Here is a 140623-nt window from a genome sequence, read left to right as displayed (position 1 = left end):
GCCGATCTCCACCGGAATTACGGCTTCAGTGCCGTACACCAGACTATACGGAGTTTCACCGTTGGAGGATTTGGGTGTAGTTCGGTAGGACCATAGGACTTGAGGGAGATTTTCTACCCATTGTCCTTTGGCTTGTTCTAACCGAGCTTTTAACCCTTTCACCAGAATCCGGTTCGTTACTTCCGTTTGTCCGTTTGCTTGGGGATGGGAGACCGAAGTGAACCGCTGTTGAATGTTCAGCTCTTGGCACCAATTCTTGAACGTCTTGTCGGTGAACTGAGTCCCATTATCCGAGATGAGGATGTGGGGTATGCCAAATCGGCACACTATGTTCTTCCAGACGAAGTCCAATGCCTTTGAGCTCGTTATCGTAGCTAATGGTTCAGCCTCCACCCACTTCGTGAAGTAGTCCACGGCAACGATAAGGAATTTCATTTGCCGAGGAGCTTGAGGAAGTGGTCCCACTATGTCTATGCCCCATTGCATGAAAGGCCAAGGGCTTTGCATAGTGTATAGATCGGTCTGCGGCATCCTTGGGACATTTGCATGAATTTGGCACTTCGTACACTTCTTGACGAGCTGCACTGCCTCTTGTACCATGGTTGGCCAATAATATCCCCATCTCAGAACTTTTTTAGCTAAAGCTCTGGCTCCGATGTGGCTACCGCACGATCCTTCATGAACTTCTCTGAGGATGTAGTCCGTCTCTTCTGGTCCTACGCACCGCAATAACGGCTGGAGGTAAGACTTTCTAAAGAGGACTCCTTCATGAAGTTCGTACCGAAGAGCTCGGCACGTGATCTTCCGAGCTTCTCTCTTATCCTCGGGCAATTGTCCTTGATCCAGATACTGCAAGATCGGTGTCATCCAGTTCGGCGAGCTGGATACTGAATGTACCTCGGCTTCATCAATGCTTCGATGCATTAATTCTTCCGCCTTTGAGCTCGGATCTGAGGCCAATTTACTTAAGGCATCTGCTCGGCTATTTTCCGCTCTGGGAATGCGGATTATCCGAAAATAGGAGAAACTTCGGCTGATGCTTTGCGCTTTGTCCAAATACTTCTTCATTCTCTCGTCACGAGCTTCACTTGTACCCAACATGTGATTTACTATGACTTGTGAATCACAATGGACTTTGAGAGATTTGACGAGCAGACTTTGCGCTAACTGGAGTCCGGCCAGGAGGGCTTCGTACTCGGCTTCATTATTAGTAGTGGGGAATAGAAACCGAAGTGAGTAGGTTACCTCGTGTCCGTCGGGAGCGACAAGTAAAATACCAGCTCCACTTCCCATTTTGTTTGAAGCTCCATCTACGAATCCGCTCCAGCAGTCCGGCGGCTCTACTTCGGATTCCAAGGGCTGTGCTAGCTCGGCATTGGCAGAATTCTTCTGTTCGGCAATAACAGGAATTGCTTGATCGAACTTTGCTTCTGCAAGAAAATCTGCCAAGGCTTGTCCCTTGATGGCTTTCCGAGGTAGATATTCAATTGTGTGCTCTCCCAACTCTATAGCCCACTTGGCGATTCTGCCAGATGCTTCTGGTTTGGTCAACACTTGCCGAAGTGGCAGATCAGTTAAGACGCATACCTTGTGAGCATAGAAGTATGGCCGCAGTCTCCTTGCTGCATTTACTAATGCCAGAGCAATCTTTTCCAGAGGTTGATACCTGGTTTCTGGACCTCTTAATGCTCGGCTTGTAAAATAGATGGGAAGCTGCTTTAGGCCTTCTTCTCGTACAAGCACCGCGCTGATGGTTTGATCCGATGCCGCTAAGTATAAGAATATTACTTCGGCTTCGGTTGGAGCAGAGAGAATAGGAAGCTCGGCTAGGTAACTTTTGAGCTCGTCAAAGGCCTTTTTCTGCTCGGCTCCCCACTCGAACTTTGGTGCCTTTTTCAACACCTTGAAGAACGGCAGTTGCTTTTCGGCTGCTTGGGAAAGGAATCGATTCAGTGCGGCTAGACATCCGGTTAGCCTTTGCACGTCATGTATGGACTTCGGCATTGCCATGTTCTGAACGACTTGAACTTTTGAGGGGTTTGCCTTGAGTCCGTCCTTTGAAACCCAACAACCCAGAAACTTTCCCGAATCTACCAAAAAGGTACACTTTTGGGGATTAAGTTTGAGGTTGGCTTTCTTGAGCACGTTGAGAGTGGACTTGAGGTTGTGCTCGTACTCCGAAGTGCTTTTGCTTTTGACGACTATATCGTCAACATACACTTCGACCTCCTTTCCAATCAGGTGCCGAAAAAGCTTGTCTACCATCCTTTGATAAGTGGCTCCGGCATTCTTTAAACCGAATGGCATCTTCTTATAAGCGAAAATGCCGAAATCAGTAATGAAGGCCGTTTTTGAAGCGTCAATCTCATCCATTAAAACCTGATGGTATCCTTTGTATAGATCAAGAAAACAAAAAATTTCAAAGCCTATCAGAGCTTCTACTTTTTTATCTATGTTCGGAAGGGGATAGCAATCTTTGGGACAGTGCTTATTTAGATCGGTGAAATCTATGCACATCCGCCATCCTCCTTCCTTTTTCTTGATCATGACAGGATTGGCCACCCACGAAGGATACTTCACTTCGAATAACACATCCGCCTTCAATAATTGACGGACTTCGTCATGGATGACTTGACTTCGTTCTGCCGCAAAGAGTCTTTGCTTCTGTTTTATCGGCCGGACCGAAGGATCAATATTTAAACGATGAGTGATTACCTCGGGGGGCACTCCGGTCATGTCCAACGGAGACCATGCAAAGACGTCTTTGTACTCCTTGAGGAGCTGGATGGTTTTTTCCCGAAGTAGAGGCGTTCCCGCGAAGCCGATCTTAACCGTTCTGGATGGATCGTCTTCGTACAGCTGAACTGTCATCGAATTCGGCTCCGGTATGACTTCGGTCATTGCCTCTGACTCCGGCTGCTGTGATTGCTATGCTTGGTGGTGCCGATCTGACTGCTCGGCACTTCTAAGCGCAATTTGCAGACATTCCTTTGCTCTCTTTTGGTCACCTCGGATGACCGCAATCCCTCCCTTAGTAGGGATCTTGATGGTGAGGTGATAAGTGGAGCAAATGGCCCGAACTGTGTTGAGCCAGTCTCTTCCCAGGATGACGTTGTACGGGGACCGAGCTTTCACCACGAAAAACTCAATCATCGTACTGGAGCTAGTAGGCGCTTTCCCCACCGTGATCGGAAGGCTGATAATACCTTCAGGGCGGGTGTCCTCCTGGGCGAAGCTCTTCAGGGGAAGCGGAGCCGGGCTGAGCCGAGCTGGGTCCACTTCTAGTTTGTCGAAGCACTCTTTAAAAAGAATGCTGACTGACGCTCCTGTATCCACAAACACCCTGTGGATCAGTTTGTTTGCCACTCCGGCTTGGATGACAATGGCGTCTTGGTGAGGAGAGATGGCCGGGACGGGATCAGCATCCGAGAACGTAATCACTTCGTCCTGCTTCAGCCTTTTATGCGTTGGCTCTTCTCGATTGGAGCCTCTGCGCTCTGACTTCAGGGACGACTTGGTCTTCCCGGCAGGGAGGGCGTCAATAGTCAGGATTACTCCATCATATTGCGGCTCGTCATCGTCTTCGGGATCCGGCTGCCTTTTCGGATCCTGAGGAGCGCAGTTCGCACCTCTCTGCTTCTTATTCTTCTTTGACTGCTTGTTTTGGTATTTTTTCAATGTCCCTGCCCTCACAAGAACATCGATACCTGCAGCCAAGTTTCTGCACTCCTCGGTATCGTGACCGTGGTCTTGATGGTAGGAGCAGTAGTTATCCTGGGGTCGGCGCGCGGCAGATTTCGTCATCCGCTTTGGCTTTTCGAACAGGTCAGAGTGTAGTTCGAAAATTTCCGCTCTCGGCTTGTTCAGCGGTACGAACTGAGCGGGCGGCTTCTCGGGATTGAGACGGGGTCCCAATCTGTCTTGCACCGGAGTCCTTTGAATCCTTTCAAAAGGAGTTCGGCGAGGATGTCCCTGATCGCCAAAAGGAGTTCGGCGAGGATGTCCCTGATCGCTATGATCGGGCTTCCTCCTGTCTCCTCGGGACGATGAGCTGTCTAACGACCGTTTGCGACGGTCTGCCTCATCGGCCCGGGAGTACTGGTCCGCAATGTCCCACATTTCCTGAGCTGTCTGCGGACCGCACTCAACGAGCTTCCTGTAGAGAGCTCCGGGCAGGATTCCATTTTGGAATGCCGAGATGACAAGCAGATCGTTGAGATCGTCTACTTGCAGGCATTCCTTGTGGAATCTTGTCATAAAGTCGCTGATTTTTTCGTCGCGACCTTGACGAATGGAAAGCAGCTGAGCCGAAGTGATTCGGGCTTCCGCTTTCTGAAAGAACCTCCTGTGGAAGGCATCCATTAGATCTCGGTAAGATCTGATGCTGCCCTGGGGGAGGCTATCGAACCACCTTCTCGCGTTCCCGATGAGCAGCTCGGGAAACAGCTTGCACATGTGGACCTCGTTGAGACCCTGGTTCGCCATGTTATACTGATAGCGCCCCAAGAAATCGTGAGGGTCCACGAGCCCGTCGTAAGTCATCGACGGAGTTCGGTAGTTCTGGGGTAGGGGAGTTCGGGTGATGTCGTCCGAGAACGGAGTCTTCAGTGCTCCGTACACGGCGAATCCGATATCTCGTCGGTATGGAGGAGATTGAGTTCTCCTGTGATTCCGGTACCGAGGAAGAACAGGAATATGTCGGGGTTGAGGATTCTTCTTCCTGGAAGACACGGCACTACTGCGGTAGTGACTTTCATGTCTGGATGAGGAAGGAGAATCCTCCGTTTTCGTCTTCGGCTCTTGGCTCTTTTGCAGGAAGGCTAAGAACTCATCCTGCTTCTCAGCCAAGAACAGCTTGACAGCCTCATTCAAATCAGGCTGCTGGGAAGACTCAGTGGGACGATTTTTGGAGCGGCCTGTTCCTTCGCCATGAGAACTGGTGGTGGATTTATCCCTAGGCTGTTTTCCAGACCTATGGGATGGATTGGCTTCCTCCTGGTTCTCACGGGCAGGAATACGGGTACTCTGCGATCTGGTATGCATTTTTTGGGTGGAAAAAATGGATCAAAAATTCGCTTTATCACAAATTTTGTTCTCTGTTTCCCACAGACGGCGCCAGTGATGGATCCGCGAATTTCTGATGTTAGTAAATGCTGGTAGAGAATGAAAATTACGACACAAAGAATTTACGTGGTTCGATTTACTGAGGTAAATCTACGTCCACGGGAAGAAGGGAGGGCAAGATTGTATTGCTTGATCTGGGATTACAGCTTACAACACAGACTTGCTATATGGTATTTTATCTCTAGAGAGCTTAACCCTCTTCTATCTGATCTAAGTTCTATTTATATCTTGAACTAAGATCGTGGCTTGCATCACCACCCTAAGTCGTGGATGTCGTGTAGGTCATGGCCTAAGATCGTGGATGTAGCGTAGGTCATGGCCTACGATCGTGGCCTGAGTTGACACCACGTGGTAGTGGGTGTGTTGGACATCCTGTATGGGTCCACTAACTCCTTGTTCGGTCGAATACTGAGACCGAACTGCTTTGGTTGCCGATCTGAGAGTAGAGCTTGATGCCGACCTGAGAGCAGAGCTTGATTGGATGGCTTTTACCGAGCTGTAGGCTGAGGCCGAACTCTTTGGTAATGCCGAACTCATACTCCTGCTTTGGTTGCCGATCTGAGAGTAGAGCTTGATGCCGACCTGAGAGCAGAGCTTGATAGGTTGGCTTTTACCGAGCTGTAGGCTGATGCCGAACTCTTTGGTAATGCCGAACTCATACTCTTCCTTGGGCTTTGGGCTGATGGGCCGTCATTGCTGTTGGACTTGTTTAGTACGCACCCCATCAGTTACAGCTAGCAAATTCTTTACCATGTACGCCTCTTAATTTGCAACACACGCACTGACCATTTTCAATCCAAATGAATTTTAGCAATACATTTACACTTCGTGTTTTTACATGTCGTGTCTGTAGATAAATATGGACACAAAAAGGGTACATGTTAATTGGAAGTGAAAATGAAAATCCAAATATAGTGAGTGACCGACTCCGGCAGCAAATAGTTAGGTTACCATATTATCACGTGGAAATTTGAAGATATATGTGTGTAAGAACATGCGGTAATAAATTAACATCACATGTTGTTATGGTTGGGCAGCAACTAGCTAGTTACTTTATTAGATAGCCACCACCACCAAATATTTGATGCACTCTAATGTATATTGCCTTAACAACAGTACCCACCCTTGTCGGACGACTTCTTTATGTCCTAATCACAAATACAATCAAGCAAATACTCCGGCCGTCCTTTAATAAATGTCTCATTTTTTACTGATGCAGATTTTATGAAATATAAAGAAAAGTAAGTAGAAAAAATAATAAAACCTAGATCTTACTTTTATATACTATTATTAGTTTTATAATATAATGTAAGTAGAAAAAAATAATAGTTTTATAATAGAATGTAAGTAGAAAAAGTAAATAGAATGTGAAAGCTGCTCACTACCATTTATAATGAATTAATACTTTTATTGGCGGACGAAACAAAATAGAAAAATGAGGCTCTTAATCACATATGAATGGAGTAGGGTTTTTCTACTTAGTACTACCAGTTTCTTGATATTTGTGAAATAAAATATTTCGTGGATACGTCCATGAAAAATAATATTATTTTGTCATTTCAGGTGTCCACAAAAAATAGTTCATTTTTAAAAATTGATGATTCTTTCATATTTTATCCATTTTTTCTCCACTCTCCCATAATTTACCTATTTTTTGCCATATCTATCTTACTTTGTTATTTTTTCTCCTATCTCTATTATTTTATTAATTTTATTATTTTATCAATTTCTCATTAAAACTCGTGATATCCACAAATAAAATTATTTTTTTTGGACGGGGGAGTACATCAAAATAATAATTTCTTGACGTTGGACAAACCTCACAAAAGCATACAGGATATTTTTCTGTTGTAGACTTGTAGTACTCCACCATATTAGATGCATAGTACTGAATAAATACAATAAAATCACAATTTCACGACACTGAATTGGCCTCAGAAGCAAATGGATTATTTTTGTTTAGCTCCACATTATTAGAATTAACCGATCTCTAAATTAATTACTAATTAGTATTTATATAGAAGAGTAAACACGAATTTATTTATTTTTAACTAGGACACATTATTAAGTAATGATTCTTCATTAATCTGATGACTCCAAGTCCTGACCTATTAGATGGAAGAGAGGCTTTAACAGCAAAGGTGCATTAGGCCTTAACAACTAAGAGACGCTTATCGAACAGCAGTTCACTAACTGCGCCTTCGTTGGTACTATGTGGAATGATTCATCGACGACTCATGCTGGACCGTATGAATATTTCCCTAGTTAACAAATTAAAAAGAAATAGCTAAACCCTCGCACACACTCGTTCCAACCTCACTTTAAATTTCTCCTTCAAATCAAATCCGTGGAGAAGTGAAGTAGGAACAAATATGAAAATTTCAAATCCTCCAATGTGAAGATATATCAGAGAAACTGTAAGAGTGAGGGGATGAAGATCTTCACAACAGATAGATTATATATATAGACAAATGGCAGGTAAGTTGAGATTAAGCCATAAAGCATGCACCAGAAGCAAAGGACCAGATACCACCCCTCATTATATTCACACTAAAGAAAATTGCAAATTCATCATGATATAAAGATGATATGAGCTGTAGTAGCAATAATAGTCACTAAGCGCACATTAACAGTTAAACAATCAATCTGGTAAAGCAAATTCAGATACTAAGAGCCAATCCATGGATAAACCACCAAAAGCACCTAAGGAAACATATAAGAGGGTTTTCGGCTCTGCTTATTTATAGACAGCCTAGAAAATTTTTCAATTGTCAAGGGTTTGGCTAACTGAGGTTACAAGTCAAAGAGAGAGAATTGTGAGGGTATAAGCTCAGTCAAGCACACTCTATATCAAGTTTCATGTAAGCGGATGTATAATAAGGAGTTCCCAATGTCTGAAATCAACAATACTGAAAAGGGTCAAGAATCAGTAGTTATATGCAGTAAAATTCATCAAAGAGAAAACTCAAGTTCAATAACATTATAATGATTTCAATCTAACTTGCCTAACTTACAATACTCATACAACAACAACAATTCCCGGTAATGATCAAATGGAAGAAAGGGAAAAGTAAGATGTCGAACAAAGGCACACAACATAATAAATATTTGAGGTGACAATAACAATAAAGCAAAACAAAACATATAATTGAAAATTTGAAATGTAATAATTCTCCAATTTATAGCGAAAATGCAAGCACTATTCACTAACACGTCTCAAAATTCTGTAGAAGGTATTCAAAAAAAGGTAACAATCACAACCAAAATTTTAACGGTACGATTTCTGGAACCTGGCGCGGGCACCACGACCACCAAACTTCTTAGGCTCGCAGCGCCTGGGATCGGCGACGAGCAGCGTCCTGTCGTACCTGCCAAGGATATCCTTGATCTCCTTCTTCGACTGCTCGTCCACGTACTTCTGGTAGAACGCTACGAGCGCCTTGGCAATGGACTGCCGGATTGCGTAGATCTGCGAGGTGTGACCGCCGCCTTTGACGCGGATGCGCATGTCCACTCCGGCGAAGCGGTGGCGGCCTAGGAGGAGGATCGGCTCGAACGCCTTGTATCGGAGGATCTCCGGCTCCACTAGTTCGATCGGCTTGCCGTTGATTTTGATCAGACCGCGGCCGCGCTTGCAGTGGGTGACCGCTACTGCCGTCTTCTTCCTGCCGAAGCACTGCACGGACTCGGTTGCGGTTGGAGTAGCCATGACTCTCTCTCTCTGTCTCCTTCTGTTACTCTGTTCGGCTGCCGCTAAAACCCTAATGGCGGAAAGAGAGGAGAGAGAAGTAGACGAAGAAGAATTTTGGGGAAAGTAGGTTAAATATTTGGGCTGGGCTGTTTTGGTATTTGGGCCTGATACGGGTGGCTCCTTTTAATAATAATATTAATATTATTATCATTTGTTAAAAATGATAAAAGTGTCTTAACAATTACACAATTACTTTATGATTATGGAAAGATGATTAAAGTATAACTAATACTGCCTCCGTCTCGGTTTTGGAGTCACATTTTGCCATAAAAGTTCGTCCCAGTTTTAGAGTCACATTTAGAATTTTCCATATTTGGACATAAAATTTTACCTCATTATTCAATAAAATTACACACAAATGCCATTATCTACACAAAAATAAACCAAAACAAAAAACAAAAACTTAATCTACGAATCTGAAATTCTTCCTTCGGCTGAGTTCTTCGACGCATCTGAAACCCAACCACCGTATGAGGGATTTCACGGATCTGAACGCCAACGACGGTTCGAGCCCTATGACGACTCTGAAACGCAGGCGCCTTCCCCGCCCTTTGATGACTCTGAAACTCAGCCACCGTCCCACCCCTTTGACGCCTCTGAACCTCAGCCACCGTCTTAATCAAAGGTGGTGTACACCGAGAATGAAAAAGCTATGTTGATGATCTTGTTGCCTAGCATGAAAGATCTCTTCTAATCTGTGAGTATTTTTTCAATTCTAAGCCACCCCCTGTGTAGGGTTTGGAGGCTCTGATCTAGTTAATTGATTGAGGGTTATTGTTGCCTTGACTGTGTTGGTTTGTATGCTACTCCATGATGAAGTTTTTCTGATGAATTACATGTGATAATCTGTGTATTCACTGCATTGGTTGGATTCCTTGTATTGGTTGGTTTTTAGTGAACTTAGCCACCCCTTAGTACGGTTTGGAAGCTCTGATTTGCAATTATGTGGCCTTTGGTTGGTTTGTTGGCTCTGATGTTGTGTTTTTTGCTCCTCTATGATGAAAGTTTTTCTGAGAGTTATGCATGCTGCTCCATGATTCATCTGTATTGGTTGGTTTTTTGTGAACTTAGCCACCCCTTTGTAGGGTTTGGAGGCTCTGATTAGCAATTTTGTAGCCTTAGGTTGGTTTTTTGGCTTGATACATTGTTATTACTCCTATGTGATGAAGTTTTTGAGAGAGTTATGCATGCTGATCCATGATTCCTCTGTATTGGTTGTTTTTTTGTGAACTTAGCCACCCATTTTATGGGTTTTTTTTTTTAATTAACTTCATATATTTATATCATATATATGAAGGAGGAAATTACAAATCAACTCCTATAACAAGGGGGAAAGACAAATTACGCCACCCAGGGTTCGAACTCGAGACCTCCAGGATGGACGCGGTATCCAGCACCCTTTACCGCTAGGCCAAGGGGCTTGGATCCACCCATTTTATGGGTTGGAGGCTCTGATTTGCAATTTTGTGGCCTTATATGGTTTATTGGCTCTGATGTTGTGTTTTTGCTCCTCTGTGATGAAGATTTTCTGAGAGTTATGCATGCTGATCCATGATTCCTCTGTATTGGTTGTTTTTTTGTGAACTTAGCCACCCCTTTTATGGTTTAGAGGCTCTGATTTGCAATTTCGTGGCCTTATATGGTTTGTTGGCTCTGATGTTGTGTTTTTGCTCCTATGTGATGAAGATTTTCTGAGAGTTATGCATGCTGATCCTGATTCCTCTATATTGGTTGTTTTTTTTTTGAACTTAGTCACCCCTTTTATGGTTTAGAGGCTATGATTTGCAATTTTGTGAACTTAGCCACCAACATCACTTACACTTGATTTCATACAAAATGCAGCTTATAGAGCTGTAATGCAACCTAGTTACCTTAACCCAGAATGTAGCCTACTTACCCTAACCCAAAATGAAGGCTATAACCTAAAAAACAAGTTTACATCCTAAACACCAACCTATTTTGATGCTTATACTGTAAACCTCATGATCCAAGTGGCCTATCTAGAAACCTAAAACATTGATTAGATGCCCTATGTCATATGAGGCACCCACATCATTCTCAGGGAGTAGAAGATACTCCAAGCTTTCCCTTACTAGATTCTCTTCAACTTCAAGTGATGTAGGAAGCCCCACTGTCCTTCTCAGCCTTTCTTTGTTCAAGTGGGGTATTTTGTAGTTGTTGCCCCCATGCACTTCTAGGATCTTGCTGAGACAGCTTTGCAATGTTAAGAAAATATTGTTCAGAGTTTGTGGTGTGAGTTCCTCAAAAGAACTCCAAACATTACCCAATAATTCATCTATATTGGTGGCTAGTTTATCATCTTGTAGTGATTGTATGGCCCTAAAAAAGCCAAGGTCCAATACATTGGTGTCTGGAGAGTTGGCTGGTTGGCTAATTAGATGGAATTGAAATCCATCTGAATCTGCTCCTGCTCCATCTCTTGCTCCATCTCCATTGCCCTATGATGAGAATTCTCTAAGGGTAATTTAGCTATAAATACCTTTGGTTGGTTTGTTGGTAGGTGGAGGTCAAGTTTTTGGAGTAATGGTGAAGTGAATGTATTTATAGGTGTAGTTTAGCTTAAATTTGATTTTGGATTTTTCCCTCCATGGGATTGTAATGAATTTTTCCCTCCTTAATTTGGAGTTTGAGTTAGTGAAAATGGAATTTGGTTCCCTCTTTAAATTGTTGAGATGTGATGGCCGAAAAATATAGATTTGCAATGTGTGAAACATTTTTTTTAAATTTTAACTTTGGCATGGCTTAATTTTTGGCAGAGAAAAAAGAGTAAACAAGTTGGAAAATTAAAAACCATAAGTTTAAATAATTTAAACAACCAAACTTATAGAAGTAAAAAAGAAACATTTTTTAAAATCTAAAAAGTCAACCCATCTCACTTTCCACCAACTCACTTCATTTATTACTCACTTCACCATCTCACTTCATTAATTACACACTCGACCAATTCCTTAAAACCCGTGCCATAACTAAATGACACTCCAAATGTGGGACGGAGGGAGTATTAAGTGTATAATTTGATAATAAATTTTATTCATTAGATCAAAACAATCTAGTTTATTATATGAGTTTGAAAATAAGAAGTGAACCAAAACACCATTATAGTGAAATATTTGGTTAAGGCGTTTTGATTCACTCCTTCGTGTAGTAAACTAAATCGTTCTTATAGTGAACTAAATTCATATTCTCTAGTTATGCATTTAAGTACTAAATAAACTAAATCGTTCTTATAGTGAACTAAATTCATATTCTCTAGTTATGCATTTAAGTACTAAATCGTTCTTATAGTGAACTAAATTCATATTCACTAACTTGTGTCACTAACTTATTTCGCTCAAATTTTATTAAAATCCACCTTTCATTGACTTTTTCTATCATTCTTATTATATTTCTAAATTCCAAACCAAGTCAACTATAGTTAATTATGGACAGAACATGGACACAAATTTGATTGCAATTAATTTTCTTAAACGGTCTCTCATCAACACTTTTGGGTTGGAATAAGTATCGAGCTTGTGTACACCGATAGAAATGTAATATATTTTTTTGGGTTTCAATTGTCAACCGGGGCTCGTGAGACTTATATAGTGATTTCAATTTTCTTTGTACACCGATGTGGGTCAACACCTTTTTTCAAAACCAATTGGTGATAGAAGGAGAAACTCATGAGACTTATATAGTGATTTCAATTTTCTTTGTACACCGATATAGGATAATTATAATATATTTCTTTTGGTTTCAATTGCCAACAAATTCAATATTAACTTTGGGCATACTAGAGTATCCACAACGTACTATTAACTTCAATCATGCTAGAGCTCCTCCTAGTCGGCTGGCAGCGCCCTCCTCTTGTGGATGAACACGACAAGGGGCGATGTGGAAGGATTATTCAAAAAATTAGGAGTTTAATGTATCTAGAGAAAATAAAAACACTACCTTATTCAACAATCAACGATGCTAAGTTAACTGGGTTTTTTTTGTTGTTGTCACACCACACTAATGACATGTTGGTGACTACATAATTACACTGCATAATACACATATAAAGTGCATGTCTTTAAAGAGCTTTAACCGTCCACATGTTTTTATATTACCATATTTTTGTCGGTATATATTTATCAATCAACACGCAACAACGAAATAATACAGATAATAAGCAGCAGCATCCATCTTGCATTAGAAAAATATTAATCAACATTCATTACATATATTGAGGGGCATCATATAATAATACCAAAATTAGATTTGTTCATGATCCACAAATTTTAGTGAAAAAGCAGAAGAAATGCAGTCAGGCAGCGATCAGCAGAGGCGGCGGCACAGGGTAATCCCATCGCCGACAGGCAGCTGGCATATCTCGATCCTGGGATCAGCCGCGAGCGCCTTGTTGAGCTCCAGCACGAAGTCGCGATAGTACCTAACGTACTTCCTCAGCGGCGCATCCGGTGGGGCCACCACGGAGCCGTTCCACAGGGTGTTGTCGTACCCGATCACACCCCCTACTTTGACCAAATCAATCAGCCTCTTGTGGTAGTTTAGGTAGTTGTCCTTGTCAGCATCCACAAATATGAAATCATATGTGCCATCATACTTCCCCTGCCCATTTCAATATTCTCTACATTAGGTATTGTGGTTAGGTTTGTCACGCAACGTAAATCAAATCAAGAATTCTTACATCTGCAACCATTTGATCAAGAACAGGCAAAGCAGGGCCTTCTTTGAATTCAATTTTGTGTGCAACTCCAGCTTTCTCAATTACTGGCAGCCCCAATTCGTAATTCTCCTTGTTGATGTCCATTGCCAGTATCTGCACCCCAAAATTTCACTTATAAATAAACGGGACACAAACTCTCGACCTATTGGGGTTGGGTTTTAAGTACCTTGCCGTCGTCGGGAAGGGCGAGGGCAGTAGCTAGGAGAGAGTAGCCGGTGTAGACTCCAATCTCCATGGTGTTTTTGGCATTGATCAGCTTCAAAAGCATGTTCAAGAACTGCCCCTCATCCGCAGATGTGGTCATTATATTCCTATTTCAATTCACAACATTTTTATTTACTACTATCATCTTAAATTACATCAATGGATTAATGCTACTTTTGTGTAGTTAACTAACCATACCATGGATGATTGGCAGTTATTTCTCTTAGCTCTTTCATGGGCTCCGGCTCTCTTGGATACACACTTGTTTCAAGAATATACTGCATATATAACCCATTTTTTTGTCAAATAAAACAAAATAACTCATTTAAATTAACTTACTTGGAATGGATGGAATATTTGCATACCTGGTAAAGGTCGTCGCTTTGCAAAAGGCTCTTGTGGCCTACCTCTTGATGCCGGCCGGCTTGGTTTTCTGTTGCAACAGCGGTTTGAGACATCTCTCTCCTTTTCTCTTTGATTGTTGTGGAAAATTTTTAATTTGTGTCTCTCTTGTTTTTATGGAAAAGGTGTTGCTGATTTTGAAGGAGGGAAATGGAGGATGATTTATAGTGAGTCATCCGGCCCGGTTTGGGTTGCTTGAGGTGGGTGAGTGGGCCGGGCCGGGCCGGGGTTGGTGAGCGATGGAAAAAAAGTGGGTTTGTTGGGTGGGGTCCATCGGGGATGGCGTCATGCTGACGGCAGCTTTTCTACTATGGTGCATTTGGTGGGGCTACACGTGGCGAGATGAGTGGCGGGGATTTTGTGCGTGAGTTTGTGAATTGTCTTTCAATTTTGGGTGGTGGTTTGGTGCGGTGGTTGCTTTGAAATGTATGCAGCTTGACTGCTCTTGAGATTTAGTCAGTTTTGGTTCAACTATATATTCATTGTAATTTTATTTTTTTTTGTTATGTGTGATATTACAAAGTATAGTTGATGTAGTTTTGTGAAAAATGATGTTTTCTATTTATTGGAACGGTTGATTGAAAAGATGATGCACAAAAGTAGTTATAACAAATACGCGATAAAGCACGCATTAAACAAACGGACTAGAAAACAGAAACCGATACGAATAGAAAACAAAAACAATATAAATGCATTAAAAATCGGATAATTTCAAAAGCAAGAACCTAAGAACTTACGAAGATAAGTAACAACTAAGCCATAGCTCTAAATTATATCAATGAGGAATTTCTAAAGTTTGCGGCAGTTGGTAACTACTAGACAATTTTAAAGCGAATATGATTTAGTCAATTTATCAGAACGATGCCTAATATTGAGACAACATTATTTCTAGAGTGAGACAACGAGACTAAACGAGACTCTGACACAATCGTCGTGGTATCGTTTCGTCAATTAATCATCTTTCTCATATGTTAATAGTTGACCTCATCAAAGTGTGATACAAATCACATAAGCTCCTAACTTGTCATTGATAGCACAAATCCATGATATGTTGTGGCAAACAAATGGACTGAAACAATAAAAAAGCAAATCTAAAACAGAATTAAAAATATACAAAGGATGGACAATAAAAAATAACAACACCCACCAAACGATAACCAAAAATGGTGACACACAACCGTTCTTTGGAGTATAAATGCAATGTATGTTATGCTAGCCAACCATTACTTGGAACTTTTAAACGAAAATATTGTCTATTTTATAAAGTTGACATATTCTCAGTCTTATAAATAATTGAAAGCATAAGATAAAACAATAAATATAAATATATCTACCGATTCGATTTCAATAATTTGAACAAGTTTTCGAAAGGTGAATAGAGAATAAAACAGTTGAGCTATAAAATTTCTTCAACCTATATAGCTCTTTAAGTGATTCGCTAACAATTTAATTAAAATAAAATAAATGGAGTAGTAAAAAGTAAGTTGAAATTAATCCTTTATTGGCCGGCTTTATCAATAATCATGGGGAATATTACTCTTTAAGTCCATTATAAGGTCGATAAAAATTGAATAAAATTCAATTGGTCATCACATCCTCATCATCATCCACCAACTCCATAGACGACTTTCCCCTTATGATAGATTATTCATTCTTTTATCCATCTTTTTGGTTTTATTAATTGAAACTGGGAGATGCTTTATATAGACAAAATTTGTTAAACCATTATCACTTTTACATGTTACCTACCCTTGTTTAGAGTTTAGATACAATATGTACATGTATGATGTTATTATTTACGTTTATGACTTATAGCATATACAAAATATATACTAGTACTAGTTGGATTTATTACTAATCAGACCCAAAGGTTGGTAATTAATACTATTATAATTCCGAAATAGATATATATTCATGTTTTCTCACCCACACGGTTATGTCTCCATAAATAGACTATCCATAAAGTCAACTTTGTAAATTCAATGGAAATTGATTTGACCAACGACTATCTATATTTATTTGGTTTTGTAATATAAAATAACAATATATGGAGTAATTATTATTAGTTCACCAACTTCCTTTTATATAAAATATCAAGTTTAGCCCATCTAAAAAGAGCAAAAAAATATAAATAAAAAAACAAAATATGATAGTCAAAGTATAGAAGTTTGCCCAGTTCAACATGCCAACAATCAATTTCTAACAACCATGTCACAAAATACTTGGAAAGCAAAACAGACATGTCTAATTTTGAAGAATCTTTCCTCTACCATAATCAAAACAAATGTTGATGAAAATACACCTCATTTTATTAAATAATCAAAGTCTTGGAAAAAAAATGAAATGACCATCCATACATGCATATAAATGAGGAGACAGCCATTGCAGCTGTTTCTATATTACACCATACAAAAGGTGCAACAAATAAGAGAATGTTCCAATTTAAATCGACATCTTATAGTTATCATAGAGATAGATAGCACAAATTCGTTGTCCAGATAAACAATTTGCAAGAAAATTAAAGGTCATCGAAAGGATCTCGGAGACCCACCAAAGTACGAAAGCCAGGATCTTTCAGAAAACGGATTCCTATTCGAAGAGTGCATAACTGCATGGATAAGCTTACACTAACCCGTCAATTTGGGATCCATCCAATTCGATATTTTATTTTCCTTGGGAGGTATCGGGAAGGAATTGGAATGGAATAAGATCGATTCATACAGAAGAAAAGGTTCTCTCTTAGTGATTTGTCGGTTCTGAGTTACTATCATCTCTTTGATATACAAGTAGCAAAGCTCAAAGATGCTAATGGGATACTAATTTAAGAAATAAATATCACTACATAAAATGATGCATTGTGTAATGCATGCAATTTATATAAATTGTTTTTGCATTCATTTTGAATTATTGATTTTTGGTCTTTTTATTCTTTTTTTTATTACTAATAAATAATGATTATATCACAGTAGGGATGTATTAATATAACGACCTTCTTTATTGTAACACCAAACCACTATTTTAGATCGTGTGATTTTCAATCTGCCATCTGACAGTGTATTTTAATTAAATTGGAACATAAAAAAACGCTAAAGGGAAAAATCGGCATTCTCTATTTCCAGTCTGTTGCCAGATTGCAGTGTTACTCTATGAAAAATCGGCATTCTCTAAATCGGTTTCTGATTTAAATTGACTAAAACACTCACGCCTGCAATATCCAACATATCAGACTGCAATCCAAACTCTATTTCATCAGTTCAATCCTAGGCGTCCACCTTAAAGATCTAACTATCTAAGGGCTATGATTAGTATTATGGTGTCACTCTAAACATGGTATCACCCTATACTCCCCTATCACATTAGAGCATCCACAATAACGCCTAGTGCACCGCCTAGCCGAGCGCCGGCGCTAGGCGGTGCGCTAGGCGATCTATTGCAGCCGCCTAGCGGATTTCGCGAAAAAAAACCGCCTAGCGCTCGGCGGTTCCGCGGCGCTAGGCGATCCGCTAGGCGCTATTGCAGCGTCCGGATCGCCTAGAGCACCGCCTAGCGCGAATTTTTAATTTTTTTTTTGTTTCCGAAACACTATATATACGCGACTTGCCTGTCATTTTCATTCGCACCACTTGTATTAACGAGTACTCTCTCTATCTAAATTATTGTAATTTTTTTTAATTATTGTACTTTTTTAAAATTATTGTACTTTTTAAAATTTTAATAGTATTATTAATGTTTCCCGTATATGTCTCGTAAATTAAATTTCGTATATTGTGTGATTGTTAATTATTTCATTTTGTATATATTTGTTAATAGTGATGTGGATATTATGTGGCTAGGCTATGGCTGAGCTATTGCTGAGCTATTTGCTTGTTTTGATGATGTGGCAGAAGGATTTTTAGTGCTGATTATGTGGCAGTGGCTAGGCTATGGCTGGGCTATTCCTATTGTGGATGGCCTTATGCTCAAATTTGAGATATTTGGCTTGGAACATTATATAAAGATATAATTATAAAAGCGCATCTCCAATGCTGGCGGACGTCAAATAGCCGTCAAATAGCCTTCACACTGCCACATCATCAGCACTACAATTCTCCTGCCACATCAGCTTGCCACATCAACTGGACATCAAATAGCCATCAAATAGCCTTCACACTACCTATCCACATCACTAATAACAATTATATAATTTAATTTACAATTGTATCAACATACATAATTTAATTTACGAGACAAATACGGAAAATTCGAATAATAATATTAAAATTTAAAAAGTACATTACTTTTAAAAAAAAGTACAACAATTTAAAAAAATTACAAAAAGTAAAAAGTACATTAATTTAAAAAAGTAAAACAAAATCACTCATCGCCGCCGTCCTCGTCTCCGTCGTCGCCCAACGCTTCTTCACTGCCGTCGCCGCCGCCTCCGTCGCCACCTACGCCGCGGCTATTCCCGCCGGTGTCCCTCCTCATCGCCTCCAGTTCTTCACGCTGGCTCTGGAGCAATACGCGAAGAAAATCCTTCACCTCGGGGTCCACCGCCGCTTGGAAGTCGGCTAAGGTCTTCACCATTTGAGCGCGCGTTTGTTGGCGCGCGAAGAATTTGAGCTCCTCGGTAGACCTGCCGAGGGGGGATGCCGAATGGACATCCTGGGAACTCGGTGTGCCCCCCCTCGCAACCTGCTGCGCCCGCCTTTGCCCAACCGGGCGAGGTCGGCGACCGAACGACCGAGGAGTCGGGACCTCCTGGGCCGTCTCGGGGAGGTCTGACGAACCACCGCTGCTGCCGCTATAATCTCCGGTATAGTTCAGTCTCTGCCTCTTCGGCCAGCCAGCGTCGACGCCTGCCCGGAATTTCTCCGACTCGTTGAGCACAACGTAGCAGTTCCAGTAGGTGAACTCATAGTACTTCTTATCCGGATCGGGGTAGGCTCTTTCCGCAATCCTCCTGCAGTCTTCCTCTGTTTGGCCACTGGTCTGCATGCGGAGGGCGTTGGCGTACAAACCCGAAAATCGAGAGACGCCAGCCCTGATTCGGTCCCAGCACTTCCGGACCTCCTCCCCGGTGCACGGTCTCCCTTCAGGGCAAAATGCCCTGTAGGCTGCAGCTATCTTCGCCCACAAGTTGACGATCCTCTGGTTGTTTGAAACGAGAGGATCGTCGCAAACACTCACCCACGCCTTGGCAACCGCAACGTTCTCCGCGTCCGTCCACTTCCTCCGGCCCCGGATTTCGGCGCGGGGCTGCGACGACTCGCCGACCTTCTTCGCCTTGCCCTTCTTCTTACCCCGCCCTACTCCCTGGCTTTGAATGAGAGTTTCAGAAACGTCGTTAATATCAAAACCCAAGTCCGCTAAGGAGAAGGTCTCCGAATACTGTGCATCCGTTGGGGTCGATGTGTGCGAAGAACCGGTGGAAAAATCAAAAGTCGGCCGATAGGCGTTGTCCCCCCCGTGCGTCGCCTGCGACTGTGGAATCATATGTTGCGCCGGTGGCATCATCTGCTGCGCCGGTGGCTGCATGCCGGGTGCCCACCCCGGCATCATCTGCATAGGGGGCTGCATGCCGGGTGCCCACCCCGGAATCATCTGCTGCCACGGGTACACGTTGTAGTACCCGCTCATTGGAGGCCAACCACCTCCCCCAGGAGCCGGGGAAGTATGGGACCCTGCCCCGGGAGTCGGGGGCGTCTGAGACCCTACACCGGGAGCCGGGGGAGTCTGAGACCATCCCCCGGGATTAACTGGAGTACCTTCGTAGTTGTTCTCCATTGCTCGTTATTGATCTTGTACAGAAAGTAAGGTAGAGAGAGAGTACTCGTTAAAACAAGTGGTGCGAATGAAAATGAGGTTCAACGCGCGTATATATTGTGTTTTGCGAAAAAAAAAAAAAAAATATTTAAATCCGACGCCGGTTTGGCGCCGATCCGGGAGCCACAATGGCGCCCGTGAGGATCGGCGTGGGAACCGGCGTCAGCGCGGGAATCGGCATGGCGACGCCGATTTTGACGCCGATTTCGCCCACGCCGGTTCCAATGGTTCGGCGTCAAACCGGCGTGGGCGAAAAATCGGCGCTCCGGTGGTGACGCCGACCATTGGAGATGCTCTTAATGCATAACTAAGACAAAATGTCATCCACTGGATTAAAAATAAATTATTTAGATTAACTTTATCCGAACATCATTATAGGAGAAAATCTGTCGAAATTTATAATCACATTGACACTATATATTACATGCATGTAGTAGTATTTAAAAACAAACATTTACCCAAATTGAATATAATTCAGTATAAAATTATGTACATCGCCACATTGGCATAACATATATTGCAGGAATCGCACCAAATCTCAGGGAAATAACACTATTTTCATAATTAATTTTGCATTAATTATGAAAATCAACAAATTCAAAAATATACTTTAGCATAATACTGAATGTAAGAAAACATAACATTGAATCTACGTAAGCACAAGGCAATTATATTAACCCTAGTAACATTTAAGGGTAGTTGTGAGTTGTCATTAGTGTCATCAACACAAAATTAAATTAACATCATCATAACATTGAATTAACATTAGCACAACCTTTCATTTACTTGAGCATAATGCAACTACATACATACATTTACATACATTTTTTTATGTGAACATGTGGATTTAGAATTTCATTAGAATCTCATGAAATCATCTTTTATTTAATACTAGTATATGATTTGTGAAATAAATTAAATTGAGAGGATTAGATGAAATTTAAAATTTTGTAGTGTTAGAATAAAGAAAGTGGGGTCAACAGTCACTGAAAAAGAAGTACAGTATGCAATTACAAATTCAAAAAAATACTTGCACATAGCCTTGAATGCATATACAACGCATATTGAATTAATTCACATTGCATTAATTGAAAAAACTATCCTTGTAAATTATACACACACATGTATTTCAGAAAATATTTTTCCTTTTTAGGGACAATATTTATTTACTAATGAGAATATTTCCATTTAAATAATAATATTTTTTAGTTAGCTTTTGATCAATTTTATAACTTTCAAAAATAGTGAAAATTAAATAATGATTTGTGTACATTTGGGCAACTATCCCGTGCGATTAAAATTTCAATAAATTTTTTCATGTAAGTCATAAATCGTATTAACTTCTAAAAAAATTTAACATTATTCTACAATATTATGGTCGGTTTGCAGATGATTATCATATTAAGTGTATCATAAAGATATAACATTATTCAAAAGTTACAACAAATTTCATTACAAGAATTTTAATCATATAAAATAATTGTGAAAATTGTAAGATTTAATTCCCAACTTTTGAAAATCACTCTATAATTTAATAAAGTTTTTCCTTCATAAAATGAAATTTACCTTAAAATCACCATAAAATTTCTTCAATTGAAAACTTCCTTCCCTGTGTGTATAATTGGATTCTTACCTTTATCGAGACGGCAGTCAGATAACTGTTCCATAGTCAAATCTATGAATTACCAAAAACATCCCTTCCAATTTCAGTATCTGCAAAAAAAGTTCATCGCCCTTCCATCCCTCTCACTCTCTCTCTCTAAACAATCCACATTCTCTTTCAACCATAAAACCAATGTTGTAATAGCCTTCGCTCAACCGGTGGGAAGATGTTGAATTTCTCTTACATGTGAAACAATCTGTAATACCAGCAGCAAAAAAAAGTTAAATCTTTGAAGTTTTCCCCCTATTCTATTGGGCTTAGTAACACATTGAAATAAAACTGCCCTTTACTATCTACCTACTGCCTTTCACCGTAAATTCAACCCACAAAAAAAGAAAACCCATTTACTCAATCGCCGTCATCGCTGGATCATCTCTCTCTTCTCTGAGGTTTATTCTCAAACCCATCTACTTAGTTGTGATTATTTTCAGTTTGTTTTGATATTTGAGCATGTGAGTTTTTGTTTAATTTTATAAGTATCATATTCTTAGATTGTTCAAGATTGAATTTTTTTTCCGGAACTTCACAGGATTAAGATCGTGCACCTTCACGGAGGGATCTGTTTTGAGGTGTTTTAGAATAGTTATATCTGTTTTAGTGCAGCCTTCAATTGATGAACTTCAATGGAATCAATTGATTAGATTCTTGTAATGAGTGATATAGGATGGATTCATTGGTCAAAAAGTGGTACTAATTTGTGGTGATATTCACAAAGTTTTAATCTTTTTTCTCAATCTTTTGTTGTTTTGGGTAAAACTGATCAATTTTTCTGAGTATCTGTTTAATTCAGTGTGGGAATACAAATGGTGTATGGAATTTCACTGTCTGATCAGTTTATGTTGTTTTCACTACCTATCAAAGAATTAAGAGTTTAGAGATATTTTGATTTTTTTCTTCTTATTATCATATTCTTATAAATGGTCTTACCTTTTGTGTTGAAGTTTCTCATGTCATTTTAAGTTTGCTATGGTTTGAAAATTGTTGATCTATTTGGGGCCGATGATTGGTTTCATTCTGTTTACTTGTGCAAAAGCTAGAGTCTTGTATTGTGGAATCTTTATTGCCGGTGAATTTGTTAGTCAATGTTGTGGTAAATCACTCCATTTTTTATAGTACATTTGGATTATGAACGGTTGTACTAGTATGTATCATTGTTGACTTTTGTGGAGGACAATAACTGGAAAAAATTACATTCTTTGATGTCATTTGAGGCAACCTTAACTTTCATAATAAATAGTTGTATTTGAGAACTTGTTTTAGAGTGTTTAAGTATATGTTGTTGCTTTTATGTCTATTCAGTTGATTCCTTGTCTGTATGGGCGAGTTCATAGTCATAGCTCTAATTGTATATTCTTGTGCAACGTCTATTAGTATCTTACACTTTCAACTTTATATTAGGCTTAAAGTGATTTTTATCTCCCTTTTCTTCCTCTGCAGATCTGCTGAAACTCCTTGCTGCTGTTTACCTAAAATGCTTCTGTAGTTGGTATAATTTATTTGACATATAATTACAGACATGCAACGGGGGAGAAGTGCCATCAATCCCTTTCCCGAACCATTTGATTTGAACCAAGGATCACTTCCTGAAAACACCTCTATGGATCACTCTGTTGAAAACCAACAGTCCAGTTACATTCTTGGATCTACTGACGGGGATGTTAGTCGCGTTAGTACTACTGATGGCGCTTCTCGGAGTTTTAGTGGTTGGGACCGTGGCGAATCCAGCTCCAGTGCAATCAATATGCAAGGGTCCTTTCCTCCGTCAAATGCCACAGGTTACAGGAATTTTGTTACTGGCAGATCCCCGGCCATGCAAAACTTTGGCTCAAACAATGCTACCATGAATTTAAATCTGAATGATGGCCAAGCGTGGAATCATGATTGCCACCGAGGTTCTGGAGCAGTTGCACCTCATAATCTGTACAAATCTGGTCATTCAGCGGTGGACCAGAATCCAACTTCGTATGCTTCTTCAAGTAACATAGGAGCCTTTTCCGGCCGTTCTAGTAATTCCTCAGAAAATTATGATTTAGCAGGCCCATCTTTTGGTTCCTGGGGTTCATCTTGTAAGAGAAAGGCTCTCGAGGGCACTTCTGGACAATTTTACCCTGGTGGAAGTTCGAGCTCGAATCAGCCAACGAGCAAGAACATAATGCAGCATCCAGCTCATGGTAGTTACAATACATCAGGAAGCTTAAGTATATCTTCTGGTCCGGTGAACTTGTCTTCAACGAATCTTGTGGAACAAGTGAATCCAAGTGTTGGGGTTGTTGGTATGAATAGAGTGCCCCACAGCCCTTTTCCCTCTTCAAGTGTTCCGGGAGTGGCAGAAAGCTCGGCTAGACATTTTGCAGTAAGATTGAATCATGGACGCCATGAGCCAGTCGGGTTCGATACACCTAGAAGTTCGTCAATGAGGAGCTCTGGTGTTAACGCTTCCCATTTTTCAAGACCTATCGCAAACACTGATACTGCCGAATTGAGGTCATCACTCAGACTACCAATGAACCCACAAAATTCTCTGACTCAACCGCATTTGATGCCTGTAAATGAGGCAAGAGGAACACATTCATACCCTTGGAATGGTTCTTTGAGGTCACGAGGCAGTAGTTCGTCAAGTTCTTTTACAGTCTATGGAGAAAGTGGTCATGGAGCACCAGAGGAAATTAACGTTAGAAGTTCTCGTAGAAATAATCTCGAGTACCCCATGACGGTTTCTGCGCCAGAGACAAGAAATGTCCTGCCAGATCAAATCGATTGGAGTTTTGCTCCTGGAACTTCTGCATCTTCTAGGAATCATCCTACTGGTTCACGTATTGGTCCGAGTTCTGGAGGCAGGACCTATTCTGGTGCATGGTTGCCTCATCAAAACCCGGCATCACAAAATCATGAAAGGTTATCAGAATCTTTTCCTTGGATTCCTTCCCATCGAGTTGAGCCTGAATCCGTGACTCGCAGAAGTCATTTTTCAGTTTTGCCTTCAATGGACGAGGCAGGTAATACTAGTCGACATCATTTAGATCAAAGGTCAGCAGCACTGTTGATGGATATACAAGGCGATGATATTACTGGTCGGCGTTCTTTGGCTGCTGTTGAGGGCAGACATAGACTGGTATGTTAGTTCCATAAAAAATTGCTTTGTTTTGCATTTCTCTTGCAAATGCAGTATATAACTTTACAACTCCGATTCTCCATGTATGTTTTTTAAAAATTACAAGTATTTTTGAAGTACATTGCTTCCTGCAGTGTTGCTAGCCTGTTCTGCTGAATCTATAATCTTTCTGTTCTAGATTGACCAATAAGCCGAAATGAATTTGGAGCACCACTACTGTTTCTACCTTAATGAGTTTTAGATCAGAATATAACATTAAGTCATCAACCTCGATAGCCTTATAGTGAATATATATATGCTAGTATAGATGGATGAACTACTGATAAATATAACGTATTTAATGTAGCGACTCTATATCTCGAGTTTGAGTATTCTGTAGTCTTGGTGTTTGAGTATACGATATAGGGTGACTCTCTAGATCTCGATAACCTTATACCCTTTGGTGTTTGAACTACCTTATATATCATCATATCTCCTTGTTACTATAAAGTTATAGCTCTGATTGATAAGGAATGTGAACAAACGATGAACAGATACGTCAACTCTTGAATGCCATGCGGAGGGGTGTCCACTTACAAGCTGAGGTTTGTTTGGATCTTTGCTATGTTAATAGTTCTTGGTTTATACGCGACCTTAAGAATACGCTAGGGCATTAGCTTACAACTAGTTTTTTTTAAAATAAAAAAAAATGAAGCATCATGACTAGTTTTTGAATGTGTATATTTTTTCCTTTGAAAGTTTTGACTATAAACATTGTATTTTATCAACTTTTTACTATCCGAGTAATTACATGATATGCATTTTCCATGCCTATATACCTGCATAACTATTCGCCTCACATCATTACGTACCTATATTGTTAGTCGGGGCTGGTCTTGGATATACCAATGCTCAAGAACTATCACCCCTAAGACCTGTTCATGTTCATAGAAGTTAGAACCTACTATAAACGTGTCCTTTTGGCTCTTAGTCCAGGGTTTCGCCCGAACTCATTACTATTCGTATCTAAGAGCACTCATAAGCATATTTTGCGCAGAATTTAGTAGCACAATTCCCATTCCATATTTGATTTGATAGAGTGTGGTAATGCTTGCAGTGGATTCCCAAAATTTCCAAGGTAACTGAGATCTTCAAAAATTTTCATTCCAGGATTATATGCTTATCGATCCTTTTATGAATGAATTTGCTGAGTTGCACGACAGACACAGAGATATGAGGCTTGATGTCGATGATATGTCCTATGAGGTAACTTTACTTTGTGTGATGAGTTATATTGACAATGCGTAGGATTGAGTATTTGAAGGATTACACAATATATTTATCAAACTTTGTGTGACAGGAATTATTGGCTTTGGAGGAGCGAATTGGGAACGTGAGCACCGGACTCAGTGAAGAACAAATCAGGGGCTCCATGAAACAGCGCAGGCATGAAGCAAGAGGAAGCGCACTGCCAAGCATGGAGCCGTGCTGTGTATGCCAGGTTAGAGCCTTTTGCTCGTCCCATACCATCTGATAAGTCGTGCTGGTTTCGTGAGTACTCCTTGATTTGATTGCCACGTCTGCCAAAACATGATTTTCCCCCCCTCGAATTTACCCTTACCAGGAGGATTACATAACTGGAGAAGACATCGGAATATTGAACTGTGGGCACGAGTTTCACACAAGCTGCATCAAGCAGTGGCTTACGCTGAAGAACCTTTGCCCCATATGTAAAACGACGGCCCTGGAAACTTGAAGGCGAAACTGTGTTTCTGGTGCTCTCCTCTTAAAATAATGTCCCTATTTTTCACCCTTATACCATTGAAGGGTGTCTTTTTCCTTCTCTTTTTACAGCTATGGTCGAAACTGGTTCGTGCTCTCCTCACCGGCTTGGTGGACTCGAGAAAGGAGAGATCCACATGGAGTGAATTGTGAGAAGGCAGACGTGTGTGCACCATGATACTCTCTTAGGATTGAAGTTGATAATCTATGAACAATTTTGTATTCTTCAAACATGAAAACTTATGAACTAATAGTACTAAAACCGACATACATTATTGAAGATTTTTATGCACTTATGATTTTAATTTTAGTGATTTGAAAAGTTGAATTCATCATAAAACTTCACCAGGCAAGTATTCCAAATATAATATTGTTGGTGAAGAATTTATAGTTAATTTCATGATGATAGTCATTTGAAAATATAGGAACCAATTTGGCCTCTAATTTAAGTTTTTATTTATTTATTTATTTTTTAAAAATAAATAAGGCACATGGGCTATCACCATTCCTCCATTCATCGAAAGGTATAGATGTGTAGATTTTGTTCTCTTCTTTTTCGCAACAAAATGGGATAAAATAAATAAAGAATAAAAAGATGTAAATTTGATGAAAAAACATTGTGTGTGGAGCACAGGAAAACATGTGAGATTTCATTTTCTATGGGTTTCATTATGCCTCCTTTGAAAAATCCAATCTCCTAATAATTTTATCTAAGCGACCAAACAAACATGAATTCGACTATTCTATCATTTTTCCCTTTTTAATTGGAGGAGAATGGTGGGGATAATGATTACCATTTTATACCAAGTTTTATCGGAACAAAACTAACTACTACTATATAAGTAAAATTGACAAATTCCTTTTCAAGCAACACGATTTACGCTCTTATTGTTGCTCTCCAACTAATGTATCATCCCCAAATATACAAGGAAATTTTTCATAAATCATACTACTAACTTTTAGTTAACCTGTGGTCAATCTTATAAACACATTGAATTACACCATAACTTGCATTTCACAATTGTCTCATGAGATTAATTTTCTGACAATTATGGGGTGTTCGATTTTCAAGATTGTATCCCAAATTAAATATGTAGTGTGTTTGGTTCATGAGATAACTCAATCCCAGATGGATAATCAATGGATAATTAGTCATAGCTAACCTCACATGACTAAAATAATCTCACAACTCAATCCTAGATTGTATCTTGGTACTATTTTATCTAGAAAACTGAACACCACCTATATGTATGACGCATATTTAATGAGAAAACACTTGAGTAGAGCCAGTGTGGATTAAATCAGATTTCCAATCCAGCTTCCACGTCATGGTGAGCTGCGAACCGCAGTACTCATGAAACAAAAAAATCGAGTTTCTCGTTGCCACCAATTTTACTGAAAATAAGTCTCGTGACGAGTTATAGTAAAGTTATTACTTAAAAAGTTATAAATTGACGAGATTTGACATTCTCCATTGAACTTGTCTTCACATTTCTAAACCAATACTATAAACATATCATATCATAGAACTATATACCAATTTCAGAATTTCAATTCTCCATAATTTTGTAACAAACCATCTGTTATATTACCAATCCATGTAAATTCATTCAATAGTACATTTAATTTACACCTTCTAGCTCTTGAAGCATACCTTCTTTCTTAATCACCTCAATAATCATCACTTAAACCAACTAAAACCAAAAGAATTTATAACTTAGCCGTGCCAATAAACACAATTGATGCATGTAATCAAACTGTATACTGGCATTATAACTTAATAAACTAGAAAATAATTGATAATTTATCAAAAAAAGTTTCATTGAGTTTTAGTCCTTCCCGCAACTTTAAAACTACAAAATTTGAATTCTTATGTTAGATATCCCACGACGAAAAAAATATAATCTTGAATTTTCCACCGAATGACATTGTTTCTTTATGAATGAGATGATTTTCGCATCAAAATTTTAAAATTTCCAAATTGATCAAATTTCATAAGTACTATTTTCAATCTTTTATCCATAATTATAATTATTATAGCATGGTGTGTGGTGGCGTGTAGAGCATAGTAGTAATTGATTGATGTACAATAAAAGGCTATTAATTGAATATTTTGTAGTAATTTGTATGCATGCGGCTCATGACATTATTCTCCTCAGTCCAAGGTCAAACAAAATTCAAAATCTTATTCACTTGTATTTATTCAACATCATAAAAGCCCCACATTAATTTCATCAAATTTAATCACACCAAACATTAGTAATCTGTAATGAATGCTATTCAACTTTTGAAATTACAATCACCAACAAATCATTTCCATTCCAAAACTTTCTCCAAAGAAGAGTAGATAGATACAAATACATACATGTACCCCCTAAACTAACCCTCTCAAATCATGCTAAGTAATATTTCCCCTTTAAAAATGCAATTTAAATTTTAACCTAAGCAGCAAAATAGTTAGAATTATTAAAAAATAAAATAAAATCAAATCAAAACGGAACGACGTCGCTTCCCGCATAATCATCCGTGTTGGCAATGGAGTCGTGGTGGGGCCACGAGTCCCTTAGCGATTTCAGCAGCGTCTGCGCCTTCCGCTTCGCCCTCTCCGTGCAGTCGCTCTGCACCAGCAGCAGCAGCTGAGTCAGCACCCCCGCCGCCACCGCCTCGCACTTCGCCTGCTCCGACGCCGAGCACAGCGACAGCAGCGCCCCCGCCGCGTACTCCGTCGCCCGATCCGAGATTTTCAGGATCGTCTTCACCAGGAGAGGCGCAGTCAGCGCGTGGGCCGCGAACGCCGCGCACCCCGCCGGAATCCGGCACAGGAGCTCCACCGTCGCCAGCGCTCTCTCCGCGTCGCACTTCTCGTACTCCGCCAGCCTGTCCACCAGCGCCTCCGCCGCCCCTGCCGCCACCGCCCGCTCGCGGTGCTGCTTCACCAGGCACAGCGCGAACAGCGCCTTGATCCCGACCTTCACCGCCCTAGGATACGCCGCCGGATAGTTCAACAGCCCGACGATCCCCTTAAACACTCCCTCCGCTCCGCTGAGCTGCGATCGGAGATCCGGCGACCTCAATCCCGCCGCAATCGATTCAATCAACGCCGCCGAGTTCACTCGGACGTCGATCGACGAATGGAACAGTAAATTCACCAGATAACTCACCCTCTCCGAATCACTCGCCACGAACAAACACTCCGGCTCAGAGAGAGTGAACATCGACAAAATCGCAATCGATTCCAGATTCAATTCCGTCGGAATCGCAGCGGCGTCGGCGAACACAATCGACAGCAAAATCGCACGCGCATCACTACCAGCAATAACAGATCTGTTCTTCTCCGATTCACGCGCCAAACCTCTGAGGCGCCGCAGAGCCGAAAGCCTCACGCTAAACGAACCGGATCCGGACGAAGCCTGACTGAGCAGAGACCGAACGAGTATAGGCTCGGCAGGCTGCTTCGGAGTCGGAATCCGCTCCACTCCGAACGAGCGGTTCGCGACGCACCATTCCTGAATCAGCCTTCGCAGGGTGTGGTTAGGAATAAGCGTGAAATCTGTCAGTGGGGCCCGGGTTACTGGACACGTGGTGTTCCCGGTGGCCACCCACGACTCAATGCTGGAGCGATCGTAAGTTTGACCGGTGCAGACGGTGACAGGGTCGCACATGAGCTCCAAGGAAATCGGGCAACGGAAATAGTAAGGAATCTGCACGCCGATATCCAGAGGCTCCAAACCAGCTGGCATGTTCTTCTAAACCTCTCTGTTTATTTCAATATAAATATATTTGAAATTGTGCGTGTAGTGTTTGAATAAAATTGAGGGACAAGAAGTAGAGAAAGAGTGATAGTAACTGCAAATTCTGTTTGAGGATGTTGGGCGAGGGAGTGAAGGCTTATATACCGAACCGAATAGGAACAGACGGACATTTCTCTGCTGACGGATTTGTACTATTGTGCTGCCTATTTCCCATTAATCCGCCACACGTGTGGTTCGTTTAACTCAACCATGGTTACCTAGCTTGGTGGGTTGGGGAATATTGGATTGGGATGGGCCCATCTTTGTTTCTTTCAAACAAAAATCAGGTTTGGAAGTTCTTTTTTGGTCCAAATCTAACTCCAATTAAATCAAGGTGAATGGTTCTCATTGCTCATTTGTTTTTTCTATTTTTGGGGTTTATTCTGCTCCTGAGATTCTTGGTCATCTATATTGTTGTATGGAAGAGGATATGGTTGGTTGCATCACCTTCCCTCATCACTTTTATATTAGGTCAATTTCTTTAACTTGATGAATTAGATTTATGAATAATGAGTACTACATATCAGTGACCTCACTTTTAACAATTGAGTTAATTTGTCTAAGTGGAACAAGTTTGACATAAAATATGGAGTAATTATGTTTTGCACTGATAATTTCATTTTAAGAGTACTAGAATTGAATTAATACATTTCATCGACTTAGATTAGTTGGGACTGGGATTCATTGAAAGATAATTCTTGTTATGCTAGACTTTGATACTTTTTTTTCAATTGTCGAAATTAAAAAGACTGTGATGATAAGTCAGTTCAAAATTTATATACTAACACATGGTAACGATTCAAATTTCTAATTTATTTGCCAGAGGAAAACCCCTTTTATTTTCTTTCTTCCCCTCATCATTTTTACTTCCTGGAAATGATTTTTACCAGATTTATTCTTACTACCTGCAAATGATATTTACCAGGTTCATTCACACATGTTTGATTTTTTGTTTTTTTTCGGCATTGATTGCAATCATAGAACTGTACCAAAACCAAATAAATAGATTCTTCACTTGGCCCAATTCTGAATATTCTTGCTTATGTTATTTTGTTTAAACAAAATCTAAAAGTTGCCTTTTCTAACGTTAGCACCCATATAATACTACTACAACCAATATATATGAGCCATTGATTGCTCGTGTTAAAGTGGTTTAACCAAACCTTTCATTTTTTTTACATTAAACTCTAAGTCAAACTTCCAAATTAGGTTTAGACCAAGTGTGAGGGATGTGTTAGAAGTTCCAATCTTTGGTTGTAATAACTATATCTGTTGAAGTGAAGTAATTTTTTGTTGTTGTATCATATGGTTATAGGTTTGATGACTAGTAATTATATATAGATAATATGATAAAAGATATAAGTAGGTAAAATACTAGACAAAACGGCAAATATTAAAAGGAAATAATGCTTCTGGGTTTTATCACGTTTAGCCAGGAGGAAGCATGTCTGGGCAAGAACGTAAAGTAGATAAGCTTTATTAACTCCTTTACATAAAACTGAATACTGCAACACTGAAAACACTATATATACATAGATTCATCAAAAGAAAAACAATTGCTGTGATCTCGTGGGATACCTTTTCATCAAATCTATAGGTAGGTATATATTTCTAGTGAGAGAAAATGACAAATTAAATTGTCCAATTGTGTGACAGTGAGGTCATTTCCCAATTCCCATGCATTAAAAAGTGGTCAAAATTAGGAAAGTATTACTTGTTGTGGTGATTAGTAAATGAATGGTAGCAGCTAGGGTTCTGGTTTGTGGTTGTGTTTTATTAAGTTTTAACTCTTTATCGATGACTACATATGCATGAATTGCAAGATTCTATGCAAGTTTGGAGATTCCCAAGAGGAGAAGTCTCTCAGCAGGTTTTCATATTCAATCTCCTAGAAAGCAACCTAATTGGGTGTTTTTGACCAATTATTATTAAGATAGCCAGGTTGGTTAGTTGTATGAATTTAGTGCTCATAAGCTAGGAACACCCTAGAGAAAGCAATTATTTTTTGGAACTTTGAAAAAAAGTGCAATCATAGTCTTGATTATACTAAATCGACAATCTTGGAGTCGAATGCAAGTAATTTTCAAGAAAGATGGGAAATGAGTTAATTTGATTGACCATAGATTTTTGACTGAATTATTTCCACTACTTTTTATGTTCTGAAATGAAACCATAGATGAAAATTAATTGAGAAATTAAAGAATGTATGTGTTGATAATCATGTAACATCAGTTCCATTTCAAACCAAATTGAGCTATAAAAAAGAAGTTTGTATTGGAGAAAGCAATGAATAGTAAATGCAGATAGCAGTAGTTTCTAAAATAAGCAACGTAAAGAGAAAAAATGTTGATACTGATGAGTGTATAGCAATAATGGAAGGAAGAAAGAGGAAAATGTGTTAATAACAGTCAAAGATACTTAGATTAGAAGAAGCAGAGCAGGATATATAAGGCCTATATATTTAAAGGTGGGGGTGGAAGAATGAGCGGTGGTCAAAGGTCAAAGATGAATAGAGGAACGTGTGGGGGGACACCTTGTCTCTCTCCACACTTTATTTCTTTTAATTTTGGCCCCCCAACAACCACCACCACTCACATCTCTCTCTCCAACAAATTAAAACCTTGAGTTTGATTTCTTTCACACTTAGACCATCCACAACGCGTCTCGCGCTGGGCTCGCGTCTCGTCTCGGAGAGACGAGACCCCCGCGAGACGCATTGCAGCGCCCATCTCGTCTCCAGCTCGCGACCGTCTCGTCGCGTAGCTCGTCTCGGAGAGACACGAGACGAGCTGTCTCGCCACGCGCCCGAGACACGTGGCACGTCCCCATGCGTGCGTGACGCCCACTCGCTGGCCCGCGAGTGGGCGTCGTCACTGATGACGCAATAATTCATTTTAAAAAAAAAAATCGATTTATAATAAAAAAATAAAAAAATTTCAAACGGTAATATTACCGTTAAATATTTATTTTCATTTTTTAAATTTTTAATTTTTTTACTCTATAAATAATTCTATTCCATACTCATTTCAAACACAAACACACATCTATTCCTCTCAAATCCTCTCTATCACTCCAATTTCCATCTTCAATCAACTCAAACAAATGGATCCTTTTGAGCAAATGCGCCAATTAATGGAACAATCACTCGAAGAAGATCGACGACGAGAGGCGGAGGAAGCCGCACCACCCCCACGACGCTCCCGGAAGTACATCAATCGGAACCGGGAGGAAGCCGCCGCACGGTTAGTACGCGACTACTTCTGCGATAACCCGATTTGGGGAGATACCTATTTCCGTCGCCGTTTCCGCATGCGGAAACCGCTATTTCTCCACATAGCGAATACTTTGGCGGCCAGGGAGGAGTTCTTCCGAGAAGGGTTCGATGCGGTCGGTCGTCCCAGCCACACGACGCTGCAGAAATGTACTGCAGCCATCCGGCAGCTTGCGACTGGACAAACGGCCGACATATTCGACGAATACCTGCACATCGGAGACAGCACTGGGCGCTTGTGCTTGCTCAACTTCTGCAGAGGCGTCCGGGCAGCCTTCAGTGACGAATTTCTCCGGAGGCCAACCACGGAGGATTGTCAGTTCCTCCTCAACCTGCACGAACAAGTGCACGGATTCCCCGGGATGCTTGGCAGTGTCGATTGCATGCACTGGCAATGGAAGAATTGCCCGGTGGCTTGGAGGGGTTCCTACACGAGCGGCCACAAAGGCACCCACCCAACCGTTGTACTCGAGGCCGTTGCCGACTACCGACTTTGGATCTGGCACGCGTACTTCGGGGTCCCTGGCTCGAACAACGACGTAAACGTGCTCCAACAGTCCGACCTCTTTACCGAAGTTTTGGATGGTAAAGCGCCGGCCATCAACTTCGTCGCCAACAACCGGCGGTATAAAATGGGGTACTATCTCGCCGACGGCATCTACCCGAAGTGGCCGACCTTCGTGAAGACGTGCGGCAGGCCAGCGAACCCAAAGCAGGCTCTTTTTGCGCAGAAGCAGGAGGCTGCGCGCAAGGATGTGGAGAGGGCGTTCGGGGTTCTCCAAGCGCGCTTCAACATCATCAAAGCCCCGGCTCGTTCGTGGTTTATGGAGAGCATGGTCGACATCATGTATACGTGCATAATCTTGCACAACATGATTGTCCGAGACGAAGGACCCGATGCCGGAAATTGGTTCGACCCCGAATCCCCCGGAAGCTCAACCGCAAGTAGTCCGCCGCGAAGTGGAGCGCATCCATCTATACAAGAACGGTTGGCTATTCGGGCAAGGACACGCGACTCTAGCGCCCACACCCAACTCCAAGAGGATCTAATTGAGCACATTTGGGAAAACTTTGGCGGAGAAGATTAAATTATGTCATTTTTATTTTTTTAGAATTTTAATTATGTCTTCGTTTTTTTTAATGTTAAGTTGTAATATTGTTTTAATTTTAATAAAGTGTGTTTGTTTAAATTGAATTGGGTTTTAAAAAAAATTATAAATTAAATTGAATGAATAGTAATTAAGAGACGGTATAGAGACGGTTAAGAGACGGAGCGTTGCAGGTTCCGTCTCTTAGTTAAGAGATGGAGGAAAAAAGGACAGTGGGGCCCTCAAATAGTGCTCAAATAGTAGTTAAGAGACGGTTTAAGAGACGGTATAGAGACAGCGTTGTGGATGACCTTAATAATCCTACTACTGCTTCATTTGTCTGTCGTTAAGTGTCTCATTTTGGATCGTTATAAATACTCTATCCGTCCCTAAAAATTTGTCACACTTCTTTTCTGAACTCGTTTTGTAAAAATAATAAATAAATAGTTAGAGTAGAGAGAGAGTGTAACATAAACAAGAGAATAATTTAGTTAAGACTTTTCTCTACATTATTCTTTATATTATTTTACCCTCCTCCACTTTAACTATTTATTACTCCCTCCGTCCCCGAATAAGAGTCGCTAATTTCCATTTTGGGCCGTCCCCCATTAAGAGTCACTCTTCATTTTTACCATAAATGGTAGTAGGCCCCACATTCCACTAGCTCACTCCACTCACATTTTATTATAAAACCAATATAAAAAAGTGGGTCCCACATTCCACTAACTTTTTCAACCAATTTTTCTCTACATTTCTTAAAACTCGTGCCCGGTAAAACAACGACTCCTATTAGGGGATGGAGGGAGTATTATTTTTACAAAACGGGGGCAGAAAAAAGGTGTGACAAACTTTCAGGAACGGTGGGAATATAATTTAACACTCACTTGTAATGGATAGAATGGACTTTTTTATTCTCAATTTTCATTTTTTATCCCAAATTTTCACCCAAAAAATCTCTTACTATTATTTTGATAAAAGTTCAATCTCCATCCCATTTTACAAAATCTAATGAGATTTCGTAGGTGGATTGTAAGTGAAGTAAAAAATATGAGTTGAAAATAGTACTCCATATCTTTGAAAAATCCTGAAAAATGGGGACAAGCTATATATAATTAGTCCTTCATGCATTTGGTGAAGATCTAGAATTATAGTAATTGGTTAGGATGTTGATTAAGTAGGGCACACGACATTCGGACCAATTGATGCCACTTACGATCATCACTCCATTGGAGTGGAGAGAATCTATTTTATGCTTCACATCTTCTTTTCTTCCACTTTATTTTATTTTCCCTTATTATAGTTTGCTTTTAATACTCCTTGGAGAATAATGGGATTTTGGAACCATGGGTCTTCTTCTATCTCGAAATTTTTTGCTTTGGTTTATGCATTAAAATGTTCATGTAGAAAATGTATACATGCCATTAGGGATGTCAATCGGGCCGGCCCACCGGGTTTCGGGCCAACCCTACTCGGGTTGCGGGTCAATCGGGTGCGGGCTAATCGGGTTGAGATTTTTTCGGGTTATAAAAGTTCAACCCTAACCCTAAACGCTCGGGTTTCGGGCTGGCCCAGCTGGTTAATCGAGTTGCTACCGATAAAATTAACATGCGATCAATCCAATAAATAATGACGAAAATTAGTTATATTTATAAAATATAAATATTTAATTATGATAAATTTAAGATATATACTTAAACTCAAACACAAACATGATCAAATACTAATATTTGAGATTTGTGTAAAATAAAACATAAATTTAAATATTTTAAAGCATGTTTTAAAACATGTTTTATAAATTTAAATATTTATTAATGAATTAGAAGTTTCTAATTTATTTATTTATTATTATATTAATAAAATTTTAATATATAATTTATATATTTAATAAAAAATTGAATGTTATTTTTTTAGTTATCTATATTATAAAAATAATCAATGAAATTATCTAATTAGAAGTCAAACAAATAGAACAATAGAAATTTTATAGTGTTTCGGGCCAGCCCATCGGGTTTTCGGGTCTGACCCTAACGGGTTGCGGGTTAATCGGGTGCGGGCTAATCGGGTGCGGGCTAATCGGGTTGTAATTTTATCGGGCAAGAAATTTTCAACCCTAACCCTATAAATTTGACGGGTTATTCGGGTCAGCCCACGGGTTGCGGGCTGCATTGACATCCCTGCATGCCATTATGATTTAGTCACACCAATATAACAAAATAAATGTTTCAAATTTTTTTTATAATTAAAGCAGCGATTAAAGGTGAGATTACAGTGGTGAAAATATGATGTGCTATGACTGAAAGATTATTGATTTAAATACCTTCTAGATCGGGATAATTTTGTGCCAATAAAGAGGAAAGAAGCATAGTCAAAGGCAAAATAAATGAGTTTAAATACGTAGAGTTTGAATTTCGTTTCATTTTTTAGAAGTGGTGCAATTAAGGAAATAGGGAATATGTACACGATATATATTTTCAAATGGCAAAACCCATCTACATTAATATCTTTGTTCGTGCAAATATCTACACATAGAAAATGGTGCTCTATTTTTTCTTCTTTTTAAATCTCAAATGAATATTTTTAATAGCATGATCGGTCCAACTGACCGAAAAAACTCCACTAAATTTGATCTTTGTAGCGATCGCCAATCCAATATTGCGACAACTGCGCACCTGCAGTCATTTGTAATTGTGATCCGATTACATTCTCCATTTGCAATCCATTTCCACCGCATTTGTCTTTCATACGATACGAGCGACAACCTTTTTCACTGTAGCTGATTCCCACGAGTACTTCCTGTTTGCTTAATGTTATAGTCTCGATTGACGACCTTTTCTCGTCTTTTTTGCTGTCAATTGAACTTTTTTGTCTTCTAAACATGTGTATAAATAAAGTGTTAGAACATGTAATGGATGGAAGGTGGTAAAATAGATAGAACACAAGACGTGAGATCAGATGTTTTGGAGTTAAGTATGTGTGCTTCCACACGAGCGTCTTGTCATTCCACCTCTGCCAAATCCTGTTTCAGAGATGTTGCTGCTCTTCTTATTTAATATTCCTACAACTACTCTTCTCTAAAATTAATACTCCTACTATACATCTTCATATATACACTACATAAACATTGACCTATTTTTTCGGCATTTAATTAATTATACTCTCTTCGATTTACTTCCAATAAATATATATATCTCTCTTGAAAGAATGCGTTGTATATATTTGCATACCTCTTTAAACACTAAATATTGCTTCCACTCTTGAAAGATTCAACTATTGTAAAGTTATACATATATAATATGTTCCTTGATATGATCAGTTTGAACTGAAATTAGGCCGTGATTATATTTTTTAAACCAGTTTTATCTAAAACATAGGAAAAACACACATCTCCAGCTCATTACACAAAAATGTTATAAAAAAAAATATGATGTGCTGCAAAAGTTGTCTGGGGCAGACTCATATGCGACATTTCTAGCACAACTTTTTTGCATGTGACAATATTTGTTGGCAATAATATACCTTATGCTTTTTTGTAACTCGGAATAGTAAATCTTGGCCTGTCGTGTAGGTATATAAACAAAAATTAATATATGCATGTTTATTTGTTAAAATTATCTGCAAATATGACATGTGTTTGTCTTCTTTATTTTTTAATAAACAGTCTAATTAATTTTGTTATTAGTATTGGAATTGGAACAATAAAATTTAGGTCTACATGATTTTTTTAACGTTTTCTCATAATTAGTTCATTAAATTCACATAATGTAGAGAAAAATCAGATTTTATTCCAAAAAAAATTATTACTTTTGATTGTGTGTGTGATTTGATAATGGCATTTGCTTCTTTATTTTTCTAATGCTTTTTTGAAGCCTAATCCAATAAGAATCACGTAAACCTAAGATGATCATGTGACAATTAGTATATTGGAAATAAAGGTAAGGAGTTGGCTGATTGGTTGAATAAAAACTGTGGTTGGAAAATTTTCTTGATTACTTTATCATAATCTTTCTTCTTTAAGCTCAATATTCTAATTTTAATAAAATATCCATATAGTACATGAAAGATTATAATAATATGGAAAACATATAAAGTTCATAGATATAGAAAAATAAAAAGGAAAGTTGTAGTGTCTGGGCTCTAGGGTATTTTTCCAATCTAAATTGACGTGGCTTCCAACAATTTTTGATGCATCACTATAGATAGGGGTTGTCATCTAACTTTTGGTGATTAAAAATTTCACTAATACGATTATCTTCAACTTTTATTTTCATTTTCAATCACTCATATTTATTTATGTTATTATCATGAAACTTTCTTTTAGGGGAATATGATTTCACCTCTTTAGAACAAAGGTTCTGAGCTCTTTTCATTTGATGTGTTTTTTTTTAAATATATTTTTAACCAAAATCTTGTAGTTTAGTGCTTTGGTACATTGGGGTTCAATTCTTTCCCAAAATAACTAAAAACTTTATTTTATGACGCCTAAAGTTGAAAATTGAAAATAAATAATGGGAATATGTGTTTTGTGTTGTGTGTGTTTGTGTGTTTTAGTGACTTATAATTAGTGGAGGGGCTATGTTATATCGTCAAGGCATCTAGAATTTGATGCGTGTAGCATATGTTTATCTTTCAACTAAAGGTTTTTTGGCTATTGACAACTCTTTCAACTAAAGTTAAAAGTAGCTTTAGTTTTCTTTAACTAAACATATGTATGCTTATACTCTATTAAACAAAGTTTATAGTATTTCGTTTTGTGGGTTGAGATATATGTGTGACTTCCAATGTTTGAAGATTGATATATATGATAAATATCATACTAGTTTTCTTATTAGAATATAACACCTTTTCAAGATAACTTCTTTGTATAGGAAGAACATATCTATTTGTTAATAATAAACATATTATTTATATTCTTTTTGTTTATATAAACATATCTATTGATAATTAGATAAGCATGCGTAGTGTGCAATTGATGCAGTCAAAGACTCAAAGTTGAGCCAACCAAAGAAACCGAAATCAGTGCGACGCATTCACAAAAATATGAGTGTTTCTTAGAAAGCAAATGGTTTTTTTTTTTTTTATTTAAGCTTCCCAACGAATTAAATAAAAAAAATATTATTAGTCCATTTTATAATACCCCTATTGTTTATTATTTTTAAATTTTGAAAAGGACCTATAAAAATCTAAAAATAATACTCCTACTTCAGAAAAGGTCTCATTCACGAGTCCTTTTTATTATAGTTCATGACATGATTGGATACAATGCACCTTACTTGAACCAACGCATTCTCTAAAATTGTTTCTCCACAAATTAAATTTTTGCAAAAAGCAATCATATAAATACATTTCTTATCACCATTACTTGGCAAAGAATTCCAAATGATTCCTTCTACAATCATAGTTATCGAAATAATATGACATAAAAAAGAGTGAAAATCATCATATATATAATAGTGTATGGACTCAAAGTGCAACTCATTTCATTTTTATCCACAATTTATTAAATTGATGGGTTTTGTTATGAAATATAGTAAAATCAATAAAACGCTAAAACTTAGAGAATAAAATGACAATTAGCCTACTATTTGATTTTGAATTCACCACTTGATTAACCTTGGCTACTAGTATTTGACAACTGCCTAATAATCCAATTCCTCGATGGGAATGAAGACTCTGCCCTTTGTTTTATTTTTCCCCCTACATTTTATATACTACTAATAAAAAGCAATAGAACATAGATTAAAGTAAGCATTTTTTTAATCTCTGGGTGTTTAAAAATCTAAAAAGTTGAAGATTGGAATATGCTGTCCTTTATATTTTGCTATGTATATTCTGTATCGGTGATGCCACTAACAAGAAGAGAGATTAAATTATCTTAATCATTATTTAATTCTACAGCCTATGATTCAATTAAGGAAGCAAATAAACATTGAAAAATAAGCAGTTTCGCAGTACTAACCATTTGGTTTAGTTTAATTTGTGTGACATGTCATCTACCTTGAATAATTTTCAATATGCATAGCCTTGAGCCCTGTGCTATTGGAATTAATTAGAAAATCATTGTTACTTTCCTTTTCATTTTTCAGTGATTAATTTCTAACGAATGCATTATGCAATTAAAGTTGGGCCCAATTAATCTATTTCTGAATTCGTTTTTTATGGGCTTGGCCCTTTTGCTGTTAACAAATGTAAATAGGGACGTCTTTAATGAATTATACAATTTCTGAATATTAAATTGCCGAGTTCCTAACGTTATTACAGAGAAGTAGACAATGGTGTGTTTAACAGTGTCAATTGTGTATCATAAATAAATAAATAAATCATGCTTTAATTTTTCTTTTTAACTTCAAATAAATAAATAAATCATGATTTAATTTATATGTAATTTATAAAATTAATACTTTCAATAACAATTTTTTTAGAATTTTTTTACTGATAGAAATTGAAATAATCCAATTTCAATATACTACTGGAACATAAAGATAGTAATATCAGAGAGAGACGACACTAAACTACTTCACCAAGGCACAATGTTGATGTGGCCTAGCATTAGCTTCGACACCAATGTTACAACTGCATTCTATATACTATTTTTGGATCTTATATCATCGTAGCCTTGTGTATAAATTCAATCAAAAGAAGAAGAAAAGAATAAAAAATGGAAGAACCAAGTTGGAGATCACTGTGATACAATGGCCATAACAACTAGACTGACCATCCATAGTGATTGGAAGGGTCTGCCCTCGAACCCTCCGGACTGAGTTCCATTTTTGAGTGCTCCATCGAAACCTGCCTCCGGTGCTTCACATACTCCAAATGCTGCATTTTCCTGCATTTCCCACTTCACTCAGTCACACCCTTCTTTCACAATTTTCACCAAAACCATATCAGATATAAGCAAACCTTGCAAGATGATATAGTTTTGCAGCCACAGGCTCGTTCCCCGTTCGCCATATCTACTGCTTCAGGTGCTCCACCACCATCACTTCTCTGCAAGATTCATATAAGTATGGTTTTGAAAATTTTCATTGGATTGAATGATGAAAAGTAGTGCTACTACCTTGTAAAAATCGACTGCAATGAAATTGGGCCATCTTCTACCAGCTGCTTGATAACATGTGTTCATCATATCAGCTAAAGGGGCTGAATTGTGTTTGCAAGCTGTGGCTACATCTGGATTATCCGGGAAGTAGTTCATTAAAACTAGGGACCTTGATGTTACGTTCATAGCAGGCGACTCAGCACGATTCGGGCATGATCCAGCTACCATCCCTCCGTTACCATCTGCGAGTTCAGAACTCTATTAGTAAATACTGAACATTATAAATGTTGGGGATTTCCAAGAGAGACAAACTCACACTGGTTTTCAACAACATATCTCCATTCGTATGCGATGCCTTCTGAGGATTCCTTGGAAGATTTGGACGTGAAGACTACTAAACGCTGGTTCTTAGTGATCATATCATCGACTGTAGGCCAACTTCCACCATTTTTGGGCATTCGAGATAATGGAAACCAGTATTTGTTCAACCCAGTTGCATTAAAAACCTTTGTTAGGCCATTAGGGGATGTAACATAGTCTTCTATAATTATGGTGATTATTTCGTTTGGATTTGCTTCAAGAAACACTCGAACCTCGTTTAGAACAGTTGTAGCAGGCACCTACAAATAAAACTCGTACGTTAGAATCAAGTAACGCAAACGTTATTGGATATAAACATGGTTATCATTTTATGTACGATTATGATAAGTTGCAGGATTTATGTATCATACTGTATTACTTACAAAGGCTGTGTAGTTGAAGCAATTCCCCCCAAACGAGTGGCATAACCAGATGTCGTTCTCAAAGTCATACATGTCGAGCATCAACCCTCTCACCCCATTCTGCAGTGCATGTTGTAATATAAACCATTAAGATGTCGCAACTTCCACCGAATTAAATCCAGATTGAAAAATGAAAAACAGCAAACATCAGTAGATGTTTTGGACAAAAAGCTCTGCTGAGAAGCTCAAAAAAGTCTTCAATAAGTTGAGCTCTATTATGTCAAACATGTCCTACATTCTAGGATCCCCAGAAATATTGCTTTGTTACAACAAATTCTTCCCACATAATTTAAGCATGTTTGTTGATATTTGAAGCAAAGGCATAAGTATTCATTAACATGTTCTGCAAGCTAGAAGCTCATTTCAGTAATATAGAAAAAGCTTTATGTACACAAATTCATTTTGAGAACCACATTAACTCATGAAAGACAAAATTTAAAGTTAACTCCATGCCAGACTATTTGCCATCACGACTAAACAAAGCACTACTATAATTAGTACTCTCCCTGTCAAAGCATTAAGTAAAAGCTTTATAAGTCAAAATTATATCATTATCAATGACTTGAAATATTTAATCAGCCAACAAACATTCATCCACCACCAGTTGAAAACAGCAAAACTGGCGGCATCTTTATGCACGCCCCCAACTACCCCCTGACACATAATTTCCCGGTGACAGCACATATTCAGATGAAAAGTAAATAAAACGCGTAAAAATAGAAACGGCGAAAATTAAATGATTTACGTTTAGCTGATCGGTAATGGAGTCCTGCTGATTCTGCGGAGATAGAATTATGCTTCCAGTTGCCGACTTCACCCCCAATCTCGCAAATGCGTTGTGAGTTGTTAGCCACGTGTAACTGTTGTACGGCAATCCTTTCACCTGAATTCCGATCATGTCAAGATGAATCACCAAACATAATCAGAAATCAACTGGGGAAAATGTTACTACTTCCTTCCAAATTCTGTTCTAATGAATGAATTTTTTGAGTCACTCGAATCAGATTAGATGAAATTACTACGATTGGCATTTTATCACCTCAAGACTCCTTCAAATTCAACTCGAAGCAATCCATTTTTTTCTGCAATTTCACGGATTATACCTTGGAAAGAGGATTGATAGGCTGAATTCGAGTGCACCGCGGCCTGACATTGCCATTCGCTAGGCAAGTTTCGCAGTGCAGCCCTGCATCACAGCTTTCGCTCGTCAAGCAGAAATCTCCTATCTGTAACCGTCCACAAAGAAGCTGCATAAATAAACACACACGCACAACACGATCTACACAGAGGATTTTTTGAATCACTGCAGAAAAATCAAACTACCTGAAGAGCAGAGGATCGGGCAATGAGGAAAATAGCGAAGAACAGCACCAGAATAGGGAAATTCATCGTAAATCCATACCTGTATGTATCCATATTTCCGTTGCAAACAATAATCAGCAATTCAACACTGCAAATACACGTACATAATGTGAAATATGAAATTTACATTACCGGAGCAAGTGATTCCGATGAGTAACCGTCATCTACTCTCTTTCTATCTCTCTTAAAAACCGATTAGCGTAACTATTTTGAATTCAGTTAGAAGAAGAAGAAGAAGAGAAATTTGAGAGAAAATGAAGTGTTGGTTCATTTATAGTAGAGTTTATGCCGCGCTTCAGCTTTCTGAATCAGCATTAAAATCTCTATTCCTACTTTAATTATCTCATCATAAATATTATAAATAACTATTTTACTATGTTTTCGGAAAAATAGATTTCTGTATAAAAGCCTTCATGCATATCACAATTCACATGGATAAGTTGAACAGACTGAGACTTACCTAGTTGCTATATATTTTAAATTTTATATGAGATAATAATTTTTTTATATTTTATTATTTTAATAGAGACTTTTGAACATCAATTCACACAAAATACTAATAAAATAACAATATTATGCAACTAGAATCTTGAATATATGTGTGTCCGTCATTATTTGTCGGACCGGGATATGGAGCGAATCGCCTTTGAGTTTAAGAAAAGTTGGAAATCGTAAAAGGTTTAAAATTTAAAAATATTTAAGGATTATTATAGCATCAAATTATGGGAGAAAAAGGAGAATTTGGAATAGAATAGTATTTGCACAGAGGTGTTCGGTTGGCAAGATTAAATCTCATGATTAAATATGTATCATGTTTGGTTCATAAAATTAAACCTTTTAACTTAATCCTAAATGGATAGTCTCATTATAATTAGTCATAGCATCCCCTCCGACTAAAATAATCCCACAACTTAATCCTAAATGGATAGTCTCATGATATTAGTCATGGCAACCGAACGTCACCTAAAGGGATTGAATTACACAAAATTAGGAATTATTATCAACAATTAAGTGGGGCTATAAATTAACGTTTAATATATTCAGCATATGGGTAGGTAAAATTACGATCATTTGTCATATGTCACCTACTATGAAATACATCATGTGCGATCAATTATCATAAATAGGGAGAAAAAATAAAATAAAATTGTGTACTAGTATAAATTAAGAAATTGATGTGCTAATTTGCACGTGATTATGCTTGGCTTTTTATGTGGTGGCCAATAGAGGAAACCCAGTTGTTACCTTGAAATAGCCATAACTTGTGATTTTGTAAAATGAATTTCTGTTTTAATTATGTGTACATTTTATTGCAACTCATTAGTCGCCAACTCAAACAAAAAAAAGTACCAATAGTAGTGTCATTTTGCAAATGGATTTACATAGGAGTATATCTCTAGCGTAACTGATATTTCTAATAATGTGTATGTGAGTAAAGATTGAACTAAATTGAAGATTAATAGGATAGTGAAGTTAAATGAAGAAAAATTACCATAATTTCTTTCTAAAAATTCTCACTGTAAAGATAGTGTTCGTAATAATTAAAAATACATTGTGGTTGAAAAAAATATTGGATCATATATACTACTATAAAGGATAAATAAATTCACTATTACGGATAATATGTCATGATATAATTGAAAATGTTTTATTTTTGTAGTCGAACTAAAATGCAATAATTTAAAGCATATTTTTATATGAACAAGTGGGATATATTTTACTTAAAATGGACTGCAGAATAGATCAACATATTGCATAATTTTTTTATTTTTGGATGTGTTCCATCTCGATAATGTCAACTCAAGGATTCTGTCACGATTTCTTTTTAGAATATTAGTAAATTTGACTAATTAAACTTAAATTTCTGATATAGTTGAGTAATTTTTAATGATGGACAAACTGTGAATACTTCCAACTTTTTTTTTCTATTTTGTATTCATCAATTTAAATGAATAATTCAGCCAACGTTGCTGTATTATTTGTCGAAAGGAAAAGAGTGACCGCAAGAAAATGTTGTATTGTTTGCTTGTAAGCAACGTTTTTGCTTAAAAAAGAGAGATAATTTGCAGTAAATTATTGATTTGATGTTTTATGCTTAAAGTAAACATACAGTTTCTGTTTATGTCTGGTTCAAAACGTATTTCCATGGTTTAAGATTTAATAATATAGTGTTTGTAGCTACAAATGATTGAATTTTTCACAAAGAACGTTCAACTACCTACACCCAATACACAATGTATCGATCTTAATTAAATCCCAGTTGTGATTAATAAATTTTATTCAAATTGGAGATGGATAAATTATGTGAATAAAATATGGTTTCATGTATTTTATCATGTTTATATTCAGTTAAAATTTCTTTTGTAGCAAGATAAAGTTTGGAGACGGAGAATTTTACACGGTCAGATTATTCAAGTGACCTTTACTTGGTCATAGTATTTCATCTGGTTGGGTGACGCATAGCCACTTCTAATGAGGAAATTCTAGATTATTGGAAAAGATGAATCAAAACGGTATATGTTAGAAAGTAGTAGTAAAAACTATATATTATATAGTAAAAAATAAGTTGAGGTTAAAGAACTTTTTTTAGGGAGATTATAAGTAGTTGGACAACGAGCTTATTTTTGTAGGTCATTAATTATTAGGAGTTATTTTGTCAGACACTCTACCTAAACTTTTAAATTCTTAAACCACTTAGAGCATCCACAATCATGCTCTTGCCAGCGGCACGGTTGTGGACCCGACCCCACTTTTTCTGCCTGCTCTCTGGCAAGAGCACAACACCCACAGCTGTGCTCTTCCGCAAGGACGAGCACAATTAATTTAAAATTCAATTACACAAAAACATTTCCATAATACTAAAATTCATTTAAAAACCACAATAAATATTACAAATTACAAATAAAATAAAAAAGACATAATTAAAATCCTAAAAATTAAAAATTACATAATTAAAATCCTAAAAATTAAAAATTACATAATTAAAATACTAAAAATTAAAAATTACATAATTAAAATCCTAAAAATTAAAAATTACACAATTATTGGCTAATATTACCCGAGGAAGACTACGCATCCGGCGGGATCAACCCCAATTGTTTTTGGAGACCTTTTATCATGGTCTCGTGTGTTTCAAGTTGCATGGGGGTCATAGATGACCTATCGGCCATATTGAGTTGGGCCAAAAGGGCCCACAACGAGTTGTTCGGGGGTGGAGGTGGAACATAGGGTGCGGGTTCGGGAGCGGGGGCAGATGGAGTCGCGGCGCGACGGCGTTCGGCCGCCGCCTTCTTCCTTCCTTGCGGTCTGCTTCGGGAACCGCTTGGTCCGGCGTCGGGGCTACCCAAGTTAGCTTCGACGAGTTGGCTAGCCACTTCTTCGCCGGCGTCGGATAGGGATGCCGACCGTGACCGTTTGGAGGAGCCGCTAGAGGAGGATGTTACGCCTCCCAAATACTTCGGGTGCGTCCTCGTTTCCTGCCAAACATTTAGGTACTTGAACGACTTACCGTTCATGGATTGGTAGGTGCTCAGTGCCGCAGTGATGATGTCGACCTCGCTCCGGCCGCTTCCGGCATTCCGCCACTCCTGGAGGAAAGAGCCATTGAACTTGCCAATTTCGTCGTTGGCTCGGCCGATGCAGTTGCGCACCATACTCTCGTTGCGCTCGATCGTTCCCGGCGGTCGGTTTGCATTGTACCACCGAGAGACGCGCCACCAAAAGTGATCGCCGGATTGGTTCGTGCCAACCACCGCATCTTCGGATATTTCCAAGTACGCCTTGAACAATCTATCCATCTCCGCCGGTGAGTACGGTGTGCGGACACCGGCGCGAGATGGAGGAGTCGGAGTTTGGGAAGGGACGGGAGGCCTAGGCTCCGGTGTCCACCCGTATCGCCCATCGGAGCCACCTTGGTCGTCGACCGGGTATGGCCGGTAGCCACCCGGAACGCTCAAATCTTGGGTGAGAGGAGGGGCCGAATAGTCCGTTTCCGGACTATGAAACGGTTGTGAACCGAACCATTCGGGGTTCCAACCGTGGGAGCCGCTTGGGTTATCGTCGTGACCGGACATAGTGGAGTTGCAGGGTGTGAGAGAATGAAGATGAAAATGGATATGATAGATTGAAGATGAGAATGAAGATGAGGGAATGATGATGAGAATTGTGTAGTTTGATGTGAATTTTTGGGAGTGAAATTGGGGGTATTTATAGATGAAAGTGTGTATTTTTGGGGTAAAAAAAATTAAAAGTGGGAAAAAACGGTTATAAACGGATATAATTTTTTTGGGAAGTGAATTTTTTTTTAAAATTTTTTATCGGTTTTTTAATTAAAAACTGATTTTTTTTTAAAAAAAAATTTAAACACAACGGCTATGCCGTTGACGAATGAGGGCGCGCCACGTCAGCTGCTCGCTGGCACGGCGCTGCTCGATGCATCGAGCAGCGCCTTGCCAGCGGCGCGAGCGCAGCAGCGGCGGGTGGCGTCTGTGCCAGCGGCGCGGACCGCCGTGGCGACGGACGCCACCGTTGTGGATGCTCTTAATAAGTTGTTTTAAGCTTTGTCAAACACTATTAATTGTTTCGTCCATGACGCTAACATAATTACTCAAATTCATCGAATTATGTACTATATAAACACTGCCATGAAAACGAATTGTGATAAATTTGTTTTTGTAGTTTGTTTATTGTCTTTACTGTAAGTTGTACCACTCTTTGAGGTGCCTATAAATCAACGCACGGAATAGTCACTGGGTCCGCCGATGGATATCATTGGTAATTATAAAAAAATGTAGATTTATAGTACTGAAAGTGCAGAGTTTGTTACATGAGTTTGACTCAATGGTGCTTCGTCACGTGCACAGGAAAGGAAATTTCACTGCTGACTTTCTATCACATTACGCATACAATTTTCATAAAGGTGTCCATGTTTTAGAGTCTCCTCCTTCGGGTCTTAGTATTTGGTTGATGCATGATAGCTTAGGTGTTTCTTACGTTCGTTAGTGTCTAATCGGGCTTTGCTCGCTTTTCTTATCAAAAAAAAGTGAATGTGTTGAAAATGGACTTTGTGATCTAATATTATTAGGGATGTCAATGTAGCCCGCAACCCAAGGGCTGACCCGAATAGTCAGTCAAATTTATAGGGTTAGGACTGGAAATTTCTAGCCCGATAAAATTAAAACTAGATTAGTCCGCGATCCGTTAGGGCCAGACCCGAAAACCCGATAAAATTTCTATTATTCTATTTTTTACTCCTAATTCGACACTTCATTGATTAATTTTATAATATAGATATCTAAAAAAATAACTTTCAATTTTATATTAAATATACAAATTATATATTGAATTTTTATTAATATAATAATTGAAAAATAAATTAAAAACTTCAAATTCACTTAAAAAATATTTAAATTTCTAAAACATGCATTAAAATTTCACGAAATATCTCAAATATTAGTATTTGATCATATTTATGATTGAGTTTGACCATATATCTCAAATTTATCATAATTAAATATTTTACATTTTATGAATATAACTAATTTTTATTATTATTTATTGGATTGATCGCATGTTAATTTTATCGGTAGCAACCCACTTAACCGCAGGGCTAGCCCGAAACCCGAGCTTTTAGTGTTAGGGTTGAACTTTTACAACCCGAAAGAATTCACAACCCGATTAGCCTCAACCCGATTGACCCGCAACCCGATGGGCCGGCCCGATGACATCCCTAAATATTATAACTCCTAAAAATCAATAACACATTTTGTGTTCTTCCTTCTAAAGTTATTATTTCTCTACTTTAAATAAAAATGAGTGAACTGTCTCAAAAGTCCCTAATTTTTTGGGTTGTGACACCATATACCCCTAATAAAAAATAGCGTCTCTAACGTTAAATATAATCACGAATCATATTTTTTCGAATAAAACCACCCTCAGGCCCTAAAAGGACATTTTTTGTCACTCCATTATATTGCTCACATGTGATTTTTGCCATATTTTTCGCACCAAAACACGGCACTCAAAAGATAATGTCATGCTCATGTACCTTGAAATTACTTCCAAGTTAATTAACATGCTATAACTGTTGCACGATCATATTATCATGCTAATTAAACTTTTATATCATTATTCCATAATCTTTATAAATATTATTTAAAATAGTGACATTCTATAGCGCTTCATTGTCAAATTTTTTTGTCAAAGTACTCCAAGGGCCAAGGCTATGTAAATTTTGGCATTTCTTAGAGAAGTAATTTAATTTTCTATTTTGTTGAGTGAACCAATCATGATATCTTGTGAGGTCTAAAAACAATCTATATCAGCCCTAGGCCTTATATACCTATGAATATTATTCTGTTATTCACTATATAAATCTCTCACTATCATTACCAAAAAAAAAAAACAATAACACAAATGGAGTAAACTATAGTTATATGTATGTATATTTGGGGAAAATACACTGGTTATTAATTGATATTTACAATACATAATTGTATGAGAAGAATACAAAGTAGCAAAGGGAACACGAGAGAGCACAGTGGGGGAATATAGCATGGTTTGAGGATAAAAGACAACAGAAAAAGCAAATTTGGTGTCCAAACAAATCTCTAAAGTTGTTATTAATATCAATTACTCTTTGAATAAAGAAGAGGTACAAACACAGCCGACGATGGATACAGGTGTGGTCGAGGCTCAACCGACTTTGAAATAACTGTTGATTACATGGTGCGATAATTTCACACCAATCCTTCGAGCCCACATTGCTATTCATAAGTTGTTGTAAGACCTCTATTTTCCGACGCCAACATCAACCTTCACTTACGAGTTATGTTTTCGAGTTATTCATTTGTTAATAAATAAACAAATAAATAAATAATTATATTTTACTATCTTAATTTGTGGGAATGAATGTTAAAGAAGCAATCAAAGCTCATCCATGGCCCCCACCTAAAGAGGTCCTGAAATTGATACCGAGATTCGTGAAAATGAGCTATCAATGAACAGTTTGAGGAATTTAATGAAGAGATAAACTGATTAAGATTTCGCCAGCACCCTTGCTAAATTACGCCTCTCTTCTTCCATGGCGCAGTGCTGGCCGCCGCCGCTGCTTCTCCTCTCTCTGCTTCCGGCGCTGCTGCTTCTTCAATCGGGGCTTTCTCTGTCAATGCCTGCTACTGGTAACTCACTCATTACTTCTATTTCATCTAATTACTTTCTGGATTTGGGGGTTTATGGTTTAGGTTTAAGTTGTGTTTGAATTTGAGGTTTTGGATTTGAAGTGGAAAGGATTTGTGTAAATATCTTTAATTTGGTGAGAGCTTTGGTTTCACATTAATTTTGGAGATTTGGGGATTTAATGTCATTATTCTACCAGTTTTTCAGTTGATAGGATCCAATTAAACACTAGTAACTAAGCAGTGGCAATGACAAAACTTAGCAAACCTCAGACAAATCGATGAATTCACCATTGTAGCTCAACTGATAGATAGTGTTCTTTCTGCTTTTGGATGAACCAGAAAGAGAGAGCTCTAATTGGTATGTTTGTGCTTCTGTTTATGTAGAGTGCCCGTTGGACTTGAGCGGGTCTAACTTCACACGAGTCGCATCCATGTGCTCCAATCCGGCCGAGAGAGGGAGGTGTTGTCGCTACATCAATGCCATGGTTGCTATCTCCGTCTCCCAATATGCAAACACCACGAGCGAATTGGGGGTAGCTGCTGATATGTCAGAAAGCTGCATTCACACCATATCTAAAACATTTGAGCTCTACGGGGTGACAAGCAACGCGACAGTTTTCTGTGGGTTTGGCCCGAAAATACATGTAACCTACAAGTGCCAAGGCCGTTCAACTGTCACACAGATGCTTCAGTCACCGAAGTTTGATGATGTCGCTGAGAATTGCAGGGCGCCTCTCTCGGAGGATAAAGCTTGTCGGAGGTGCTTGAACTCGGGCGTTCTGTATCTTCGGAATCTATTAGGGCCTATAGATAATGTGACTTTGAGCACTTGTAGGGATGCAACTTTTGCTGCTCTTGCTAGCCAAGTTGATTATTCGTCAAGGCTCGACATTGCCAGCTGTTTCTTTGGTGTTCAAGGCCTCATCATTCCTGCAGGTAGGCTTCACGTCTTCTCTTAATTTAGCCGGCTTCTTTTGATGTGAAAACGAATAATTTGTTACAATCTTAACTGCCAATTTTAGGGTCTCCTCCTCCTGTACCTCCACCTGAGACATCTCCTAGTTCGCCCGGTGCTGCTAGTCCGACTCAGCTTTCGCTGAACGCGTCTCTGAAGGGAAATCATCATATCAACCGGCTAGCGGTGGTTCTAGGCATTGGTGTAGCAGTTATAGCACTTTCTTCGATCTTGCTTGCAGTATTGGTTGTCCTGATCCGCAGGAAACATCGAGAGCTGGAGGGTAGTGATGCAAACGACGATGCACCCCCAAAAGCTCTTGCTCTTTCTGCGAAAAAATTTCAGGATGGTATGTTCTTGTTTCCAGTCAAGGCTCCCCAGTTTAGGCTTATATGTATCCAAATCTCATTTGTCGTGTAATCTACATACCCTGTGAAGGTCCGCCAGGTACGTTCAGGAAATACAGCTACAGAGAGACGAAGAAAGCAACGAACAATTTCAACACTGTCATCGGACAAGGGGGGTTTGGAATTGTTTACAAAGCAGAGTTTCAGGGTGGTTTAGTCGCAGCAGTGAAGCGGATGAGCAAAGTGTCGGAGCAGGCAGAAGGCGACTTTTGCAGGGAGCTGGAGCTCCTTGCTCGACTGCACCATCGCCATCTTGTTGCTTTGAGAGGCTTCTGCATAGAGAGGCGCGAGAGGTATGCGTATCACGTATTTCCACATGTTTCTTCTGCTGAAAAAGGATAACCTACACTTAGTTTGTCACAGGTTTCTGATGTATGAATTCATGGCAAATGGAAGCTTAAAGGATCATCTTCATGGTAAGTTATCGGACAAATATTTGACATCTATGACTTGAATGGACTCGTTCACTAAGTGCGTGTTTTTTCGTTTTTCAGCGGAGGGTAGAACTCCCCTAAGCTGGCGGGCTAGGATTCAGATTGCCATCGACGTGGCGAATGCACTTGTAAGTCCATCAAAAGATAGATTTGAAAGTCACATTAACCCTAAAATTGATTTTCCCTTTGAAGGAGTACCTCCATTATTACTGTGATCCTCCTTTGTGCCATAGAGATGTGAAGTCAAGCAATATATTAATAGATGAGAACTTTGTGGCTAAGGTAACTACGACAAGTGAATTTCTATTTTTGATCTATATCAATATGTTCAAGCATATTGATGGATATGCACATTGTTATCTCCAGCTTGCTGATTTCGGCCTCGCGCACGCTTCAAAAAATGGCTCGATTTTCTTCGAACCCATAAACACCGACATACGAGGAACTCCGGGTTATTTGGACCCCGAGTACGTGATAAGTCGGGAGCTAACAGAGAAGAGTGATGTGTACAGTTACGGCATCGTCTTGCTAGAGCTGATCACCGGAAGACGAGCTATACAGGACAACAAGAACATCATCGAGTGGGCGCAGGTCATTTTGGACTCTGAGGGGTCGAGGATGGACGAGCTCGTGGATCCGTATTTAGGCGATACTTACGACTTTGATCAGCTCCGGACGGCCATTGCGATTGTGAGATGGTGCACTCAGAGGGAGGGTAGGGCGAGGCCTTCAATTAAGCAAGTTCTGAGGCTTTTGTATGAGAGTTCGGAGCCTATGCACAGTGGGTTCGTTGAAGCTGTCGAGGACGAAGAGGGTGAGGGAATGGAAAACCGGGGAAGGAAGAGCAGAGGGAAGAATGTGTTTTCCAGTGGAGACAGGAATCTTGCTTCTTCTTCGAGCACGTCGAGATCGTACTGCAGCCGGAGCTTCCTGCTGGAGATGGGCTCGCCGCAGTCGCCTAACAATACACCGTCCATCTAAGGATGAGTATGCATCGTACACGAAGTCGGGAGGAAGCTCCGTTACACGAAAGAGAGTGCTGGTTATTGGGACGCTTCATGTCTTGAAGAAGATGGTTTGAGACTTGAAGGGACAACATACATCAGCAGGAAAATGTAGTTTTTTTGGGAACATATTCTTTTTTTACAAGTCTGAACTCTTATTTCTTTTGTATTTATTTGGTTGTGAAGAAGTGATAATGTTTTTGCAATCAAAAAATTACAATCTCATTACTTTCTGCAACTGGATGTCCCATGTCTGGATACAGACACAACTAAAATTACAAATATGCCACGAGATACGAGCATATGCTCTCGGAACAGATACCCGGATAAACAGCTCTGCATCTCGAGCACAACTACACGCTTCCAATGTGCGTAGCAGGTGCGTGCGTCTCTCATTTCTCTGGCACGAGGAAGCAGACGTCTTAAATGAACCAGAATGGATCCTATGTGCAAGAATATTTTCCAATATCAGATCTAATACATGATCTAAAGACCACACAAGAATTATGGTTGACATCTTAACAAGCAAAATCAGAGAAGAATGAATAGCTTTATTTCCCTCAACACTAAATTCCTTTAAACCACACAGCATTTGTTCAGTTGACTAACAAGAGCTTCAAACTCCAACACTAAATTTCTTGAAAAAGTAGCAAAGTTGAGTAGTAAGAGTACCCGGTGTCAATAAGCCGCCGCTATTCACTTGTATGCACTTCTCCGGTAGCAGCCGGAGGGAAACTAGGTGTGACACTAATCTTGCAAGAAACAGCCTACAGTGATGATGGTATTGCTTCAAAGTAGTCAAAATCAGGAAAATGCAAAGGTTTGATCTTTATCAAGAACAAGAGAGTTAAAGTGAAGAGAATTTCTGGTCATGTATTGCAAGTCAATAATTCAAGATATACAGAAAGATCTCCCAATTGGGCTGATCAGATTCAGTGTTTGAGTAGTAACCGCTCCATATAAAATACAACAATACTGCATTACACAGCACGGGTAATGCAGACTCTGCGTTCTCCACTTCAAAAAAAAACATCAAGGTAACACAGAACAACCACCGTGATGACGAAGACGAGACCCCACCTAGGCCCGACCATGCAACAAAATGTTTCAACTATGCACCAATAGCAATCATAAATTCCCTTTTACTAACCGGATCCACCTGCACCACCACGATATCTCTCACCTTATCAAGAAGCTCTCCAAGATGGCTCACTCCAAAGTTCGTATAATCGAGCTGTCTTTTGTATCGTTGATGATAAATTGTCTCAAAGCTTTGAAGAAAAATTTGACAAGAGTAGCTTACCAAGATGTCTTGAAGCTCATATCTAAACCTTTTAAGGTTATCAATAGCCTGTGAATCACCCGTTGTCTCAGAGCTAAATTTCTCTCCTCCTCCCCTCTGACCACCGCTTTCCTCAATAGCCGTCCTTTCTTCATCTGACAACTCATCTGAAGAACAAGCTCCAGCCATTATGTTGAGGTTATCTTCCATGGACGCTTTTCCTTTCTTATCCCGCCTAGCTAAAATCACTGTGGGCGTAGGACCAACTGATTCGGGCTTTGGATTACGGAGGCAGACAGTCTTCCTCTTGCCTTTCCCCTCGACACTGATTGAGCCAACCATCTTTTTCAGGATATTTACGAGCTTAACAGCACCATATTCAGAAACATACAGAGGCCGGCCGTACATCTTCTGGTACTCTGCTGGAAGACGAGTTAGAGGCAAATAGCCACCGAACAATTCGAGTAACTTTACCAATTGTAACTTCAAACCAATGAGATCTCCCGGCTGCACCCACATCACGTCGTGTTGCTCACAATTAACAGGTGTTCCCGCTGAAGCTTCGTTAAATCCAAATGGAGGACTGTGTGATCTTCCACTCATAGGATTTTGGAGCTTTACTACTGAACTACTACTATATTCAGATAGAGACTGTGACACGACCGGAACTTCTTTAGTATTACTATAACAGCCTCCTGAAGCTCCCTGATACACTATTGATTCTTCTTCATTCTGGCCTTCAACACCATCATTGACCTGACATCCCTTTAAAAGCCTGGTAACTTCTGCAGCACCTACACAAGGCGGTTTCAACCCCTTGGCGGGGGGCACAAAGCCTTCCCCACGAGCAACGCTAGGCCAATCCCAAACAAACCTCCCAGCATTACTCAGAGCAGACGAGACACCAACTCCAGATGGAATAACAAGAATAACAGTGTATCCTCTCTGACCTAGAATGTGAAGAGCAGGAGCAAAATCAACATCTCCTGATATAAGCATGATGGGAGAGGGTGGAGGGTTATCGAGAGCAAAAAGGAACATATCAACTAAGATAGCCTTATCAGCAGCATCCTTTCGACCGTTTGGAACATCAATGAGCCTAACACCAGTTCTCTGGCAGCCTTCTCGTAGCCGCCTGGGGAAAGCATTGAAATCCCCATAGGCAGAAAACATAGTGACCGCTCCACCAATAAGAGGATGAGCCCGCAAAGCCATCCTGATGTTACCAGCCACGTCCTCGGGCCTTACATCACTTGGCACGGGACAGTTCTCAATGTCCCAAAGGATTGCCACAGGCACATGCAGGGAACCCCGACTCTGATGCTGTGTAGGAATGGATGGATTTGCGTTCGAGTTCTCTGATTGATCGGCTCCTTGTGTTGGCAATGCCAGCGAAGACATATTCGAGCTCGACATCAGTAATAGAATTGGCAGAATTATAGCTTCCTGATGTTAAGGGTTTGTCGCTGATCAAAGGAAGAAAGAAGGAATGAATCAAACAAACCATATGGAAAAATGGATTGAAACCTATAATCAATTATTCAATTACAAAACCCTCAGCAATAATCATACATATTCAAATAAACACACACACACACACACAACTCAGCAAAATTCAGAAGTTTCAAAATATAACCAAAATTCGAGCACAAGTAAAGAATGGGGAAAGCACTGTAAACCTAACAAGAAAAAGCAATCATACTGATGAAACAGATAGCAATCAAGAAAAGTTCAAGAATTTCTGTTCATGAATCGATAATTAAGGAGCAAAAAAGGGAGAAATTCAGGAAACAACTAAAGATCCAATCTTCCAACTAAAATCATCTCGAAACAGAAACCCACAACGAATTTCAATCGATATCAACTGAATTGTAGAGAGAGAAGACTAACCCCAAAGAAAAATCAAGCTGGATTGAGTAAAGATTGAATGCTTCCAATAAATACTACTCCTACTATAGTAAAAATATGGTGAGGAGTGTTTTTATATGAGAAATAATTGGAGGATTATTGGGATTGTGAAGCAGCGACGGCGAGAGAGGAAATTTTCGGAGAAATCAGCAAAAAAAAAAGGTAAACCGACGTTGAATGATGGTAGACGTAGACGTATCTTGCAAGGCTCGCTTACTAGATTGTACTGCCTGCTCTAATTATTGTACAGTATTCCTTTCCTAACGTACAAATTTAATACACAAATTTTTTTTACACAAATTTTTTTCCTAATTTATATAGTTGGAGTACCCTCAAAAGTTAATTTAGTATAGAAGCCGAAAGACTATCACTTAATTTATCAAAAACTCAAACTAGTATACTCAAATTTTACGGAAAAAATTTATGATGACATATACAAAAGTTTTCTCACAATTCCGACGTACTTCGAATATTTTATATGTAAGAGCATCCACGTTCGTGCTCTTGCCAATGAGTATGGATGTAGGCCCGCACCCACTTTTTCTGTATGCTCTAAGGCAAGAGCATAGCACCCACATCCGTGCTCTTCCGCAAGAACGAGCACAAGGGCCCCATCATTCCATTATTCAATTTAAATAAAAAAATTCCACATAATTAAAATACGTTAAAAATACTCGGAATAATATTACAAAATACATTAAAAATTAAAAATTACATAATTAAAAGTCAACCACTTTGGGTAGATACCATCGGCGAGATAGTAACCCATGTGGTATACATTTCCGTTGACGGTGAAGTCGATCGCCGGTGCTACACCATTCAACACATCATTGAAGTGAGATGAAGAATAGAGCACGTTCAAGTCGTTGTTGGATCCGGCAACACCGAAATATGCATGCCAAATCCATAGGCGGTAGTCGGCGACCGCTTCAAGGATAAGTGTTGGGCCGCCGCCTTTGTGGCCGCTTAAGTGTTGCCCCCTCCAAGCAGTCAGATAATTCTTCCACCTCCAATGCATGCAGTCAATGCTGCCAAGCATACCAGGAAAGCCATGGACTGTTTCGTGAAGACGAAGCAACCGTTGTCAATCATCGGTGGTGGGTGCCCGAAGGAATTCATCACTGAAAGCTGAACGAACGCCCTCGCAAAAAAATTTAAGACAAAGGATTCCGGTGGACTCACCGACAAGCAAATACTCGTCGAAGAGGTCGGCCGTTTGCCCAGTAGCGAGTTGTCGGATGACACGCGTATACTTCTGCAACGCCGAGAGACTTTGCCGACCAACTACATCTGGACCTGTTTGGAAGTATTCAACACGGGCGGACAATGTGTTGACAATACGCATAAACAAGCACTTTGACATGTGAAAACGGAACCTAAAGTAATCTTTCGGAAACCGCGGCTGGTCGGCAAAATAGTCGGCAACGAGCATTTCGTGGGCTCCCTCCCGGTCACGATGAATGTAGCGACGAGTTGATCTAGTTGGTTGAGGAGGAGGGGCGAGGGTATTCGCTGCGACATATGCTTCATAAGCGGCACGATGTTGTTCGTAGTATTCTTGTTCTTCGCGCTCCGCTTCAGAAATGAGATGGATGAAATCCATTTGAGGTTTTGAGTGAGAGATGAAGGTGTAGATAAGTTGTATGAAAAATATGAATGAGAGATGATTTGATGTGAAATATGGATGATGAATGTGTGTATTTATAGATGATTTTGGGGAAAAAAATAAAATAAATGAAAAAAATACAGCAAAATGGGCAAAAAAACGGCCATTTTTTGGGATTGTGAAAATATTTTTTTCGGTATTATTTTCGATTTAAAAAAATGATTTTCCAACGGATATGCCGTTGGCCAATCAGAACGCGCCACGTCGCCTGCTCGCTGGCACGGACGGACGGACGCGTCCCTGCTCGCCGATATGGATGCTCTAAGGTAAATAAATTTATAGTAAGTAAATTATTTGCATTTATATAAATTTTACAAATATAGGTTTCTAATATGTGTTCTAATAAAGAAATTATATTGATTTTATTATTATTACCTTAGCATAAATAATATAGATATTGATCTCTAAAGTCACAAACTTTTAATTTCAATTTAGGAAAAAATCAAATTCATGGGAAATTTTTTATGATCAAATTTTAAGTTTGTGTAAAAGACCAATTTTTTTTCAAAATTTATAATTTTAGAGAACAAAATTGTCACGCCCGCATTTTCGACGGAAGGATAGAAAACACGGTTGATCGCAACTAGGTGAGGATTAAAGAGGCGGGAAAGAAATGGGAAAATAACACAACTCGACCATAGCTCGAAATAAATGGGTATAGCTCGAATCAAAATCAGAGTATCATCTCAACAATTGACAACTCAAAGGAATACAATATCCCATCAATATACGAACTCAAAAGAATTAACATTCAGCGGAAGCATTCAAGAGAAGAATAATATTATGTATGAAGACATAATATATTCGGAACATTCTATTTACTATCTTTATTCACTTTAATGCTCAACACCCTCCGCGCTCGTCACAGCTTAACCTGCACATTTTTAAAATATATGTAGGGCTGAGTACTTGATGCACTCAGTGGACTCATGCCGAAAATATTTTATAAAAAGTATTTATCATGTCACCATTTAGTGACCTCAAGGTTTTAACTTTGAAAATGCCCAAGACACTAAAATCATTTCCATTGTAAAAAATAATGACTGCAGTCAAATTTCTCATAGATGTTTACTATATCTGATCCACTGATGACAAGGAATGTGACCACATTCCAAGTCACTAGACCGGCCAACTCGAAATATGGTGCACGATATCCATAGGTGTACAATAGCCTGAGTAGGGACTCACTCCCTAGTCAGACCCGAATTCGATTATCCAAAGATGACAAAAACCACATCAGATAGGTTCCATAGAAAAACAAAAACATGGCATCACAAACATATTTCGCATCACTTGAAAAATAAACATACTTAGGACATAGTCTTTATTTAAAAAGAAAGCTCACCTCAAAAGCTTAACTCCTCAATCCAATCTCAAATGTCGTGCAAAAGTTTACCCTTTTTAAAAGCACATGTCATCCTAAAATTAGACTTTGCTAAACAAATTAATTTAAAAGCGATGCATGCATCCTACTTGTGTGTGTTCAAACTATCCTTCATTCTTTCACAGAGAAACTTCATATGTTAAACTCTGTCAAACGACAGATCTATAATTAATAAATCAGAGTAAACACAAAAGTCCAAATCAAGTCTCATATACTAAATCTAAATTGGTCCCATTAGATAAATTTAATAAAAGTGGCTCAAACAATTAAAACTAAACAAAGGAAAAGAAGTAGTAGCCTAATATACTCCTGCCACCACACGTCTCCTTCATCAACCCAAAACAACTCTCTCTCACTCGCTGCTGTACCAACAACAGCCGCCGTCATCGCTGCTATCACGCTGTCTCCGTCGGCAGCGCCGCTTCTCCAACCGGTAAGTTTTCCCCCTCCCCTTAAAATTCATTCAGTTTCGAGTTTGATTTAAAGAATCAGGAGTTTATTTGGTTTCAAACATACTTTTTCAGAATAAAGATTGATGCTTTGACTATTGATGTGTCACTCAAAAAGATTTCAGCCGTTCTCCACTAAATTCATGAGTGAACTATTGAATTTGTGGGAATATGCTATGGAAGAGAAATCGGAATGTAGAGGACTATACCTTTTGTTTCTAAGGGCACCCACAATGGGGCGCCCGATGGCGGCCATCGTCCTCGGGACCGGACGATGCCTCCATTGTGGGTGCCCGCCATCGTCCGCGCTCGATGCATCGTCCGCGGACGATGGGCGCTGACGATGGCCTATCGTCCGAGCCATCGGGCGCCCTATTGTGGGCTCGGCGGACGATGGGCGCGGACGATGGCACGCGTTTTTAATTTTTTGTATAAATACCCCTACCCCACCTTCATTTGTAACATTTCATTTCACGATTCAAGTCCCAATAGTCCGATGTTTGGTGAGGCGCGTTGGCCGGGTACAGAACCCGATGAATATCGGTCGTTCGACGCCAACACGCAGTACGAACCCGAATTCAGTACGGAATCATACGGTTTGGATGACATGGATCCTTCTCCAAACCGATCCGTCGCCCCCTCCCGCCGTGCCGCCGCCGCAGTCGCCGACGCCACCCCATCCGCCGCCCCCGCCAAAAAGAAACGGATCCGGCACCGCCAGAAAAGTTGCCACCTCCAGGCAATTGTAAAGAGTACGCCCCCGGCCGTACGAACTACCAGCCGGATGAAACCCTCGTATTGGCGAGGTGTTGGGTGGATATATCGGAGGACCCGATATTCGCAAACAACCAGAGGCAGGTGGCGTACTGGGAGCGCATCGCCGAACGCTACAATGCGGCAAAGCCGCCGAGCGCGTACAAGCGCCAACGGGAGCAGCTCCGCAAGCACTGGGATCAGGTGAAGAAGCAAGTCAACCTGTTCGTGGCGGAGTACGAGAAGTGCTCGAGGGAGCAGGGGAGCGGCGAGAGCTTGAGCGACGTGCGCGCTAAAGCGTTGTTGTCATACCAGTCCTTGTACAGCGACTTCAAGCATGAGGCCATCTGGGCGCTCTTGAGGGACAAGCAAAAGTTTCAAGGCGGGATTCTGCACACCGGTGCGACAAAGAGGACGAAGACCACCGAAGCTGGTGGTTACACGAGCAGCGAAAGCGGAACTCATCCGGTGGACCTCAACCGGACGTACGAGGACATTGAGAGTTCCGGCACACCGATGTCCTCCCTGCGTCCCATAGGCGTCAAGGCTGCGAAGGCCAAGGGGAAGGCGGCGGCGACATCATCCTCGACCGCCGCCGCCCCATCGCCGATCCCGGTCCCGATCCCGACCCTGAGCTGGACAGTCGCCGCGTATGAGTCGTTGGCAACAGCCTCGATGGCGAAGACGTTGTTGCAGACGCACAAGGCCCTCAAGAAGTGTACGGACCCCGCCGAAGCCGAATATCTCCGGGGGTTGATCGATGAGCTGCGCCGGAAGTTGGGAATTGCGTAGATTAGCCAACTTGAATCGTGTAACTTTTGTGTAATTAATGCAATTTTCACCGGTTTTTAGTTACTCGTTCTGTTTTTTAATTAGTTTGCATTATATATTTGAAAACATTTAAATTAATTAACAAAACAATAGTGAAACATATAGGGCGCGCCTCAGGGCGTCCCATTGTGGATGGCCTAAGGAGAAAACTTCAAACTGCAGGAAGAAAACTTGATGAAACCTACGGCTCCCTCTCTACATATTTCTCTGGGATTTGAGAGAATGATTTAAATTATGGAATCGGTGGAATATATATCTCCATAGGAAAAAAATTGACTAATTATATTCCTCTTTTTCAGGGTGGTGGAGAGATTTGAGATAACTGACGTGAATTTGAAATTGACGAGATAAAGATATCCTTGGACTGAAATTAAAATCAAGAGAGATTGAGTTTGGGCTCCAAGTGGCTTACTAAATAAAAGAATTAGGCTTTGAAAGAATGAAAAAGATCCTAGCCCAATTAAATTATAAAAACTCTAGCAGATTTCATCAAACATCGAAAAGAATTCAAGGCAAATTTTTCGGGTACACAAACGATATCCTTTCAAGAACAAATAAAAAGGTAGAAAAAGTCGGGGTGTTATAAAAATAGTCAAGAAAAAATGTCTGTCTCAACTTTTATACTCCTATATTTCGTCACATATCTGATCTATTGCTTAACATAGAGGAAATGTCGAAATATCCCTTCTCCCTACTCTTGGCTTGGGGAATTAATTTTTGGTCATATATTTTCAGAGTCACTTACTGAGATCTTAAGCTTTTAATTTGACATCAATCTACCAAATCCATATTAAAAACAAAAGCCACAAAAAAAAGAACAGAAGAAAGTGAGCCATTCTTGAATACCAGAAACAGTTGGGTACACCAAAACCTGTACATACAAAAGTGGCAAAACTAGAGAGCTTCGCTTGAAAGATCACAGACGGGTTAACGGTCATATGCTTCACGAACGAGTGTTTTTCTACAGTAGTAACACTCGTCGTGTGCATAGAAGAAGGCAATGTATTGTACCGTACAAAATTATAAGGAAATTCATTTAACAGGCGAAGCATAAAATTCTCAATCTTCCCATTCTGATAGCCAAATCACGGATCTATGAAGCCAGAATCCTTTCAATGGCAGCCACATAGAAATCCTTTGACATGGTGCCAACAACAGTGTCGCGTTTCTCACCATTCTTGAACAGCAAGACCACCGGCACAGCCTTGATGTCATAGTCTGCAGCCATTTGTGAGTCAGTGTCCGCATCAAGAACAAAGCATTTCAGCCTCCCCGAGTACTCGGTGGATATCTCATCAATTACTCGATGAACCATGCGACAGGGTCCACACCAACTAGCGTAGAACTCTACGAGCACAGGTAATTCGCTGTCTATGATCAATTTGTCCCAGGACTTTCCAGTGACAACTGCAGCTGAAAAGGGGAAAACAAGCACTTAGTTGAAAGCGATCATTTATCTGTGTTTATTGAGATAGAAAAGAGCAATATCTGTTAGTTTGCTTTCTGCATTTTCATCCCAACTTTACCACCAGTAACACATGCAATTTTTACCATGTTAGCTTCAGTTCAATTTTCATGATTCACATTGAAGTCGGCTCCATTTAGTATAAAACAGAGTAAAAAGCAAGAACGGTAAACTTACAAAGCAAACAAAGGCAATGAGAATGATGCAACACTTGGCCAGATTTCTAAGTATAGTCAGCCCTAATAAGCACTAAATCCCATCAATCAAATGCTCTAAGAAACGAGAGTTCATAACTGTAATGTCCAAAAGTGAAAAGATATAAAGCATCATGAATCGGCTGACCATAATAAGCTCTAATTTCACCCAAGCATCTCAAAATGTCTGATCAACAACTCAGCAAGGATCCTAACGCCACGATTTGTAGATGCAGTTTATAACATAAGTTGCAGATGACAACACAGTTGCTTAATACCTCCAAACCGGTTTAAGCAGAGACCAGATCACAATCTGAGTTATCCCTAATTCGTACTTTTGGTATTCCTTTACAATTTTACCATCCTTGGACTTATCTTAAATTTAATAATCATGATTAAGCCAAACACAAAAGCAGAAATGCTTCATTTGGCAACATGATGACCTTCATAACTCATCTCATACAGTTATACAAGCTCAGAACTAAGGTGGCTGTACTACCTATGCGGCTACGTCTAATAATACACTGAACAAACTAAAATAGTCACAACAGAGTGGAGGAGTTTCAGAAAAACAAAGACCACCAGCCAAGAAAAAATGAAATGCACCAACCACAGCAAAGATCACATACATTATACATTGAACGTTTGTGATACAAAGTTATAGGAGTAATAGATAATCAAGATTCTAGGATTACCTATTATAATTTCTTCTAATTCTTACTTTTGGTATTCCTTTACAATTTTACCATCCTTGGACTTATCTTAAATTTAATAATCATGATTAAGCCAAACACAGAAGCAGAAATGCTTCATTTAGCAACACTACGATCTACACTACTCATCTTAATCATATAGTTATACAAGTCTTGAACTAAGGTGACTGCACAACCTATGCGTCCACGCCCAATAATACACTCAACAAACTAAAAACATCACAACAGAACAAAGGATATTCAGACAAAAACAAACCATTCCACCAGCCAAGAAGATACAATGCACCAACCACAGCAAAGGTCACATACATTATACATGGAACTTATGTGGTACTACAAGGTTATAATAGTTAATCAAGATTCAAGACTCCATCTCAGTTTCATACTTACCAAAAAAGTGCAATGTTAGTTCATTCCTCTGTAGATATATTTACTGTATAAATCAGATTCTTTCCTAGATCAGAAATTCCAAAGACTAACCTAGAATCACGCAATCATATAGATCAAGGCATCACATAATCAATCACAACAAATATACCTTTATTAAATGCCATATCAACCATGATCAAGAATAATAATCATCAGATCAGTAACAAATGCAAAAGTAAAACACATCAATTGATCTAAATTTAAGAAGAAAAAGAGGTTTAACATTTAAGAAGTTACTTCTGCTATCCCCATGGCTGGACACTCGCACTGATTTTCGGGCCTGGAGACTCCTCTGAGCCCGAAACGAGAGCCCAGGCTGGTTCATCTGCGGCAATTGAGTCGCTGGCACAACTCGGCACCGAGTTTGGGAGCGGGAGATCGAGAAGACGGCAGTGGAGCAACAAGAGGCGGCCATTTTTCCGATTGAAAGGCGAAATCGACTTCGAATTTGAGAAATTGTTTGGAAGAAAATGGATTAGCAGAGAAGAGAAGGTAATGGCGATGGATCATTCAACAATGTTTCACGTGGGATTTTGATCTTCGGGTGGAGATGGCGACTCATATTCAATTAACTACTTTCTGTTTTGTTTTTCAGTTTAAATTATTTAATTATTTTTGTTAATTTGAATTTTATTTAATTTCAGCAAAAACAAAATTCCAAAATACTCACCAAATATGGCAGTATTGATTAGTTTGGATCATGGTTATTTCATGTTTAATTTAAGCAACGCAACAGCGCACTGACAGTCTGTAACTATTAACTTAATCATAAATTTGAGTATAACAAATCAAAATTCGATCCGAAATTACTCTATTTTCTGATTCATAATCATTTTATATAACTTTGTTTACGGTTGTAAGTATAAAAAAGTCTTTATTTAAATTGTATTCTAATTAATTTAAATTCGACGATTCAGTACAAATGATATCAAAATAATTAAGTATCTTTTTGGCTGAAATTTTTAGTATCTCTTCCAATAATTTTCAACTGATTTTCTGTTTTTATATGTACATTAAAATATAGTACATTGAGTAATACTAATTCAGACGTAACTGATTTTCTGCACATGCTACAGATGACTGGTATAATTGTTTGGAACATTTGGCTATTTTTTTTATTTAACATGAAAATAAAGATTTGGTAGATGTGGAGGACATTTTTTCTTGGCATGTGTATTATTTTACGCCACAATGCTTAATTGAATTTTGTTTTTATCAAATTCTACGTAAACTTATTCGAAATCACTAGTATCATTTTTATTAATATACCGCTAAAAAAATTTGGAAAAAATAGTAGGCACACGCCCGGTGGGACTCGAACCCACAATCGCCTGATTAGAAGTCAGACGCCTTATCCATTAGGCCACGGGCGCTTATGTTTAATGCTCATTTCTTTTGTTATTAATACGTATAATAGCCTTCAAATTTATATTCGCTTGCATACGAAGTATAATTAGGGCTGGGGAAAAATATCGAAAAAATGATACAATCGCTCGTATCGTATTGAAAAATATCGAAAAATTATCGAATTTTCGATATATCGTAATTTTCGATACGATACGATAGGGCTGGGGGAAAATACCGAAATACCGGCCTTATCGTACCGAAAAAATATCGAAAATACCGAATTTTTGGTATATCGTGACTTTCGGTACGGTATGATACCTTACCGAAAAATTTTGGTAAGGTAACGGTATGGATTTTCAAATACCGCGGTATACCGCTCCATACCGAAATTCGGTATATACCGTAAATTAAGGTATATACCGTAAACTAAGGTATATACCACAAAAATATAAGCAAAATTATATATAAAATATATTTTATATATTTTTAAATTATAAAATCTATTGTGAAATATAAATATAATTATGAATAAATTATATTTAATTTATTTTTAAAATTATAAAATATAAATAATATTCTAAAAACTCTAATTTTCTATTTTAATTGATGTTGAAAGTCAGGTATACCGAACTTCGGTATGGTATACCGAAAATGAGGTACGGTATCGGTAAGGAAATTCGTCATACCGAAAATAAGGTATACCGAAGTTCGGGATACCGAAAACTTTGGTAAGGTAAAGGTATGATTTTTTCGCATACCGTATTTACGGTAAGGTATACGGTATGGTGGTTTCGGTAAGGTATACCGTACCTACCCACCCCTACGATACGATACCGTATCGTAAGTTTTCGATACGATAACGATATGAATTTCCTTATATCGCGATATATCGTTTTATATCGAATATACGATATATATCGTATATATCGAAACATATTAAATTCAATACATATTAAAATTTAAAATTATAAATATATATAAATCCATTTAATTGTACTTGGTTGTGTTGTATTTTGATTATGGAGATAAGAACACTATTAATTTTATTGTGTTGAAGTTTTATTAATTTTTGTGTGAATTTTAAGTTTTGAAATTATAATTTTCGATATACAGGTATTCGATACGATATCGATATTTCGATATATCGCACCGAAATTCGATATATCGAATTTCGGTACCATATATCGAAATATCGATACGATAACGATATGAAATTCTTTCATATCGATATTTTCGATACGATATACGATACAATGTTTTCGATACGATATCTCGTATCGACCCACCCCTAAGTATAATAAGTTAAGCCTGTCAAATTATAAATTGTGTTTATTTTCCAGTATTAATTTTGATATGAAAAGCACCACTGTAATTTGTGTCTTACATTTGAAAAAAATAAAAGATGTGGGTAAAAATAGGTATCAAATGAACATATTTAAAATTGGCAACAAATTATTATTCATCCTTCTCATCCACCAATTCTAACAGCAGTTATAGTTTCCTCCATTCCTTAATCGGAGATCAACATTACATTCTAAAGACGCCATATTTGGTGCTCTCAGGCTTGCGGTTTGTCATCGCAGCATCGAGGCAGAGACCCAACACTTTCCTTGTATCAGCTGGGTCGATGATGCCGTCATCCCAAAGCCTTGCTGTCGAGTAATATGCACTACCCTCTCGGTCGTATGCCTCCACCACTCCTGCCTTGAACTTCTCCTCCTCTTCCTTGTTCCACTGCGATATACGTTTGCGTTAGTTGGGTAATAGAAGGTTCAGTCTATGTAAAACTAGCCTTACCGGGTTTCCAGTCTTTTTCCGGCTGCCCCCTTCTATCTGAGCCAGCACGCCAGCAGCCTGCATAAATTGATAAGAGGGAAAATACTCAAAGAAACACCTTATATACTCTGTATATCACATACTGCCGATGCTAAGGAGTTATACCAAACCTTAAAGCTAGATTCAAATTGCTAATGCTTAAAAGGAAAATCACGCTTAGCAGAGACATTTACGTTTCCTCTCAAGTGCGTGCGTGTGCATACGTACGTAATATGTATCAGTTTTAGATTAGCAAGAACCCAAATAAATCAGACAAAGTTGCAAATTTACACATGTGGGAATAGGTGACTACCGGCCCTCCACCCACACCCATTAACAATATTCCAGCATTTGACCAAATTAACGTAAATTCAGTGATGTATTACCTGAGCTCCACCCATCACTGATATTCTAGCATTTGGCCAAAAGAACATAAAATCAGGGCTGTATGCTCGTCCACACATTGCATAGTTTCCAGCTCCGAAGCTTCCACCAACAACCACTGTTATCTTTGGAACCTAAAGTCGTTGAAAATAGGCGAAAAAACAATACTTCTGTTAAGTTTCTATTATCACTCCATACAAACAGTTAAAATGGATAGATACAGATAAAAAGAGTATGACGGCGAGTTTCTCAAATTCTATAGGAAAGAAAAGACAACGAGTGGAATGGGATGGACATATTTTTGGGGTGGGGCGGAAAGATGCATGATGTTCATAAGAAATCTTAACCTTTGCACATGATACTGCCATCACCATTTTAGCTCCAGATTTTGCTATGCCATTGGCCTCGGATTTAGAGCCAACCTGAAATATATCAATTTACTAAGAGTTTCATGAATCATAACAAGTAGTCATATCCATGATTTCAGCAAAACATAAAACCACTTCAATGAGCATAGAAGGTTAATTCCCAAACAGATTTGGATAAGAGATGCATATTTCAAATTTGCCAAACGTGCACAGTTAATATTATGTAAATAATTCCCTCCATTTATTAGAACTGGTATCTGAATACTGTGATTGTTCCTATTTCATCTATTAGATGTATATATTTCATCTTATATTGCTCCAAATGATATATTAGTTCAGTATTCTTCATACAGCTAGCATTCATTACAACACCATTTTCTATGAATAAAGATTGAATACGCTAATTATACTCTGTTTTCAATTTCATGACTACCGGATTGGTGCTCAGGCATCACCGCATGATAAAAGAATCATAAGAATGGCTGTGGATTTTCAACCCAACAAACATTGAAGGGTTTGTCATATTACTGAAAGCTTTAAAGTGACAACAGGTAATTGGTAGATTGAGAACTTCTAGTGCACTCATTTCCAGGAAGCATCAACCTCAGAGTTAGTTTTACTTGGTCAATATGTCTGAACATACACAAATGGTCCTCAAAACTGTAATGATAAATATGATATCAAATAAGGAAGCAGCTTTGTATCACATAACGATGGAACATATAAGCATTCAGTAAATAAAAATCTACAATTTCTACTTGCCGAGTATCATCAAGTAGTATCATAAAAGTAGTAACTGAGGTCAATAGGAATATTACCATAAATCCAGTAATGTTCTGAAGAAAGATCAATGGGATGTTTCGTTGAGTACATAATTCAATAAAATGAGCTCCTTTCACCGCAGATTCATTGAACAGAATTCCATTATTCCCAATAATGCCAACAGGTTGGCCACATATTCTTGCAAAGCCTGTCACAAGTGTCTGCCATAAGGGGAGGTGGTGAATAACCCGGTTAAAAGATAATATTTGAGGATGAAAATAAAACCAATCAACAAAGTCTGAAGGGAATCATAAGGGCTTACAGTTCCATACAATTTCTTGAATTCATCAAATTCACTACCATCAACAATACGTGAAATAACTGATCGGATGTCAAATGACTGCTTAAGATCGGTCGGTGCAATGGCACGGAGTTCAGCTTCATCATACAGAGGCTCCTTGAAATCAGATATTCTTTGGTGCTGTGTACCCATATTGCCAGCCATATGCAGATTTTTAACTATATTTCTGCCAATAGCCAGTGCATGATGTTCGTCTACAAGATTGCACAGTGTGATTCAATCAAGATGTCTAACAGAAATATGCTTGTAGCTTAAATCAATATGAAATGGAAACCAACTTCCTCATTTAAAACGAGTAGAAAGATAGAGATACCTTGAGCAAAATAGTCTGAAACACCTGATGTCCTGCAATGCAATGATGCACCCCCCAAATCTTCAGCAGAAACTTCCTCCCCAGTAGCAGCCTACTAAAAGTTTAAATAAGTCTCCTTTAGAAGACAGGCATGCAAGGAACACTCTGAACAATATACATCAAAGGCCTTACCACAGAAGAACCCAATGCACTGCATATGCATAAGTAGTTAAGTACAATAATTTCAAAAACACAGGCTATACTTTCCTAACACGATTCAAAAGGTTCAAATAAAAGCATAACTTCACCCAAAGTTTTAACTCACCTTTACAAGTGGAGGTCCAGCAAGAAATATTGTTCCATTCCCTTTCACCATTACACTTTCATCAGCCATAGCAGGAATGTAAGCCCCACCAGCTGTGCAAGAGCCAAGTACTAATGCAATCTGAGGGATGCCATCAGCCGACATGAGAGATTGATTATAGAAGATTCGACCAAAATTTTCTTTGTCTGGAAAGATCTCAGCCTGCTTCGGAAGGAAAGCACCTCCACTATCCACAAGATACATACAGGGTAATCTGCACTGAGCAGCAATCTCTTGTGCCCTAAGATGTTTCTTGACAGTGATGGGAAAGTATGTCCCACCTTTTACAGTGGGGTCGTTGGCAACAAACATACAGAGCCTCCCATGCACCGGACCAAAACCGGTAATTATTCCACCGGATGGTAATGGATCATCATATAACTCATGGCCGGCAAGCTGAACTTAAGAAAACATGAATTCAGGTGCAATACAAATATATAAACCATATCAAAGCCAATATACAATAGTGAAACCGAATGTAACTGCCAACTGTTCATGATTGATTTCTCAAACTAAACTGCTATTCTATGATTGTCACACTCACTAGCAATTAAAATGCCAAACAGACTCAGCAGTCTTCAAATGGAAAACAAACGCACTGAATTACACAATGCAATCCATATTATCTGCGTTATTTTATTAAACATTTCCCCAATTTCGTAAAGAGCCCCGAAGATTTAAACAGCTAACATGATTAACCATTCGAATGAAGCATGAATTGCACACTTTCTTATATAAGTAAATGAATACACATAATACATCAAATTAAATCAGGCAAGGCAAAAAACCTGAGATAGCTCAAGGAACGAAGAACCAGGATCAATCAAACTATCAATTCTATCCCTAGGAAGAAGCTTATTCCTACTTCTGTTCCGCTTCACAGCCTCCGATCCTCCGCCATTCATCACCTGTTTCATAAAAATACCACAAATTCCAGGCGCAGAAATTCACGGAGAGCTTCACACACACATACACGAGAGTAAAAGAGAGGCGATACCTGCTGAATATGAGAGTGTAGTTGAGAAATTAGGCCTTCCATGGCTTCAGAGTTGCGGGCATAGGAGTCGGAGGTCCGGTCAAGCGTATCGGGCAGTACATTAGAGCAAAAGTATCGTGACGGGCAGAGGGGTAAATTCTGACGACGACGCCGTGAAATTGATCGGCTCGAAGCCGGTAACTGAATCCTTCTAGCTAAGTTTCGTAGCATTTCTGATCTCTCTCTCTCTCTATCTCTCTCTACACTTGTAGCTTTGCAGCGTCGTCGTTTTGTTAGCCAATTTTAAAAAGTTACGGCAATATTAGGAGTTGCTAATCATAAATACAAATCAGAATGTCCGACCTGTAATTCATATCCATCCATGTCTGCGTTTTCTTATCCCGTGTTTACATTATCTTCATTTATTTAATTCTTGTATTTTTTTTTCCAAAGATGCTATTAGAGCATCCGCAATAAATCTCGCTATTGTCCGATTTATCGGTATAAGACAAAGAGACCATGTGTTGTAAGTAGGTTATGACAATTTGCATTGCAGTGAAAGGAAAGTAATTAGCTCGTCAAGCCATCACTACCTTAGTAAAACAATAGTACTATTAGTTAAAATTATAATTTATGGAGTATATTTCATATACTATGAGTAATTTCTCGTTGAATGTGACTTGTTACAATATTACACACAATTGGACATAATCACAGTAGAATGGAATATTTTTAATGATAACAATTACTATAACTTGATACAAAACGAAAGACCCTAAAAGATTATGGGTAGTGATAAATGCACATAATATTACACACAATTGGACATAATCACAATAGAATGGAATATTTTTAATGATAACAATTACTATAACATGAAACAAAACGAAACACCCTAAAAGGCATGAAAGAAGAGTAATTTTATTAAGAAAATGGTTATGAATAGTGATAAATGTACATGCATAATCGAACATTTTTTAACATTTTACATTGTTTTATAAATATTAATTTACAATTGTGCTATAATCATTAGCATTTGCACTCATGTCTTAATATTACAATAATCATAACTGCCTAGGAGTCTTTATGATTTAGAGGGAGGGAAATACAAATTATGAATACTACTAATAACAAGTAGAGAAAAATAAGATTATGAAGTTAAAATTTGCAAGTATCTCTCTAAACTCTAATATAATAAAAACCAGACATTTTTACGAATTATACTAACCCTCATCCAATATTCAGATGCATTCTAGTGATTAAATAACCCATAATTAGACAGATGACTACAGCTCAAACATAATTATAAACATATATTGATACAGAACATTATATAAATATCATTCTGTTCGTGCCAAATACTATATTCTGCTAGACCTAAACCCTAACAAAAGTAGCAGTATAAGCTGCAGTTGAGATACACAACAAGATGAAGAGAGCAGAGAAGCAACAAATAGTCATTCGTAATAAATAGTAGTAGCACCACAACATACAGCATGGACTCTTTAGCTTCTGTACATGAGAGTGTATCACTCGTTGAACGAGATCCAGATCCAACAAGGATCGCCATAAGCTGTCCAAACTCTATGTACATGTAAGAGTGTGACTGCTCTACTCTACCAAGGTCCGGTGAGTGTCCTCCTCAAGCATTTCTTTTTTCCGCCCCACGACTTATCCATCGTGTCCAAGATCTGATGGGAGAAAAAAACAAGGTCAGAAAGATATACCTTAGATATATTCAAGAGGAGCATGTGATTGTTTGCATTATTCAAACATGATCATTACTGCGAAAATAATTGATGAGAACTAATACCTGATTTTTCTGCATCTCCATATATTCTTCCTGCATTACCATTGAGAAAGATTGTTTGTCAACATCATCAAATTTTACTTCGATGTGTATATAGTTATTGACCAAGTACAGATGTTCACCTGACTTCTCCGCAGCTCACTGTTTAATTCTCTAAGGCTTGCAACTTCTGCTTCCAGTTCCAGAGTATAGGCCTGCATATTTTCGGTAGCATTATCATATGTATGCTCGGGAAATAGAAAAGGACAATGAGTTGACTAAAAGTTCACTCCTTTAGATGAAAGATATTTCACAGAGGTATGAAAACAATACAGAATCCCAACTAGTATCACACAATCACTTGAATATTATGCACTTGAGAATGATACATGAGCATACTTCTTGAGCATTCCATAAGCAAGTACTGTTGTTCATTGTCATATTACTGCAGCATGCCCACAATCATGTAACGGAACAATAAAGAAATAAATCCAGCAGTCCTAGGATTTCACTGGAACTTATATAAATAAACTAGCATGTTACCAATATCCATCCACAGTTTATTCATTCATACTATAGCCACATCAACAAGAAAATAGTGTATGGGCTTCATTAGATTACACAGGGAAGTGGACTTTTAATATTCAACTTTGGCTTACATGGTCCAGAGACAATTTTGAGAGGCGGAATCACTTTCGTCTCAACCTTCAGCCATTTAGATATACATTTACCAGAACACGTGTCAACAAATAAGTTCAAAACACACCAAAAGTAACCAATTAGTACAACTTCACCACAATGATAAGAAGAGAACACACAGGGTCATAACAGTGCAGATAAATACAAGATTCATATCTGCAATAATGAATCACCTGCTTTCTAGCTCGGGACCTGGCAGCAGACTCTCTGTTTTTTATCATTCTCCTCCGCCTTCTTTCGACCACTTTCTCCAAAGAGGCAGAGGATCTCCTGCCTGCCCTAGCTTCCCCAAAGTTATAAGGTGAAGGTGAAGGGGATGCAGAAGATGGCGTGCCTGAACTATTCTTAACAATACCATCCGCATATAAATTATTCCCAGGAGACCCTGTTCCAACTACTGCCCCATTGCTTAATCCACCCAAGACGAGTGCTCCACCAGGAATACGTGTGTTACTCAAACCATTCTTCATCTCCACCACCGCACCTTTTGTTCCTGAGCTAGGCAGCTGAGCATTGGTTCTCAGTTGTGTAGGCGAGGAGAAGGCTAAGGTTGTTTGCTTCGGAAATAGAGGCTGTAACTGTGGCTGGGGTTGCTGCTGCGAAGATGTTACAACGCTCATATTGATTCCTAAAGTAGGTGAATTAAGAACGATATTGTTCTGCTCTGTGAACTGGTTGCCCAACAAACCCTGACTCAAGGGTGGCTGTTGAAACCCTATATTGAGAGTAGAATTATTGCCACTTGATGGAGGTAAACCACCATAGAAACCAGTGCCATTTACCTTCCCAGGAGGTTGGGCATCTTCTCTAACCACACCAGCTAGAGCCAGAAACTCTTCCAGTGTCATCTCACCCAAAGTGGGCTGCCTCGGCCCCATATTTGGACCACCACTACCACTTGCAGATTTCGGAGCAACAGATTCTTTTAAGCAATCCTTCCACACTTCATCAACAGTTTTCTGGCTAAGCGTCCTCGGCAACGTCAAAGAGCCCTGCCTCTGCAAATTCCCACCAGGCACACTTCCATTTCCTCCATCAGTGCAAGATGCCAGAACCTGGCTCTCTTCAGCTGTCCAAATGCTCTTTAGAAGGTCCTCCATATTCATGGATCCAAACTCCTTTCCAGATCCACCCAAAGTATTCTGAAACTCTTCAAACGTTAGAGAATACACAGAAGACTGCCGAGCCAAGGGATAACTACCAGCCGATTTCCCACCACTGCCATCTTGTTGCACATTGTCTCCGAAGTTATTGAAGTTCATGTAGGACCCCATCGCTCCAAGTATGCAAGCAGTGGAGCCAGCAGCTGTGATCAAGTTCATCATCATTAGTATTTCACCAATAAAAACGAAGAAAACGGTAATAAAGCATTGTATCCACTCTCTGTGTGATAGCTAAGGACCACCGGCTGCATAATGAATTCAGAAAATATCATTTAAACCTCGTACGGACAATTAACCTACACATCATTTGATTGGAAGACTCAGAAAGAGTGTAGGCAATGAATGAAATCGGGTGAAATATTAATAACCAAGGCAAATCGCACTCACTACATATTAAGAGCATCCGCAGCGGTGGCGGTCGTCGCCACCGCCGTCCGTGCCAGCGGCAAGGAGAAGGGTCGCCGCCGCTGTGCTCGCGCCGCTGGCACGGCGCTGCTCGATGTATCGAGCACGTCCGTGCCAGCGGACGCACACGTGGCGGCATGGGATTGGGCAACGGCGTAGCCGTTGCATTCAAATTTTTTTTTTAAAAAAAAAATCGGTATTTAATTATAAATAATGCTAAAAAATAAAAAAAAAATTCCAAATCCCAAAAATATAGACGTTTTTTTCCCGTTTTTTCTGAATTTTTTTGATTTTTTTTTATTTTTTTTTCCCAAAATCATCTATAAATACACACATTCATCACTCATTTATCACATCAATTCATCTCTCATTCATAATTCTTATACAAACTATCAACACATTCAACCTTCACTCAAAACATCAAATGGATTTCACTCATCTCATGGCGGAAGCGGAGCGCGAAGAACAAGAATACTACGAACAACATCGTGCCGCTTACGAAGCATATATCGCGGCGAATACCCCCGCTCATCCTCCTCAACGCACTAGATCAAATCGCCGCTACATCCATCGTGACCGGGAGGGAGCCCACGAAAGGCTCGTTGCCGACTACTTTGCCGACCATCCGCGGTTTCCGGCAGATTACTTCAGGCGCCGTTTTCGCATGTCAAAGCGCTTGTTCATGCGAATTGTCAACACATTGTCCGCACGTGTTGAATACTTTCAAACAGGTGTAGATGCAGCCGGCCGGCAAAGTATCACGGCGTTGCAGAAGTGTACGTGTGCCATCCGACAACTCGCTACTGGGCAAACGGCCGACATCTTCGACGAGTATTTGCATATCGGTGAGTCCACTGGAATCCTTTGTTTAAAGAATTTTTGCGAGGGCGTTCGTTCTGCTTTTGGGGATGAATTCCTTCGGGCACCCACCACCGATGATTGCCAACGGTTGCTTCGTCTTCACGAATCAGTCCATGGCTTTCCCGGAATGCTTGGCAGCATTGACTGCATGCATTGGAGGTGGAAGAATTGCCCGACTGCTTGGAGGGGGCAACACTTAAGCGGTCACAAAGGCGGCGGCCCAACACTTATCCTTGAGGTGGTCGCCGACTATCGTCTATGGATTTGGCATGCATATTTTGGCGTTGCCGGATCCAACAACGACTTGAACGTGCTCTATTCTTCACCACTCTTCAATGATGTGATGAATGGTGTAGCACCGGCGATCGACTTCACCATCAACGGAAATACATACCGAATGGGTTACTATCTCGCCGATGGTATCTACCCAAGGTGGTCGACGTTCGTGAAGACGCTCCACAACCCGCACGACCCGAGACGGGTTCTTTTTGCGCAGCGTCAAGAGTCAGCGCGGAAGGACGTCGAAAGAGCCTTCGGGGTCCTTCAAGCTCGAGTCAACATTGTGAAGGCCCCGGCTCGGCTGTGGTACGTGAATAATATCGCCGACATCATGTTCACGTGTATTATATTACACAACATGATTATAGCCGACGAAGGGCCGAGGGCGGCTAGCTTCTACGACGAGGACGAAGCCGGAAGCTCAACAGCGAGGTCTCCCCCACGCCGAGGCGAGCATACTACGGTTGGCCAGAGGATCGAGACAAGACATACAATGCGCGATACTCGAATCCACAATCAACTACAAGAAGACCTAATCAACCACATGTGGACGAAATTCGGCAACAAGTAGTGGTTTTTTTAATTTTTAGGATTTTAATTATGTAATGTTTAATTTTATTTATCATTTGTAATATTTATTGTGGTTTTTAAATGAATTTTAATATTATGGAAATGTTATTGTTTAATTGAATTTTAAATTAATTGTGCTCGTCCTTGCGGAAGAACACAGTTGTGGGTGTTGTGCTCTTGCCAGATAGCAGGCATGAATAGTACCGCCCGTGCCCACAACCGTGCCGCTGGCAAGAGCACGGTTGTGGATGCTCTAAAATACTAAAAAGAGATATATGATGGTTTGATACTTAGCTTTAAAGTATTGACAAAACTATAGTGACCCAGCTTTTAATTGAATACTTACATCATAATTATGGCGTAAAACCCCTTTTTTATTCCTAAAACCACGCTTGATTATATGTACAAAGATCTTACTAAATCATATCTTTAATTTCAGATTTAAAAGCAATCACGAAGCAGAAACTTCAATCCATACTACACTTCATATTCTCAAGCAGTGACATACTCAATTATGATTTCCCTCAGGAAGAACTCCCCAGAAACCCAGTACAGCATCTGCATAATATTAAATTTCTCCATAATCATAAGCACTATTCATCATTCTTATTCGATTTTTTCTTTTCCAGAACTCATTTGCAGCTCGAAAACCAAAACGCATCTAATCACTCTGAAATTCAAGCTCTGAGATGATCTATCTTCACTTACGGAGTACCATTCATCACTAGTAATAGAGTGAAGAAGAAAAATAGAACGAGAACTCCAATCGATGATTATAAAAGGAGAATCAAAACATTTTCCTTAGTTTCTCGAGATCACTCAAAACACTCTCGATAAGCATAAATAGAAGATTTGTTGAAGATAAAATGTACGGACTCTTAGACCTAAAAAGCAAGCTCGATTCAGTTGTCCTTCACTAAACGCACAAATATTTTTTTTCAAAAATTAAATGATTTCCATAAATCTCAACATCAATTACAGATCACACTCATACGGATTCAATACCAACTTCGTAAACTGAAATTAATCAGAAAAGAAAAAAGAAAAAGAAGAATTAGAATTTGTACGAAGAGAAAGGGGAAAATAAAAGGGGGCCAAAAAAGAAGAAAAGGAAACGGAGGATTTACCCTTATAGGGAGAGAGAGATGGCGATCGTGTCGTTTCCTTCTTCTCCGCCGCTTGGATGATTGGTGGAGTCGACAAGTGTCTAGCGCTCCATCGCCACGACTCCTCCCCTTATTAATTTAAACCCATTTTCCGTCCATTTCATATTTTCCATTTTCCGCAATATTTTAATCCCTCTCTTATCGCGAAACCTGGACCAATCAGATTGTCGCTATGGGGTGGTGCCCGATGTGACTAACCAGCCAATCGCTTATCGCAACGTGGCGGAATCTGGAACGTCTGGGCGCCCGACAGGTTGAGTGGTGGCGGCATCTCATTGGCTAATTCGTAGTGAGAGAGTACGGAGTTGGGATTGTGCGCGTCGCGCGTGTATGTCAGGCGTCAGAGTGGCCCACTATTATGGAGGTGTGCGTGCAGTGCGCGCACTAAATTTTGGGGGATTTTTTCTCGAAAAGCGTGAGTGCGCCTACGTGCGCACTGTAGAGACTTGTGTAACTACAGCTGTTTAATTGTTTTGTCTATCCAGGGTTTCTAATTTTAGAACACGACAAATTATACCCCCCGCTGTCATTACATATGAAAACATTTAGTACTAATTCTTTAAATATTTTTGTATAATTTTGATAATACTTTTCTTAATTTAACCCTAATTATAAAATCTCATAGTATATTGTATCTTCATGCATAAACAAATACACGTGGCGAAACGTTTTGATTTCTTTTATAAGAAGTTTAACAGCATAAACTACTAACAAAAAAAAGTCAATGCAATTATAATGGTTTTTAAGTGCAATTTAACAGTTTTTGAACTGTGTGGACTATTGGATGATAAACTAAATGCAATTATATATAGTATTGAAACCTAAGTGCTTGGTCCTACAATGCAAAATCTTAGTTAATTGAGTCTTTAAATTACTTTTATGACAAACTGCCATTGATCAAATGTGATAAATCACCTTATTTTGGCTTAATTTTGTAGTTTCCGAAATAAAAACTGATGATAGATACCAAGAGTATATATCAATTTTATGAAGAATAATGTATGATAAGAGTTGGAACACGTGCCATACTAATGACCTTGTATTCTCCCACTAAACTATGAACAAAAAAAATCAAATATTCCTATACGTGCATCTAAACTTTATTTTTATTTCAAATGATTAGTTTCTAAAATTTTATTCATAATTACCGATGGCAACATTAAGTTAGGGTATCCACTACAGGGGCGGCGCGCCGGCAGCCCCCTTCCCGCCGCCGCCCCGCCAGATTATAGTAGGGAGGACGTCCGCCCCGAGGCGGACAAAATTTCCGGGGCGGAAGAGGCTTCGGCGTGTTTTGTGCGATGACGCGCCGGTCCCCGATCGCCACGCCTATAGGCGCGTCGGCCGCCCTCTGCGATTTTTTTTTAAAATTTTCGACATTTTTAGGGTTTAGATGGAGCTTGGAGAAGGAAGAAGGAAGAAGCAGTTTTGATTTTTGTGTGATTAAAATGAAAATTGGTTATAAAATTTCGAGGCTATTGGAAGTGTCCGCTTATAGTGGCGGAAACTTTTTTTTTTGGCGCGGACAAAAAAACTGGGGTTGTGAACAAAAAAGGGGTGGAGCTATTGAGGACGTCCGCCTTATAGTGGATACTCTTAAGAACGTAGAGCCCCTTGATTCACATATCACACACAAAGGTTACAAATCATACATATAAGTGGCTAAGATTAATTATAAATATGATGTCATATAACTCTAGAAATCTTATACATGAATCTTAATGGATCATTTGATTAATTAGTTTTATAGGAGGTGGATTTCAAATCAAGTCACGAATTGAAAGATAAATTTAAAAATATTTAGTGGAAATATCTCTATGACGTGGTTTGATAATGTTTTATAATGTTATATAGGATCTACTGTTATAATTTAATGACAGTGAACTTCCTATTTAATCCGAAGAAAGCCAAATATATTGGTTCTTTTTTAACCAAGAATGTTATCTATGTTGACCTTTTACACCACTCCTTTAGGAAATAAATTGAGGAATATTATTTAAAAAATGTAAAAAATACAGCAAGATTCACGCAACATGGGGAAAACTAGTACTCCCTCCGTCCCAAGCTACTCGCACTTATTTCCTTTTTGGGCGTCCCAAGTTACTTGCACTCTTTCCATTTTTAGTAAAAAATTTCACCTACAGCCGTCATTTTTGACTTTCCTATACACTCATTCCTTAATCTCCGTGACGAAAAGGAAAGGAGCGAGTAGCCCGGGACGGAGGGAGTATTTCTAAGGTCATCCACAACGATGTTCCTATACCGTTCATAAACCGTTCCTTAAACTACTATTTGCGGGCCCCATTGTACTTTTTTACTCCATTCCTTAACTAAGGAACGGAACCTGCAACCCTCCGTTCCTTAACTGTTCCTTAAATTACTATTCATTCAATTTCATTTCTTATTTTTATTTCCAACTCAATTCAATTAAAACAAACACACTTTATTAAAAAACACACAACATTAAAAAAAATTACAACTTAAACTTAAAAAAAATAAAAAACACACAATTAAAATCCTAAAAAAATAAAAAAACACACAATAAAAAACACACAATTAAACGTGGGAAAATAAAAAAACTACTCCGCCGGCTAATCATCCTCCGTAGGCGGTCGAGGTTGAGGGGGAGTCGGAAGGCCAAGTTGTGCTGCCATATGCACAATTCCGTTCCACCAGGCCGCGAATTGGGCGTACGAGAAGCGGGAAGTGTCCGCCATTGTGGCGGTCATGTACGCCACCATAAGTGTGTCCGAGCCTCCCCGCGAGCCTGATTCCGAGGCCGGCTGGCTTGATTCGCCTCGACCCTTCCTCGTTCTAGCCACCTTCGCCGCCTTCGTCCCTTGCGGCCGACGGCGCCCACGGCTGGATCTCCCGTATTCGCTGGCCGTACCCGCAAACACCTGCGGTTCACCCTCGCTGCCCTCCCCGATGTCACCAGACGAGTAGTTGCCGCTTGCCGTGTGCTTCGTGCGCTTTGAGGTTGAGCCCGAGCTGGAGCGGAGACCGCCGGCCCACCTTTACTCGTCCTTGACGAGCTTCCAAATATCAACAAATTTGAACTGTAGACCGGTGTCCTGGTGGAAGGCGCGCAAAGCCGCCCTCAGAATGTCGGCGCCCGAAGCTCCGCTTTGGTAGTGCGCCGCTTCGGCCGAGTAGATGCCGCAGAATTTTTTGACCTGTAAGTCAACTCGGCCAAAGTGAGCACGGAGCATTGTATATTTGCGCTTCCGAGCCCCTTTCGGCTTAGTCTGGTGGTAGACATCACGGACCTTTTCCCAGAAGCACTTGGCGGCTTGTTGATTCCCGACGATGGGATCGTACGAGACGGTGAGCCAGGCGTTGTACACCGCCTTTGTTTCTTCGTTGCTGTACGGATGCCGGCCCAGATCCTCTGGTTCCTCCTCCTGTTCCTCCTCCTCCTCCTCCTCGGCCGCCTCAGACGCAGCCCTGGAGCTTCCACCGCCTCGGCCTCCTCCCTGGGTGGGTTCAACGGGGATATCCTCCCGAATCTGGGACAATCCCTGAGAAGGCCGCGAGGCGGAGGGTCGAGCGGTAAAAATAAAAATAAAAAAATAAATAAATAAACGGTATAAAAAAAACGGTAATAATACCGTTAAAATTTTTTTTATATAAAATCGATTTTTTTTTAAAAAATAATTATTGCGTCAGCACGTGACGTCGCCCACTCGCCGTCCCGCGAGTGGGCGACACGCACGACGCGGGGAGAGCCACGTCGCCGAAGTGCGTGGCGGCACGGACCGTGCCGCGGGTCGTGCCGTCGGCACCCGGCACGGCTTGGGAACGGCTCCTCGACGACACCATGCACCGCAATGCGTTCCGCTGCGAAGTCGTTCCGGCGGAACGGCCCGCGGAACGCCGGCGGCCGCGTTGCGGGTGTTCTAAGTCACATTACATTATATATGTAGTCATTAAAGTAGTTACATGTGTAAGATTCGGATAAAATAATCCTAAATCTAAAATTAGAATCAATCTTGTCTCGTAGTATAAAATATATAATACTAGTTATTATCATATTTTTGGAAGAAACCTTATTGTAATATATGACAAATTTAATATATACATAACAATCTCTGTCGATGTTACATGGAATATATCGTGGATAAATATTTATTTTAAAATAACTGACAATACTCCAAATAAATAGACCAGCTTATGATTCATTTATTGCATTGTTAGACCCTCTGCAATGCTGTTTTTTATCCGTCCCTTAACCGTCTCTTAAATTATTATTTTTGGGCCACACTATACTTTTTACTCCATCTCTTAAATAAGGGACAGAACCTGCAACCCTCCATCTCTTATCCGTCTTTTAACCATCTCTTAAATTACTATTCATTCATTTTTATTTTTTATTTTTATTTCCAACAAATTCAATTAATAAAAAACACACTTCATTAAATAAAATAAAATTACAACATAAAATAAAAATACAACTTAAAATTCAAAAAAATAAAAAACACATAATTAAAATCCTAAAAAAATAAAAATTACATAATTTAAAATACAATTTTATAGAAAATAAAAAAAACTACTCCGCCAGCGAATTATCCCCCGAAGGCGGTGGAGGTGCACTGAAGCCACCTGTAGGCGGAATACCAAGTTGTCTTGCCATAAACTCAATTCCGGCAAGATAGGCTTGGTATTGGGGAGGCGTCATGCGGGAAGTGTCCGCCATTGTGGCGGTCATGTACATGGATATTAGGGAGTTCGAGGGTGCCCCCGAGCCCGAGCCCGCCTGGCTTGATTCGGCTCGGCCCCTCCTCCCTCTAGCCGCCTTCGTAGCATATCTCCCTTGCGGCCGACGGCGCCCACGGGAGGACCCCCGGCATCGTCTGTCGTGCCCTCAACCTCCTGCGAGGCAAACTCTTGTGCGGCGCTGCCAGAACCGCCCTCACTAGACGAGTATTGGCCACCCGCCGAGTGCTTCGTGCGCTTCGAGGTCGAGCCCGAGCTGGACCGGATACCGCCGGCCCACCTTTCCTCGTCTTTGATGACCTCCCAAACATCGACATGTTTGAATTGTTTGGCGGTGTCGTCGAAGTAGACTCGCAAAACCGACCTCAGAATGTCGGCTCCCGTGGCTCCGCTTTGGTAATGAGCCGCTTCACTCTTGTAGATGGCGCAGAATTTTTTGACCTCTTTGTCGACTCGGTCAAAGTGAGCGCAGAGCATCTTAAATGTGCGGCGGTGGGACCCCTTCGGCTTAATCTCGTGGTAGGCCTCGATGACCTTTTCCCAGAAACACTTCCGGGATTGTTGATTCCCGACGATGGGGTCGTACGAGACGCTGATCCAGGCGTTGTACACAGCCAGCGTTTCCTTGGGGCTGTACGGATGCCGGCCTAGATCTTCCTCCTCCTCCTCGTTCGCCTTCCCCTCCGCCCTGGAGCTTCCAGCGCATCGGCCTCCTCCACCGCCTCGGCCTCCTTCAGGAGTGGGTTCAACCGAATAATCATCCCGAATCTGGGATAATCCCTGCGAATACCTCGGGGCGGAGGGACGGACGTATGCATCCACATCAAAATGGGGTGGTTGGTACCCCCCCGGCGTCAACGAACCCTGGCTGCCCGGCATCGACGAACCGGAACCACCAACCAGGACATTGTACATGCCCCCAGTCGCCGAACGCGTTGATGTCAAACTCGCCGGAGCCGCCACCGCCAGAGTTTCCGTCGCCGGACATTTTGTGATGATTGGTTAGATGAAAATTGAAGAGGAAATGGAGATGATTTGGAAAGAATAGATGTGTATTTGTGTGTGAAATGAGGATGAATTAGGAGTATTTATAGAGTAAAAAAATATAAAATAATAAAAAATAAAATAAAAAACGGTCGAAAAACGGTAATATTACCGTTTTTTGATTTTTGATTTATTTATTTTTTAAAATTCGAATTTAAAAAAAATATTTATTGCATCAGCGTGACGATGCCCACTCGCTGGCCGGCGAGTGGGCGTCACGCATGGCGCGGGAGCGCGCCACGTTGCGCGGGCGCGTGGCGAGACGGCTCACCATCCGTCTCGGCGAGACGGGACGCTCGGCGGGCTGGGGACGAGACGGGACGCTGCAACGCGTCTCGCCGCCATCTCGTCCCGGCGTGACGGGTTACGAGCCACCCGCTTGACTCGTTGCGGGTGGCCTTATCCTTTCAAGGCTTGGTAGATCATCTACCCAGCTACTCTTTTTATTTTCTTTATCTCAATCTACATTGATTACGTTTTTTTTATTTTTAAATTTTAATTTTAATTTTATTTTTTTTCCAGTAAAAGCATGAACTATGATTCCTTTCCAAAGTGGGTGACGATTCTTTTCACCAATAAGGTTTTTTAAGTTGTTGGAAGTTTGTGTTATCCTATGTTGAATCAGTACACACATATGTTGTGGTATTTAAGTGAAAAGTTTTTCCAGTGTTTAACAATTTTCTTAAGATACAGAGGTCACATGTACATTATATATAGGATAGTGTTGATAAATAATTAAATCATAGTAACTCATAAGTAGAGTCCAATTTCCAACTATTAGAGAAAAAAATAGAAGGATGATATTGAATTTTAAAATTCTCGCATGTGGTGGTAATTTAAAGGGCATTTTGGTTCATTCCAAGAGTAAAATAATCTTTTTAAATTTGGAATGCACTGTTTTCCTTTTGAAATGATCTACCTTGTCTGACATAATAAATCGTTTAAATCAGATCTGAAATAGCTACGAAATGACCTAACTATATCCATGTAATGACCTTATTCTCGTTAATTATATTACACAGAATTAATAAAATGAATATACTGCCTCTTGTATGAACTAAGATGGTCTAAAAATAATCTCTGTATTTTCAAACTTTACTGACCACAAATTAACCAAACTTTATGATTTAATTGGCTATTACCACTTGAAAGAATAGCTAATATCATCTCTATCAAGTAATACTTCAAATATTTCAGAAAAAAAGAAAGCGATGTTCTACTGACTGGGCTGTTAAATGTTAGTTCACTAAATACGAAGCCCAATTTTATTACAACCAAGTTTTTCACTCGCTTGGGAAATTTTGTTTTAAATTGTAAACACACAAACTTCGTCACATTGTTAATATAGGTGATTAAAATTGTAAAATACTAATAGTACAAACCTTTTCCAAATTTTATAGCTTAGTGATACTGATATGCCTCAAATCAACTAACCTGTAGTTCTAATTCAAATATAATCATCAGTAATTATGTAATTCAAAAGTAGGAATTAGGACCTTAGGTTTATGCGGAAGTTTATCAAATTAAAATTTGTATGCGTCACAAATTATCGCACCCAAGCATAAGCGGATACAATTGTTTTTAACCATAGAGTGGAAGCAGCATGAATGTATAGTATAAATATATGATGAAACAACTATAAATCAAACTGAATAAAACCATCACTCATCAAACAATTACTAGAAATACGACGCCATATATCCTCCATTTTTTCGGTAAGAGATGAAATATTATTTCTAACGAGTTACAATCATTTTTCTTCATTGAAATCAATCTTCAGTAAAAACTCAATAGAAAAACATGCCACACATTGACGGGCTGGGCCAGGCAGTTGACTCGTTAGCAAAAACCCCGTGGAATTGAAAATTTCTAACACAGCATATTACCTCCAAGGTAGGACTTTACTCATACTAAAAAAACACGTACCATGTTCATGTATTGTGCTGGTGTAACTGGCCTTTGAGTTAGCCAACACAGATAACTTCCGTACTAAATACGAGATAACGACTGCTATGAGGATGTGGGGCTGCCATATGTAACATGAAACGGGGTGAGGAGATAAGAGTTGGATGGGGGGTTGTTGGAGTAGCATAACGGGTTCATGAAAGAAAAAGTTTCATGTAGGGGATGTATTGTTTTAGGAAGCTCAAGAAAGGCTGATGGGGTTCTTGCACAGCTTTTCTAACTCGGTTTCCAGAACTTTAAAAAGGTTTTGCTTCGTTCGCTTATAAATCCAAGCTTTGTCTTTCTGATCCCAGTCAAAACGGGACGGGCCACTGCAGAAGCAATTGAGACAGCAACAATTGAACTATGGATGTGAAGAAAACATAGTGCAAGTGGAAAAGGAATTTTTAAGCATGTAGAGCAAGGAGATTACTCATCATCAATTCATCATCATCATCATCATAATCAAGACAGAACTCATCCATTTAGTCAAAAATGGAGCAGAATGTCACATCTTTGAGAGAGCAAAAACATAATTCCTTTACTCATGCAAACTAATGAAGTACTCCCAATTCAGTTTAATTGCAATGTTATATGATTTCTCGACATGAATACTTTGCACTGAAAAAATCAATCTGGACCACCTTAAGCATTGACTTTCATATATTTAGAATAAATATAGCTAATTATTTGATTATAATAACCTTAAGCTGTTGCTCTAAAGTTAGTTATATTTTTCTCCTCCTTCAATTTATCATTTTTCAAATTGCAACTGCGCTTCCCATGTTATTCTTCCTATTAGCAAGCAAGATTAAAGTACCTTATGTCAAGTTCAAGTTCACGTTCATGTACCTATTTAACAAATACATGAGATAAACAGTCAATATAAACCTTTTTTTATTATTAAAATTGGCATTCTTATGACAACATAGGGTATGCCATATGTATGGCACAGAGTCCAAAAGCCCATGAGACGTAACAATTAACACCACCGAAATCAAACTTGATCTTCACTATGATCAACTTACTCCAAAATGTAGATTGAAAGAATGCACATGAATTCTTGTAACTATATGGTGTTCAGTTTTTAGCAAATGCATCATGACAGACCATTACAATCACACTGACCTTCATATTCTTCTCACGCCATGGTCCACAATAACACAAGATTCAGAACTCAAATTATAAGCCAAAGCAACATCTCCTTGGGAACCAAGATCACAAATCAAGACAGCATTCTAAAACCAGAAGCCTGTAACTCTGATTAAGTCAGAAACATAATTACCTCACTGGAGATGACATCCAAATCTGTCTATTTGGCGTTTGCTTGTTTATGACATAAGTCCCCAAATCCCCAAGCTTTAAAGTCAGGACCTCATTCTGAAAAATGAACACATAGTAGCATCATAAACTGATAGAAAAGCGTTTCAAAAATTTTAACATATCCATGCAAGTTAGTCCGTCTCACCCCGTAGTCAACGTCAAATCCATCAATATCCACAGAATCACCATATTCCTACAGCAGCCAACGGAACCATCAAAACAATCAATAAACTCGTATAGTATAACTAACATAGGACACAGCACAAACACTCGCACTGCATTTGGTTTCTGAGCAGAAGATCCATTTCCATATAGTATTCGATTAGTTAATGCATTAATCAACATCCGATTGATTCAATTTGAAAATACCATATCATTTTATGTTGTTTCCAGCACTAATATCACCTTAACGCTATCATTTTCATTCTAATTTCACCAGTGAAATTCACATTAACATTTGATCCAGATTTCGAAAAATATATACCTCGAGCTTCTCAAGCAGATCATGGATGGTGGAATTAGCTAGCTTGTGATACTCTTCCTCTGTCAACAAAGAGCTGCAAAAAATACACATAATCCAAATCACGAAGTTTAACACCAAAAAATAAAATATCAGTCATTTCTCGACTAAACCGAGCTTCCATTTCCTCAATCCCTTTGACTAAACAAACAAATTTTCAAAATCAAACGTTTCCACTTGAGCTATAACATTAAAATACCAATTCAATTAATAATTGATTCATTTCCTAGTCAAATAAAAGGATAACAAGAGGAATAAAAAAATCTTCCTGATCAAACTTTTTCCCCAATCACCAACAACGAACTAAGGATTTTCACACTCACCTATAGTTAACCGCGGCAGGTACATGCGATTCCTCCTCTGTGAGAGAGGAGAAGCGGCGGCGGGAGATGATATTGAACGAGAAATTTGGGCGCGAATAGCTGGCAGAAGTTGATGATTCAGCTGGGTAGTTAGAGAGAGAAAACAGTGACAAATTTTGGGTCGCTTCGATTGAATTAGACGACGATTGTAGAGAGCTCAGAGCTCTGAACACCGTTCGTCTCAGCGATCGAGTCGCCATATTTTCTCGATATCTCAGTAGCCGGGAAAAGGATGAATTGAAGCTAAAATATGATACTATTATTACCCTGGTTTTCTGATTTTTTTTCTCTTTTTTGTTGGGCCTAATTATTTACGTTAACCGAATTAAATCATCTAACAAAATTGTATTAACACTAATTACAGTTGTACTCTCCGTTCGTCTCAGCGATCGATTTACAGTTGTACTTTCCATTTTTTTCCAATAATAATCCTGATATATTTATTTATTTTTGGTTTGAATATTCATGATAAATTTATTGTTATAATAATTATGAGAATAGTTTATGATTTGGGAATTATGAAGCTTCGAAGGCGGCAATTAGAGAATTATGAAACTTGATACAAACTAAACTCCAATCCTCCCTTATCACTATATGTTCTACCATCTCTTTTTTTCGTGTGTCCCAGGGTTGCGTTGAGACGGTATACCATATCAAGGGTAAATATGAGGCTCATGGTTGCGTTGAGACGGTATACCATATCAAGGGTAAATATGAGGCTCGTAATCATGGTAGCAAACCAGAAGATGCTAGCGGTCAATCAACGCCTCGTAAACGTTTGGACTAGGAACGAGTGAGTGAGTCTCCATTACTCTGAGATACTTCTCCGCTTCCTCCAATCTCCCACTCTCACAGAGGCTGATAATGGCTGAACTGAGAGATTCGGTACGAGGGATTGATCTGTATCCCATCTCACACAGCACCTTCATAAGCCCCTCCTCCTCATCGTCTCTACAATAACCCAAAACAAGATAAGAATACGTCCTCTCATCCGGAGAAAACCCTCTGTCCAACAACACAGTCAGCATCTCATCAGCTGCCTTCGTCTTCTCATTCCCACATAACCCCCCAAACATCACACCAACAGCTCCCAAACTAGGAACGAATCCGAGCTTCATCATACGTTTGCAAAACTCTAAACTCTCATCTAACCTTCCATCTAAACAACAACCTTCAATCATCCTATTCAAGGACTCCTCCGAAGGCTTGAACCCTGCCCGTTCCATCTCTTCCAACACCTCAATCGCCCTATCAACTCTCCCCATGTCACAATATGCCCCAACAAACAAACTACACACAACAGCATTATCCTCAAATCCTCTCTTGAGCATTTCCTCATATATTTCTCGAGCAGCATCTAAATCACCCATCTTAATCTTCGCAAAGACAACCAACGAGTACGATACTGTATCCAAGATCATGTTCTTCTGTAACATGTGTTTCAACACCACCAAACCATCTTCAACCCTACCCCCCTCAATCATCTCATACACCAGACACGTATTCACTATTAATTGAGGAATCGAACACCTTTTCCCCTGTATACTATCTACAATCCCGAGAAATTTCCCCAATTTCCCCTCTTTACACAATGTGCTAACCATGATCCTCATAGTAACCTCATTTGGGACTTTTCTTCTCTTAATCATGAGCTCATAAACACCCCAAACTAATCCCACATTCCCACTCTTTTGCAAGACATGAAGCAGAGTATTGAAGCTAATCACGCTCAGCACAAACCCATTATCAAACAACAATTCACAAGCATCAATAATACCATCAACGATTCTCAATTTAGCACATGCCTGCACGAACAAATCGAAGACCAGTGGAACCGAATCAACAACCCCATAAGTCTCCATCAATGAATCCAGAATAGGAAATATCTGATAATTACCTTCCAAATCGCTTTTCTCCAAAATTGACTCAAACATTGCTTTTGCATCCTTGATTAGCCCCCCTTTCACTAAAATGTGGATAATCAAGCAGTAATTCGAAAGCTCATGCTCCAAATTAACTTCTTTCGATGTCCAATGGAAAAATTTTAGGGCTTTTCTCGAATTAATCGGCTCCTTGAGCTGCAACAGGATATTTGCAACTAAAGGGTTTGTGAAATTGACTGAACCAAATTTTTGTGAGAGGGTTTTCCAGCTTTCGCCTCTGTTTAAGGAGTCGATTATGGACGTGATCCCATTGTTGCTATCATTGGCTTTGGGTTCCGATAATGTATGGACTAAAGGGGGAAATGAAAGCGAGATGCCGAAATGAATTGATTTTTTGCGGGAAAATGTTCGAATCATTTTAGCCATATGATGAGGATCCTGCAAATCAGTCAAATAAAGAGAAAAAAAAATCCCTTAGAATGAAATTGTCTAGAATTGCTTGATTTCCCCCAAATTTATGTATAAGGAAATACTCCTAGCAGAAACATGAAACCCACTTCACAACCTCAACCGGCGACACATTGAAATTTCCAATGAATTCAATCCAACATAAGATTCATGACAAAACAACACAAAATCTATCAGACATACCTTGGCCTCGACGGGCGGAGCGTATTACCGGGTAGACGCAGTGGAAGCTTCTAAAATTGGTACGAGAGAGAGAGAGAGAGAGAGAGAGAGAGAGAGAGGGCTTGACGACATAAATAGGGGTGAGAAAAAAACAGGAAACCTAATATCCGAACCGAACCAAACCGAAATTTTAAAATTCAGTTCGGTTATTTCGGTTTTCGGTTCGGTTCGGTTCGGTTTTGAAAATACAAAAATTTCGGTTTTTCGGTTCAGTTCGGTTCGGGCGAAGAAAAAAACCGAATAACCGAATTTATTTAATTATTTATTTTATTATATATATGTTACTATTATTTAATTATAACTAAAAGTAAAAGCCCTAATTGGAAACTCACGTTTCTGAAAAAACCGAATAACCAAATAACCGAATTTATTTAATTATTTATTTTATTATATATATGTTACTATTATTTAATTGAAACTATTGAAGACATTTTGATTGATGTTTTTTTATTGTGGAATGTTGATTGCATATTTGTATTTGTTGGTTGATGCCTTTGATGGATTATGGATATTATCATTTTTATCATGTTATGTTTTGTAGGTTGAAAATTTCTAAGTTTCTATACTGTTTTATTTCTCTCCAGATTTTCGGTTTTTTAATTCGGTTTTCAGTTTAAGGTTTTTCGATTTTTCGTTTTTTTATATAATTTCGGTTTTTCGATTTAGTTCAGGTTTTTAAGTCCGGTTTTCGGTTTTCGGTTTTAGTTTTAGGCGAAATTCAATTTTTCGGGTTCGGTTCGGTTAGGGTGAAAAACCGAACCGAAACCCGAATGCACACCCCTATTGCATTTGTTTCATACTCCCTCTGTCCCGCTTTAAGAGTCCCGGATGATCAATTTTATGTGTCCCGCTTTAGAAGTCCTGGTTGGGGTAACTGGTAAACTAATAAATAATGCTTACAATTCAATTTAAAAAGTGTTAAAAGTGGGTCCCAATATCACTACAATACTTATTTATTACACAACTCAAATACTTTCTTAAAACATGTGACAAAAGTGAGTCCCAATATCCACTTCCACATTTATTTATTACACACTCACACACTTTCTTAAAACATGTGTCCGATTCAATCGGGACTCCTAAAGCAGGACGGAGGGAGTATTAGTGCAAAAAGTTTGAAGTTGACATAAATCATATAAAAAGTTTTATTCGTGTTTCAATTTAGTACATTCTGTTATATGTGTTTAAACGACGTTAACTCTTTGTCTGCGTGGAGTACAAAGAGTTTTTTTTATTGTTTTATATTGGTACAAAATTTTTTTATCATTGTTTCATGATTGGTACGTCATATAAGTAAAAAGTTAGCACTATTTAAACACAAATAACGAAATGTACTAAATTGAAACACGAAAGAAACTTTTTTATGATTTATGTCAACTTTAAACTTTTTATAGTAATATGAAATAAATGTGATACGTATAAGTTTTGTTTTTTCCCCCAAAAAAATTCAGATATTAGGAGCTGTAATTGTGAGTGGGTTGGGCTTCATTTTAATTTGGTTTGGGCTGCTGTTTTGTTTGGAATAGATGGCCCATTTCCAATAACACTTACTGATTTTTATAATCATTGTTTGGAGGTGGAGTACAGTTATAACTTATTGATAGCGTATAATACAGAGATTAAAATACGATAAATAAATGGGAAGATGTTGTGCTATCGAATTCTAGAGTCTTTTATCTTTGGGGGTATTTAATATTTGTACCAGGATGTCCTCATTATAGAAAATAAAATAAAATAAAATAAAATAAAAATGTTGGGTAAAGAAGAAAGGGATGGAACGAGATAGAATTTGAAATGGATGCCCAAACGGTAGTACTAGCGGTGATAGGTTTACGGAAGGATGAATCTATCTTTGGGGCAGTGGTAGAAGATTGTCGTCAGCTTTCGAAAGGGTCTCTGGATCCTCTATGAGGTTTGTAAGGCGATCAGCGAATCAAGTTGTCCACATGCTTGCTCGGGCATCAGATTCTGTAGCTGAGAGCAAGTTTTGGTTGAATTGGATTCTAATTTTTATTCGTGATGTAATCGCTATTGATTGGTTTGAATAATATATCAGATTTGGTATAAAAAAAATTAGAAACTAATTTGCAGTTATTTGTGATTGTATATATAGGAGTACTCCCTCCGTCCCGCGTTACTTGAACGTTTCTTTTTCGGCACGGAGATTAAGGAATGAGTGATAGACAAAGTCAAATATTACGTCTGTAGGTGATAATTTTTACTAAAAATGGAAAGAGCGCAAATAACTTGGGACGCCTAGAAAGGAAATAAGTGCAAGTAACACGGGACGGAGGGAGTACTTTTTACTGTGTTGTTAATGCCATACTTAAATTCATCATGTTCATATATATAAGTAAAAGTTATTATAAAACGTTGTAATGGTTATTTAAAATTTTTATAAGTACTAGTTATAACACAAATTTTATACCAGGTCACAAATATAGGAATATCAATTGATAAATATATAAGTTCTTTCAATTAATGTATGAGTTCAATAATTCATGAATATGGAGGAATTTGTAACTCGATATATTTTTTAGTTCTTAAAATTGTCATTTTAATAAAATTCTCAAGAGAATAACTTATAGACATTTCCATTCTGAGCACATTTAGTACTGAATGATTTAGACGAATTACAAAGCACACCAATTGCGATTGCCGTATCATATTAGCATTCTTTAAAGTTTTTATTTTCCTAGAATAATTTTTGAAAAAATATGAAATATGGAGTATTTCCATTGGGGATATGATCAAAATATGTACTGAGATATATAGAATTTTGCTTTGAAGCATTGTATACCGTGAATACTAGTCTATAATTTTTTTTGGAGTTACCGTGTAAACGACAATTAAGAGTTTCAGATTATGATCATGTTTGACCTCACGCTACCAATTAACGTAAGTGTTTTTTAATAATTATTGAAATAAGATAAATATTGTTAAAGTTATATCCATGATCCATCCGCTTTATTTTAATATTCGATCAATTGATTAAACGCGTGGGAGAATAGTTACAATTATGTTACAGTAATTTTTTCCCACAATCTTATCTCATAAAAACGCAAAAAAGTGTACAATTAAACATCGAATTACAAAAAGGGTCAAATAAGCTTGCACATCAATTAATTAAGTTGATAATTTTGATCTCAATTACGACAGTATATATGTTAACGTATCTTATTTCATTACTTGCTATAGTTTTCAATATTTTTTTCAGACAGTAATTATTAAATCCAGTCACACGCTCTTTTGAAATTTATACTCCTATTTAACAACTAGCTACAGTAATTTAAAGTAAGAAAAAAAATGAAAATTGGACAAGAGCATGTTAATGAATTAATGCCTTTATAATTGCATATTAATAATTTGGATGATAGCCTATTAAGAAATAATTAAATGCGACAATTAAAATCGGATAAGAGCATACTAATGAATGAATGCCTTAGTAAAAATATTCCCAAATCTACTATTTTTTTCTTTTTAATTCTTTTGGGAAGCCATATTAATATTCTGGAGATGTTTTTTTTTCCTGAAATAAATTGTGTAAACACACAATTTGAGACATATCTTATGAGAACAGGCAAAAATAAAATTTGATGTATAATTAAAAATGACCTAAAATAACACCGTTTTATTTAAGATATAAACTTATCCATCAGCTGTGATGGACAGCTCAATACATCTAATTAATGAGCCATCTTTACAAAATTAGAAACAAAAAAAAAAAAAAACTCAATTACTAGTACAGTATATTTTAAGCAACGTTATAGGACGAAGGTTAAGCTTCAAGTTATTCTCTTCATATCTGAAGATTTAGAACTCTTAACTCGTCGAAAATTAAATCCAAACACTCCACCCGAAAATTGACGTAGAAATTATACATTGTAATCATAAAAATTGACGAAGGAAACGTTTACTCACCACCTGCTGGAAAAATTTTCGATCTTAATTCGTAAATCCAGGCTAACAAAATTAGTCGAATCCTGCCAAGTCGTATTCAATACATATGTGGTCAAAAAAAAAAAGTAGGGAAACATTGATATACTATCAGAAATACAAAGTAGGATTTTTCAGTATAATAAATTTATTGGTAGATCTTATAAAAAAAGAAAAGGGTTATTGGTGGACAATTATAGGATGAAACAGCTCGAGAATATTCCCGCACATCTATGAAAACCACTCATCATACTAAAAATTGAGGCGGCGAGAGGTCGCATGGACCCCACATGGTCCCACAGTCCTTGTCAGACTCCTTTGACAACTCGCTCCACCTCACCCCTATATATACAAGCCCCAGATTCCCAATCACACTATTCCCGCTCCCCTCAAATAAACCACTCAAAAAAGGGGGAAAAGAAATAAATCATTTCCTCACCGCCCCCACACGGCGGCGAACCGCAATCCTCGATGTCGGCTCCAGAGCAGCGCGGCCTCCTCCTCCGCAGCGGCAACCAGCCGCCTCTCTGCAAGCAGAACTCGTGGTCCCCGGACATCCTCCGCGACGAGGCCTGGACCAACCGCCGCCGGAGCCACCGCCTCCGCCGCGGCCGCAGCGTCACCGACGAAGACCTCGAAGAGCTGCGCGCCTGCTTCGAGCTAGGATTCAATTTCGATTCCCCCGATCTGGATCCGAAGCTCTCCTCCGCTTTCCCCGCGCTCGAGCTCTACTGCGCCGTCAACAGGCGCTACACCAATAGCCTCTCCCGATCTTCCTCCGCATCCTTCTCCGATTCCGATTCCGCTTCCTCAACTCTTGAGAGCTTCGGATCGTTCATCGATCCAGGTAATTTTTTTTTAAATCTACCTTTTGTGTTCAATCTGCTTTTTTGAATTTTGATTTTGATTGATTGCGTGTAGAAGGGGAAAGTGTTTGTGAACGTTTTTCGGTTAAGTGTGATGTCGATCGATAATTGATTTGGATGGATTAATTGATTTCGAATATTTCTGTTTGAATAGGCGAGAATCCGGAGATGGTGAAAACGAGATTGAAGCAATGGGCGCAAGTGGTGGCGTGTTCTGTGCGCCAATCTCCGCCTAACTTATGATTGGGTTGTTGTTTGTTGCAAAATTGCAATTTTAGCTAATTAATTAATACAGATAATCAAACTTTTTTGCCTATTAAATGGGTTGTTGTAAATAACATTTTTCTTTAATTGCTGTTTGAGCTTTCTTTCCTATTTTTGGAACGTATCATTGATGTATTGAATAAAAGGAAAGAGCAAATAAAAGAAAAAGAAACTTTGTGTAAAACTCCTCGATTATATTCCTCAATAGGATTATCACGTTAGAGCATCCACAATAGGGATATAAGAGCATCTCCAATGGCGGACGTCCGGTCGGACGTCGCGACGGGCGACCCGGACGTCCGCCATTGTGGCGTTTAGGGTCAGATACGGACGTCCAGTGAGGACGTCGGGTGTCCTCGGACGTCGGCGCGACGGGCGGGCGGACGTCCGCCATTGTGACGTCCAGTCGGACGTCCCGCTTTTAAATTTTTTTTTTAAACTCTATATATACGACTCGTTGAATTTTATTTCATTCGCACCACTTGTGTTAACAAGTTACTCTCTCTACATCTCTATAAATATGGGGGTACCTCATGGAGAGGTCGCGCGGCTGCGTGCATTTGCCGACATGCGGCAAACAGATGCCCATATTCGACTTCAGCAGGATATCATCGAAGAGGTTTGGACTCGGAGGGGTTGACGTGATAATGTATGAAGTTTTTTTTTTATTAGTATGTAATTTTTTTTTTCGAATCATGTATGTTTTTTCCGATGAAATTGTTAATTTTTCCGATGACGTCAAATTTTATTTCCGTAAATGTAAATTGTTTTATTTGTAAATGTTAGTTTTTACGTAAGTTGTTAATTTTTCCGATGACATCTCACTCCACAATAATAGACATCCCCAAGGACATCCCGGCGGATATCTCAATAATCAAAATTCACAAATTCACAAATATGCAATTTTACGGAATAAAAATTTCGACACGAATACGGAAAAAATTCAACCATTTTATTTTAAAAAAAAACATACATAATTAAAAAAAATACATAGTTAAAAAAAATTACATAGTTCAAATTTAAAAGACATCCCAAAGCTTCGACACACGCTGCCCCGCCTCACTCCTCGCCGTCCTCTTGGCTAGACCCGCCGTCACTCCCGGGCAGGGTTGCGAGACCTAACTCGCGCCTCATACTGTCGATGACCCCCTTCAACATCTCTTTGTATAAAGGGTCAGTCGCCTCCCGCCACTTTTCTATGGTGTCGAGTAAAGTATGATTGTGCTGCATGCGTGCGGTGGGTGAGGTTGGCATTGTCCTGGCTAGGAGCTGCCGATTGGACCTCGTGGGACGCGCTGATGCTTCCCCTAGCCGTCCGCATCGTGGTCTTTTGCCCAACCGGGCGACGGCGGCGGGAGAACGGCGGAGGGGTCGGGATCTGTGCGACGGCTTCGGGGAGGTCGTGGGAACCGGCACTGCTGCTGTACTCGTCGGAGGGGTTGAGCTTCGTCCGCTTCGGCCAGCCAGCTTCAACACTCGCACGAAACTTAGCGGAATCCTGCAGCACAAGATAGACATCCCAATATTTGAAGACGTCGAACTTCTTCTTCTTGTCGATGAATTACTGCATGGACAAACTCTTCACATCCTTCATGGACATGCCGCTGGTTGCCGTACAAAAGTTGTTTTCGTAGATGCCGGAAAATCGGGTGAGCGATCTCCTCAGCCGCTCCCATTGTTTCCGGCATTGCTCTCCATCGTGAGGCTTCCCACCTGCCGGGCTGAATTTGATTTAGTTCTGGCTAATGCGCCACCACATCCTGTCGATAGTCCGGTTAGCCCCGATGGAGGGATCCTCGACTATACTCATCCAGGCCTTTGTCAGGGCGACGCACTCCGCCTCGCTCCAGACGGTTCTTCTTCCCTCGCCGGCCTCCTCGTCATCTCCTTCGTCCCCCCGTCGATGAGGACACGTGAGGGCTCACTAGTGCCATTGCCCTTCTTCTTCGACTTCCCTACAACCAGTGGTATCTCAGTGGGAGACTCTCTGATCGGAGATATCCCTAACTCCTCCAAAGAGAAAGTCCCAATGCCGATGAACTGAGTCTCAAGTGGAGAACTCTGGGAATCACTAGACAATAAAATTCATGTAGGGGCGATACACATTATCCCCAGGTGATTGGGGGACCCCCACTCTGCCACCCCCGCAGCAAGCATGCCCTGCATCATACCGGACATCATTCCCCCCATCACGGGCATCATTTGGGGCATCATTTGGGGCATCATCCTTCCACTCCCCCCGGGCATTTGGGGCATCATCCAAGGGCACATATTATAGTACCCGCCATCATCACCGGCATTTGGGGCATCATCGCCATCATTCCGGGCATCATCTCGGGTATCCCTGCAGTTCCGCCGGCGTTTCCCCACCTCCAATGGGGAACGTCGGCGTTAGTGACTCGCTCGTGGCAGGAGAATCACTGTCATGCTCCATTTATCTTCACAATAAATGAAAGTAGAAAGAGAGAAACTCGTTAATACAAGTGGTGCGAATGAAATGAAGTTCAACGAGCCGTATATATAGAGTTTTAAAAAAAATCAAAAAATAGGACGTCCACCGGGACGTCCGTCGTGTCACCGCAATAGCGGACGTCCGCTCACACCCGCGGGCCGCGAACGACCTCTCGTCCGCAAGGGACGTCCGCGTCCGGCTCTTTCGCTGCAATAGCGGACGTCTGCCAGAACGTCCACTATTGCGGATGCTCTAAATTTGGTGTTTGGAGTTGTTGCTGCATTGTTTAGAGTTGCAGTGCATCTTAAGATTCAGCTGTTCGTAAAACTCTATTATATTTGGTCATTGGATTATCGCATTAAATTTTATTTTTGGAGTTGCTGCCGCATTGTTTGGAGCTGCGGGTATCTTACACTTCAGCAGTTAAAGGGGCCAGGCTTGTTTATGTTTTTAGTCCATTGGTCATTGTCATATCTTACTGTGCCGATGATGATCTTTTTAATATATTCAAGACTAAAGTCTCAATTTGGTGCTTAACATATTGCGTTTTTTTGATTTTGGTCCAAAACATTATCTTTTGAATTATTCGGTCCCTCACATTTGAAATCGGATCACATTTGGTCCATTTTAGACGGTTCCGTCAAATTTTTGACGGTTTTAATTACCGGGTCACAAATCCGTCACTAATCCGTCACTAACTGGGAGAAATTGATCCGTCATAAATCCGTCACAATCTGTCACTAATACGCGCGAGAACACGGAGTAGGGTTTCGTGGCTAAGCCCGAAGACGAGGAGGTTGCAGGAGGCGGCGCAGCGGCGGAGCATGGCGGCGACGGTGTTCAGCTCGTCGGCGGACATGCGGCCGGTGGAGGAGGCGTTGAGGGCGGCGTAGTGGTGAAGCGCGTCGAAGACGCAGTTGAGGAGGCTGGATTTGGAATTCTAGGTCGGCGGTGTCCCTGGTGGTGAGTAGGGTGAAGGCGAAGGTGAAGATGAAGAAGAGGGCGAAGACGAAGAGCCACGCACGGTGGGAAGGCCCCGCCGGCGCTCCGTGGTGGAGAACGAAGAACTCCGTCAAAAATTTGCCGAATCAGTTTCTCCCAATTAGTGACGGATTAGTAATGGATTATTGACGAATTTGTGACCCGGTAATTAAAACCGTAAAAAATTAGACGGAACCGTCGAAAATGGACCAAATGTGATCCGATTTCAAATGTGAGGGACCGAATAATTCAAAAGATAATGTTTTGGACCAAAATAAAAAAAAACGCAATATATTAAGGACCAAATTGAGAATTTAGTCTATATTCAATCCTATAAGTTTTGTTTACTGAATTTGTCATTGCAAGATATGGAGTCACTCGAAATTAAGTAAACCAGGAGCTAGATAGAGAAATTTTGGTTGGATTTGATTGAATTTTAAATAGGTCATAAACTCGTAACATATTATACTACTCCTATTATATAAAAGTGAATTATTAATGTTGATTAGTATTAATTTAAATTAATTTATTCTTACGAATCTTGGATCAAGACTATTTATATTTTATAACCATAAACTAGCAAGACTTGATAGGGTAAATTTTAAGCGTACAAGAAACTGCATGAAAATTAATAATTGAAGGGATAGAGTTGAAGTTTGGAAATGCTTATGTTGATTGAAATGTGATGTAGCACTACTTTCGGTATAATTTGTTGGAGATTATGGACAAACATGAACCCCAAAAAAAGAATGATTGGAATACAAATATAAATTTATTTTTCAGAATTTTATTAGTATTCAAAATTTTATTATTCATGTCATTTACGTGGATAGCATGTGCTTGTTACTTGTCCTTTACTATTTTCGTGAGCACAATTCAATTAGAATTGAAGCAAAGGCTGCTCTAGTGTATTTGTTTTCAAATACTACGTTTCAATTAGCTAAATTATTTGTTTGACTCTTTTTTTTACTGAATAGTTATCACTTTGTATATGAACTATGAAGTCGTTGGCGTTTCTGAAGGGAAAAACAAAGGAATGTCCTAATTTTGAAGACTATACCTTTCGAAGTTTGACAATTTTTTTTAAAACTGTCATATCTTAATCGAGGTTTAATTTGATATGGTGAATTAATAATACGATAATTCATCTGTGTATGTGTTTAAAAGGAACAGTGCAAGGTCAATGATTCACACGATTCCCGCATCAAATAAAAGCATATACTACTAATATTTTGTTAATATTATAGTTTAATTTGACGTAGATTGGTACCGTTACGCCGCTTCAAACATATCGCGATAGACAATTGTATTTTATCGCCGCTCTTCCAATAGTGGGCTCTATTTTAAAATAAAAAAAATTACATAAATACTAGTAACCCACTGCCGATTTTATTTGCCGTCAATTATGATAGATAAAAAAATATCCATTATGCATTTTAGATTAATTAAATTTATTCATATTCCAATGTGAGACAATCATGTATCACTTTCAATTGCAGCAATGATAAACGAAATACTATTACAGCATCCATAACCATTCTCTCCGCAACATACTCTTCACTATTTATGTATCCCGATCATTTTTTTTTTCATATTTCAAGTCGAATTCTAGGTTTAAAATGTTCTATCATTAAGTATTTGTAGTATTTTAAAAATATCTGGTTCTGATTTGCACTATTAAAAGGTACTATATATAAATGAGATTTCGATGACTATTTAAAAAAATGATATTAGATCAAAAGTAACAGTGATGTCAATAACATATTGAAATTTGTTTAACAATTGTAAATCTGACTATAAATAATATAAATTATTTTTATTTAATTCCTACGTATCTAAATCTCATAATTTTTGACACACCTGGAATTAAAAAAAGAAAAGGAAATTGGCAAGTGAAGACAAAGTACAAGAAAATATCTGGCTGGCCGCTGGCGTTGGTTGTTGCAGATATTTATCATCCTCGGTCTGACGTGGCACTCAACTGCTACGATTGACACGTGTGAAAAAAGCGTTTCCATGTAGAAGAGCTTCACTTTCTCTCACACCGCCTCTCTCTCTTCCAAATTTGGCCAAGGGTTTCCATTTTCCTTTTATTTTCCAGATATTTTTCTTCTGTTTGATCACCACAATCTGCTAATGGAAGGAGATTTTGACTCGGAGACTCAGCATCGGCCTCCGCCGCCGCCGGCGCTCGATAGAGTTTGCCACCGCCGCTCGAAATCGGATGCATCGTCCTTGACCGTTGAGAATTGCGAGGATCCCGTTCGCCATTCGAGGAATGTGACGCCGGTAACTCTTCTTTCTCTCCTCTCGATTTTGGTAACTCTCCGATTGATAGTGCGATGGCTATCTCTCTCTCGATGCTAAGGCTGTTTGATGCACTGTGTCTGAGGTTTAATTGCAGGAGATCCTGAGCTCAGTAGTTTGTTAGGTAAATGTTGCATAAGTTAGGCTGTTACTCGTTAATCATCCGTGATTTTTTTAGATTTTTGTTTACGAGGCAAGCTCATTGGTGGAATTTATTTTTTAAAGGGAAAGGAAACAATATCCATTCTTGGTGATTATGATATATTGATATTATAACAGATTGGAAGCTTAAGATGATAATGTATTAACGAAAGGCATTTGAAACAAAGGCTGAGTTCATTCCTTCGAGAACAAGGTCTGTTGTATCAAATTAATAAAACAAGGAAGATCTGAAATCCATTACTGACCGAAGGAACATTTTTGTTTAATTATGTAATTTAAGACTTTAAGTTAAGTGAAGGTGTTAGCAAGGGCAAGGCTCTACGTGGAATATGGGTGTAATTTTGGATGCATTGCAATACCATTTAAGTAATGAGGATTTTTTGAAGACTAATTGGATATGCTTAAAAGAACTGCATAGATAGGTTGTTGGAGAATGGCCAGTTGGACAAAATGAGATATACAAAATGGCCTAATTTATAGTACTATCAAATAGTAATGGGTTGAAACAACAATCAACTGGTAAAGTATGGTTTACTCTTTGAGTTATCTCTGCCTTCCCTTATAAAACTTTCCTTCATCTTCTGAAACTGAACTATTATAAATTTTAAATTTGCAATAAAAGAATGATATTGATAATCCGTTGATACATATGGATTTTGGTATAACTCAGCTCTGCCCCACTGAAGTTCTAGGAATATTATCATCTTATTCCTCTTTGAATTTAAAAACCAAGCCTTGAAGCTTTAATTGTATTCTCAGTTTGTTTTGTGTAGGAGAGTGATGGTATCAGATTTTTGCATGAATGCACATGTTTTGTCTGTCTGTGTTGGCATAGTGTTACTATTTTTTGTGAATTTTTGTGAATTAGTGATTCATCAATCGAACTACAATGTTATTTTATAGTTAGCCGTCAATACATCTTTCGTCTTATATCCTTATTCTGCAGCGGTAATACTCCTCTCTCTCTAATATGTCGATGGCCACGAGGTCTAATTGTTTGAATATTTTCTGTATTCTATTCTGACTAAGGGAAATTAGATGCTGATTAGTCATTATCTACACTTTAGAATAAAAAAAATTGCTTGCTTAGGACTTCTAGATGTGGATTCTTATGGAAATTATTTATAATTCTGTCGAAGAATTGATGAGAACACATTTTAGTATCCATTCTGTGTAAGGGGTTAACGATTTTCCAAATCTATAAATATCAAAAGGGCTCCCTTATGACATGTACATTTATATTACTCCCATCTCTTATCTATTTTTTACAAAATATTCTGTTGTAAAAGTTTCAGTATTATTAGCATGTGATAGGACACAGCTGGTGTTTGAAAAGGTTTTTTAATTAGTATGTAATATGGTCACAGCTGGTGTTCGTTTGAGCCCGTACACGTGCTTACATTGGCCTCTCGATTTCCCTGACTGCAGGATGAAAGCACAACATGGACAAATGAGAAACACAATTCCTATCTGTATCATTTGGAAATGTCATTTGTTGAACAGCTGTACCAATCAAAATCTGTGCTTGCACGATGCTCAGGGCACAACTTGAGGGACATAAATATATCTCGGAAGCATTTGACCAATGCTTCTGATCAGGTTCATGAAACTTAATGCTGTTCACTTATAATCCCGGGGCTGGGTTAACTGTACAAAGCTAAATATATTTGTTACTTTTTTCTTATGCCAGTATGGTGTTTCACGTAATAGATGTTGGCAAAAGAGTAAGCATGCAGCGGGTGGGCCTACTCACATCAGTACTCACCATTCGAAGCATGGAGAGGTGCATTACCATCCATCACTGAGTAAAGTGCCCACATCCGTGAAGCTTATTATGACAAGGAAACAAGGGGAAGGGATGATATCACATGGCACACAAACATGTTCACAGGACATAATTGACTCAAATAGAGGTAATCCGAAACTATCATTGCCATAACTTTACCTTTTCTTTGTTGAGTTGAACTTTTAAATTTTCGACGAGTTTGCTCTGGTTGTTATGCATGTGTTCCGTTATTTGTTAGTATTATTTTCCTTTTGTGTGCATATGACAAGTGTAATTGATGATAGAAATCATATACATGGAAAAAAGGCAGATTTTATACTCTACTTGTGAGTTAGGTTTTTGTTTTTACCTGTTTATGGATCTACTTAAGCATACAAAAGTAAATTACTCAAAAGAATATTCTTAGGTGTTTCTTCTCCCTTCTTTCCTTTTTTGAATTTGTTGGTGATGTGTATGGTGTAACAGATGAACTTTCTCGAAAATAGATTTTGCGAAATTCTGAAAAAGGTGACCAAATTTCTCAAGTATTAACTCTACTATAACAGAATCCCCTGACCCTCATGTACAATTGGTAAGTACTAGTTATTTGTTTGGTGCGGAAAATGATTTAAAGCGTACGTGATATAGCTTTTACCAGAACACATTAGAGAAATGATGTATTGGCCTTTTACCATTTTTTGCTATCAGGGTTTAGAAATTGCAGGTTGCGAAAATGCTGTAGCTCTATCTTTGAAATGTTTAATGGAATGAGTGCTAGTTATTTCATATACAATCTCCGATTTTTCTTGTGAATGTTAACACATTTGGTGCATGTTTGGTAGACATGTTAAATTAACACAAGATAATTAATCAAGATGGGCTTTAAGATAAGGATATGCCATCTCACTCTTTTGGGATGTTAAATAATCCACCTTTTTGAACTAATTCACTTCGGGCCTCAGCGGGCTGAGATGGGCTTTGATGGCCTAACATGACCTTATTTTATCTACCAAACAACCAAATAACCCATATAACTCATATATCTTGGCCTTATCTAGGCTACCAAACAAGCACTAAGGGTCAGTGATATGTTGCATGATAATGGCATTTTAGCATTTGCTGTCTATGCTTTGACTTAACTACACGCACTAGATTCTAAAGATTTTGACTTTTATTTGTTCCCTCACGGTTAGAGTAGAGAAAGGGCCATTTGACTGTTTTACAATGTTCATGCTATTAGGCTCTAGGCATAACAAGTTCTTAAAATTGTGTTGCCTTTTTTGGAACTTTAATTGAACGGGTGATAGTTATTCTATTTACAACTTAATATTGTCTGATCACATTGTCTGTAATTGCTTTCTATGCTTTAAATAAACCATGTGTAGATTCCAAAATTTTTACTTGTAGTTGTTCCGTGTTCGGAAAAAAGAGAAGGGAGAGTTACCTGCTGCGCTGAAACGGTTAAAAGTTGCATCTTATGTTTTGTACTTTGGGTAAATCTTTGGAGTTGAACTTGTGCTTCATGCATCTACATGTAAATGTTTCTGCTCTATAAGGAATGATAATGGCAGCATGTTTTTTTTTCACTTCTTATTTTATTGAGTTGCTAAGATGGTTAAAACAGAGAGAATAGATTAGCACAAAAATGCACTTGCTTCCTATTTTCTAACATTCTTAGGTTTTGATTCTTGATCAAAAACAATTTCAGAAGTTTAATACAAAAATCATATTTGATCCTCCTTAAAATAAGATCCGGTGTTCAACCTCCCCTCCAGTTAATTGTTTGCTGTTTATGTGCCTGCATGTTGAGATGCGAGTGAGTAAATGCTAGCAATAGATGGAAAGAGTTCATATCAGTATGTCTAGATCATCCTTTTTCTTTATTATATCATCACTTTTTTTGACATTGTTAGGTTTTTGACTTTTTTAACAGAGGAGATGGGTCAAAATTTTTTGGATGAAGACAGTCAAAATACACTAAATTCCGAGTCCCAAGCAAAAAGGTTGAAGATAGTTTTCGAGGATGGATCACATCAGGATCAAGTAATGTGTAGAGTTGAATTTTCCTTTGCAAGTCCATTTATGAATAGAAACTATTGGTTATCTTCTCAATCCTGGTTCCCGGTATTGCAGATTGTCCCTTCAAAGTGATGCCCTCCAGCAGATGATGAACAAATCAAATTATTGCTCGCTGTGAAACTGTCTTGAAATTTTGATAGCCGTGTTTATTCTCCAACTTGAAATGCATTTTCACATGGGAGGCCCTGTAGACATTATTACCATTAAAAGAGGATGGTGAAGATTAATGAGGTGCAGGATTTAAAGTTTCCCCTAGCATTTCCAAATCGAGGTAACATATAAGTTGAGTCCATGTGAAGGATCAGTGAAGGATGTGATCCCATGAAATTTCGATATCCTAAAATTAAGAACCACAACGTTTTGTCGTAGTAGATTCCTAGAAACAGAAGCTTTATCATGCCTGCATAAACTCATTTGCTTGACCTGTAGATAAGATGCAGAGATGTATTTTGATTTATATAGTTGCCTGTTTAAAGAAAATCTACTTTCTTCCTCCTATGGATTGTAGGTTGTGTGGCCGGGGATGTAAATGGTCTGTAGATGTCTAGGCGAACATCTGTCTCCTGCTTTCGATTTTGTGAGCTTTGTTCGCTCACTCCAGAAATATCTATATATTGCTGTTTGGTACACCCTTTAATTTTTTTTAGTAATATTGGTATACATTTTTTGTTGTATGAATGATTGTTGTCTGTATTTTAATTGCTAGAGCCGTAAAGAATATGCAGGTTCAACTAATCTTGCTTTTGTGTGAATCTGACTTAATGCGCATATCAATGTCCTATATTGATTGGATTATTCCTAGAGGCATCATATGTTGGTTTTAGTCATCACTTTTTTTTTCCCGTAAAGCTGAATTGCAGTGGTTGATGGTTTAATATTCTTCTTTATTGTACTTGAGAATTCTTGCATCTAAAGTCAAGTCTATAGATATAAAAAGGATCGACTTTTTGCTGTCTTACCTCTGAATTATTTGGCCATTTCGTACTATATCATGGAAATTGCCGAGTGGTTAATCAATTCTTCCACAAAATAATTGTCATAGACTCATAGTACACAAATAATTGAGAGTTAAAAATATTTTTTTTTGGTAATGAAAGCGAGCAACGCCCGAACCAGACTACATAATACCGATCATAAGAAATTCCTAACTTATCATGTAATAACCAAATAGCATGACTTGTAGGCGGCTGTTCAAGAACATGCACTCCTCTCTCGAAGTTGCATGCATGGATGGTGTGACAAGAAATCTGCAGCAAAATTTCCTTCACGATGCACAGGTCTCAGTGATGCCGAATCAAAATCTAGCAATAAGCTACCAGTCCTTCCTACTATCGCACGACAGCTGACATTTACCTCAAATTTCCCAATAATCATAGCGACAGCTACAAGATTGTCGCTCTCTACCTCCAACATTCTTATTCCCTGCGCTTTTGCAATTTCTAAACCATGAAAAATGCACCAAATTTCAGCGTAAAGAATAGAACATACTCCGATGTTTGCGACAAACCCTTGTCTCCACTGTCCTGAAACATCACGGAAAAGTCCTCCCCATATGCACGACGGATCCCTTTCTCTAAGGAAGCATCTGTGTTCAGCTTCAACATAGTCGACAACGGTGGTTGCCAGAAGACTGTTACTGGTTGTCTCGGCAAATGCTCACCCACTACAACAACCATTCTCGCATCCTCCACATTCTTTGTCATAATTATAGTTTGTGAAATAACGGCTTCGGAGCTCAATCTTTCATTATTCAAAACGAATGCACGCCTTTTCTTCCAAACATTCCAACACCCCACTCCAAAAATGGTGCTCCATTTCACCTCACTTCCGGTTTGAAGTTTAGAGCTGATGTTGCGAATCATCCAGTCATTTAGGTGGAGGGAAGGATCAAAGAAGCCCTCAAGATCACAAAACTGAAGTAAACCTTCCCAAGTTCTTCTCGCATCCAAAGAATCACGAAGCATATGGAGGCGGCTCTACGTATACAGACCACACATACCGTAGACATCATTGGTTGCTATATGCCTCCCCCTCCTTTCTTCATTAACTAGCACACCATTTTTCAAGAGAAGCCAAAAGAAAGTCTTAATTCGTTGTGGCCCATACTAATTCCAAATTCTCGCCCACGGTAAGTAACTTACTGATTCATGCACTCTCGCAAGGCTATCATATGCGGTTTTGACTGTGAAGTCTCCTGTCGACGAAGGTCCCCAAAAAGCTACATCATCTTCTTCCATTGCGCTTGAAGGTGCGGTAGCAACAATAATACTAGCTACCTCGGCTGGAATAAATCGCTCAAACATATCTCACGCTGGCCCAGCCTGAGCTATCAACAAAAAAATCCACTGTTTTGTACATTAAATGATCTGGTATGACACTCACTGCCACTTCTGAGAGAGAGCTCCTCATGTTCGACACCCAATAATGAATCCAACACATGACTTTTTTGCCTGATCCTATTGCCCACTAACATTTCTCCACATATCAGGCCAAGTATCCCACTAACATTTCTCCACATATCATGCCAAGTGTTACATATTAAATGCCAAAGGGGAGTACATACACTGGGAGCTATAGGGTCAAACCTGAACGAGGGTCAAATTTATACTTAAAACAAAGAATGCTTCCCCATAAAGAGTTTGTGTTGTTGAACATCTCCCAGCAAACCTTCATACCAAAAGCATTATTCACCAAATGAAGATTCCTCAATCCTAACCCGCCTTCTTCTCTTGGGCAGGCCACTGCATCCTATGCCACCATGCACATACGATTTTTATCTTCAGTTTTACCCCACACAAAACCTCAGATCACTTTCTCCATATCATCACATGTGCAGGATTTTTGCTGTCTGCATAGCATAAATGGGCATTGTACTCAACACTGATTGAGCTAAGGTGACCCTCCCTACTAATGACATTCTACCGGCTGTCCAATTCGCTATTTTTATCTTCATTTTATCAACAATGTAAGCATATGTATTCTTATTCACCCTCCTATGCAATAAGGGGACTCCTAGGTATTTACCCAAGCTCTCCACTTCACGCACTCCCAACAACTCTTTCAAGTTTCTCCGAGTTGCATTTTTCACATTTTTGGAGAAGGACATAGTAGTCTTTGTAGTACTAACTTTCATACCTGAGCTTGTGCAAAACTCGTCCAGTACATGTGCAATATTCTCAGCAATGACTACATCAGCTTTCCCAAATAATAATAGATCATCGGCAAAAAATAAATGAGATAGGAGAGGGTCATTCTTACAAATTTTTTGAAAGGTTTCCAGTCTCCTGCTTCAACTGATTTTGTAATTCCATGGGCAAGTCGTTCTATACAAAGAACAAAAAGGTAAGGAGAGAGCGGGCAAACTTGCCTTAAACCTCGAGATGGTGTGAAGGAATCTGTCATATCTCCATTCCACATAATTTGCATAGTGCTTGTTGAAACACAAGTCATAATCACATCAATGAGAGCTTCCGATAGACCAGCTTCATTCAGAGTATCATACAAAAAAGCCCAACTTACTCGGTCATACACTTTTTCCAAGTCGACCTTTAAAGCTATCACTCCATGATTTCCCTTCATAGATCGCATAGAATGAATTGCCTCTTGTGCAATCACGATATTGTCTGTTATATGTCTCCCAGTCACAAAGCTCGATTGTGTGGGTCCGACAATAACAAGCATAAGCTTCTTCAATCTGGTAGCTATAGTTTTCGTGACCAACTTGTACACAACATTGGTATCTCCTCTGCCTGCAACAGACTGATTAAGGGAATCAAACTGCGATGTCCATATAAAGGTCGGTGTAGATTGTCTTCACTATATAAGTCATCATAGAAGGTCACAACCATTGACTTAAGCTGACCTTGGTCTTGAACCCATTCACCTTCTCCATTCTGAAGCATCTCTATCCTGTTGCGTTTTCGACGTCTGATAGTTTGTAGATGAAAAAAGGATGTATTTCGGTCTCCAAGATGCACCCATTCATTGCGTGATTTTTGATGCCACAAGGATTCTTCTATCAACTAGATTTTGTCCAGCTCATCTTTTAACTCTATCTCAAGAGCATTAAGGCTTGGGACACCTCTATGCTCAAGTAATCTCTGAATACCTGCAATACGAGCCAATATTTTTTGTTTTTGGCGAAAAATATTGCCAAACACCTCCTTATTCCACTTCTGTAATTTTTCTGTGAAAGAATTGAGAGAATCCATGAAATCATGCCCCTTACCCCAATTATCTATGACGAAATCATTATGCTTCTCATGAGACATCCAAGCTCTGATAAATCGAAACGGTCTAGCCACCATAGAGGGCGAGAAACTACAAAGATTTAAAAGTAGAGGTCTATGATCAGATTGGTATCTTACAAGATGCGAGACCGATGCTTCTGGATAGGCAAGCCGTCACTCAGAGCTACAAATGCCTATGTCCAACCTTTCATGTAGAGTACCTTTTCTCCACGTAAAGCTTGGGCCCAAAAACCCAAGATCAATCAGCCCCGACGTCGTAAGCCACTTAAAAAATTGTTGGCTAACCCCCTTCAATTCGCTGAGCCACCCACTCTCTCTGAGCCACGAGCAATAGAGTTAAAGTCTCCCAAGAGAACCCATGGCAGCTCACTCGCAGCTTGAATATCTGCTAATTGTTGCTAGAGTATGTCACGCCGACTAGGAGAAGGGTGTCCATAGACTGCAGTGAACCTGAAATTCATATCTCTTTCGTCCCAGACCCGACAGTGAATGAATTGATTTTTCGTGTCAAGAACCTCACCATGCGAAAAGCCATCCCATAGCAACCAAATACCTCCAGAGAACCCATTAGCCTCCATCCCGTGGGAGTTCGGGTAACCAATCCTCCTAATACTGATGTCTGCATTCTTCCCACTAATATGAGGTTCAAGTAGCACTATAATATGTGGTCTGTACAACTGAATCAAAGTCTGTAAAGATCTTATAAAGAGAGCGCTCTTCGCCCCCTGGCAATTCCATGACAAAATCATCATAAATTATATACAAATTCAATAAACACAAGTACTTTAAACCCACTCTAGTGTGTCCATAGAACATCGTTCATCACGCTCATCAATAAAATACCCACCTTCCGTCTCATCCACGAACCCCTCTATTGGCCTCCCATTCTCCTCTAACTCATCACATCATTCTCATCGAATTCTCTCGCCTCTCAATCTGGAGGCCTACCAAAAGCTTGTGTCAAACGTTGCTCAACATCAGGGTCCGGTCTATCTGCTTCAGGTGCTCTGGTGGAGCCTTGTCCACTGTTCTTTGAACCACACATGTCGCCACGCATAACTATGTGGCTTCTCGGGTCTAGCATTGAGGGCTGCTTTGTAACTAATTCTTCATTTTGTTGCCTCTGCTTATACTCAATGAAATCCCCAATAGTAGACTTCACATGCTTAGAGTGTCCACTATGGGACGCCCGCGGCTATAGCCGCGGGTTGGGGCGGTAGGCGGGCGAATTATAGTGAGGGAGTTGTCCACCCCGTGGGCGGACGCGGCGGACGTGGGCGGGGTGGGCGGACGGGCGATCGCCGGCAGCGAAGCGAGGACGCGAGGGGGGGGGGGGGACATAGCCGCGCCTATAGGCGCGACGACTATAGTGTGATTATCCGCCGCGGCTATTGCGGCGTGATTTTAATTTTATTTGTTTTTTTCCTCTATAAATACCACTCCCCACCACCTATTTTTCACCATTTTCACAAAATCCATCCACTCACTATCTACACAACCACTCTCTAAAAAATGCACCGAGGAGACGACGAATCACCCAACTCTCAGGAATCGGGATATGGCAGCAATCCATCAAACCCCTCGGGCTATCCTTCGCAGCCATCGGGTTTTGGCAAATATGCTTCTCAGTCGTCGGGCTTTGGCGGATATGCGCCTCCGTCCCAGCGTTGGACTTGGAATCAATCTCCCCCACCGTGGGCATCGAGTCCACCCCTTCCTCCATCTCAGTCGTGGAGGTCTTCTCCAACTCCGCCACCTTTACAGCGAAATCTGAGTCGTTCCTCATTTGGAGATTACAGACCCAACCTAGACACGCTTCACCAGCCGCGTCCGGGTTCCCCTTTCCAAGGCAGCCAATCTCCGTTCACCGAGGCAGATCAAGACGCGTTTGATACTATGATGGGTCTGCTCAGTTCTGGCATCCCAGATACGCCGGCAGCACGGGTGGAAACGCCCCTTCCGACCCGAGGAGGTAGCGGCAGTCGGGGCGGAGGAGGCAGTCATGGCACCGCCCACGTCGGTGGGCGCACGGGCAGCGGGGCCGGCATTCCGAGTGGCGAGGGCAGTGGCACTGGCGGTAGCGGTGGCTCTGGTTCTGGGTCCAACCGGGGCAAGCCATACACCAAAGACGAGAGCATTGCCGTGGCGAAGGCTTGGGATGCTATCACTTCAGATCCCGTGGTGGGCACAGATCAGACCGAGGGGAGCTTTTGGAGGCGCGTCATGTTTGCATACGAGGAGTTCAAACCCGCCGGTGCCGAGAGGTGCGACCCAGAACAACTCCGGAAAAAGTGGGGTAGGATTTTCCATGCGACCAAGCGATTCGCGTCCATATACGAGAACAACCTTCGCCACGCTGAGAGTGGCCGCAACGCAGCAGATGTTAAGAACCTGTCTGAGGGCTAATACCACACGGAGGGCTGGCCGAAGTTCACCTTGTGGGAAGAGTATCTTGTCCTCGCGGATTGTCCGAAATTCAGGTCGATCGTGGCGAACGAGGTGAGAACAGCTCCTGGGCCAAAGCGCACAAGGCACAACCTTGCCGGTGACTACAACAGTGGAAACAGCTCGCACGAGTTCGAGCAGTCCGACGAGCAAGTCGAAGAGCCAGCCGATACTCACACTAGGCGATGACGGCCCATGGGACAACATGCCACTATCCGCAGTGCCAGAGGGGGTAGAAGTGGCTCCCGCCTATCGGCGGGCGCGTCCGGATCGCCCATCCACCAATCCGCCCAAATCCCACAGCCCACGGTGCAACCCCACGAGGTTTTGTTCAATACCATAGACGTGCAGTTGATGCAACAACTGTAAGACGTATGCAGCAAATACGCAGGGGAAACTGACCCGTACGTCAGGAACGTCTACAAGAGGCTCATCACTCGGATTGAGAGTCGACTGGGGTTGGTTGATAATGCGCCTGGGGATACCGCGGCCGGCAGCAGCGAGAGAGGAGGAGGAGGAGAAGAGGAAGACGAGGAAGCCGACTCCGACTCCGACACCGAGTAGACGGTGGCGGAGTTTTGTAGTTGTATTTTATTTTAATTATTCGTTGTATAATTTTACCGGTTTGCAATACAACGAATATTCGGCCCTAATTACCTCGTATTCTAGTTATTTACACTGCGATTATTTAAATTACACTTGATTGAAACTAAAAAATATTTAAAAATGAAAATTGATTATAAAATTTGGGGGCTATTGGAGGTGCCCACTATAGTAGCGGAAATAGAATTTTGGGGCTATGGACAACAAAATTGGGGCTATAGACAAAAACTGGGGCGTGGTTATTGGGCGTGTCCGCAGTATAGTGGACACCCTTAGAATTTTTCAAACTTTTTCCTCTCACTTGCTCTGACTTGTTAGCTCCGTTTGTCACTAGTTTCCCTTTGTTTTTCGTAAATGTCCATGGTCCTTGCCCAACATTAGTATCACAAGTTGCCAGCGGCATAGGCACCAATGCCAAGCTCGCATCTCTATCATTCTGATGCACTAAATTTGCATCCTGGAGAACATTGAATCGCCCTCCAGTCGGCATAATATTTTCCTTAATATTGTTTTCACTGTTTCGGCGCATCTGTCTCTTTCGTTTCTCCACTATCATCCACGGTTGGGACCTCCGTAACAATTCCGCTGCAAACTGTACCAGAAAATAACCACAACCCATATCCACTACTTTTGCTGCATTCATGTTCCACAATTGACTCAAATTTAGGCACAATGACTTGTATCCAATCGATCTCCCCAAAAGATTCACTACGACTGAGAATTGCATAATCTGGGCCTTGGCAAAGTCACTGCCGGAATTGGCCATGTTCTATCAATCACAATATCACCGGGCACTACCTTCACCCCATCTCCAGTTGCTATCTCCTCCATAGTAACTTCCACACTTATGAGTCTATCTCGATAGTCAGAGAGCGGTGCTTCTTCCCTATGTTTAACCTTCTTGGTTGCTCGAGTTTCTTCGGTGGACGGCGGCCACTCATCCTCGCATGGATCCCTAGGTTTTCCTGAAAGTTCGAAGCGCATCCTTTTCTACTAAGCCACGATTTTCTTTATTCAAAGTGTCACTCGGGAGTACTACTTTTATGTCAAATATAATTTGATACTAATATGTCAAAGTATTTCGCTCACTTATTCCGAACTTCAAAGTTCAAACTTCTCTTTGTAAAAGGATTTTAGATGTTATAGTAAACCTGGTAGACTAATTTGTTGACAATAAGTTTGATTAAAAATAAATTCGACTAGTATATATTTTTTAAATTTTTAGAGCGCTACTAGTTGGATAAGAATACTAGTAATAAAAAAAAAGAATACTAGTAATAAAACAACAAACTTCTCCGATTTTTGCAATAAAAACTTCTCTTTGCTTGGGGAAAACTTAGATAAAAATTTATTTGGAATCATTTTATACACAAATCAAAATTTGAGTTTAAATTCATATACTAATATCAAAAGTTTCTTCTTTTATATTTTCGTTACTTCTTTTGAATAATTTTAGACCCGAATGAAAATTTGAGTTCATGTCATTTATATCAATAGCTTCACCATTAGAGCATCCACAATGGCAGCGAGCCCGTCGGCTAGCTTATCCATGTCGCTCGCTGGTCCGCTCGCTGAACCATTGCAGCCGGCGAGCGCCAAATCGGCGAGAAAAACGGCGAGCGCACGCCGATTCCCGAGCGCTAGCCGATCGGCTGGCCGCCATTGCAGGCTCCTGATCGGCGAGCGATCGGCCAGCGGATTTATTTATTTATTTAATTTTCGAAACACTATATATATGCGATTTGCACGTCATTTTCATTTGCACCACTTGTTTTAACGAGTATTCTCTCTATCTTAATTTCTGTACAAGAGCAAATCAGCGAAATGGAGCACAACAACGAGCTTACTCCAGGGACGAGCGGGTCTCAAACTCCCACGGTACCAGTGGGAGGTGGATGGGGTCCGATGGGCGGGTACTACAACATGTACCTTTGGCAGCAGATGATGCCCGGGATAGCATCCGGGGGTGGTATGCCGGGATGGCAGGGGATGCCGGGGGGGCCGGCGATGCCGGGTGGGCAGGGGGTACCGGGGATGCAACTCGGGATGCAGATAATGCCGGGGTGGGCACCCGGGATGCAGATGATGTCGGGGTACCCGGGGATGCAGGGGACGCCGGGGGGGGGGGGGGGACAACGTCTATCGCTCCAGTTTTGATTTTGTTACTACTTCTTCGCACACATCGACCGCAGCGGAGACGCAGTTCACTGGGATTAAGACTTTCTCCCTAGAGGAGTTGGGGATAGATCTCGGGGTGCGCCAAAGAAGAAGAAGGGGAAAAGGGTGGTCGGCGAGTCATCGCAGCTGGCTGGTGACGACAGCCTGGCACAGAGGAAGTGGACGGACGAGGAGAACGTCGCGCTGTCCAAGGCGTGGGTGAGTGTTTGCGATGATCCCCTCGCTCCGAATAATCAGAGGATCGCCAACTTGTGGGCTAAAATAGCAGCAGCCTACAAGGCATTTTACCCGGAGGGGCGGCCACGCAGCGGGGAGGAGTGCCGGAAGGGGTGGGACCGAATCAGGGCTGGGGTCTCCCGATTTTCGGGCTTGTACACCAACGCCCTCCGTATGCAGTCCAGTGGCCAAACTGGCGAGGACTGCAGGAGGATGGCGGAGAAAGCCTTCCCCGTGCCGGGCTTTACAAGGAGTTCACCTACTGGAACTGCTATGAGGTGCTGATAGACTCCGAGAAGTTTCGGGCAGGTGTCGACGCTGACTGGCCGAAGAATCAGCGCCTGAATTATACTGGTGATTACAGCGGCGGCAGCAGCGGCGGTTCCCACGACCTCCCCGAGGATGCACAGGAGTTCCCGTCCCTTCCCGTGTTTGCTCGCCGCACTCGCCCGGTTGGTCAAAGGCGGGCGCAACGGGCTCGCCAGGCCTTCAGGAGGCCCAATCGGCATCCCCCCTGTTGGCGGGTCGACAGCTGAGCTCGCCTTCTTCGCGCGTCAACAAACGCGAGCTCAGATGTACAAGATCTTAGCTGAATGGAGGGCGGCAACTGACCCCAAGGAGAAGAGTTTTCTCCACGCAATGCTCGTGAGTATGCGGGCCGATTTAACCACCGCCGCGGCACAGGTGGGGGGCTTAGACGCGGGCTCAGATGCCGCAGATTTGGGGGTCCCGGATAGCGGCGACAACGACGGCGGCGGCGAGGAGTGAGGCGGAGGTGGGGGGCTCGTGTGTGGAGGAGTTTTTTTTTAGATTTATGTAATTTTTTTTAATTAATGTACTTTTTTTAATTAATATAATTTTTAAAATTTTAATATTATTATTGAGTGTTCCCGTATTTGTGTCGTACATTTTATTCCGTATTTTGTGTGATTGTTAATTATTTATTTTTATAATTTGGTTTATTGTGGCTAGGCTATGGTTGTGCTATTGCTTGTCCAGTTACTTGTCTTGATGATATGATAGAAGGAGTTTGTGACTAGGCTATGGCTGAGATATGACTGAGATATTTCTACTGTGGATGCTCTTAATGCTTTCAAAACTTCTGTTCGTCTATGCTGAGAAAATAAAAATAAAATCCCAGAAATAAATACTCTCAAAAATTGAGAAAACCGATCAGGGCAAGTCCACCAACACCTTCCACAGTTCCATGGACGCCTCAAAATCGAAATATTGAATCACCATTCTCTCTTCAAACACCATTTTCTCGTCAACGATCCATTTTTTCCCCATTTCTTCACGATTCAAGTTAATGGCTGCTGCTAGCTTCAGACAGCATCCCAAGGCCGAAGAATTACCCGATCTAGACATCCCATCAACGTCGTATTCATCATCATCTGCATCTTTAAACAAGAGGAAATGGTCGAATTTTCTCCCCATTTTGGTGGGTCTGGTGGTGATAGGGGAGATTGCGTTTCTGGGCCGTCTCGATATGGTCAAGAACGTCGACATAGTCAACTCCTGGGCCGACTCCTTCTACCACTTCACCCAAACCACGTCTTCCTCATCATCCCGGACTCTCGAATACGCCGAGTCCGATCGCGACCCAGTCTCGGAGCTTGTCGATGGCTGCGAAGCTTGGTTGGAGAAGAAGGACTATGTGCCTTATTCTAGGGATTTCGTTAAAGACCCAATTTTGGTAATTGGGGCTGATGAGGTAATAGTTATTCTTTTTCTTTTTTTTGGTGGGAACTGTTGTATTCGATAATTGTATTGAGTGGGTAAGTGTTGTGTGATTTTTGTGCCATTATGTTTGTTGATCATTTATGGTAAGGATCAAAGTTGAATTGCGAAATGTTTTGAGATTATCAATTTCACCTGCTTTGGTATGAGATCATAAATACAGTGCCCTTGATTATCTGGATTCTCAGATTATGATAACAATGGGAACTAGCTATGAGCATTTCAAAGTGGAAATCTGTGATTCTCTATCTTGTGTGTATTTCAGTAGCTTTATGTAGATTTAGAGATTCTAGTGCAACAATTTGTGTTTTGTGACTTGGGATTGTACGATGTGTAGGAGTTTAAGACCTGCAGTGTTGGATGTAAGTTTGGGTATGACGCGAATAAGAAACCCGATGCTGGAATTGGACTTCCTCAGTCATCTGGAACTGCAGCCGTGCTTAGGTCAATGGAAGCAGCCTCCTATTATGCTGAGAATAATATTGACATGGCACGACGGTGGGTAAGCACAAAAGTGGTTGCTTTTGCCTCTTATTCCATTCTTTCCCTGTCAACAGCCATTTCCATGGATTTTCAGACATTAGATTTTCTTTTTTTGTTGGCATAAATCAAGCTCTTCTGTATACACTTTTATGCACAAAAAACCAGTCAATTTTGTTGCCTCATTTATAATTTTCTGTATAGTTATTGACACATGGTTGTTCATTTGGTTCTTGTTTTCTTCATATATGGTTTCTGGATGTCTTCAACTAAATCAGCATCCATATTTTGTACTTCCTTGACTAATATGATTGTGGTGTGTGTTTTTTTTTATGTTACAGTCGGGGGTATGACATTGTAATGACAACCAGTCTTTCATCAGATGTGCCTGTGGGATATTTTTCTTGGGCTGAATACGATATGATGGCTCCAGTTCAACCCAAAACTGGAAGTGCTATAGCTGCTGCTTTCATTTCTAACTGTGGTGCTAAGAACTTTCGGCTGCAAGCATTGGTTGGACTTGAGCAAGCAAACATTAAAATTGATTCTTATGGAGGTTGCCATCGGAATCGTGATGGAAAAGGTGATACCTCACCTTATTTCAAACCTATATGAAATTATAATTTACTGTTTTTAAGGCACCAAGTTTTATTATTTCTATACACATCAACAAAAGAAATCAATTTTTCATATAGAAACTAAGTTTCCTTCGGAAGATATCATAACTCCAATCTATAAATGAATGTAAATATATTGATTGGTATATCAATATATGAACTCAATTTGTTGTGATAGATGCTTTTCTTATTCCCTTTGATGCTACTCAATTTTTGTTGTAGCTCTGTAAGTCAGCTTTTCGGGAAACATTTCCTGTGATTACAGGTTTCAGTTGATGGGAAGCAAAACTGGAACCTATCATTTTTAAAAGATGTAACAATCTTTTTTATTTTGAGCACAATTTAACGATTCAAAATTATTAAGATAAAATGTTGATGAAGGATATAAGTGGATGGTTGTTGGTACTGTTGTTGGTTAATGCTCTATATCCACCTATCTTTGGGCTAGGCTTAGTTGGATTTGTATGAACTCCTTGTTTTCTCACATTTTCAGTGGATAAAGTGGAAACATTGAAGCGCTACAAGTTTAGCTTGGCTTTTGAGAACTCGAATGAGGAGGATTATGTTACTGAAAAGTTCTTCCAATCTCTTGTTGCGGGTAAAGTATTACATTTCTTCGTGCTTACTCTTTTGTGTTTGATGAATTTTATGTTTGTAAAGAGGCCTATGCTGTCATTAATGCTTATGTATAATATCAACTTATAATCTCCTCCCCCTCCACATAATTTACACACATATTTATGTACTTATGACACTTACAGTATGTTTATGCGTGATTCCATAAGTTAAGACAGCTTAATGCGTCATGAAAGATACTCAATGGAGAAGCTGATACATGTGCGGTTTACACTAAGCTTAAGCCTTTTGAAGCAAGTTATGATTTTCGAAAAGCACTCGTGGAACAGTCTTCTTTCTTTCACGACAGTCCTGTCTTGCTTGGTCTTAAGTCTTATGCTCTGGAATGTGCCTAAGATTCTATTGAATTGGCTTCTCAACTATTAACTGGTGCAATTTTGGACTTCACGGTGCTACTTTCTGACCAAGGGAACTGATCATACATGACAGGCACTATTCCTGTGGTGATTGGCGCCCCTAATATCCAAGATTTCTCTCCTGGTCCTGGTTCCTTGCTGCATATCAAGGAGCTCACAGATGTTGATTCTGTTGCCAAGAGAATGAAATACCTTGCTGACAATGACAGAGCTTTTAATGAATCATTAAGGTCTGTATTTTAGTCCTAACATGTTCAATTTTGAGTCCTTTTTGTGTACTTCTTTTTCCTTTTCCTTATATCCTGATGTAATTTTTCCTCAAGTTTGAATGCGCTTCATTGCTTATCCTCTATTATATGCTTTCTAATTAAACTCCTTGAATAGCTTGACATGTTGACAGGCCTTTTTCTTGTGTTGGTTATTCTTGTTTAGGTGGAAATACGAGGGGCCATCCGATTCTTTTAAGGCCCTTGTTGATATGGCTGCAGTACACTCATCATGTCGACTATGCATTTACTTAGCAACCAAAATCCAAGAGAAAGATGAAAAGCATCCAGAATTTCAAAACCGCCCCTGCAAGTGTACTCGTGGCTCAAAAACTACATACCACATATATGTCAGGGAAAGAGGAAGGTTTAAGATGGAATCCATTTTCCTAAAGTATGTATTGTTTGCGCCAATGAGAGTTTGCTCATGTTATTTTTTTAAAAAATTTGTGCTGCATTTTCTGAATGTGGTAATTTTACCATTCCGCTTGATTCGTTGATGCCGATGCCTAATATTTGAATGCAGGTCAGACAAATTGACCCTCGAAGCCCTATCCTCTGCTATTGTGAAAAAGTTTAGGTCGCTGAAACACGTTCCTATCTGGAAAAGTGAGAGGCCAGAGAGCATAAGAAGCGGGAATGAGCTAAAAGTCTACAAGATATACCCAGTCGGGCTTACAGAGAGGCAAGGATTATACACCTTCAAACTCAATGGGGATTCGGGTTTGAGGGAGCACATAGAGAGCCACAAATGTGCCAAGTTTGAGGTGATATTCGTATAGGATTTGACATGGAGAATCCAGGAATGGGGTCTCGGGTAGGGTGTTGCCCGACACTCTTCTCTTCCTCACCCTATTAACTTTTGTATGATGGCCGACTCTAGGATTTGTTGCTCCACTTTTCTTTACCACCGGGCTTCATGTTCGTTAGTTTTAGGTCGAGTTTAGAGGAGGCACGAAAGATGGGGATTAGTACATGATGTTGGGGCTTAAAATGAGGTTTTGATAATTGGTGTACATATCTTCACTATGGCAAGCATTGAAAATGGTTAAAATTGAGGAAACTAATATGGTGGAATCTGTTTAGATCCCAATATTCCTTGCTTGATTCCGATTCTTGGTCAATTTTTAAAAGTTATTGCTTTGTTTTGTTAAGGTTCGAACATGCTAAAATCAAAACCTTTTTTTTTTGGGAGTTTGATTCGGATGAATGTGATATAAATGCTGCATTTTGGTATATGGACTGGAGTATATATTGTGTATGATAGATATTCATGAAAGGCTTATATCTTGTTTTAGATTTTAAAATCTATAAATATAGCCACCACTAAATCAATTAATCTACATAAATGATCAACCTCTAAGGACTAAGAACTTGTTGCTGGATGCTTTGTTCGTACACATCTTTGCTTTGTTTCTTGGGTCTTTAGTGAGTTACCAAGAGTTCGAAAAGGTTGAATTTGTGTGCTAGAATTACTCGCACACTTTTGTTTTGTTTCTTTGATCTCTAATGTCAGAGTTCGAAAAAGTTAAAAGTTTGTATTTTAACAGTAGAAAATTGATTATTGTCCAACAAGATAGTGTAATTTTTACGACACACCATGATCTATGATTCAATTTTGTAATACATGTTTTTATTGAAATGGTCTTTTCACAGAATCTTTCAGAGAGAGGCATAACGTTTGATGAATTAATAGTTTTCTTTGAAGAAAATAGAAAGGCAGAGAATTAAATATAAATTTCATTTGTAGTGCACATGCATTATATTCTGACACCAAGAAAATAGAAAGGCAGAGAATTAAATATAAATTTCATTTGTAGTGCACATGCATTATATTCTGACACCTTTATTTTTAAGTAATATATAGACAGATGTAATTAACTAACTCTAAAAAATATCTTAGCTTTAGACACGTAGATCCCAATAGACAAACTTCATTTATAAATATAGAAAGTGTCTAATAACAAGGATAAAATACTCTGCATCTCACCCAACTACCTGAGCATCTAGATTACCAATACTTGTTATAATTTCGCTGATAGAAATTGTAACACTTGACTTTCTTGATATTGTAAATAAACCATATGATGTGTTAAAATATCTAAATTATAGGTATGGTATAAAATGGACAACGGCCACATGTTTTGAAGTTTGCAACTTGACTAATATGCACTTAGCATTTAATCGTCACTATAAATATTCATAAACTATATATGCAAAATGAGGCGGCTCGATCATAATGTTGACCTTTCACTTTTTAATGAGGTCATCCCAACTCTTGTCTTTTACATCATTTTTTTCATATAAATGTTAGTATCATTCATTACCCAACTTGAGCCCCAGTTGACTAAAAAGGTTGTATTGTACTCCCTCCGTCCCGAGCTACTCGCTCATTTCCTTTTCGGCACGGAGATTAAGAAATTAGTGTATAGGAAAGTAAAAAATGACGGCTATAGGTGAAAATTTTTACTAAAAATGGAAAGAGTGCAAGTAACTTGGGACGCCCAAAAAGGAAATACGTGCGAGTAGTGCGGGACGGAGGGAGTATGTGAGAAGGACTCCCAATTTAGGTTGAACTATTTTTATTTATTTGTTCATGTTCCCCGTCATCTAATTAATATATATATATATATATATATATATATATATATAGGTGGTCTACGGTATGTTAAATATGATAATACTAAGAGATAATATGAGATAAACAAATAGTATAAATTTTATTTTAGATTAAATTATTTATAAGGGTGAGGGTGAGATGAATAATCCCGAAATACAATATATCTTACTTTGGAGATGAAGCGAGATAAAATGTCATGGTCAAATTTTTAAGGGAAAGAGTAATTTAATAAGATGTACATAAACTCTAGTTATAAGCAATAGTAGGAACCGAATGAATCCATATTTTACAATGAAAATTAATACTCTAGTGTAGTACCAAGATAACAACCGAGCTATCAAATAATTTGTTGGTTTTCTTGTATTTATTAATATCATAAGATATGTTTATATGTGTAATTGTGTAAATAGTATTATCAGTATTAGTATAAAAATGAGCCATTGGTCACAAAGATGCTTATTGGAAAAGAACATTTAAGTGGATAATATAAACCAAATATTATGATTAAGTTATTCAAACTTAACATGGAAGACTCCTAATTCAAGTTCCCTTCTATCAACATAGCGATAGCATGTGATGTAATTTAAATGATGATATAATTCTATTGTAATGTTATTTTAATGATTTAAAATATCTTCTTCTGAGTTATTGCACGGTGCATATAATTGATTGTGCTGCACATGACAAGGATAAAACGTATACCTCATTTACCCTGCAGTAATGAGTATACATAAAAATTTACGATAGATTACGATTTCAATTTACAAGAGTGTTGGTTTTTCTAAATTGTTAATGAATCACATCATCAAATTTTGCCACTTGAATTTGTGGATTTTGCTTTATGCCACTTCACGAGTTTAATATTCTTGTGATCGTTCAAATGGTATTAAAATTTAATACTATAGATAAACTTAAAAATATCTTAACCATAGATTTTTCAAAATTAAGAGGGTCTTACTATGACAGTTTTAAAATATGCTAAATGATTAGGTATAGTTATTCAAGATGATTATAGTGGACTGGTTAAGGGCACCCATAAGACAATTGTCACACTATCTATGAAGCCGAAATGAGATGATCTATCCATAATCATAAAAAAAACTCGAGCGCATCTAAGTAGAAGTTCGAAATGATTGAAGTAGGAAAATCAACGAATAAATAATATCGATAGGAGTAAAATGCCACTCAAACTCATTATTTACCAACTAAATATACTAATTAATATGAGACACCAAATTATTTGTTACAAAATAAAGACAGTCATATCCTAGTTCATGGTCCGAGTATAAACTATGTGCGTTGTAACAAAACAACCCAAATATAGTTGAAAAGACCCCTAATTCCATATTAACGGCTTACATTAAGGATTAAACACCCTTTATTTTTCCTTCTCCGAGTCATCCAGTATTCCCAAAACACCCCTGCCCCACGCCCCCATAAAATAACTAACTAAGGCCATTTCCGTCAAAACACACAAACCGTCACCTAAGTATAGAGAAATGACCTTTAGCAATATTGAAGAGACCAAAAAACACTTTTGATTGATCATCCACTCTTCTTAAAGTCCATTCCCCCCACCCTACAAATGGCCTCATTTCCATCACCACCACCACCACCACCACCACCAACCTCAGCCACCTCCGCCGCCGCAGAAAAACCAAAATGTCATCACTTCATGTCAAGTTCTTGGCGCCATCAATATTGCCAATTAGCAACAGCAAATTCAAGAATGTGAGGGCCCACGCCACCCCGCCACAGACGGCGGCTCCGCCGCAGGCGGCGGTGGATGCGGAGAGACTGGAGCCGAGGGTGGAGGAGAAAGACGGCTTCTTTGTGCTCAAGGAGAAGTTCAGGCAAGGGATAAACCCTCAAGAGAAGGCCAAGATCGATAAAGAGCCCATGGAACTCTTCATGGAAAACGGAATCGAAGAGCTCTCCAAAATCCCCATTGAAGATCTCGACAAATCCAAGCTCACCAAAGACGACGTTGATGTCAGACTCAAATGGCTCGGCCTTTTCCACCGCAGGAAACACCACTGTAAGTCTCCCAATTTCACTTTTCTTTTTCATTGATTCAACTATTCCTTGCTCAATTTAACACAATGTTGCTCAAAGATTCAATTTTTCGACCTAAAATTTGTGCTTGTGTGTGTTGAGAGCTTCAATGTTGTGTTAACTTAGTAAGAACTGTGACTATCATTGCAAAAATGTGCTTAATTTTGGGATCTGATCTTGTATGATTGGTGATGAAACATCAGATGGTAGGTTCATGATGAGGCTTAAGCTGCCGAATGGGGTGACAACCAGTGATCAAACGCGGTATTTGGCTAGTGTGATTAGGAAGTATGGGAAGGATGGCTGTGCTGATGTTACAACGAGGCAGAATTGGCAGATACGGGGCGTTGTGCTGGCCGATGTTCCCGAGATCTTGAAGGGGCTCGACGAAGTCGGGCTGACTAGCCTGCAGAGCGGGATGGATAACGTGAGGAATCCGGTCGGGAACCCTCTTGCTGGGATGGATCCTCATGAGATTGTTGACACTAGGCCTTACAATAATCTGCTGTCTCAATACATCACTGCTAATTCGCGCGGAAATCCCTCTTTCACCAACTTGTAAGTCATTTACTGTTTCTATTGTTTTGTAAATTTAGGTAGAAAACAGAGGAATGTGTGTGTGTGTTTAGGTGCTTGTTTTGAGGCCAAAATGGAGGGATGTGAGTGTGTGTTTAGTTGCTTGTTTTGAGGCCATTGGAGGGGAATGTGTGTGTGTTTAGGTGCTTGTGATTGATGAAATGGTGATTGCAGGCCGAGGAAGTGGAATGTGTGTGTGATAGGATCACACGATCTCTACGAGCATCCGCACATAAACGATCTTGCGTACATGCCAGCGACGAAGGATGGGCGTTTCGGGTTCAATCTTCTTGTTGGAGGGTTCTTCAGCCCCAAGAGATGTGCTGAGGCGATCCCTCTTGATGCGTGGGTCCCCGGTGATGACATCCTCCCCGTCTGTGGGGCGATCCTCGAGACCTTTAGGGACCTTGGGACCAGAGGCAACAGGCAAAAAACAAGAATGATGTGGCTGATTGATGAACTTGTGAGTCATTCTCATTGGTGTTTGTTAAAATGTCTTAAATCTCGTCTCACATCGACTTGGTGATGATTCTGTCTCAGTTTTATAAGTGTGGATAACCCTGCCCTTTTATACGGTCTTTTAATAGTAAGATTTAACTAAAAATTTGTATGATGACTGATGCAGGGGATTGAGAAGTTCAGGGAGGAAGTGGAGAAGAGGATGCCGGAGGCGAATTTGGAGAGGGCGTCGCGCGAAGATCTCGTCGATAGCCAATGGGAGAGACGGGACTACTTCGGGTCGCATCCTCAGAAGCAAGAAGGGTACAGCTTCGTGGGCATCCACATCCCCGTAGGCCGCGTTCAAGCGGACGACATGGACGAGCTAGCACGCTTGGCTGACACTTACGGGTCGGGCGAGCTGAGGCTCACGGTCGAGCAAAACATCATAATACCAAACATCCCCGACTCGAAAGTGGAGGCCCTGCTCAAGGAGCCCCTCCTCACCGAGAAGTTCTCCCCCGAGCCACCGATCCTCATGAAGGGACTGGTGGCGTGCACGGGCAACCAGTTCTGCGGCCAGGCTATCATAGAGACGAAGGCGCGCGCGCTGAAGGTGACGGAGGAGGTGGGGAGGCTCGTCTCTGTCTCGAAGCCGGTGAGGATGCACTGGACCGGGTGCCCCAACACGTGCGGGCAGGTGCAGGTGGCCGATATCGGGTTCATGGGGTGCATGACGAGGGACGGGAGCGGGAAGGTAGTCGAGGGGGCCGACGTGTTCCTTGGCGGGCGAATCGGGAGCGACTCGCATTTGGGGGATGTGTACAAGAAAGCTGTGCCTTGTGATCAGTTGGTTCCATTGGTTGTGGACTTGTTGGTGCAGAAATTTGGTGCTGTGCTGAGAGAGAGAGAAGAAGAAACTGAGGATTGAATGATGATTCATCTCAAATTGTGTATGATTTTTACTGATTAATAATAATAATAATAATAATAATAATAATAGTATTACTAGGAAAAACAACCATTTCCTCTTTAGGGTTGTTGGATTTTCTTTGTGAATTTGAAAAAAAATTGCATTTGATTAAGTTGTTGGGACTGAATTCTAATAGATGGTATCTATCTTGGCTTCTTGTTGTCACTGTATAAATAAGTAATAACTATCTTTTGTAAATTTGTCTTAGCTACATGGGCTTTAGTGGACCTTAGGTAAGTGTCATTCCTTAGGTAAGTGTCATTCGTGACCCATGAGCATCACTATCATTTAGTTTACACTAGTATTAACACCCGAGCTATGCACGGGACATAAGAGTTTCAAATACAGTCAACTAAAATATAATAAATATATAGAAAATAAGAATTGAAAGAAATATGGAGATTTTAAAAAACAGAAATGTATTTATCTTGTCTCACTCAAAATGAAGAATTTACTACTCCCCAGTGAATGAAACATTTATGCAATTTTAATTTATAATTTAAGTGAAATAAAATAATAAAATTAATGACAAAAATAAGATGTGTGACTAATGATCATAGAGTATGAATTAATTAGAATAAGATATACAAATAAAGAAAATATGTGTGAGTAAAGATGTTTATTGAAAGTGCTATGCAAGTCATTAATCCAAATAAAAGGTAAATTAATATACAAATTTAATAGTTTAATTTATAAAAAATTAATTTGAAAAAAAATATATGGAATATTAAACATATCCACATTAAATATATGAATAATTTAAATCATATAAATTTAAAACTTCTTTGAGAAGTCAAGTTAGAAAATTTGTATTATCCAATAATCACATTTTATTTGACTGTTTATTTCTTTCTTTTAATTTCAAACCATAGCATAACTTGATATACATTTGCAAAGACTAAATGAATTTTTTATATTGGAAAGAATAAATTTCTTACTTCCCGATCCCGCCACATATACGTATAAAAACTAAATTACTACTATCACTTAAAATAACGATAATATTTAATGCATCTTGTTTGTTTTGAATAATGTGAGAATTTACACTACTCTTTATATTAAAAAGTATTGCAATAAATGATTAAATCTCAATTTTAACCTAAATAAATGGAAGGCAAATAAACTCTCTAGCACAATTCCAATTTAACTCAAATATAAGGCTAATTAATATATAAATTAAATAACTTAATTATAAAAAATTTAATGGTAGTGCACTATTTAAATGTGTTTTAACACTTCTTCAAGAAGTTAGCATTTTATTGGGCTATTATTTGTCAAATTGTTTTTGCCTTAAAAATTTATTTTTGAATAGAAGACACCTCATCTTTCCATTTTTTCTCCAAAAAGGGTATTAAGGACTTTTCATCAAACTTGCACTTTAGATTAGTATAGATTAGTGTTTTGTTTTTTTATATATAGACGCTATTAATTAGTACAAATTAGCCCGTTTGTTCATTTTCTCTGTAACTTCAATAAATTGATCCAATAACAATTTTTAAGGTGATGAAATCAATTTAAACATAAAATCAAATAAAAAAAATGATAATGTGGACTAAATGATTCTGTTTAGTGGTGTGAACATGACTACTCCCAAAATTCAAATATTACGGCCCACAATTCAAGCCGGTTAAAAGTAAGGCCCATTAGCATTTTTTTTTTCATGCAATGTCAAGAGTGAGGTCATTAGTAATCATCTTAACACAATTCAAATTTACGACCCATAGCCCATTAGTAATCTTTTACACAATTCAAATTTCACAACCCAGATTATTAGCCTATTAAAGAGTTAGGCCCATGAGTAATCATCTTAATTTTTCATAGTAATTCAAGATCTATTAGGCCCTGAGAATCTTATTTATTAATTAGAGCAAATCAAGCTTTGGGTTCTCAATAATATCAACTAAGTTTCAGCCAATTTGTTGGAACATCTCCAATGCAATTCTAAGACAGTGTTCCAACTTGGAGAAAAAAAAACATCTTATCAAGTTGCATTTCATGGTCATCTACAAAGTGAATTTGTCCTTAGGTATCAAGAAGTTGCACTGAATAAATTTCAACAAACTCAGGAGTCCAAGATTAGAAATAGTACTACTTATTAACTTATTATATGGGTGTTTTTTCCACTTATTTTGAAAGCTGCTTCTTTTTCTTCCATCTGAAAACATTTAAGATTTTTTTAAGTTTGTCAACATGTAGCACAACTGAACCACAAAAATCCATACACATATTTTCTTTCATTTTCCTATTTGTGTGTACAATAACATGTCTAGCCAACTATCATATTTAAGAAAAACAGCTAAGAAATCAAGAATTTCATTCATCCATTTTCAATATCTAACAATAAGAGACTGAGACAAGACAAGAATTAAAATTAAATAAATAAGACTTTTTTAGAAAATAAAATAAATAAGATAAGGACCCAAAACTGTACTTAAGTAAACAACACATAACAATAGGATCCTACATGTATAAGTATAATGTAACAATGCTTATTTTCTGATATATATAGTTTATCTATATTTACAATTTTACAGTATTATTGTGTTGGACATATAAATAAGGTGGTTGAGGCTAATATAAATTTATATGAATATGTATTTTGTTGAGATATTGGAAGGTTGAAAGTAAGAGTGGTGTATCCTCAGGTATCCAACGTTTTCGCTCAGCCACATACGTAATTGTCTACTGTTTGGCTTCACTAATCAATCCTCAATTTGACATTCATTTAATTTGTACTCTACTATCACATACACATATTTATTGATTTTTTTTTCACTTCTCAAGGATGTGATGAGATATTATTCCTACTTTCCAATCCAAATATTAATTCTGTCTTAAATTTGTTTAAAATCCTTATTCGCTTCATCTCGTGTACAACTTGATCTGGACTTCATATCCCGAGGATTTAGATTGTAACTTTCATTTATGAATTTTATATGTAATTGATTTGAATTGTGAAATAACTACAAAAATATAACAAAAACACATACATACATAAACATTCGTTCTATCTAAAATCATAAATAAACAGACATCCCACGTAACCGTTCAACAACCCACAAAGAGAGGAGTGGTTTCAAAGCAATTCCAAGCTAAATAAAAAGGTAGAAACAACATGTTCAAAACAACTAACAAAATATCCTATTATCGACCTAAATCAGAATATTTCACTAACAAAATGTTTTTGAAACCGAAACAACTTCCGTTCATAGCAAAGTATTTAGAGCATCCACAATGGGGCGCCTTATAGTCCACCCTATAGGGCGCCCTATGCTCCGCCACATCATCATTCAATCCTCCTACCCTTCCACCTGCAGTGGAACGGCCTATAGGCCGCCCTATAATTTTAACTCCTATTTTGTATTTATTTTTTATTTTTTATGTTTGCAAATATATCAATTAGCAAGAATAAATATAAAAACACCACAAATAAAGGCAAATCCTATTGTCAGTATTTATTTTTTATTTTTTATATTTTATGCTTGCAAATATGGAAAATCATCGGAATTCATTATTGAATTTAGAGAGAAATTGAGATGGGGAAGAGAGTGGAGTGAAAGATATGAAATGAAGTAAAAAAATTAGTGATATATATAGAAGAAAATACAAATTTTTTTTTAAAAAAAAGTGAAAATGTGTACATTGTCCGGACTATCCTCCTTACCCCCGCAATGGAGCGGAGAATTGGCCGGAGGATGCAAAAAATGGTTCATCGTCCGCGGACTATGCTCTTATCATCAGTTCAATTTGCTTTGGGACACAATATTACACATATTCTCATTTCAGAAGTGATAGAAACTTCACTGATTTGTATTTTTGTACGAATAGGTGTGCAACAATTCACCATGTGGAGATATTACACTTGGCATATTATACATGTATGCTTATGTATGTAACAGTAGCACTAAGTTTGATTGTTAGGAAGCCACGTCATCTTGTAATTCACAACCACTAAAGTTGAGAAAAAGTAATACTGAAAAAGAATAAAAATTGAAAAGAAGAAAAAAAAATGGAAAAAGAACAAAAAGAACAGCTAACTTTTGGCCTTATTTCAGAATAACAGCCAGAAAAAGGGAACAAAATGGGGACTCTGATATTATCCCCTGTTTGGCAAAATTAGGCAGATATTGGCATCATTCTAGGAATCTTAATGCATAGATTTGCTGTGCTTTTAGATATAAATCCATATCCACTTTAGTTGATTCTATAACCAAATCGCTATATCTACATATACTACTATTTGAAAAAGATAATTATAATGTTCATTAACTATTAGGGCATCCGCAATGGGGTGCACGATGCCCGATGCATCTTCCGCGCCCTATAGATCTTCCGTCCGCCCACTGTGGGCGACGCGGATGATGGCGCGGACGATGCAACGCGTTTTTTTTTTCCAAAAAATTTATTTATATAAATACCCTCTACCTCACCTTCATTTGTAACCTTTCCATTCACTTTTCCACACTCAAATTACACTATAGAATGGATTCCGGTGAATACCCAAGTCCGAATAGTCCGATGTTTGGGGGTGGTGCACGTTGGCCGGGTACAGACCCTGACGAATATCGGTCGTTTGACTCCAACACACAGTACGATCCCGAATTCAGTACGGATTCGTACGGTCTGTCTGACATGAAGCCGTCTCCAACTCGCCCCGACGCCCCTTCCCGCGCCCTCCGCCGCCAGAAAGAAGCGGAACCAGCACCGGGCGTACAAGGTGCCACTTCCGGAAACGAATGAAGAGTACGCCCCCGGGAGGACGAACTACCAACCGGATGAAACCCTCGTCTTGGAGAGGTGTTGGGTGGATATTTCGGGGGACACGATATTCGCGAACAACCAAAAGCAGGTTGCGTACTGAGAGCGCATCGTCGAGCGCTACAATGAGGCAAAGCCGCCGAGCGCGTACTAGCGCCATAGGGAGCAGCTCCGCAAGCACTGGGATCAGGTGAAGAAGCAAGTCAACATGTTCTAGGCGAAGTACGAGAAGTGCTCGAGGGAGCAGGGAAGCGGCGAGAGCTTGAGTGATGTGCGCGATAGAGCTCTGTTGTCGTACCAGTCAATGTACAGCGACTTCAAACATTTCAACATTTGGGCGCTCTTGAAGGACAAACAGAAGTTCCAGGGAGGGATTTTGCCATCGGCTACGCCAAAGAGGACGAGGACCACCGAAGCCGGTGCTTACACAAGCAGCGAAAGCGGCGCATATCCGGTGGACCTCAACCGGACGATGTACGAGGAGGAAGAGAGTTCCGACACACCGGTGTCTTCCCGACGTCCCATTGGCGTCAAGGCTGCGAAGAACAAGGGGAAGGCGAAGGCGACATCCTCCTCGCAAGCCGTGGCCGCCCCTCATCGCCGACCCCGGCAGCACTTGCCTACGCGAAGTTGGTAGCGGCCGCCAACCGGAGGACGTTGTTGGACACGCACAACGCCCTCATGCAATGTCAGGACCCGGTCAAAGCCGAATACCTCCAGGGGATGATCGATGAGCTGCGCCGCAAGTTGGGACTTTTGTAGAGTAGTCAACTTTTTTTTTCATTTCTAACTCGTGTAAAACTTTTTTTTAATCAATGTAAGATTTGCCGTTTTTAATTAATCGTGGTATTTTTTAATTATTTTGTATTGACATATTTGAAAACATTTAAATAATTAACAAAACAATAGTGAAACCTATAGGGTGGCCTTTAGGGCGGCTTATAGGGCGCCCCACTGCAGGTGGAAAGGTAGGAGGATAAAATGTTGACATGGCGGTGCATAGGGTGGGCTTTAGGGCATCCCTTAGAGCGCCCCACTACTAATGCTCTTTGTACGTGTAGACACAAAAATAGTCACAATGACAATAATATATACAAGCGTGCTTATTGACAATTTAATTACAAAATGCAACAGTAAAATGATAAAGTCTTGATATAAAAAAAAACTACTACTAAAAGCATCTCCAAGGGAAAGAGTAAATAGAGAGGTAAAAGAGAAATAACTACCATATTTACTTCTTCTTTATAAAATTTCATGCTCCAATGGAAAGGGTATTTGAGGAGGTATTATACCTTCTTTCATTTTGAGAAGGTATCTTTACCTCTTCTTCATAGAAAAGGTAAAAAAGTTAGTTATTTTGATTTGCCTTTTTTGTTTACCTTTTTTCCTAGGAGTACATTACATTTTAAGAAGGTATAATAACCTTTCACTACAAAAAACTGTTGGTTTCCTAGTGAAAAATCTGGTCCTAAAGCCCCTAAGTCAGATGACATTTGCAGATATTGTAAAGAACCAGGGCATTGGAAGGTCCAAAGATAAAAAATAAATTGGGCAAGAAAGAGGATGCTAACGGTTCTGCGATTGTGGCAGAAGCTGATGACGCATACTCGGAAGAAGAACTGACCTTGGTTGCGGATGAACAACCACACTGTAATGATGTGTGGATTTTGGATTCTGGAGCATCGTATCATCGTTTTCCTCACAGGGAGTATTTCACCACTTATGAGCAGATATATGGAGGCAATGTTACCATGGCCAACAGTGTTGTCTGCAAGGTTGTTGGCATCGGCTCAATCAAGATTAGGACGCATGATGGGGTCTTATGCACCTTGAACGATGTTAGGCATGTTCCACAGATGATGAAGAATCTGATATCGCTGAGTACTTTTGACAGTAAGGGTCTCAGTTTCAAAGGTGAAGGTGGAGTAATGCGTATTCTGAAAGGTTCGAAGGTGGTTCTGACAACTCTGAAACGAGGTACCTTGTATGTTCTAAGAGGTTCCACCGTGGCAAATTCTGTTGATATTGTGTCATTCGAGGTTGTAACCAAGGATATGACCAAGCTGTGGCATATGAGGCTCGGTCATATGGGAGAACGTGGCATGAGAATCATGTCAAATCGTGATTTTCTTTCTGGGCATAAAGTGCAGAAACTTGATTTCTGCGAACACTGTGCATTTAGGAAGCTTTATCGCAGCAAGTTTCCAAAGAAGGGTGTTCAACGAACGAAGGGGACACTTGACTACATTCATATGGATTGTTGGGGTCCCTCACGTGTTGAATCTGTTGGAGGACACAAGTATTTTGTGTCGATTGATGACTACTCGAGGATGACTTGGGTGATTATGATGAAATATAAAGGTGAAGCACTCAAGAAGTTCAAAGAGTGGAAGACTCTGATTGAAAACCAGACAGGGAAGAAGATCAAGCGATTGAGAACAGATAACGGTCGATAATTTTGTTCGTCTGAGTTCAATGAGTTCTACAGGAGTGAAGGGATCGTTTGATATCACACCGTTGGAGAGAGCAAGATGCACGCTCTTTCATGTTGGTTTGACTAGGAAGTTTTGCGCAGAGGCAGTAAACACGACGTGTTATCTGATCAACTATGGTCCTCACACTGGCATTGACTGTAAGATACCTTACGAGGTATGGTCTAATGATATGCATGCAAATTACTCTTCGCTTAGAGTTTTTGGTTGTACTGTTTATTATCATGTCAGTGAGGGTAAACTAGAACCGAGAGCTAAGAAGGGCATATTTGTTAGTTATGGGAATGAAGTTAAGGGAAACAGGATCTGGTCGCTTTTAGACGATAGAATTATTCTCAGTCGGAATGTGGTGTTTGATGAAAATTCTAAGCTTAACTCTACCGTGAAGTCTATTGCTGCAGAGGATTTGGAAGGTGTTGATAAACAGGTGGAGCTGCAAGTCACTCACGATGAGAGTGAATCACAACTCCAAGGTGGAGAAGATCAACACACTACTGCTGAAGCTACTACTGATACTACTAGTTCTGATGTTCATCTAGAAGCTCGTCAGAGAAGCATTGCTATTGACAGAGCTAAGAGGACAGATGTGAAGCCTCCGTTGAAGTACGGCTTTGAGGACAAGATGGCATATGCACTACAGGTTGCCAGTGAGGTGGAAGATGAACCATCTACTAGAGAACCATCCACTTATAAGGAAGCTGTTTTGGAAAGTGAGCATGCTAAATGGCTCGCTGCAATGGGAGAAGCGGTGGAATCACTATGGAAGAATCTGACATGGGAGCTAGTCAAACGGCCTAAGGGGAAAAAGATTGTTACTTGCAAATGGATCTTCAAGAAGAAGGAAGAGACCACAGTAAATGAGGGTGTTAGATAAAAAGCTCGGCTAGTTGCAAGAGGGTTCACGCAGAAGGAGGGGGTTGACTACAATGGGATCTTCTCGCCAAAGGTCAGACACACTTCCATCAGAGTGTTACTAGCAATAGTTGCACATTATGGTCTGGAGCTTGAGCAACTAGACGTGAGGACAGCTTTCCTACACGGATTGCTTGAAGAAGATATCTACATGACTCAGCCAGAGGGATTCGTGGTTCCTGGCAACGAGGATTATGTTTGCAAGCTGAAGAAGTCCTTGTATGGACTAAAGCGGTCTCCGAGGCAATGGTATAAGACATTTGACAGCTACATGGTCTAGCTGGGATACATCAGGAGTCTGTATGATTGTTGTGTGTATCACAACAAAGCTGATGATGGTTCTGTGATCTATCTCGTTATGTATGTAGATGATATGCTTATAGCTGCAAAGTTGAAGTTCGAAATTCAGAAGTTGAAAGCTCATCTCAGTGCTGAATTTGATATGAAGGATTTGGGTGCTGCGAAGAAAATTCTGGGCATGGAGATATCTAGTGAAAGAGCAAAGAAGAAGCTCTGTTTGTCACAGAAGAGCTACATTGAGAAGATTCTGTCAAGATTTGACATGTCTGGAGCTAAACCTATTGATACTCCTAGTGCTACAAATATTCATTTCTCATCGGATAATGCACCGAAATCTGAAGTTGAGGAGGAGTACATGTCTCGAGTCCCGTACTCTAATGCAATAGGGAGTTTGATGTACGCTATGGTCTGTGCGAGACCAGACATAGCACATGCTGTTAGTGTTGTCAGAAGGTTCATGGGACATCCGGGAAAGGAGCACTGGCAAGCCGTGAAGAGAATTTTTCGCTACTTGAGAGGTGCGTCTGATGTTGGTCTCATTTATGGAGGTGATACTCATTGTTCAGTGACTGGTTATTCTGATTCTAACTATGCTGGAGATGTCGATAGTAGAAGATCTATGACCGGTTATGTTTCACTCTTGGTGGTTCTGTTGTTAGTTGGAAAGCAACTTTGCAAGCTGCTATTACTTTGTCTACGACTGAAGCAGAGTATATGGCGTTGACAGAAGCTGCTAAAGAGGGAATATGGTTGAAATGGCTAGTTGGTGATCTTGGTTTAAATCAAGATCAAGCTGTTGTGTTCTGCGATAGTCAGAGTGCTATTTGTTTAGCCAAAGATCAAGTCCACCATGAGAGGACTAAACATATTGATGTGAGGTATCATTTTCTGAAGAATGAGAAAAACATTGAGGCAAGAAAGGAGAAGTCATGTTTTTGGACTAGGGCAAATTTGAGGCAAGAATGGAAAAGTTTGTTCGTCTGACATTGTAATGATGCATCTGCAAGGGAGAATTCAATTCAATGTTGAGATTTTTTAGTATGCCTTGAATCTGTTCAGATCATGTGTCCTAATTGGGATAGGATTATGTTTCCGAATTAGGATATGATCTCATGTGTGTATATTTATATGGGAGTAGAGCACATAATTCTCTGATCTTAGATCCAATCTGAAATTTGTAGCCATAATCTGAAAACACTCTGAATAAAATTTGTTCTCCTTTTCTGCCCGTGGATGTAGCCAATTGGCGAACCACGTAAATTATGTGTTATCTTTACATTCTTTCGTTTGTCGATTACACAATTGCCCTATTTGTCACAACAAACTGGTATCAGAGCATGGTTTTCGGATTAGGGTTTTGAATTCCGCATCTGTTAGGGTTTCTGTGTTAATCGATCAAGATATCTGCTCTGAACGTGAAGGTCGACAAATTTACTGGGAGTGTCTGGTTTTCGGACTAGGGCAAATCTGAGGCAAGAAAGGAGAAGTCTGGTTTTTGGACTAGGGCAAATTTGAGGCAAGAATGGAGAAGTTTGTTTGTCTGGCATTGTAATGATGCATCGCTTCTAAATTGTTGGAATCAAAAAGGGATCGTAAACTTAACAACGAATCCAGTTCGTTGCTAATTGTTAGTAGCGGATTAGCAACAAAATTAATCTGCCTCTAAATTGTTGGCATCAAAAAGGGATCGAAAACTTAACAACAGATCAGTCTGTTACTAATTGTTAGTAGCAGATTAACAATGCTTCAAATCCGCTGCTAAATTGTTGACATAAAAAAATGGATCGAAAAAGTATAGCAACAAATTTAGTCCGTTACAAATTTTTAGCAACGGATTAGGAGCACACTTAATACATCCTAAAATTTTCGACACTAAATAGGCATCTAAAACTTTAGTAACATACTAACTTCACTACTAATTATTAGCAACGAATTTGCAACAAGCTCAATTCGCCCCTAATCCAGTTACAACAAACTGGATACAACAAACCAACAAATTATCAAATGAATAAATTAATTTGTAGACAAAAATAATATAGTAATTGATAACTAATAATGTATTTTTCCAAAAAAAAACATGAAGTTTGTCATTGTTATGAGTTTAAATTATAGCGACGTGTAAATAAAAAAGGATGTTAATCTTCTAATTTTGTAGAATCATCACGACCAGACGGAGCATTAGAGTGACTCGAGTGTTGGGACTGTTGGGGCATATATTGGTCTATCCTCTCTTTTATAGTCTTCACTTCTTGTGTTGTGCCAAGAACGATTCATACACACTATCACTGGCCGGAACATTTTTTTCTGTCACCTATTAATCAAAATATAATAAGACTAACATTACTATAAATGATAAATCTACTATAAGAATTTTTATATATATCACACTTACGAACTCCGAATCTTTTGCTGTGGAAGATGACGAGCCTCCATAATTCATGTTGTATCTAGTGTTGGGTCCATCAGGCGCGGATATCTGGCCTTCCTCGCGATAGTTGCCTTTGCTATAACCTTTGGTTTCTTCCAATAGTCAACCAAAGGGAGTAGGCTTCTTCTTCTCGAAAATCCTAAGGAATGGGGAGTCCTTCAATTGTTGTGAAAAGGAAGGCAGAAAAAATGGTGTGACAGTGATTACCTTTGGCGGAACTTGAAAATTCAGGAGAAAGAATTGAAAGTTGTGTCTCCACTTCTCTGGCCTATACCTTGATTCTCTCTACTTCTTTTGTGATAGTGAGAAGCGAAAAGAATGTTGTGTGTGTGTGTGTGTGAGGGAGGCGGAATAAATTAGGGTACAGAACCGTGTTTTGGAGCGTGAGTGATTTAGGGAAGTAATTGATGATTGATTTAAATGGATTGATTCTATTATAGGCAATTATTCTGCAGATTTGCTATAGAAGCGTGAGAAGGAAGAAGATCTCTGGTGCTGAAAATAAAATACTAAGTAATTAGGAGTCTTTGGCTCAAGACATCAATTTCCCTCTTCGTCTAACCTAATTGGATTTAATTATATTAATTTGGACTCTTTATTTTATTTTGTTTAGGCCTGTAAAACTTTGCTATTTTTCAAATTTTCTTCTCTATTTTTATCATTTAATAAAAAATATTTTCTTCTGCACCATAGGGCAATAGGGCAGCCGCAGAAATTCTGAAAAAAAAATGGAATAAAACTATATAGTGAATAAAAGTAAATAAATATTACTAAATGATTCTACTAAATTACTATTATAAGTAGATTCTAATCACTTCTCTTCTTTACAATGGTTTACTAATTAAAGATTTAGTTTATTTTGTCATTATGTTATATTTAAATTTTATTAATTCACTACAATAACAAAAAATCAGACAATGACAATTTTTTAATGCTATTAAAGACGCTCATTTTGTATGTCTAATTATACCATCAATGCTTCATAAAGTTTCAATAATGAGAAAGAATGAGAAAAGATAACATAAACTAATACTCTTTATGTCTCGTCTCAAGTGATTGACTGCTTTTCGACATGTGTTTTAGGAAAATGATAATAAATAGTTAAAGTGAAGAAAAAGTAAAGTAAGTAAGAAAATAATGTAGATACGACTTTCTTCTATATTATTCTCTCTCTTACTCTGTCTTTTCTCCACTTTAACTATTTATTATCATCTTCGCAAAATAACGATCAAAAAGAAATTAATCACTTTAGCTGAGACGAAGGGAGTAGTAATAGATTTCATTATATAAATTTTATTGGCGATAGTAGAAATGTCCCGTGACTATTATAAATGATTTCTCTTGGAGACTGGATTTTAGAAAATTATATTGAATTAAATGAGAGAGAATAAAAATAGGAGAGATAAAGAGATAATAAAATAATTAAGAGAGAGTAATGTATTGTTTTTTGGTGAAATATCAAAATCAATTGTTGATGGTTAGACAAACATAAAAGGGAAATAATCACTTGTATACTGAGGGAGTATGATTGAAAATGTCTTCTTCTTGTTATTAATATTTGTAAGTTATATTAAATTAACGAACATAATAGTAATAATATAAGTCCAGTTATTATTAATTAATATTTTGTAACTTTTTGTTAAAATAATTATTATCAGTGGAATTTTTTGTTGTTAATTAGTCGCAGACCATTCACCGTTGCAATTTGTTGGTAATTTATTACCAACGACGTTTTTCTGTTGCTACTTGCTGGTGAAAATTAGTCTTTTGTAGTTCCGTTGGTAATAAATTGCCAACGATATTTGTCTGTTGTTACTTACTAGTGAATATCAATCCACTGCAATATTGTTAGTAATTTATTACCAGCGACATTTGTTCGTTGGTGCTTACCAGTGAAAATTAGTCCCGTTGTAAATCCGTTGGTAATTTATTACCAACGACATTTGTCTGTTGCTACTTACTAGTGAATATCAACCCGCCGCAATATTGTTGGTAATTTATTACTAACAACATTTTTTTGTTGCTACTTACAGATGAAAATTAGTTCGTTGTAATTCCATTGGTAATTTATTACCTACGACATTTGTCTTTTGCTACTTACTAGTGAATATCAATCCGCTGCAATATTGTTGGTAATTTATTACCAACAACATTTTTTTGTTGCTACTTACCTATGAACATTAGTTCGTTGTAATTCCATTGGTAATTTATTACTAACGACATTTGTCTGTTGCTACTTACTAGTGAATAGCAATCCGCTGCAATATTGTTGGTAATTTATTACTAGCGACATGTGGTCGTTGCTACTTACCAACAACCATCAATATGTTGCTATGTACACTGCTAATTATGACTTGTGATTGTGGAATCAAAATCCATCATAAATTTGCTACTAATTCCGCTTGTACAATTACTAGTGGACTTTCCGCCGCCAATTCGCTACTAACAGTAACATACTATATCTGCTACTAATTTTCGATGGTAAACCGATAGTTTTTTATAGTGTTTTGGAGAAGGTATATGAGAAATATACCTTCTCAATATACCTTTTCCCCTTGGAGATGTTCAAACTAATTAATCATCATAAAACAATGAAACTAATCTAACAAATTACTAATAATTATTGAACCTTTTCATAGTAGAAAACAATGATCCAAAATCTTTGCTTTACTATATGGATGGACACACCATTCAAGATATTTGATATGAAATTTTGGAGTTCTCTTTACTACGTGATCTCTTGGTCAATTAGGTGGCTCAGAAATAAAGTAATTTTCAAAAAGATGAAATCAAACTGGGGTGTAAAGAAAAAACTTATTCTTTGGTGGCTTGGATTGTGGATTAAAGGGTGGTGTTCAAATTTTCCCTACTTGCCCGGGTATGCGAAGAGTTACCTATAATTAGAAGCTGTTCCCGACACAATTGAAGTGACAATTCTCCTCCTGTTGGTTAACACGAAGACGACCTTCCGGCTCAATCCTTTTGTACCTGGTGAGTTGTGGCTATTCAACTATGTTGTGGATTTTTGCTCCTTTGTTGGTGGCCTTTCGGTTTGTCGAGTGTTCCTCTTGGACTTGCTATTCTTGATATGGTTGCTAAATTGTGCTTGATGTGTTGATTTTGTGATGTTTCTTTGCTTTTGGAAAGTTCTTTTTTATTTATTCTAGCTTGAAATTATACTCTTTTTTTTTAATGGCTTGAGTCTTTCTTTTTGTAAAAAAGCGAAATAATTAATCATACTTTAAAACAAATGACCTATACACCCGGTCAGCCCAAATCTTGATATTTAGGGGTTATCTACAAACACATTTTAAGTGTTTTTCAACTATTTTGAAAGATGAAAACTAATGTGAGCGCACGCTCACAATTAGAATTTGTTAAGTTAACTATGAATTTGCGATATTTACAATATTAACTATTTTAATTTACATTATTTTTGTGCGACCATTA

At 39.2% G+C, this 140623-nt stretch overlaps 17 protein-coding genes and 1 non-coding gene across 21 annotated transcripts; 7 read left to right on the top strand and 11 right to left on the bottom strand.

Annotated features, from left to right (window-relative positions):
- Positions 1-8250: 8250 nt before the first annotated feature.
- Positions 8251-8923, bottom strand: LOC121753825 (40S ribosomal protein S16). Its single transcript, XM_042149085.1, has one exon. It carries the CDS (start codon positions 8831-8833, stop codon positions 8393-8395), a length of 441 nt encoding a protein of 146 aa, XP_042005019.1. The 5' UTR covers positions 8834-8923; the 3' UTR covers positions 8251-8392.
- Positions 8924-13034: 4111 nt separating this feature from the next.
- On the bottom strand, positions 13035-14352 carry LOC121753554 (caffeoyl-CoA O-methyltransferase-like). The gene is made up of 5 exons (XM_042148762.1): positions 14177-14352; positions 14010-14089; positions 13774-13918; positions 13569-13700; positions 13035-13489 (listed from the first exon to the last, which is right to left on the bottom strand). Exons 1-5 carry the CDS (start codon positions 14267-14269, stop codon positions 13196-13198), a joined length of 744 nt encoding a protein of 247 aa, XP_042004696.1. The 5' UTR covers positions 14270-14352; the 3' UTR covers positions 13035-13195.
- Positions 14353-21728: 7376 nt separating this feature from the next.
- Positions 21729-26864, top strand: LOC121756567 (E3 ubiquitin-protein ligase MBR2-like). The gene is made up of 6 exons (XM_042152136.1): positions 21729-22070; positions 23119-24793; positions 25327-25377; positions 25943-26038; positions 26133-26273; positions 26397-26864. Exons 2-6 carry the CDS (start codon positions 23198-23200, stop codon positions 26526-26528), a joined length of 2016 nt encoding a protein of 671 aa, XP_042008070.1. The 5' UTR covers positions 21729-22070; positions 23119-23197; the 3' UTR covers positions 26529-26864.
- Positions 26865-28847: 1983 nt separating this feature from the next.
- LOC121756563 (U-box domain-containing protein 26-like) lies at positions 28848-30750 on the bottom strand. The gene has a single exon (XM_042152131.1). It carries the CDS (start codon positions 30292-30294, stop codon positions 29044-29046), a length of 1251 nt encoding a protein of 416 aa, XP_042008065.1. The 5' UTR covers positions 30295-30750; the 3' UTR covers positions 28848-29043.
- A 2790-nt stretch (positions 30751-33540) lies between these two features.
- LOC121755669 (protein ALP1-like) lies at positions 33541-34500 on the top strand (the record flags this gene model as incomplete). The annotated part of the gene is made up of 1 exon (XM_042151007.1): positions 33541-34500. A coding segment is annotated over one exon (960 nt), but the record flags the coding sequence as incomplete, so codon positions are not given.
- A 6608-nt stretch (positions 34501-41108) lies between these two features.
- Positions 41109-44196, bottom strand: LOC121753726 (PI-PLC X domain-containing protein At5g67130-like). Of its 2 annotated transcripts, none has more exons than XM_042148972.1 (9): positions 44020-44196; positions 43849-43927; positions 43629-43751; positions 43271-43408; positions 42487-42585; positions 42060-42363; positions 41762-41985; positions 41605-41691; positions 41109-41530 (listed from the first exon to the last, which is right to left on the bottom strand). In XM_042148972.1, exons 1-9 carry the CDS (start codon positions 44049-44051, stop codon positions 41381-41383), a joined length of 1236 nt encoding a protein of 411 aa, XP_042004906.1. In that variant the 5' UTR covers positions 44052-44196; the 3' UTR covers positions 41109-41380. The 2 variants fall into 2 exon arrangements, with proteins under 2 accessions (XP_042004906.1, XP_042004907.1); XM_042148973.1 differs by having other exon boundaries at positions 43629-43711; positions 44020-44082.
- A 6608-nt stretch (positions 44197-50804) lies between these two features.
- Positions 50805-54103, top strand: LOC121755313 (probable receptor-like protein kinase At1g49730). The gene is made up of 8 exons (XM_042150624.1): positions 50805-51065; positions 51450-52001; positions 52088-52369; positions 52459-52720; positions 52791-52843; positions 52922-52989; positions 53054-53143; positions 53228-54103. Exons 1-8 carry the CDS (start codon positions 50969-50971, stop codon positions 53840-53842), a joined length of 2019 nt encoding a protein of 672 aa, XP_042006558.1. The 5' UTR covers positions 50805-50968; the 3' UTR covers positions 53843-54103.
- Positions 54058-57264, bottom strand: LOC121755314. The gene is made up of 3 exons (XM_042150625.1): positions 57038-57264; positions 54538-56613; positions 54058-54308 (listed from the first exon to the last, which is right to left on the bottom strand). Exon 2 carries the CDS (start codon positions 56561-56563, stop codon positions 54977-54979), a length of 1587 nt encoding a protein of 528 aa, XP_042006559.1. The 5' UTR covers positions 56564-56613; positions 57038-57264; the 3' UTR covers positions 54058-54308; positions 54538-54976.
- A 5690-nt stretch (positions 57265-62954) lies between these two features.
- On the bottom strand, positions 62955-65523 carry LOC121755236 (thioredoxin M3, chloroplastic-like). Its single transcript, XM_042150515.1, has 2 exons — positions 65177-65523; positions 62955-63551 (listed from the first exon to the last, which is right to left on the bottom strand). Exons 1-2 carry the CDS (start codon positions 65352-65354, stop codon positions 63232-63234), a joined length of 498 nt encoding a protein of 165 aa, XP_042006449.1. The 5' UTR covers positions 65355-65523; the 3' UTR covers positions 62955-63231.
- A 716-nt stretch (positions 65524-66239) lies between these two features.
- Positions 66240-66312, bottom strand: TRNAR-UCU. The gene has a single exon. It is a non-coding gene; the product is annotated as a tRNA-Arg (tRNA).
- Positions 66313-67703: 1391 nt separating this feature from the next.
- Positions 67704-71928, bottom strand: LOC121753897 (methylcrotonoyl-CoA carboxylase beta chain, mitochondrial-like). The gene is made up of 10 exons (XM_042149190.1): positions 71630-71928; positions 71421-71540; positions 70594-71028; positions 70290-70380; positions 69938-70170; positions 69672-69836; positions 68833-68907; positions 68488-68619; positions 68084-68140; positions 67704-68020 (listed from the first exon to the last, which is right to left on the bottom strand). The coding sequence occupies exons 1-10, from the start codon at positions 71837-71839 to the stop codon at positions 67814-67816; spliced, it is 1725 nt and encodes a 574-aa protein (XP_042005124.1). The 5' UTR covers positions 71840-71928; the 3' UTR covers positions 67704-67813.
- A 967-nt stretch (positions 71929-72895) lies between these two features.
- Positions 72896-78645, bottom strand: LOC121756193 (ABSCISIC ACID-INSENSITIVE 5-like protein 7). Of its 2 annotated transcripts, none has more exons than XM_042151677.1 (5): positions 78502-78645; positions 74270-75402; positions 73541-73612; positions 73422-73451; positions 72896-73299 (listed from the first exon to the last, which is right to left on the bottom strand). In XM_042151677.1, the coding sequence occupies exons 2-5, from the start codon at positions 75368-75370 to the stop codon at positions 73225-73227; spliced, it is 1278 nt and encodes a 425-aa protein (XP_042007611.1). In that variant the 5' UTR covers positions 75371-75402; positions 78502-78645; the 3' UTR covers positions 72896-73224. The 2 variants fall into 2 exon arrangements, with proteins under 2 accessions (XP_042007611.1, XP_042007612.1); XM_042151678.1 differs by lacking the exon at positions 78502-78645 and adding an exon at positions 77883-78458.
- A 7265-nt stretch (positions 78646-85910) lies between these two features.
- LOC121756226 (frataxin, mitochondrial-like) lies at positions 85911-88819 on the bottom strand. Of its 2 annotated transcripts, XR_006040902.1 has the most exons (6): positions 88411-88819; positions 88052-88124; positions 87713-87760; positions 87530-87624; positions 87373-87448; positions 86438-86576 (listed from the first exon to the last, which is right to left on the bottom strand). XR_006040902.1 is itself a non-coding variant. In XM_042151719.1 (5 exons), exons 1-5 carry the CDS (start codon positions 88647-88649, stop codon positions 86447-86449), a joined length of 585 nt encoding a protein of 194 aa, XP_042007653.1. In that variant the 5' UTR covers positions 88650-88819; the 3' UTR covers positions 85911-86446. The 2 variants fall into 2 exon arrangements, 1 of the variants encoding a protein (XP_042007653.1); XM_042151719.1 differs by lacking the exon at positions 87373-87448 and having other exon boundaries at positions 85911-86576.
- Positions 88820-88957: 138 nt separating this feature from the next.
- Positions 88958-91079, bottom strand: LOC121756225 (pentatricopeptide repeat-containing protein At1g66345, mitochondrial-like). Its single transcript, XM_042151717.1, has 2 exons — positions 90984-91079; positions 88958-90770 (listed from the first exon to the last, which is right to left on the bottom strand). The coding sequence occupies exon 2, from the start codon at positions 90756-90758 to the stop codon at positions 89199-89201; it is 1560 nt and encodes a 519-aa protein (XP_042007651.1). The 5' UTR covers positions 90759-90770; positions 90984-91079; the 3' UTR covers positions 88958-89198.
- A 4243-nt stretch (positions 91080-95322) lies between these two features.
- LOC121754091 lies at positions 95323-96272 on the top strand. The gene is made up of 2 exons (XM_042149436.1): positions 95323-95805; positions 95979-96272. The coding sequence occupies exons 1-2, from the start codon at positions 95430-95432 to the stop codon at positions 96065-96067; spliced, it is 465 nt and encodes a 154-aa protein (XP_042005370.1). The 5' UTR covers positions 95323-95429; the 3' UTR covers positions 96068-96272.
- A 5256-nt stretch (positions 96273-101528) lies between these two features.
- LOC121753631 (cold-regulated protein 28-like) lies at positions 101529-106569 on the top strand. Its single transcript, XM_042148855.1, has 5 exons — positions 101529-101810; positions 103419-103589; positions 103681-103903; positions 105689-105798; positions 105889-106569. Exons 1-5 carry the CDS (start codon positions 101658-101660, stop codon positions 105904-105906), a joined length of 675 nt encoding a protein of 224 aa, XP_042004789.1. The 5' UTR covers positions 101529-101657; the 3' UTR covers positions 105907-106569.
- A 10086-nt stretch (positions 106570-116655) lies between these two features.
- LOC121753942 (glycoprotein 3-alpha-L-fucosyltransferase A-like) lies at positions 116656-120775 on the top strand. Its single transcript, XM_042149240.1, has 7 exons — positions 116656-117240; positions 117604-117764; positions 118088-118329; positions 118857-118961; positions 119429-119585; positions 119788-120015; positions 120148-120775. The coding sequence occupies exons 1-7, from the start codon at positions 116836-116838 to the stop codon at positions 120401-120403; spliced, it is 1554 nt and encodes a 517-aa protein (XP_042005174.1). The 5' UTR covers positions 116656-116835; the 3' UTR covers positions 120404-120775.
- A 3017-nt stretch (positions 120776-123792) lies between these two features.
- Positions 123793-126395, top strand: LOC121755884 (ferredoxin--nitrite reductase, chloroplastic-like). Its single transcript, XM_042151308.1, has 4 exons — positions 123793-124279; positions 124500-124854; positions 125047-125335; positions 125498-126395. The coding sequence occupies exons 1-4, from the start codon at positions 123904-123906 to the stop codon at positions 126239-126241; spliced, it is 1764 nt and encodes a 587-aa protein (XP_042007242.1). The 5' UTR covers positions 123793-123903; the 3' UTR covers positions 126242-126395.
- Positions 126396-140623: the final 14228 nt, after the last annotated feature.

This window comes from Salvia splendens, chromosome 11 (assembly GCF_004379255.2).
Source record: "Salvia splendens isolate huo1 chromosome 11, SspV2, whole genome shotgun sequence".
NCBI classification, from domain to species: Eukaryota; Viridiplantae; Streptophyta; class Magnoliopsida; order Lamiales; family Lamiaceae; genus Salvia; species Salvia splendens.
This window is presented reverse-complemented; position numbering and strand designations above follow the sequence as displayed.

Excerpts from the sequence above, each read along its gene's own strand:
- LOC121755313 (XM_042150624.1), top strand. The coding sequence starts at position 50,969 with ATGGCGCAGTGCTGGCCGCCGCCGCTGCTTCTCCTCTCTCTGCTTCCG. Across the intron at positions 52,721-52,790 it reads TGCATAGAGAGGCGCGAGAG|GTTTCTGATGTATGAATTCA; the intron begins GTATGCGTATCA and ends AGTTTGTCACAG. Across the intron at positions 52,844-52,921 it reads CTTAAAGGATCATCTTCATG|CGGAGGGTAGAACTCCCCTA; the intron begins GTAAGTTATCGG and ends TTCGTTTTTCAG.
- LOC121755236 (XM_042150515.1), bottom strand. The coding sequence starts at position 65,354 with ATGGCCGCCTCTTGTTGCTCCACTGCCGTCTTCTCGATCTCCCGCTCC. Across the intron at positions 63,552-65,176 it reads CAGCCATGGGGATAGCAGAA|CTGCAGTTGTCACTGGAAAG; the intron begins GTAACTTCTTAA and ends TCCCCTTTTCAG.
- LOC121756193 (XM_042151677.1), bottom strand. The coding sequence starts at position 75,370 with ATGGGGTCCTACATGAACTTCAATAACTTCGGAGACAATGTGCAACAA. Across the intron at positions 73,613-74,269 it reads GGTCCCGAGCTAGAAAGCAG|GCCTATACTCTGGAACTGGA; the intron begins GTGATTCATTAT and ends GAAAATATGCAG. Across the intron at positions 73,452-73,540 it reads GTGAGCTGCGGAGAAGTCAG|GAAGAATATATGGAGATGCA; the intron begins GTGAACATCTGT and ends ATGGTAATGCAG.
- LOC121755314 (XM_042150625.1), bottom strand. The coding sequence starts at position 56,563 with ATGTCGAGCTCGAATATGTCTTCGCTGGCATTGCCAACACAAGGAGCC.
- LOC121753726 (XM_042148972.1), bottom strand. The coding sequence starts at position 44,051 with ATGACGGTTACTCATCGGAATCACTTGCTCCG. Across the intron at positions 43,409-43,628 it reads CTATCAATCCTCTTTCCAAG|GTGAAAGGATTGCCGTACAA; the intron begins GTATAATCCGTG and ends ATCGGAATTCAG. Across the intron at positions 41,531-41,604 it reads AAACTATATCATCTTGCAAG|GAAAATGCAGCATTTGGAGT; the intron begins GTTTGCTTATAT and ends TGGGAAATGCAG.
- LOC121756226 (XM_042151719.1), bottom strand. The coding sequence starts at position 88,649 with ATGGCGACTCGATCGCTGAGACGAACGGTGTTCAGAGCTCTGAGCTCT. Across the intron at positions 88,125-88,410 it reads CCTGCCGCGGTTAACTATAG|CTCTTTGTTGACAGAGGAAG; the intron begins GTGAGTGTGAAA and ends TATTTTTTGCAG. Across the intron at positions 87,625-87,712 it reads GATTTGACGTTGACTACGGG|AATGAGGTCCTGACTTTAAA; the intron begins GTGAGACGGACT and ends TTCATTTTTCAG.
- LOC121756563 (XM_042152131.1), bottom strand. The coding sequence starts at position 30,294 with ATGCCAGCTGGTTTGGAGCCTCTGGATATCGGCGTGCAGATTCCTTAC.
- LOC121753554 (XM_042148762.1), bottom strand. The coding sequence starts at position 14,269 with ATGTCTCAAACCGCTGTTGCAACAGAAAACCAAGCCGGCCGGCATCAA. Across the intron at positions 13,919-14,009 it reads ATAACTGCCAATCATCCATG|GAATATAATGACCACATCTG; the intron begins GTATGGTTAGTT and ends GAATTGAAATAG. Across the intron at positions 13,490-13,568 it reads TTGATCAAATGGTTGCAGAT|GGGAAGTATGATGGCACATA; the intron begins GTAAGAATTCTT and ends TGAAATGGGCAG.
- LOC121753897 (XM_042149190.1), bottom strand. The coding sequence starts at position 71,839 with ATGCTACGAAACTTAGCTAGAAGGATTCAGTTACCGGCTTCGAGCCGA. Across the intron at positions 70,171-70,289 it reads TTCAGACTATTTTGCTCAAG|ACGAACATCATGCACTGGCT; the intron begins GTATCTCTATCT and ends GCAATCTTGTAG. Across the intron at positions 69,837-69,937 it reads TCAAGAAATTGTATGGAACT|ACACTTGTGACAGGCTTTGC; the intron begins GTAAGCCCTTAT and ends CCCTTATGGCAG.
- LOC121756225 (XM_042151717.1), bottom strand. The coding sequence starts at position 90,758 with ATGGCTAAAATGATTCGAACATTTTCCCGCAAAAAATCAATTCATTTC.
- LOC121753825 (XM_042149085.1), bottom strand. The coding sequence starts at position 8,833 with ATGGCTACTCCAACCGCAACCGAGTCCGTGCAGTGCTTCGGCAGGAAG.
- LOC121754091 (XM_042149436.1), top strand. The coding sequence starts at position 95,430 with ATGTCGGCTCCAGAGCAGCGCGGCCTCCTCCTCCGCAGCGGCAACCAG. Across the intron at positions 95,806-95,978 it reads CGGATCGTTCATCGATCCAG|GCGAGAATCCGGAGATGGTG; the intron begins GTAATTTTTTTT and ends CTGTTTGAATAG.
- LOC121756567 (XM_042152136.1), top strand. The coding sequence starts at position 23,198 with ATGCAACGGGGGAGAAGTGCCATCAATCCCTTTCCCGAACCATTTGAT. Across the intron at positions 25,378-25,942 it reads GTGTCCACTTACAAGCTGAG|GATTATATGCTTATCGATCC; the intron begins GTTTGTTTGGAT and ends TTTTCATTCCAG. Across the intron at positions 26,274-26,396 it reads AGCCGTGCTGTGTATGCCAG|GAGGATTACATAACTGGAGA; the intron begins GTTAGAGCCTTT and ends TACCCTTACCAG.
- LOC121753631 (XM_042148855.1), top strand. The coding sequence starts at position 101,658 with ATGGAAGGAGATTTTGACTCGGAGACTCAGCATCGGCCTCCGCCGCCG. Across the intron at positions 101,811-103,418 it reads ATTCGAGGAATGTGACGCCG|GATGAAAGCACAACATGGAC; the intron begins GTAACTCTTCTT and ends CCCTGACTGCAG. Across the intron at positions 103,590-103,680 it reads TGACCAATGCTTCTGATCAG|TATGGTGTTTCACGTAATAG; the intron begins GTTCATGAAACT and ends TTCTTATGCCAG.
- LOC121755884 (XM_042151308.1), top strand. The coding sequence starts at position 123,904 with ATGTCATCACTTCATGTCAAGTTCTTGGCGCCATCAATATTGCCAATT. Across the intron at positions 124,280-124,499 it reads CCACCGCAGGAAACACCACT|ATGGTAGGTTCATGATGAGG; the intron begins GTAAGTCTCCCA and ends ATGAAACATCAG. Across the intron at positions 125,336-125,497 it reads TGTGGCTGATTGATGAACTT|GGGATTGAGAAGTTCAGGGA; the intron begins GTGAGTCATTCT and ends TGACTGATGCAG.
- LOC121753942 (XM_042149240.1), top strand. The coding sequence starts at position 116,836 with ATGGCTGCTGCTAGCTTCAGACAGCATCCCAAGGCCGAAGAATTACCC. Across the intron at positions 117,765-118,087 it reads AATATTGACATGGCACGACG|TCGGGGGTATGACATTGTAA; the intron begins GTGGGTAAGCAC and ends TTTATGTTACAG. Across the intron at positions 118,330-118,856 it reads TCGGAATCGTGATGGAAAAG|TGGATAAAGTGGAAACATTG; the intron begins GTGATACCTCAC and ends TCACATTTTCAG.